Source organism: Schistocerca gregaria, chromosome 10, assembly GCF_023897955.1.
Source record: "Schistocerca gregaria isolate iqSchGreg1 chromosome 10, iqSchGreg1.2, whole genome shotgun sequence".
NCBI lineage: Eukaryota > Metazoa > Arthropoda > Insecta > Orthoptera > Acrididae > Schistocerca > Schistocerca gregaria.
This window is the reverse complement of record NC_064929.1, coordinates 205739298-205861193: the sequence shown is the minus strand read 5'-3', so window position 1 is coordinate 205861193 and position 121896 is coordinate 205739298. Positions and strand designations below refer to the sequence as shown.

General features: G+C 41.3%; 1 protein-coding gene across 1 annotated transcript; it reads right to left on the bottom strand.

Annotated features, from left to right (window-relative positions):
* Positions 1–1160: 1160 nt before the first annotated feature.
* Positions 1161–99793, bottom strand: LOC126293177 (ubiquitin carboxyl-terminal hydrolase 1). Its single transcript, XM_049986275.1, has 9 exons — positions 99619–99793; positions 99209–99457; positions 96550–96761; positions 79384–79688; positions 66063–66427; positions 56213–56500; positions 40785–40968; positions 33137–33411; positions 1161–10962 (listed from the first exon to the last, which is right to left on the bottom strand). The coding sequence occupies exons 2-9, from the start codon at positions 99444–99446 to the stop codon at positions 10607–10609; spliced, it is 2223 nt and encodes a 740-aa protein (XP_049842232.1). The 5' UTR covers positions 99447–99457; positions 99619–99793; the 3' UTR covers positions 1161–10606.
* Between the last annotated feature and the right edge of the window lie 22103 nt (positions 99794–121896).

Here is a 121896-nt window from a genome sequence, read left to right as displayed (position 1 = left end):
TATTCTGTCAGCTTCTCTCAAAGTTTGTTGTAAATAATCCGCTTCAACTCAAAAGAAACAACAATGTATGTAAGTACAATACAGAAAGAAAAATCACATTCATTACTTCACATCAAGGTTGTCTTTAGCGCAAAAAGGGGCGCACAATGCTGCAACAAAAAAAATTTTTTTTGTTATTTACCAAGGATATAAAAAGTCTGACAGAGAGCAAAGTAAAATTTGAAAACAAACTGAGAAAGCTTCTCCTTGAAAACTCCTATTCTGCAGAATAATTTGTATTATTGTAGTGTGTAAAATGTAGTGGGTAGGAATAACTCATCTGAAAATAAAGTCAACAAATTAACCTATAAATGCTGTTCCATGTAATTATCCAAGGATTATGAGACTGACTAGCTAACTAAATTACATGTAATGCTTATAAACAGTCTTTAGTTAAAGAATTATTACCATACACCTTTTTCAACATCTCAAGTTTCTTTGGCACTTTTTTTGCAACTTTAAACAACTTATAGTTTATGTGATCTGAAATCCACAATGTGTGACATACAGTGAAAACAACCTCACTCTAGCAGCGTCTGGATACCGACTGACAATATTCAAATCATGTTCCAACTCAACGTTGCCTGTCTCAATAGATCAAGCTATCAGACAAATTACATCAGGAGTTGCCGCTAAAAATAGTTCATCTACTGTATTTTTTTTATCATACCTATTAGTCCATTTCAACACATCTATACCTTCAAAAAGATTTCAATTGCATGCTTAATTCACATGGATTACTCTTCTAGCCCTTTGTCTGAAAATTGACTAGCTGATTTCCACTATAATTTTGAACCCTCCATTTATAGCAAGCACTCTAAAGAATGAAGGGAATATGGAATTGCTAGTATTTACCATAACCTACAATTTCAATGAGACCATATGCAAGCAAACTTCAGATTGGGCTATCCCATCATTAGTTTGCTACTTTGTTGTAGTGCAAAAGACAAAACTTGTCAATATCCAAAGAAGAGAAAATGGATGGTACTTTGATAACACATTTGTGCACTTGCAATTACATGCAAGATACTCCTCACCTGTCACACAAGTGCAGAAAGGGTGTCATGGATGGTAGGAGGAGGTGAAGATGGTAGGTGGCAGTAAATTCCTGTATCCAGCAAACTCTTTAATACATTTATTATTTCTTAAAATTTTAGAACATCTCTTACATGTAACAATCTGCCATATTCTGAGCCATAACATAAGCAACTAAAAATATTTTAATAGAATAAATTTGAGAATACTGTAGATAGATTAGGAGCATTATGTACCCAACACACACAGGTGTGTGTGTGAAGAAATTTTGTAACATTTCCATTTCATATACTGACATATTAAAAAGCAGAGCTCATATTATACAACAAATACATCTTTTGTCTTTTAGTTTAAATGACCGAGTCAATGAAATAGTAACAAACATTACTGCACTTAAAAAACTTTATCAGGAACAAAATAAACACTAAAAATAGAACTGAATGTACCACTATAATAAAACAAGGTTAGCCTTTAAACCAGTTATTACACAACACAACATACAAATACAGCAAAACTACATTCTCATGAAAGGAGGCAACATTCAAAGCACTGCCATCCTTGAAACACAACCTATTCTCTCTCGAGTTGGATGTTTTATCATCACATCGTCTACACATGATAAGACTAAATATTGCTGCATGTTGCTTGAAAGTAGTGACAAACATTACTAAAAGAGAAGAAAATGACTGGACCAGATACTCAGACAAGAGGTGAGACTTGACCCACAGATTTTAATGTACTGAACCCAGAACTGTAAATCTCATTTGGGTTACTAACTTTGGTGCCCAAACAGACCACTGAAAATGGCATCAGTTATCTTGTGATTTTCAATTACTGCATCGAAAAGATCTGAACATTCACATACAACGCAATGCACATTTATACGGGTTATTTTCATTCTAAATTGGAACTATGGAAATTTGTTTCCGCATGAAAAATGGAACAACCCGATGCTAAGAATTTTTTTTCCATTTTAGATGAATCCATATCCTTAAAAACATTTCAGTGTCATATTGCTGAGGAGTCTGAAGATTCCATTTCCGTAAAATACACTAACAGTTTGGCATCTATCACTTTTATCAATTAAAAATAGTGACTGTCATCACTGTTAGTGGAAATATTTTCTGCTGCTTTGTTCATCAGCCTGTGCAGTAATTCACGAAAACACACAAGATTTAACATAAATTTTCTGGGCTTCCTACACTAAAACCAACAGTATTTCTGCCAGTAATAGCCTGTTAGAAGAAGAGGACTAACTGGTGAATAAGCCTCATAGCCTCTGCACTTAGCCCACTGAAATCCCTGTAATGAACCTCATTTTCAAGTCTGATCATTCAGCCCAGACAAACATTTCCTTCTTAAATGATAATTTCAAGTTATATATGAAAAATTAGATGTAAACTCAATAAATAGCTTCATTGAACTTTCTGGTTTGCCACCTAGCTCTAATAGATGACAGCTAAACATTTCACATGTACTTGACAAGACTGTGTACAAGCTGTCAGAGAAAAAAAAAAAAGAATAAAATAAATCTCTCTCTATCTTAGGTGCAGGTAGCAGTTTTGAGTTTTTATAATTATAACTTAAAAAGGTATTCTTGCTAAAGAAAACAGTAACGGATTGTACAAAACATACAGGAAGGAAAGAGAGACCACACTTATGCTTTGTTTCCTATCACATTTCTTTTTCAGCCATTTGAGTGCTGTCTGTCAATAAAATAGTATAAAAAATCACAGTATTGCAATCAGAAAAGAGTGAAGTATTGCCTTTCACTATACACAGGTGACCAAATCCAACAATAGAAAACCAGCTATGTAACAACATTCAACATGGGACTTTTCAAAAATATATAGCCTTCAGATAATGCAACAGACAAACTAGGTTACTGTAAAAATAAAAAAATTTGTCTTGTACCGCTATAACCACACATTAATAATTTCACAGCTAGTGTGTATTTTGTGGGAGTCGGAGGGGCAGGGTCAAAGGATGGAAGGAAAAATTACTTCTTGCACTGCCAAGGACTGGAATATTACACACTGAAAGACTGCTAAAGTTCCTAAATGCAACTTTATTGGTGTTCAAACACTTACGCTTCTCCATAAAAGAAGGAATCTGACAATGAGCCTATACAATGTATACGTACTTCCTAGTCTAGTATCCGAGTCAAGAAAGGCAAAACCACGGAAATATTGTGCCAACTGCGAAAAATAGTACGAGTTATGTGCACATATATAAAACAGTTCAGCAACTTTACATGTTACCAAGTATTTGATAAATCAGTCTTTACAAGTCCTGGGATACACAATTGAGAATTTTTTTTTATCTACATGAAGAGCTCAATAGCAACATTATTTACTTTCCTAGGCACACACATCAAAAGCTACCTCCCTTCACTGGATTTCTCTGACACTTAGCATACTGAACTTCCATTACTTATTATCCCTAAGCCACAAATCTCTAATGTCCTCTGCATTTGCACAATAATTTATTAAGTGAGTATTTGGCAGTCATGATCATTCATTTGCATATGGTACTTATATCCAAAGTGTGTCACAATAGTATTTCTTGCAATTTGCAACACTGTTTCCCCAACATGGAGTTCAACACTTTTAAAAAGCCTTCAAAAAGATGAAACTGACTAGGTAGCACAAATAGCGAAATTTAGGTTTTCAACAAACACTTCAAAACTTACTGGACACATGTTTTTATTTTCCACTGCAAATACCAATGTCTTCAAGATCTGTGCAGATGTGACATCCTCAGAAAACATGGCAAATAGTACATTACAAAGAGAATTGTTTTATTTGACAAATTAAGAAACAAATAATTAATGTCACCAATGTATTCTTTTGAAAACTGCAAAAATTTGATCCGACTCACATTAAGTGTATTAAACAGAACTCTTTAACAGGTACATTTACATTCTCTAAACAAGACCATTCCTCAATAAACATTTAGTTTAGAGCTTAATCTCTGTATTTTAAAAATGATGTAATTTCTTTATCATGTTTCATCAAGCAATTAGTTGACAACTTCTGCAGTCATAACTTTGACAAACAGATCACTACAGATTGACAAACAACTTTGATGGCAGCATAGGCACAAAACATTTGCCAAAGGAAATGATATAGTTTACATAATTTTCCAGCCACCTGTAACACCACATTTCTGATATTTGCTGAATGAAGCCGGCTATACTCAGTGTGCAAAGCTATCTAATTTGTTTTGCATAGCACAGTAGTTTGCATATTTCAGAATGGAAGAATGGTGAAGAGTTAAAGCAAAACTAAAAAAAATCTGTATGTCATCTCAAAAATGTCTAGTTTGCTGTACAGCAACTAGTAACACACTACCAGTAAATGCGTAAGTTACATTTTGCTAATTAACATTTCTTAAAATGTACCGTACAAAAAAGATAACTGTATCCTGATGGATCCCAAGTGGGGTTATTGTAGATTAGGGAAACTGTATGCCTCTGTAGAGAAGTGAACTAGGTTTGCAGGAAACTAAAAACACCAGTAACAGTTTTTTCTAGTCAAGAACATTTTCTGAACAAGATACCCTTACTTTTTAAAATATGCCACAGATATGTGAAGAGAGATGATAAAGCATGTTTTGAACAAACCCAAGATGGTGCTCCTTGGATGAAGATCTGAAAGTGATCAGCTATCTCCAAAATTGGTCAGCTGTGAAGATTAAAGTGAATGTATCTGGCACAAACTTGTCACAACCCAGAGTCTGTTAGCCTGTGTTTCACAACAGCCTTAGAGAAAAATAATAGGATGGAGACAAAAATGGGACTATCCTAATTACTAGGAAATATTTAACAGAGAACTGTTCCTGTAGTGAAAAACAAGGAAAAAGAATTATAACACTTTACTCAAGTTTGTCACTTTCTGTCAAAAATAAGTAATGTAGCCGAGCTACAATTTTTTAAATGGAGGTTTTTCCATATGCTACACACCATGTTCCGATACAATAAGCAAATAACTTTCTACTGATGTGCTTCTCTTACAGGAGTAAAATTATTTTAGTACAAATAGAATGCATTGGCAGTGTCTCAGGGATACGCACATCAAAGAACAGTGCAAAAATTAGAAACCTTTTGTGTTTACAGGTTACACCAGGAACTGTTGTCACATGGACAGAAATATATTAAACTGTGTACAGACAAGTTTATCCTAGGCACATACTACTGGACATTTAAAGGTTAGACTTAAATACAAAAACTATAATGAATACAGTACTACCTACCACAAAACCAAGAACAGTTAACAGGCATGCACAATAGGACAGTCATCTGTAACAATATTCATTTAAGATTTACATGCTGACACTACTGTATGGAGTTGAAAGCAGGAAATTAATGATTAAAAAGAATAACAACCAGAAAAAAAGTATATGTACAATGATGCTGGCTGCTGCCCAAAAAATACAACAGACTGAAGAAAGCCTACAGATTTAATTCAGTAGCTCCACAGCACTATTTCATTTTTAGTTTGTTATGATGATGTACTTATAACAAGGGTGTTATGATGTACAGAAAATGTCCTTAGAATATTGGCATAAAAGCTTCACCAAATCACAACTGAATGCCACGATTAAATCTGAAGTCTTAAGTTTCAGCTTTTGCCCTTTTTTTTTTCAAAAAAAGTGTTGGTGAACAATTTACTAATAAAATATTTAAATTTCACTGTTTGTGTTTGCCATAAAAGCCAATATGGATTTATTAAAATGGAGACAACTAGAGATAAGAATGTGAATGAGCTGACTAATTCACAAATGGAAAATACAAAACAACGACAAACCATGGAACTGGAGAGTAATTTGTGTGCAAAGCAGAACAGTAGATAGGTCAACAAATCCACAGCAAAAGACACATCTTAACTGTTTATGAATTTGGCACAGAATTAAATTAAGTTACAGATATTGTACGTGTAAGCGATGACTTCAAGTATCAGGAACAATTAACAGATGAGTTTAAGAGGCCTTGTCTGGTGATCACAAGGGTGCATGGCCCACAAAGTTCTGGACACACTTTCGCCATTACGCTTACGAAGGACAGCATTCTCTTTATTAAGAGATGACAGACAAGTAACATATTCAGTATTATGGAGCCTAATCTAAGAGTGAATTGAAGCGTGGAAGCTATAACTGTGTCCAGTCACGAATAAAATCTTACTGAACATTAAATGAGAAAGTTTTGCTGACCATTCAAATTTTGGTGGACCTTCATTAAGCTTACATAATAAGGAGATATTGCGAAACCCGAAATCTGGTATATAAAAACAACTGTCACATTCCCTGCACCGGACATCATAGATTTTCGTTTCATATAAGGACTATTTTAGAGTGTCAAAGTTAGCAGATGACAGTGAGATCATAGTGGTGATTTAAATATAGTTCCAGTCCACAGCAAACCATTCTCCTCCCGCCACCCCTCCACCCCCACTCACCACCTTCTCCCTAGACTGTCATCTCCAAGCTTCGTACCAGCAGACATAGTGTTTTGCTGAGCAGAATGCAAAGAGCGAAAATTAAGGCAAGAGTTCCTTCATGACTGTCTTCGTGAAGATAGATACAATACAATTTACCGACTTACACTAATATGTAACTACCTACCTCATGGTGTTATATGATTAACAGTGTGACTGATAGTTTGAAAACACTGTTCATCTGTTTTGTAATAACAGTGATTAGGAACATTTGGAAGCTATAATTAACCACCATGTATTAAAAATGAGAGAAAAAAATCATGTAGTTACAAAAAAAAAAAAAAAACAAACAAACAAAAAAAAAAAAAACAGGCCACTAAATTACAGAAGTTACACAGTACAAGTGTGCAAATGTCAAAAAATACTATTCCCAACACTGAGTTCAATGAATCTTTGTCTCTACATCCCGTATTTAATGACCCTAAATGCAACGATGATGAAGGTGAAAAGACAAGAGGTGCTGTAGCATTTCATAACAGCAAGTCGTGGCAAAAGCTGTTTGTGCCATGTGATATAGAAGGTTTTTGGTCACTGAGGTAGCGTAAGATATTTTCTACATTTCTTCAGATTGCCATGCATTCTAACGAAAACTCCACCCTTACAGAGAACACAGGTGTGCATCACGAAATAATAATGGTAGTGTGGGTGTGGTGGTGCTACTGATAAATGAGAACATTTTGAGAAATTGTAAATCTGTCAAAAACTTTATAATGCTAGTGTCCCTAATCTTAGGATAAATGAAAGAATGTTAACATCCAGATTCTACGAAGAGTACTGTGATTTTTCCACTCAGAACATACATAAGGCATGGAGAAATCAATATAGTCTCAGTCATTCTACAGCCAAGTACAGTCTGTAACAATCGATTACAAGATTCCTCTACTATCGTTGCGGATTTATTACACATCAGCTGTCAGTACTGGTACCTCTAATCAATAAATATTCTAATTCCATATATTTCTGGACATACAGATAATTGGCTTCATATCTTTTGCAAACTGAAACATGAAAAACTAAACATCAGTCAGATCTCTGAGCATGTGTTTACAAACATCATCCCCAAACAGGAGTCATACAGTAGATGCAACTTGACACAAGTTAGCTTGGTACAAGGCCAAATGTTGCCTTCAAACATTCAATTTGAAAATGATTGCAACATTCTAGAGGTGGTAGACCTGCTGAGAATTATCTGCAGTTGCAGAAGAAAGAGCATCATTTAGTAACACTAAATCCCGAATTACTACCTGTCCTCTGTAAAATAAAAATGAAAGATCTTGGTAGTCCACCAGTAGAACCAAATGTATACTCAATTTAAGTGCTTTTGCTACAGCTGCTGTTACATGAGAATATTCACATCGCATCCTAGTGAACTAGGGCACAAGCCAACAGCTCAAATACTCAGTACACACAATAGCCTGACTGAACTAACGCGGGATTACGTTAACTTCACCATGAAGTTATCACTAATATGTAATGAACCCACCAAAAAATTATGACGGGGTGAAAAATATGCATCATGAAAAATATGCGGCACTATGATACTGAAAATACAAAACTAATGCCAACAGAGGAATGTTTATCCTTGAGATTATCGTTTTTCTTGTGGAATATTTTTGTACTACGCGTAATTCTAAAGATTTTTCTTTAAAAAATGACAAACAAATGAGTAGGCACTCACACACTAACAGAATCGCATGACTGCCCATTAACACAACGACATAAGTGTTAACTTACAGCAATATGACAAAAATGCTGTAACTGGTATCCAGCAGTTACATTACTTAAAACAATATTTCCAAATTACACCAAACTAACTAAAAATACGACCTTAAAAAAGCAAGTACAGAGAAAGCGAACCAAATTGAAAGCTTCAATAAATACAAATTGCAACTATTACCACAGCGAATGTGAAACTATTTGAAAGATGTTACGTAAACTAAGTGGTGTTGACTGTGTTTACAAGTAAATTCATATATATATATACAGATAGATAGGAGCCTTAGTCCCTTGCAATCATTCCACAAGGTTGTCATTCACCAGCTTAACAACACTATTTAAGTGTCAAACATCTTTCATAAAAATCTGTCTCCTTTGAGAGAAGAGTTGTTAACTGAGCATTACTTTCGTAAATTGGTGCATCTCCCAATAAAATTATCCACACTTGCAAGCAAAAGTGTTACCTACAATTTTACACAACACAGTATCGATTTTATAAAATGATTAATAAATGTCAGTTTAAAAAAAATAAATAGGCAGTATTGCAACCTGAAACTATCCGAACACATTGTGGACATCCTCACACACACATTTCAACATGTAAATAATTTTACCAGTTACCACTGCTATTTGTATTTGAATGATCAAAGTAACAATTTGCAAACGTGCAGTTAGCCATGATTTTCCAGCCCGTACAACTAATCAGAACCGTACTATAGTGCTAAGAAGTCTGAATATTTTCCTGAGCACTGGTCACTGTAATAACTAATGGCTGAAGCAGAAACTGATAACTATCCACACAAGACTGCTAAGTAAGAAAACAGGGGGATGATATGCTTAAGAGGCAAAGGACCTGTTCTACTTTCATTTTGTTTTCTTTTCGGATTGCAGGTGGTAGTTACAAAGTGATCACTCGTCATGGAACTGTTAGTTCACTATAATCTACCATTGCTCATACCATCACTCAGTGGTATGTTGAAGGTTGGTTTGTCCTCTTCCGATCCTAGACATGACAGCAAACTGACAGTTCTTTTAAGACTTGTTTCTCTGTAAACTAAGAGATGATCTGCAGATAGTCAACACTGTCCAAAAACCGGACAATTTGCAAAAAGGAGAAAACAGACTGACAGTAAATAAGCCCATTTTGCAGAGAATTTACGATCTTTAACTTTTCAATGAGTTTCAGGATCCATTCCTGTGGCAATTCAGATCTGCTTTCGTAAGTTGCACTAGTTGCTGGGTATGATCTGATCTTTAGTGACAACAATTCTTGCTGGCAAGATCACACAATGAAATACTTCTATTCCTCAACGAAATAAAAGTATTTCTACACATCATGTTGGCTGCAAAAGTCCTTACGTTATCAGTAAAGATCAGATCGCACCCCAGTCACATGTTCAGCTTACAAAAGCACAACTGAGTTGCCACAGCAATGGATCCTGACAACCATGAGAAGCTAAAGATTGTATATTCTTTACAAAATGGTTTTATTACCCATCGATCTGTTGCCTTTCTTCGCAAAATGTTCAGTTTCAGATAATTCTGACCACTTTCAGAGTAATCTCTTAGTCATAGAGTAACTATTCTTAACGGAACTAAGAGTTCGCACTCACATCCAGGATCAGAAGACGACAAACCAACTCTCAAGAAACCAATGACCAATAGTATATGATAGTGAAGTAACAGTTCTGCAAAGACTGGTTACTGCAGGTAGGAGACAATATATGGATAGGCACATCGCCCAAAACCAGTCACTTTGAAATAAAGAGCAATCCACAGACATAAAATAAGCCTACTTTGCAAAAATAATGATTACAGATAATTCCTGCAACAAACATGGCCACTTTGGTAAATCCTTTGTTAGTTATATTTTTACAATTATAATTGCTGGAACAAGTGGGTAAAAATATGGTTTTTGCCCCCCGTTTCAATCTCTTTCAAGTGCACGTTGACCATTCAACACTAACTACACGCGAGTTGTCACCTTTAGTCATCCATTATTTCTATTCCACACTAGGATTCCTCAGTATTATATTACCATCATAATTTCAAAATTTTGAAGTGTATGCAAAGTATTAAGGATGTCACCCACGTCCGACAAGCTAAACTGAGTAAAATAGACAAACTTTACACTGAGTGCCTCTCAGATCTCGAAAGCTACAAAACTTGAAGATACCTCAATAAGTAACAGTGCTCAGTCACAGGGTACTTCACTCAACAGAAGTTCCCTGGAACGTCGTCTTGCTGGTTTGGCTCCACCACTATTAACAACTCTTCCCTCGAGATTACACGAGACCTACTACTGCAAGTGTGTGGTACAGCTACACCCGGACGTAGAAGAGTAGATACGGTGTGAGGGATGAAGTCTTCGACTGCTTGGGGCCGAGAACGTCCTCGAACTCCTTCCGGGTCAGCACCCTCACCGTCTCATCATCGCACTCGAGCCACGGCGCATCCGGCACGGCAGTGGTGTCACCCACGGGCGCCGGCAGCTGCAACCGCACGCCGCAGCACTCTGTGCCGCGGCATGACCCGCCAGCCGAGCCCGTGTCACCGACGGTCGGACCGTGGCCGGAGGCACTCGACGAGGAGATGGCCACGGATGCCGAGGAGCGTGGCCGGAAGAACTTTAAAATGCTGCCCATCTTTTCCCCACTGCTGCTGCTACTTGTCGACCCTGCAAAACAGTGACCACCTACTGAGAGACATTATAATACCTGCCAATTTTCAAAAACCAAAAATTGGAAGATTCTGTTTAAAGATCAGGAGATATGAATGATCAAAAAGCCATGGATCTTTTTTATAACCCAAGACAACTGATACAAGTTTTTTGTATGGTGTCACAAAGCTACCACTACGTAATACCTATAAAAAAAGAAATGGAAACACTCAAAGGACACACAACTATTGAAATACAGGTTGCACATGATTTTCTGATGTCAATGAACTTCAGTACCACGACAGCTCCGTCTCAAAAAAATTCTCTGCGAGTGCCAGGTGTGAGAATGAAGGTAGTGTCGATAAGATCCTGATAAATTTGTGGTTGTGGTTGTGGTGGTGGCGGCGGTGGCAGATGATGTCATACCAGAAAAATGGCGTTTCTTTCTTCTCAGTTGAGCTATACTAACCCGAGCTTTTAAGCAGCAGTAACTTTTATGGAATAATATTCATATAATTAACACACTTTGAAATATTATGTATTTTGAAATTTGTGATTTACAAAAGTCAATAAAAATTGAACTTCAGTGCTACATTAAAAACTGAATTTCCTGAGAATTTATGAAATTTCCTGGAATTCTGTGAGATTTTCCCAACTTTTCCAGGTGAAATTTAGCTCCCTGAGAATTCCAGGTTTTCCTGACAAACTGCCAGCCTGGATACATATATCTATTAATATCAACTAATGAGCAACCAAATTCTGACGAATGTCAAAAAACCAAAATGCCAGGTTTTCAGAATACACATCTAAGGTCTGATGGTGAGATGATTAGCACAAATCAGGAGACATGATGGAATAATCAGGAGTACAAGAAAAAGTGGAAAATTGTCCACTGACAGATTGCTATGCAAAGTGGCCCCAGCCAGGTTGGAGATTGGGTGTTGTGTCATCCTTACTTTCCTATCATCGTAACTGACATTACTATTAAGATGGCTGAATGGGAGGGTGGGTGGGGGTGAGGGGAGGTGAGGTGGTGATTGGGAGGGGAGGGGGGGGGGGGGAGAAGATAGAAAATTGTGTCTCCTGCCTAAATCAGGGGGTTTGGCAGATATAATTTACGCTGACTAGGCATATAGTGACCACATTTCAATGAAATTTTCACACTAGAACACAATAGCAGCTTTCTCAAGTTGTTGCTACAACTGAATGCTGAAGATTATGTGCGGGTATCTGATAACTAGATACCTAAAAATGTAATGTCTATTTTGATGAAATGAGCAACTATTGTTCTTTTAACTTTCTACTTCTACCAGATTCAGTAATTAGCATCGGAACTTATTTCTAAACTGCAGCACATAAGCTCTGATTAGCAAATTACACAACCCATTCATGAACATTCGTAACTGTGAAACTCATATCTGAAAATGCTGCAGACAGAACTGATGAGGTATTTAGAGTAGAAACTATTTGCACTTTGCAGCTTACACCAGCACTCCAGGCATTAGGAAAAGCAGGACTGATATATACGGCATTAAGGCTTCACTGATCCCTTCTGGTGGTCGTGTCACCCTCAAACCCCCTGACTGAGCAGGATCAGTCTTTTTCACTCATTTCAAATCAAGAAATAAATCAACAAGCAACACACAACAAAGTAGACTGCACAAATCATTTGGTGATGGATACAACACAAACATTTGCTGAAGCTGACAGTATCGTAAACATAGTTCTACAGGTATCTTACACAAAATGTAGTTCAAAACACACCTCTTTTAAAACTACTATGTTAAAGAGATAAAACTAACTTTCGCAAGCAGACAGATGTGTTTTTTAAGCTACGCCCCACAGCTTCTCCTGAGTTATCATACACCGCATTTACCTAAGCAACCATCTGACTGCCTACAGTTGAAGCGGCTCCATAGCATAGCCTGCTTGTGCACTGATACATACTTGCATTTGTATACAGGTGCTCTCTATTTTGCCAACGCATTCTTATGCACAATCTCCTTCCAAATTAAGCTCTGGCAGATATTGTGCACTGCCAGCAACTGAAAGTTTGTTACTTTTTGATATTTATTTGCAAAAAATAAAGTTATTTCAAACTCTCTCTGATAAAATAGTTCATGTTGATACAATTCACTACGAAATAGCATTTAGCAGACAATTTCGCCCTTTGATGCAGAATTCAAATTTACATTTATTGCAAACGCAAATTAAGGGCAATTAATACAGAAGGTCATCATAGACTCCATTACCACCCTCATCACAACCGCTGCTTCCATGTCATCCCGATCATCCATTCACACTGTGATCGTACCTTCCAATTTATCCCGAACACCATCCACGTAACAATCGTACCTTCCATTTCATCGCCAAGACCCCATCATCATACCTTCCACGTCATCCTCACAGTCATTCCCATGGTAATCATCTACACCTCCCAGCTGGGTCTGTTTATAACGACAGAAGCCTCTTCATCTTTTGCTGACCCCTCTAAATACTGTTCAAGTCTTCTTTACTATTTCACACATTCTTTCATTCCAATGATCTATTTGTTTGTCTTCCTCTAGTTCCTTGCATCCTACTGCCATTTCATAAGACTGTCTCACCATCCTGCCAACTCTCATTCTTTTAACATGCCCAAACCATCTTAACACCATAAGAGACATTTGAAATATGTACAGCCTTTGTCTTTAATGCTGTTTATTCATTACAAATGGTTCTATTGATACTGATGTTAATATATTCAGTAAACTTTTCCTGATGAGAATGAACATTTTTTATCTTCCTAAGCCTTTTGAGACACTTCTTACGAGTTGGTTTTGTGTTGAAGTAGCATTTGCCATCTGTGGATTTACTCTCTGGACATGAACAACAGTAAGTTCAATTCATGCTAATATTTCTTGCATTATAACGTATAAAATCAACATGAGAGTCTTTTGTAAGCATATTCACCGCTAGCTTTCTTCCATATTGCAAGTAAACATATTCCTGTGAATACAATTCCTAGTTACATCCAATTTTAGTGATTATGTGCTGCAAAATGCCGTTTCTAATTAACCATGAACATTGTAGATAATATTGTTTCACAAATGACCACAAAAATTTTACCCCCTGGGATAATTTATATTATCTCCTGAGTGCACATGTAGGATGACTGCTAAGAATATGCAACACAATGAAAACAGTTCTCTCTCTCTCCCTCTCTCTCTCTCTCTCTCTCTCTCTCTCTCTCTCTCTCTCTCTCTCACGCACGCACGCACGCACACACACACACACACACACACACACACACACACACACTTTAATGTGAGACATATTGATACTCCCTTTTTATTCACTTTTATAGTTAGAGGGCTCATACATATATTGGTGACTATTACTTCTACAACTATAAGAAGAAATAAGACATGTTCATTGGGTGTATAGACCCAGCAGAAGCATTTACAATCTCAAATGATCCAAGACGTTTGAAATACCGAGAAAAATACAGGTGAGCTATAGAGAAAGAAAGGTAATACACAATATGTACAAGAACCAAGAGGTAACAATAAGAGTTGAAGACTAAGAATGAAGTGCTTGAATTAAAAAGGGGGTAAGACACCCTTACTGTTCCATCTGTACATCAAAGAAAGGTTCAAGTGAAATTAAAATTCAAGGTGAAAGGATGTTAATGATAACACTCACTGATGACACAGCTATCCTCCATGAAAGTGAAGAAGAATTACAGGATTTGTTGAATGGAATGAAGTCTAATGAGTACAGAATGTGGACTGAGAGTAAATCGAAGACAGACTAACGTAAGGAGAAGTAGCAGAAATGAGAACAGCAAGAACTTATCAGGATTGATGATCACAGGGTGCATAAAGTTAAGGAATTCTACCTAGGCAGCAAACTAACACTTGACAGATGGAGCATGGGACATCAAAAGCAGACTAGTACTCACAGAAAAGTCACTCCTGAGCAAGAGAAGACAACTAGTATCAAGCATACGCCGTAATTTGAGAAAGAAATTTCTGAGAATGTACAAGAGGCAAAAAGATTTCCCAGCCTGAATAATTTAGAGTCCAAGAACAGAGCATTACGCATGCCCCAAGTTCAGAAGTGCTAGTGTTCACAACTAGAGCGGTCTATGGAGCTTCAGCTTGTCATTCATATCGTCAAATAGAAGCAATACAATAGTTAGGGTACAGTAAATGTCAAGGTTCATTGCAATTTTACTCTCTGTATCATTTCTTTTGAAAAATTATTATTTGAGCATGTAGAAACAGTCAAAATATAAGAACTTAACTCAACATCAGTAGAATTACTACAACAATGAGCATTTCACATCTGTTTTAATGGCTGAGTGGATAGGCTGATGGTTCATAAATGTAAAAGACGAGTGTTCGACCAATTGCCTTTTTTTATTTAGACCTGTGCAGGTAATGTTTTAAACGTTAACTTGCTGCAAATTGAGCAGTTATACACTCTTCTAGGTTTTTCAAAAGATTCCATTTTATAATGGTCCAATATTTAGACAGACAGACATGGGTATAGTAAAAACATTGAAAACATATGTATTTATTTGTAATTACCTTGACCACCCCCTGGTGTGTGTACTGTTTTCAACTAAAAGAAACATATCAGCTGATTGGCATATTTTTGTTAAGTCCTTACATGCAGTTTACATAAGCGAGTGGATGTGCCTTCCAGTATCTGTTGTCGCCAATTTAATATTCGTTCAACTATGTTAGACCTATTCGACCATTATGCTAAAAAGAGGAGATCGTAAGCTCCTCAGTAACTTGTTTCTGCAATGTGTGTCTGATCAGATCTTGCCACATCGTTTTTTATCATCATGTTGCAAATGTTTCTTCCTTTATTTACTTTTTGTTATTAAGTTATGTTTTCTTTTTTTTCATTTTCAATATTCTCCTCAGTAAATCAACAATTATGGTTTGGGGAATTTGATATCTAAACACTATCTTCCTTGGGGAGACAATATTTATCTTACCAACAACAACAACAACAATAATAATAATCCTTGAATTGTCATATTCATCTGACCTCACATAAAAATAAATAATCTGCCTTTGAGGGTGATATTCATCTGATCTCCCATAAAAATACAAATAATTAGTAGCAAGTAGGTATGTATTTTGAAATTAATATTGTTGGCCTTATACAGAAATATGAAATAAAATAAAATGAAGAGTAGGCTACGTATAGCTTCAGTATTGTGTCCACATGCCATTGGCATCAATAATATCTTGGATTGACAAGTCTATGGAGAACGTTCTCATACATGGCAATTCTCTTCCATGAAGAATGAACCAAGTCCCATAGGACATTCATAGTTCTGGAGGAGGGCCTAGCAAATTTTCCTGCAGAGTCTTCTTAAGTTGAGCCCATACATGCTCCATGGGGCTGAGACCAGGTGACTATATAGGCCACAGAAAGCACTGAATAACATTCTCCCTCCTTTGAAACCAGCTCTAAATCCTAAAGCTAGTGTATTATGGACAATTATGCTTGTGAGTGAGAGACCTTTCAGGATACCAAAGTCGAGCTCCAGGGAAGATTACATTTTCACAGAAATGTTCATAGCTTGCTGAACTGAATGTGCCTTGGATATGTCCTTCCCAGGAACTCGCAACTGATAGCTATCCACAGCTTATTTGTCAGACAATGGTTCTCTGATAAGAGCAAAACAGTAACTGATATGGTCCTTCCATCTCGTGAGATCAGTTCTCGACGAGCCCAGGAAATGTGAAGCGCTTTAGTTGTCGGATGAGTGACAAAGGTGCATTCTGGGCCACCCTGACCAATATTTCCATCTTATCTCTATGTAGAGGCTCTTAGTCTTCCAGATATTGGACATTATCTCTAAATCATGTAATCTATCTCCTTGCTATGAAAGAATCAACACCATAACAACATCCTGTCTCAGATGCATAAGCAACGTTTCCAACGAAAGCAATCGTTCGCTTGCAAATATTCACATCAGTCGTTTTGAAGCAGACATATGCCACTCAGCTGATGCCCTTCTCTTAGCTCAAAAATAGAGACACACCAGGTGGCAGTTGAAGTAATTACAGATAAATAAATCCATTCTCAAAATTTTTACAATTACCATTTGTCTGTCTAAAGATTAGACTATTAGAAAATGGAATCTTTTGAAAGAATGTGGAACTACTGCAGCCTACAGCTGCACAATTTGTAGCGATTTAAGGTTGAAAATATTACCTGCATAGGTCTAAAAAATTAAAAGTAATAATTAACTCCAGTCAGATTTTAACACTCTTCCTCTATGTCTGTAAATTGTCTGCCTTTTAACACTCTTCCTTTATGTTTGTAAATTGTCTGCCTTTCCACTCAGCCATTGAAACAGATGTGAAATGCTCGTCGTAATTCTGCCAGTGTGCACTACTTATATTTCAATCATTTCTACAGGCTCGAAAAATTATTTTGAAAATAATCAAACAATGGAAAATCCAGAATGGAATGTAACAATAGTTTCAACTCTCTGAGACTGAATGTGTGTGTGTGTGTGTGTGTGTGTGTGTGTGTGTGTGTGTGTGTGTGTGTGTACTGCTAACAAAGGCCTTAATGACCGAAAGCTACGTTTGTGTGAATCTTTTTATTGTGCCTATCGCGACTCAGCATCTCCGCTATATTATTATTTTGAGAATAAATGACACAATGAGCAAAACTGCACAGAATCTCATCATTCACTGCACCTTAATATTATATTGCTTCTGTCTGATGACAGAAACACCAAGCTCAAGCTTCACTGAACACTAGAGTTATGAACACTGGCACTTCTGAACTTTGGCATGATGCTCTGTTCTTTGACTAAATCATTCAGGCTGGGCAATCTTTTTGCCTGTCACTGAACATTCATCGGAGCACAAAATTGTATAGTACTAAAACACAGACTGTGGGAAAACCAGAACAGAAGAGAGTCTTGAACACTTGGGATGTGGCGCTACAGAAGAATGTTGGAAATTAGGTGGATTGATAAGGCAAGGAGTGCTGAGGTTCTCCACAGAATCGGCGAAGAAGGCAATATATGAAGAACACTGACGAGACGAAGGAACAAGTTGTAGACAGCTGTTAAGCCATCAAGGAATAACTTCTATGACACTAGATAGCTGTAGAGAGTAAAAACTGTAGTGAGAGAGAGACTGGAATACCTCCAGCAAATAATTGAGAATTTGGTTGCAAGTGCTACTCTGAGATGATGAGGTTGGCACTGGAGACGAATTTGTGATGCGCTGCATCAAGACTGATGACCAATAAAATAAAAACCACACCTTCACAGATGTGGCAGAGTTCCAAAGAAGAGGAATTTCTGGCTAATTAGGTAATTAAGTGCTGGGGAGCAGTGACAAGGAGAATGCACTCAAGATTCAGGATTTACAGGAGACATTACAACTGTAGAAATAGTAGCAACATCATCTGCATCAAACACTGCTACACTAATTGATGGTAGTCCAGGCAAGCCAGTGTTGAGTGGACCCACAGGCTACACACGTGCATGGCAGAGGGTTCCCTGTACCACTATTGCTTTTCCTGTTCCACTCACAAACAGAGTGAGGGAAAACTGACTGCCTCCATACGAATCCTAATTTCCCTAATCCTATCTTCATGGTCATTGGCGGCAATAGAATCACTCTGCACTCACCATGTAATACCTGTTCTCTAAATTTTGTCAACAAGGTAACATTCCTCCAGTAACCCCATTTCAGTTCCAGAAGCATCTCTGTAATAATTGCGTAATGTTTGAACCTACATCTTCATCTACATCCATACACCGCAAGCGACCTGACGGGGTGTGGCTGAGGGTTCCTTGAGTACCTCAATCGGTTCTCCCTTCTATTTCAGTCTCGTATTGTTCATGGAAAGAAAGATTGTCTATATGTCTGTGTGGGCTCTAATCTCTCCGATTTTTGCCTCACTGACTCCTCGGTGAAGGTATTTTCTCGAAACTTCAACAAAAGCCCGTACCAAGCTACTGCGAGTCTTCCACTGGAGTTTATCTATCATCTCCTTAATGCTTTTGCGATTACTAAATGGTCCTGTAACAAAGTGCGCTGCTCTCCGTTGGATCTTCTCTACCTCTTCTATCAGCCCTATCTGGTATGGATCCTACACTGGTGAGCAGTATTCAAGCAGTGGGCAAACAAGTGTACTGTAACCTACTTCCTTTGTTTTCGGATTGCATTTCCTTAGGATTCTTCTAATGAATCTCGGTCTGGCATCTGCTTGACCGACGATCAACTTTATATTATCATTCCATTTTGAATCACTCCTAATGCCTACTCCCACATAATTTATGGAATTATCTGCTTCCAGTTGCTGACCTGCTATATTGTAGTTAAATGATAAAGGATCTTTCTTTCTATGCATTCGCAGCACATAACACTTGTCTACATTGAGATTCAATTGCCATTCCCTGCACCATGCGTCAATTCATTGCAGATCCTCCTGCATTTCAGTACAATTTCCCATTGTTACAACCTCTCGATATACCACAGAATCATCCGCAAAAAGCCTCAGTGAACTTCCGATGTTACCCGCAAGGTCATTTAAGCAATTGTGAATAACAACGGTTCTACGACACTTCCCTGCAGCACACCTGAAATCACTCTTACTTCGGAAGACTTCTCTCCATTGACAATGACATGCTGCGTTCTGTTATCTAGGAAGTCTTCAATCCAATCACACGATTGATCTGATAGTCCATATGCTCTTACTTTGTTTATTAAACGAATGTGGGGAACTGTATCAAACACCCTGCGGAAGTCAAGAAACACGGCATCTACTTAGGAACCCGTGTCTACGGCCTTTGAGTCTCGTGGACGAATAGCGCGATCTGGGTTTCATGCAACTGTCTTTTTCGAAACCCATGCTGATTCCTACAGATTAGATTTCTAGTCTCCAGTAAAGTCATTATACTCTAAAGTAAGACATGTTCCAAAGTTCTACAACTGATCGACATTAGAGGTATAGGTCTATAGTTCTGCACATCTGTTCAACGACCCTTCTTGAAAACGGGGATGACCTGTGCCCTTTTCCAATCCTTTGGAATGCTACGCTCTTCTGGAGACCTATGGTACACCACTGCAAGAAAGGGTAACAAAGAAGACTGGTAACAAAGCTACTGACCCACACCTGAACCGATTGTCTTCCTTTAATACACACTAACAATACTGATTAGTGTCTTTTAGACATGAACCACACTTTCCTAAAATTCTTCCAATAAATTGAGGTCTACTATTTGTCTTCCCTAAGATCGTTACATGCTCATTCCATTTCATATTCCTTTGCAATGTTACACCTATATATTTAATCGACATGACCATCAAGCAGCACTCTACTAATACTATACTCAAACTCTATGAATTTGTTTTGTTACTCATCTGCATCAACTCTCATTTTCCTGTATTTTGAGCTAGTTGCTGTTCATCACACCAACTAGAAAATTAGTCTAAGTTATGTTGTAACTTCCTGAAGTCACTCAACGATGATACCTTCACGTACAACAAAGAACATTAGCAAACAGCCGCAGACCAGTGCTTACCATGTCAGCTAGATCATTTACATATACAGACAACAGCAGCAGGCCTATCACAGTTCCCTGGGTAACTCCTGTCAATACCCTTGTCTGATTAAGACTTGCCGTCGAGGACAACATACTGGATTTGTTACTTAAGAAGTCTTTGAGTCACTCGTGTACCTGGGAATGTATTCTGTATGCTTGTATCTTTGTTAACAGTTGGCAGTGTGGCGCCATGTCAAAAGCTTTGCGGAAACCTACGAATCTGGAATCCTGTTGTCTTTCAACAACGGTTCTTATTTTTTTTATATGAGAATATGTACAAGGATTCTGCAGCAAACTGATTTTAAAGATATTTATAATATTCATGTTCTGTTATTTTATCCTTCTTATACACAGGAATCACCTGCACTTTTTCCCAGTCACTTGGGACTTTGCAACGAGTGAGAGATTTGCGATAAATGCAAGGCAAGTATGTGGTGAATGCCGTGGAGTGTTCTTTTTAGAACTGGGCTGGGATTCCACCAGGACACCGTGACTTATCTGCCTTAAACTCTCTCAGGTGGTTCTGTACACCAACAACACTTATTACTTTGTCCTCCAAACACAAGTCTTGTACGTTTGTAAAATTCTACTGTGTGAACCATTTCCTAAATATAAAATTTAAAATCTTTGGCTTTCATTTTGCTATCTTCAACTGCCACATCAGACTGGTCACTGAGTGACTGGATAGAAGCTTTATACCCACTTAATGATTTTATGTAGCATCTGAATTTTCTCGGGTTTTCGGTAAGCTCTACTGCTAAGGTAAAATGGCAATATTTGTATCGATTTTTTCATAGACGTACGAATTTCTATTAGCTTTTGCCCATGATTTGCCTGCTCTCTTTTGAATCGAAGAGAGTGCAACAGCCTTTGCTTCCTCAGCATTTTTCGAATTTCATTAAACAACTATTGCATGTGCTTAAAGAAGCATTTCACGGAAGTGGCCACAAATGTGGATGTTTATGCATGGTCTGAAGTTTGTTATGAACCCTAATCCCTTGGGAAACTTCTTCCTACAGCAGACATTCAAATGACTATTCCAGAACATGGAGGCACAGTAGCCTGACCTGTCTGAAGGGTGCCTATGGAATGGCTTCCATATGAAACAAAAATCTGATTTATTTCGTTTAGCTATTGACCAAGTTTAAAAATTGGTGACACTGTCAATCTGCTGTAACAGGTATAATCTCATGTGAGAAGTTCAACACAATAATAAAAGTACTACAGTCTCTAAAGACAACGTAATTGACGGCATGCAAATGCCTGGATATTATTTATCCAGTATTTTACAATGAGAGCACTTAGGGACTTACAACAAACTCTTCACAATTTCAAACTTTTGACACTCTTTGTCACTGACACTCCCCACAAAATGATGCAAGGAAAAAAGTTTATCACTAAGTAATTACCACTGCTCACACAGTAAACCCGCAGCATCATGCATGACATTTTACTTTATTACTTTTTTACTACTAATTACTGACTACACTGGTAACACATTTCGCAGACAGTGTCTGCCTGCCTTACTGAATGTAGCTGAAAAATTATATCACTGAAGGACATTATTTCCTGGACACGATGTCAAACATTGAGATTCATGATAAACTGGCTTTTGCTTAAAATGCAGTGCAAATTATTCAATTTATATTCAACCAATGTTTCACGAGAGCACTTAGTGATTTAACAGACCTATGCACAATTTCGAGCCTTTCCTGAACTTTTTCTCACTTACATGCTTAAAGCAAATAATTAACACATTACCTTTTTTTTTAATCACATGTTTGAAGGTGTTTTACATTAGGTTAATGCGCAAGTCTGTAGTGTTTTTGTTTTGCATGTTGGTGTTCTGCTTTCTATGGGTTTATTTATTGATTGTTTTTTTTTTATTCGTAGTTCACTGTTGACATTTTAGTTTACATATTGTCATTTGGAGACTGTGAGCAGAGCTGTGTGTGCTAGAGAAGCTCAAGTGCCAAGTGGAGAAAACTGAACATTTCTGACATTCTTCTGTTTGGGTTCAATAGAGGGGGAACAGCAGATGTAACAAGAAACATTTGCACCCTGTGCGGAAATAATATCATTACATGGAGCACGGCAAGAAAATAGTTTTCTTGTTTTAAGGAAGATTGTTTTGACGTTAGTGACTCTCCACGTTCAGGAAGACATTCGAGGTATGATGTAGATTGTTTAAATGTTTTAAACCAAACAATCCACATCAGAGAACTCGAGAACTAGCAAATATGATGAATCCAGAATGAAATTTTCACTCTGCAGTGGAGTGTGCACTGATAATGAAACTTCCTGGCAGATTAAAACTTTGTGCCGGACCGACACTCTAACTTGGGACCTTTGCCTTTTGTGGGCAAGTGCTCTACCGTCTGAGCTACACAAGCAGGACTCATGCCACCACCGCTGCCCGCTGCCCCCCTCCCCCCTCCCCCCCCCCCCCCCATCTGCTCCTATTCGTTGTTGTCACCATCACTTCAGACTTCTTTGCATTGAATTTCAAACCATTCTCTCCCACCACTTCCTCCTATCCATTTACGATTGTATCTAATTAGGCAGAAAAATGTATGATACAACTTACTAAAAGAATGGCTCATTTGACAGCAAACATCCCGAGGCATCGAGAAATAATTTGCTAATTGAGGGAAGTGTAGGTGATTCAAATTTTTAATAGGAGATTCAGTCTTGACAGCAGCACAAAAGTTGAATGGATTTGGGGTGCAGTAATTATGCAGTGATTAAGAAGCTTCAACAGGATGGACTAGTGCATCAAACCTGTTTTTGTAGTGGAGACCACAATTACACCTACCTAAAATAAATGAAGAGGCCTTGCAGGATAGCAGTATCTTCTTATCTACACTGAGGCAACGTAAGTCATGGGATACCTCCTAATATTGTGTCTGTGCCTTTTGTAGTGCAGAAACTCAACACGGTATGGACTCAAGTTGTCAGAAGCCCTTTTAGAAATACTGAGCCACGATGCCTCTATATCTGTATGTAGTCACGAAAGTATTGCCAGTGCAGAATGTTGTGCCCAAACAGACCTCTCGATTATGTCCCATAACTGATTGATGAGATTTACGTCAGGTTATCTGCCTCACCAAAGCATTATATCGAACTGTCCAGAATGTTCTTCAAACCAATGACGAACAACTGTGACCCAGTGACATGGTACATTATCATCCATCAAAAGTCCATCATTGAAACTAAATCAAAGAATGGCTGCAAATGGTCTCCAACTAGCCAAACATGACCATTGCTAGTCAACAACTAGTTCAGTTGGACCAGAAGACGCAGCACACTATTATACAACCACCACCAGCTTGCCTTGTTGACAATGGGGTCCAGGGCTTTTTGGGTCTGTGCCACACTTTAACACTACCACCAGTTATTACCAACTGAAATCTGAAATAGTCTGACCTGGCCATGGTTTTCCAGTCATCTGAGGTGCTAAAGGTATGGTCACAAGGCCAGAAGAGAGACTGCAGGCAATGTCATGCTGTTAGCAAGGGCACTAGCGTCTGTCGTCTGCTGTCATAGCCCAGTAACACCAAATTTTGCCACACTGCCTTGTGTTGTCCAACATTGATTTCTGGGGTTATTTCACACAGTCTTGCCTGTTCGGTAGCCCGATACACAAATGCCGCTGCTATCTGTCATTAAGTGAAGGCCATCAGCCCCTACATAGTCCATGGTAAGAGGTAATTCATGAAATTTGTTGTTTTTGGCACACTCCCAACACTGTGGATCTCTGAATATTGAATTCCTTAATGATTTCTGAAATGGAATGTTCCATGCATCTAGCTGTAACTATCATTCCATGTTCAGAGTTTTAATTCCTGCTATGTGACCATAATCACGTCAAAAACCTTTTCACATGAATCATGCAAGTATAAATGACAGTCCATTAATGCAGTGCCATTTTACAGCTCTGTATACATGCGTATCACCATGCCATTACTTTTGTCACTTCAGTATAACCAATGCATTAATATATTCTCCCCCCCCCCCCCCCCCCTCTCTCTCTCTCTCTCTCTCTCTCTCTCTCTCTCTCTCTCTCTCTCTCTCTCACACACACACACACACACACACACACACACACACACACACACAGAAAGCAAACGATCAAGGGATCATTTAGAGCTAAAAAAATTAGCAACTGTTTCTTCTGCAACAACCACATTATTTGCCATGGATGTGGACAACAGAAGGAAACCATTATCATGGATGAAGAAATAGGCAATCAATCATTGGGGGGGGGGGGGGAGATTAATAAAATTAATACTGGCAGTATTACCAAAAGTGCATACAGGGACAAAAGTAGACATTACTGTTGCTTCAGTACATATGCCAGTAGCCATCATTCGAAACTGAAGATGATATTCAGTTCTCTGATATTATGAGGGAGGTTGTTCCAGAATTGGGTTCCTGTTGCTGAAAAGGACTTTGAGAAAGTGGCTAGAAATGGTGTGGTACAGAAAGGATTGTGCTCAGGTGGTGTTTCTGCCATGTTGTTCAGACAAGAGCGTTAACATCGAGGAGAGGTATGGGAGACAATGTTTGTTAGTACGACAGTAGAGGAGACAGAGGGTATGGAAATCTCTGTGCTTGTCTGCATGCATATGGTGGTGCCATACAAGCTAAGAGCTGAAAATCAGATATAACAAAGACAGGCATTCATAACCAGTTCCAGGCCTAACATTGCTGTAATCAATAACTGGAGGTGTAAGTTTTTGCACATGATTTTATTCAGGTCAGGAGATAAAGGGCTTTTTATATTTTTATAGTGCATGAAGTGGTGCTGATGCCTCCTTGTACATGGCAATTGTGTGCTGAGTCCAATGTAGATTTTCATCTATTATTACTCCTGGACTCTTTGCTGAGGGAGGGTACTGATAGACAGATGGTAGGGATTCCCAGTATTTCCAGCTAACGAGCCTATAAGACAAACCAGTAAGGCTTGTGTTTTTAGGGACTCTTTACCCCTACATTCTGTGCTCATTATGATAGTGCACACAGGTCAGTGTTTAAATACTCGATAGCTGTCTTCGGGTTTATTAGCCCTGTTGTAAATCTGAACACTCATATGTTCCTTGCACCAAGCTGCCACGATCTACCTCCTTTGTTCGCAATACAACTTTGTCAGTGCATTGCATATGTCTTTACAGCACATCAGTACACACCAGAGTGTATGCTTCACTTTCTATTGGCAGCATTTGTGTATCATCGACAGCGTTTTCACACACAGATGCAGTAGACGCTAGAGCAGACGAGATGCAAATTTTTTTTCCTATGAACAACTGAAACCTGGTTTTATTACAAAATCTTGCATTCAGTAACAGTACTTTCACTCCATTTCTGAAATCTACATATCCTAATTAGGTGCAGAAAATAATGTCTGAGATGAATTTCTTCTTGCCGAACCCAAGTTTGGATCCTCTCCTGAAAGTTACGCACAGCTCTCTCCAACATTTCATTCATCACCAGCTTCAATTTCCTGACAAACGGAAATTGTGAGGTCACAGGTCGACAGTGTGGGTGTGGTGCCAAGTAACATCACCACACTGTGAAATAACATGTCCTGGGAAGATTTGTCAAACCACTTTCAATGATACTCTGACCATGTGAGTTACGAAACTTCCTGGAAGATTAAAACTGTGTGCTGGACCGAGACTCGAACTCAGGACCTTTGCCTTTCGTAGGCAAATGCTCTACCAAATGAGCTGCCCAAGAGCAACTCGCGCCCCGTCCTCACAGCTTTACTTCTGCCAGTACCTCGCCTCCTACCTTCCAAACTTTACACAAGCTCTCCTACGAACCTTGCAGAACTAGCACTCCTGAAAGAAAGGATATTGCGGAGACATGGCGTAGCCACAGCCTGGGGGGTTGTTTCCAGAATGAGATTTTCACTCTGCAGCGGAGTGTGTGCTGATATGAAACTTCCTGGCAGATTAAAACTGTGTGCCTGACCAAGCCACATTTTTCACACGTTCACATGACACCTTTCAAGTTTTGGACAAGAAGTTATTTAACATTTCAGGGTAGCATGCTGTCACAGTAACTTTGGTCCCCACCCCCAACCCACCCAAAAAAAGTAAGATCCAACCGCACCACACTCTTACTTTAAGATGCGGTGAGATTTTTAGTGTACATTATGTGGGTTCCCCAACACCCAGCACCAACAGCTCTGTACATTAACATAACCACACAGAGGAAAGTGGGCTTTGCCATTCTTGAATATTGGGACATCTGCATTTTCCATAAAACAGCACCCATTATGCCACAACATTCTCTGTACAGCACAAAATCCGTTTCACTAAGTTGTCGGATGATCATTATTTTGTAAGGGTGAAATTCAAGATTATGTAAGATGTGATGAAACGAACAATGTGACGTACTCAATACACAGCCTGTCACCTAGCTGGTCATTTTGGACTAGCAAGAACTGCCGTTGTCACTGTCTTCTAACGTTCGAACTGAACGGGGAAGACCAGGTGGTTACTTTTTCGTCACAGATCCAGTACTTCTAAATGCTGCAACCCACTAGAGTGTAGTGCTTTGATCTGGGACTGCACCTCTGTGTCTGACAAATTTTTGGTGTGAAAGACGTTTAACTCTGACTACAGAATCATTGCTTCTGTAGAACTACTCAATCACACCACATTTTTTTGAGGAAGTATATTTGAAAAAGAATTACAGGATATTTGTTGACACACTTGCTAACTTTTTTCATATAATCACCATTCCATTCAATGTAGGTAGTGAGCCGTGGCACAAGCTTCTTTGTGCCCTCCTCTAGAAACTCCCCTGCCAGCTCCTTCACCCACTTCACAACCTCTTTCTCCACCTGATCACCAGTTGAAAATTTAATTCCACTCTTATGCACCTTCAGGGAGGCACAAAGATAGTAATCTGAGGGTGCAAAGTCATGGGAGTAAGGGGGGTGGTTCGAAACATCTCAACAAAATGAGTTCAAGAGTACCTCAGAGGCTCCCTTTGTAACGACAGGCCTTGTCATGCAACATAACAGAATCGTCTTTTGATCTGAATGCTACTTCTGAGCTTTTTTATGGTCTCTACATCTTAATGCACTGATGGTCTCCCCAGGAGGCAGGAATTCTAGCACACTGATGCCTTTTCAGTCACGAAATACTGAGGCCATGATTTTTGTTGCCTAACATTGTGGGTTTGCATGTTTTTGGTTGAAGTGGAATTAGTGTAATGGCATTGTGATAACCATCTTTTTGTCTCAGGTGTGTGACCAGCCACCCATGTTTCATTTCTAGTCACAGTGGAACTCAGAAAAACCACACCTTGCAATTCAAGTCGCTCGAAACACCTGCAGCACTACTGACCCAATTTTTGTTGTGGTGCTCTGTCCACTGTTCTGGGTGCCATCTTGCACAATTTCAAATATCCAAGCCATTCTGTGCATGTCTCCTGCAACAGTTCTACAGAGTTGTGGAAATATCACAGAAATTTCATCCACTGGCAGCTGGTGGTCTACACAAGCCGTTTTCCAACTTTTCTTTGCACCAACTCAAGTTTAACTGGCAAGTGTTCCACACCTCTGTTCCTCTGATGAACATTTGTTCTGCTTCCATTAAACTCCCTACACCACTTAAACACTCTTTCTGTCCATAACAATTTCACTATAAACCATTTTCATTCACAATAAAATTATGGTATGTGTCATTTCTTCTGCAAGTAGGAAGCAGATCACACTTTGTGGCTTGCACTTGGCCAGACTCCTTACAGACATTTTTCAGCAACTGAGTATGCCAATAGAACAGCCACATATTTAGCAATCAAAACTGCTCACTCATTTAAAGATCCATCCATATACAGTGGAAAGTTGTCTAAGTAACACCAATACTGAAGAAAGGAAATAGGAGTAATCCACCAAATTACAGACCCATATCACTAACATCAATTTGCAGTAGGATTTTGGAAGCTATACTGCATTCTTTAAAACATTATGGATTATCTTAAAGAGAACAATTTGACAAACATCCAACATGGATTCTGAAAATATCATTTTTGTGAACCTCGACTAACTCTTTATTCTCATTAATTTATGAGTGCTATAAAAAGGGGATGTCAAATAGATTTCCTATTATTTTTATTTCCATGTGGTTTTCGATGCCTTTCCTCACAAGTGACTTCCAATTAAGCTGGGTTCTATGGAGTATTGTCCCAGTTGTGCGACTGGATTCAAGATTTGCGGTCAGAAAGGTCACAGTTCATAGTAACTGAGGAAAAGTCAGAGTACTACAGAAGTGATATCCGATGAACTTAAGGATGTGTTAAGGCTCTCAGCCATTTCTGATCTACATAAATGATTTAGGAGAGAATCTGAACAGCCCCCTTAGACTGTTTGTAAACCACGCTGTTATTTACCACCATATAAAGTCATCAGATGATCAAAACAAATTGTAAAACAATGGAGACATGAGATCTCTAAGGTACAAAAATTGGCAATTGACTAACTAATGAAAAGTGTGAAGGCATCCACATGAGCACTAAAAGGAATCCATTAACTTTTGGTTACACAATCAATCACAAAAACTAAATGCTGTTAACTCAACTAATACTTCGGGATTACAGTTACAAACAACTCAGATTGGAACAATCGCAAAGATAATGTTGTTGGGGAAATAAACAAAAGACTTTTTTACTGGCAGAACACTTAGAAAAGGCAAACATCTAATAAAGAGACTGCTTACACTACACCCCTATGAACCATGGACCTTGGCATTGATGGGGAAGCTTGCGTGCCTCAATGATACAGATAGCTGTATCAGAGGGGTATCTGTTGAGAGGCCAGACAAACGTATGGTTCCTGCAGGGGCAACAGTCTGGATGATAGACTGATCTGGCCTTGTAACACTGACCAAAACGGCCTTGCTGTGCTGGTACTGCGAACAGCTGAAAGCAAGTGGAAACTACAGCCCTAATTTTTCCCGAGGGCATGCAGCTTTATTGTACGGTTAAATGATGATTTGTTCTCTTGGGTAAAATATTCCGGAGGTAAAACAGTCCCCCATTCGGATCTCCGGGCGGGGACTACTCAAGAGGACGTCGTTATCAGCAGAAAGAAAACTGGCGTTCTACGGGTCGGAGCGTAGAATGTCAGATCCCTTAATCAGGCAGGTAGGTTAAAAAATTTAAAAAGGGAAATGGATAGGTTAAAGTTAGATATAGTGGGAATAAGTGAACTTTGGTGGCAGGAGGAAAAATACTCTTGGTCAGGTGAATACAGGGTTATAAATACAAAATCAAATAGGGGTAATGCAGGAGTAGGTTTAATAATGAATAAAAAATAGGAATGCGCGTAAGCTACTACAAACAGCATAGTGAATGTACTATTGTGGCCAAGATAGATACAAAGCCCATGCCTACTACAGTAGTACAAGTTTATATGCTGACGAGCTCTGCAGATGACAAAGAGATTGATGAAAGGTATGATGAGATAAAAGAAATTATTCAGATAGTGAAAGGAGATGAAAATTTAATAGTCATGGGTGACTGGAATTCAGTAGTAGGAAAAGGGAGAGAAGGAAACGTAGTAGGTGAATATGAAATGGGGGTAACGAATGAAAGAGGAAGCTGCCTGGTAGAATTTTGCACAGAGCACAACTTAATCAACACTTGGTTCAAGAATCATAAAAGAAGGTTGTATACATGGAAGAAGCCTGGAGATACTGACAGGTTTCAGATAGATTATATAATGGTAAGACAAATTTTGGAACCAGGTTTTAAATTTTAAGACATTTCCAGGGGCAGATGTGGACTGACCACAATCTATTGGTTATGACCTTTAGATTAAAACTAAAGAAACTGCAAAAAGGTGCAAATTTAAGGAGATGGGATCTGGATAAACTGATAGAACCAGAGGTGGCAGAGAGTTTCACTGCAAGCATTAGGGAATGATTGGCAAGAATGGGAGAAAGAAATACAGTAGAAGGAGAATGGGTAACCTTGAGAGATGAAATAGTGACGGCAGCATAGGATCAAGTAGATACAAAGATGAGGGCTAATAGAAATCCTTGGGTAACAGAAGGGATACCGCATTTAATTGATGAAATGAGAAAATATAAAAATGCAGCAAATGAAGCAGGCAAAAGGGAATACAAACGTCTCAAAAATGATATCGACAGGAAGTGCAAAATGACTAGGCAGGGATGGCTAGAGGACAAATGTAAGGATGTAGAGGCTTATCTCACTAGAGGTAAGATAGATACTGCCTACAGGAAAATTAAAGAGACCTTTGGAGAAAAGAGAACCACTCGTATGAATATCAAGAGCTCTAATGGAAACCCAGAACTGAGTAAAGAAGGGAAAGCAGAAAGGTGGAAGGAGTATATAGAGGGTCTATACAAGGGCGATGTTCTTGAGGACAATATTATGGAAAGGGAAGAGGATGTAGATGAAGATTAAATGGGAGATGTGATACTGCGTGAAGAGTTTGACAGAGCACTGAAAGACCTGAGTCGAAACAAGGCCCATGGAATAGACAACATTCCATTAGAACTACTGATAGCCTTGGGAGAGCCAGCCCAGACAAAACGCTACCATCTGGTGAGCAAGATCTATGAGGCTGGTGAAATACCCTCAGACTTCAAGAAGAACATAATAATTCCAATCCCAAAGAAAGCAGGGGTTGACAGATGTGAAAATTACCGAACTATCAGTTTAATAAGCCACGTCTTTAAAATACTAACACGAATCCTTTACAGACGAATGGAAAAGCTGGTAGAAGGCGACACCGCGAATATCAGTTTGGATTCTGTAGAAATGTTGAAACACATGAGGCAATACTGACCCTACGACATATCTTAGAAAATAGATTAAGGAAAGGCAAACCCGTGTTTCTAGCAGTTGTAGACTTAGATAAAGCTTTTGACAATGTTGATTGGAATATTCTCTTTCAAATTCTGAAAGTAGCAGGGGTAAATTACAGGGAGTGAAAGGCTATTTACAATTTGTATAGAAACCAGATGGCAGTTATAACAGTCGAGGGACATGAAAGGGAAGCAGTTGTTGGGAAGGGAGTGAGACAGGGTTGTAGCCTATCCCTGATGTTATTCCATCTGTACATTGAGCAGGCAGTAAAGGAAACAAAATAAAAATTTGGAATAGGAATTAAAATCCATGGAGAAGAAATAGAAACTTTGGGGTTCGCTGATGACATTGTAATTCTATCAGAGACAGCAAAGGTCTTGGAAGAGCAGTTGAACGGAATGGACAGTGTCTTGAAAGGAGTGTATAAGATGAACATCAACAAAAGTAAAATGAGGATAATGGAATGTACTCTAATTAGATCAGGTGATACTGAGGGAATTAGATTTGGAAATGAGACCCTTAAAGTAGTAAATGAGTTTCGCTATTTGGGGAGCAAAATAACAAGGAAAGCATTTCTGAATAAGAGAAATTTGTTAACATCGAGTATAGATTTAAGTGTCGGGAAGCCTTTTCTCAAGGTATTTGTACGGAGTGTAGCCATATATGGAAATGAAATGTGGGCAATAAATAGTTTAGACAAAAAGAGAATAGAAGCTTCCGAAATGTGGTGCTACAGAAGGACGCTGAAGATTAGATGGGTAGATCACACAACTAATGAGGAGGTACTGAATAGAATTGGGAGAAGAGACATTTGTTGCACAACTTGACTAGAAGAAGGGGTCGGTTGGTAGGACATATTCTGAGGCATCAAGGGATTGCCAATTTAGTATTGGAGGGCAGCGCAGAGGGTAAAAATCTTAGAGGGAGCCCAAGAGATGAATACACTAATCAGGATGTAGGTTGCAGTACGTACTGGGAGATGAAGGAGCTTGCACTGGATAGAGCAGCATGGAGAGCTGCATCAAACCAGTCTCTGGACTGAAGACCACAACAACAACACTACACCCATGTGCCTTCTTCTGGAGTACTGCTGAGCAGTGTGGGACCTGCATCTAATAGCACTGACAGACAGTATCAAAAAAGTTCAAAGAAGGGCAGCTTGTTTCGTATTATTGCAAAATAGAGGCGAGAGTGCCACTGGGATGGCAATCATTAAATCAGAGGAAATTTTCTTTGCGGCAAGATATTTTCATGAAATTTCAATCACTAACTTAGTCCTCAGAGAGTGAAAATATTTTGTTAGTGCCCATGTACACAGGGAAAAGCGATGATCATAATAATATAACACTATTCAGGGCTTGTACGGAAAGATTTAAGTGTTTGTTTTTCCAGTGCACTGTTCGTTGAACCACCTGCCAGGCACACAATTATAAACTGCAGAGTAAACGTGTAGATGTAGCTGTAGAACTGGAAACTTGGGACTGCAATGGGAGTTTATGTACTGCCATGTCCCTGCAATGCTCTCTCTGCTCCGGGGCCCCCCTCTACCACGCACTGTTGCCAACCGTTAAGAAAAAAAAGAAAGAACACCAGCTCATTACGGTCACACTAGATTTGCTTTTTGAACATGCGTTGTACTTAAAGTACTGTGCTGTACGCAGCAGCATGGACGGAGGTAGTGAGTTTAGGCAGGCTGGACAGCTCCACTGTGCCCTGAAAGGAACATGTGAATACGCACTAAGTGCAACTGCGTACCTGTAGAACCAGAGCCGGAACTACTGAGACACCCGTCCAGTGATGCCGCTCTCCGCCTGTCGCAGCGCCTGTAGTCTGGAGAAGGGTCTGCCGCCCGGACATACGCCACGTAGTGACCAGAGGCAATAGTCGCTCCGAGGTGCATTATTACACCGAACAGGCGATAGCTGTGGGGGCGGTTTTCCTCCGCCAACGGACAACACGTCTCGCAGAAGCAGCCGAGTGTGAGGGGAGTCGGCATGTAGTCGTTCACCTTCGACACGCATACCATCGACCTGAAACACCGCACGACAATTTACTCTTGAGAAGTGCGAGTTTTCTATCTCACCGGTACAACACTTAAAGACAGTACACTGTAATCTGATTAAAATTACTTCATAGTCGACATCTGTCACTTGCTACTGTGGTGCTGTCATATTGGCTGCTGGCTACCACTCCGTTGTAGGTGACACAAACATGGCGAGTCACTTCAAACATTGCTCCGTGTTACACGTTACCAGCATTTGTGAAGCGGCTGTTGCAAGGTGCGACGGAAATTCGATATGCTCTATTGACAGCTGAATTTAAGCTAGCAATGACTTAACTGCAGCAGATGACACCTATTGTAACTCGGAAATTAAACTTGTATCCTAACCTAACCACAACCTTGCGATGCGCAAATGTATCTGAGAAAACGACACTCAACAATCTGCGACAGAACTAAAACCACACTTGCTCTGTTCATGGCTATTAATGCAAACCTCTGTTTGCAGCCATCAGAAATTTGGTTTCATGTAATGTCGTGTGAAACTTTTCTAATGTAAGCCAATCTCTGCGATTATGGTGACTATATATGTGGTGTTGAATCATGTCTTGGGAGAAAGGATCTAGGAGGGAGGGGGAGGGGGAATTGAGATCCAGTATTCAGGATCCAAATACAACAATAAAGAAAAGCAAACAAGATGAACTGACCAATTGTTGAGGCAGTTTGCCAACGTCACCTGACAATCACATAATTTTTACTAGATGTAGTACTACCATGGTTCTGGTCATTTGATGATGAACTTTTAATTACAGGGCATTTCAAGAAGAATACACGTAGCTCAAACATACATTTATTAAACCGAATGACATACAATTATGAAAGTTGGGACACATTTACAAACCTCTCAAGTACCAATGACAAATATCCAATATGTCTTCCACCAGTGGGACAAACAGTATCACTTTGATACTCTACTTCCTCCCACACTTAGATGTCCATTACTGATGTTATGCCAGAACGAATCCAGTTCTTCAACTCTTCTAGGTTCTGTGGCAATCAGTATTGGTCATAAATGTTGCCATTAATGAAAAGTCACAGGGCATCAAATCCGGTCACTGTGAAACCAGTAATATGCTTGGCATACAACAAGAAGAGTACGTCGGATTCACAGTGGAGGCTAATCGGCCTCCGTACACAAACTAGCAACAGGATTTGTCCAATAAGGCCCAGCAGAAAGCCTAATACCCTCATGCTGAACTGCAGCCAGAATTTTGAGCTATGAAGCCCTTGCTGATTCATAATCCTGGCATAGCTGCATTCACACAAAGGCCTTATAAAGTTGAAGCAGACATGCCCTGTCTGTTCCCAAGACCTATGACTGATGCATTTAAGGATGTTTAAGGCCTTGAGAGATCTCAGTTTCAGTTCTTTAGAGTGAGGCAATCATGTCTGCTTCATCAAAAGTAAGGTCCAGATGCTCCACTTTTTCATTAAAGGTGAGGACGGTATCCCCTAGTTTTAAATCCAGTAAATTAAAAAGAGAGCAGGAGCAAATAAAATCTACAGTCTTTTCTAAAGAGAGTTAGAAACGCGTGGTGTAAGATCATGCCTCCAACTAATTGCCGCAATTGCCGAGTAGCCGTTGCAAGGTTGGAGGATGCACAGATGATGGTGATGTCTTCCATACGTGCAGAATGTTGCACTGTGGGCATAATACTGTTGACAGCAATAGCGAATGCTGTGACACTTTGAACACTCTTGAGGGACACCATTCTCCTGCTCAAAACATTTAGACAGGATATTCCCAAGCTTGTAGCTAAAATATCTGACCAAGGGAAAGGACGGTATCCCCACTGAGAGCTGTGACGAAATATTGTGCCTCCATGTAGCACCACATGCCTTTACCAAATCGTAGGAAACAACGATAAGGTCTTGCTTTCATAGGAAAGCTTGTCCGATTGCTGCTTTGAGCACAGTCGGGTTATCAAGTGTGGAGTGATACCTGCAGAACACATGCTGGGAGTGACAGTAGGCACCTGGTTTTGAGAACCCACACTAGGGGCTGACTGACCATACACTCCGATGTCCTTCCTACACAGCTTGTCGGCTAATGCTACGATAACTACAGGGATCTACCAGATCCTTCACTGGTTTTAAAATTGATATTAACATGGACCCTTTCCACGAGTTGGGGAAAGTCTCCCAACATCCAAATTTCATCGACGAGCTGGAGGAGGACATCCTTAACCATGGGTCGAACTGTTTCAATGTGTTGTACGTTATCAGGTCATTTCCTAGTGTCACATCACAAGCTACTGACAATGCAGAATCCAATTCCCAGAACGAGAAACTCTGTCGTATTCCTAGATATTGGTGGACTGGAAAATCAAATCATCTTTATCTTGTGTCTCCCAATAGTGACAAAGTAGGATCCTGCTAGTATCAGCCATAAGGGACCTACCTGAGTCAGCTATTGTCTGAGGTATGTCTCTCCGAACTGTTAGGAGAGACTCCTGTATTTGTACAGTCTGTACAGTTTGGCAGTCGTGAGTTGCACCTTGAAATCCTCCTGACGGCTTTCAATACTGTATTTGCAGATGTGGACCTGCTAATGGAGTCCAGCAACTCTTGCCAAGACCTCTGCTTACTCTCCCAAATTATTCTCCTCACCTCTGCATGTGCCATTCGAAAGGCTGTGAGATTCTCATCGGTAGCGCATTGATGAAATTTGCTCATAGCCACATTCCTGACTTCTATTGCAGAACGACACTCATTTTACCGAGGGACAGGTCGCCTCCTAGGTGTTCCCATTAACTTTGGGACGGATGCAACAACAGCATGGGGAATCATGGCTGTAGTGTGATCTATCCAGCCCAGGACACCATCACACTGCTTGAAAACAGCTAACTGCCTGTAAGGTAGCCAGTTAGCCTTTTTTGGACAACCATCTCTGAGGTTCCTTTCAGTATCTGCTCCATCAAGAAAGGGTAGTCGTCACTACCATGGAGGTCACCGTACGTTCCCCATTGAGCAGCGTCTACAAGGGCTGTGTCGGTGATAAAATGTGTAGCTTGACCAATTTTCATCCGTATGACATCTGTGGTGCAGATCAGATACTCAAGTATCTGACCTCTGGGGCAAGTGGTACTAGAACACTGTGTGTGTGCGAAAGTCCCCAAAAAGGATGGAGTTCAATAAGATGAGTGGGGACACCCACTGCCATGACATTCAAGCAACATGGGCCACTATCTGAACAGTAATCTCTTTTAGTGTTGTGGTTAAAGGCACAGCTGATGAATGAGAAGTGTCTTTGACAAACACAGCTAACACACCTTTCGCCTTGTCACCAGTAAGGAAGTCGTTTCTACAGATGTGATATCGAAGTACATGCGCGTCTTTCCATTTAAAATGAGTATCTTGAAGATAGGAAAAAAGGGTCTGTCCTGTACAAGGAGTTTCAATTCCTCCATATGAGTCCTGTGTCCGTTCATATTCCACTTATGAGAGCCATTTCATCAGTGTGGTCTTTATTTACCCCTGCCCTTGCACTCTGATGGTGAGCCACTTGTAGAGCGAGGTAGGGTGGAGAGCTGCCTGGATCTGGTGATAAGACATCAAAATCCACGTCGTCATCAGTCAGACGTGCCAGAATGACGTATGATGGCCCACGGAACAGCTTTGGAAACAAATGCTGAGACCCTTTCCCTGGTCCATTTCCCAGCAAGGATGAGGTAAGGGGACAGGGAGAGGCACTTTTCTTCAAAGAAAGTGGGCACTGACAGGCACTCTGCTTTTGGGATGCCTTCGTGATGCTCACTGCAAAAGCATTGCTGGTCTCTTCTGTCACATATGCCTGGATTGCTACATCCTTATTTACTTTTCTTTGGCACATACTCATTCAAGTACAGGTGCTGATGGTGTATAGTAGTACACTAGATGTCTGCATCAAAGTGTCAACCTTAGGAACAGCTTTCTGCAGCATAGTTAAGTGTAAGGGGTTTAGTCATCTTATATTCCATTTTTTGCTTCTGTATAGGAGATACGCTTGGTCACTTATTTCCTGAATTTTGCATTCCTCAGCAAATATAGGGTAGTCTCGGTTCCCGACTGCGTGGCTCCCAGAACGGTCTACAACAGACTGTTGGAGATGTAGCATCAGTCCCAGCTTCATGGACTGCCTTTCCACACTCCCCAACAGTCACTATGCCTCTTCAACTCAACATTGTAAGGCCAGAATGCTGGCATCTGAAACACCACATAGACTTTGATACATAGGGCCGAACCCTGAGTCAAAGGAAACTTGCCACTGAGTGTTCAGGTAGCATCAGAGAATTGAAGGTCACAAGGAAAGTGGCAGTCTCCTCAATTTCTCCATTATTCCTAGGTGTCCTTTGCTCCACATCCACCATCCCCTGTGATGCCCATCCTTTTTTGAGTTAGGCAATGTCAATGTCTATGTTATGGCAGGTGACCACACTCTCACTGGAGTTAAAGGAGTTATGCAACACAACAACGTATTAATCACAATTTTTGTGAACTACTAAATAGTTCCACTGCTTTGTCCAGTTTAACAGCAACGAACCATTTCACAATTGCTTGATAGATTTGAGGGAACCGGAAAGCACTTCCAAACTTTTATTGGTATAGAAGGGGACACTTTTCCAAACATCACTTCCTTCCTCTCGATCCTACAAAAACATTGCGGTTGGTAACTCCTCGAGCCCTGTTACTAACAACAAGTTTGTTATCAGGAAAACTAGCCTCCCTGTTTTTTTTTTTTGGTTTTTTTTTTTTTTTGTGAATGGGTAGGAGTACTAACAGGCAGTACAACCATCATGCAGGAAGGAGGAGGAGGCCATTTCAAGGGTTCCATCTCAGTCCCACATGCAGCTAAGCAAATAAGGGTCTACTCAGACAGAGCCCTGCATGTCTAAGTAAGCCTTATACAACTGAGGTGCAGCAGGTTCCCCAGAAATTACCAGCTGACTGTTCCACCTGGATGGCCATGCATCTCACCACGGCACTGCACACCTTGAGACTGACGAGCTTCTTATAGAGGTTTTTACCATCCCCACCATCTGGGGAGTCAGTGTGAAATCCTCATTCCCTGTGACACAAATGTTCCACCACCACACTGCATCTCAAAGTGGTCACTGAAGCATGTCCAGAGCTTACCATGACAGAGGACTGGCGGCACTTGCCAGTTCCCACATCAGAAATCCTAGGGTTGCCAAGCCCATACCCAGCAAACAAATGCTGAGCCCTGAGGCGTAAGAAAAAAAATAAAAAAATAATCTATTAGACAACCTGGACGATTGAAACTGTGCTGGACTGTGACTTTAAACCGGAACCCTTGCTTTTTATGGGCAAGTGCTCTACCAACTAAGCTAACCAAGTTTCATATCGGTACACACTCCACTGCAGAGCGAAAATTTCATTCTGGTCTATTTCCACATTGACTGTGCAATGGTGCCAAGAATGTAATTTTTTGTTAGAAGACTTACGTCTTTTTACTCTTACTCTTCAAACATATAAAATACGAACCCTCATTGCACTACAATCAAAGTAATGTGGATGGTGGTTTAAACAGAAGCAGGGATTATAAGAAAGAAAAAAATTGAGCAAAATGAGAGAATGAATGCAATCATGTGGCCAAAAATGTAAGATGATAAAATGGAAGAAATTAAGTCAAAATTAATATGTCACAATACCCAAAATCAGATGAACAAGGATTCCAAGTGGAAAAAGACTTATAGGAAGAGAAATGAGAGCAAATGATGTATTTCATAGGATGATAGTACAATGTAACAAAGAACTAGAAAATTATTACATTTAAGCCAGACAATTTAATAACAATAATGATCAAAGTCATTTTGATAAAGATTTAAAAATAAATTTCAGAGTACCTTACAAAATTCAAACCGACAACTTTCTGCACGAGTTCAGTACCTTAACCATTGCATTATGCAACCAGTCTGCAGTTTGTTACCATTTTTAAAGTTATAGAGCACCAAGTGAAATTCGGACTTTTTTGCAATTACTCGCAAACGAGGGCCTACTGGGGTGAATGGCTGTAGGGTGTGATTCCTTGGACCTTAACCTACAACAGCATACAGTGAGGTAACATGTCGTTCATAGTGTAAGATGCTCCAGGTCCTTGAAATCCATTGGCTAACAGAAGATGTTTATGGGTTAAGGTAGGCAGGAAGTAGGGAAGCACCCACTTTAGGGATGTTTTCTGATGGTTTGTGCAGATCCGAATTGCACCAATCCTGTCCTATCGGCAATGAAGATCACAGACTGGCACTTCTACCTGCCTGATGGAGTCGTTCGCTCTGTGAGATCGCGAAGGAAAAGTGTGGAGCAATGTTACCTCTGACAGCAAAGGAATCATCACTGCACTTAGGTTTGGATTCTAATGTACTGTTTTACATTATACAAAACATATTGAGATCAATTTCTCCGAGTTTGTTATTCTACTGGAACAAGAAGGTCTTTTTCAGCATCTTCGACGCAACAGATCGAAGTTCACAGGGGAGATGCTGTGTCACAATTCAAGGGTACTGAATAGCAGGACCCTTTCACCACTGCTATTGCACAGCAAAAATGAGGAGAAACCTAAGAGACACACAAAACCTACCAAGATACGGAAGTTACAAATCGACTAATTGACTGTTTCGACAGCCTATTCTTTACAACCCATTGGGGAAATAAAGACCAAGGAAACATTCCAACAGATTGAAACTTCCTGGCAGATTAAAACTGTGTAGCCGGACTGAGACTAGAACTCTCGACCTTTACCTTTCGCGGGCAAGTGCTCTACCAACTGAGCTACCCAAGCACAACTCATGCCCCATCCTCACAGCTTTACTTCTGCGAGTACCTCATCTCCTGTCTTCCAAACTTTACAGAAGCTCTCCTGCGAACCTTGCAGAACTAGGGACAGGGAGTTTCACATCAGCGCACACTCCGCTGCAGAGTGAAAATCTCATTCTGGAAACATACCCAGCCTATTGCCAAGCCATGTCTCCGCAATATCCTTTCTTTCAGGAGCGTTAGTTCTGCAAGGTTCGCAGGAGAGCTTCCGTAAAGTTTGGAAGGTAGGAGACGAGGTACTGGCAGAAGTAAAGCTGTCGGGATGGGGTGTGAGTCGGGCTTGGGTAGCTCAGTTGGTAGAGCACTTGAACGCGAAAGGCAAATGTCCCGAGTTCGAGTTCCAGTCCAGTACACAGTTTTAATCTGCCATGAAGTTTCATACCAGCGCACACTCCGCTGCAGAGTGAAAATCTCCTTCTGATTCCAAAAGATTGTTTCAAAGAGTCAATACCAACACTGGGGACCTCTCTTTGTCAGTGAAGGATATTACATCTGGTACATTTGCTACCTCCATACAGGAGCACTCACCCGAAGGTGGAGGAGAACCTCTTGAGTTGGAGCACAAGCAGCCGGGGCAGCCGCTCGTAGCGCACCTGCCGTCTCGCCTCGTTGTAGCGCAGGCACTGCTCGCACCAGTACTTGTTCAGGTCGCGCAGATGCTCGCTCGTGACCACCGCCGACTGGTACACGCCTGCCGTTCCGGGACAGCTCTCTGGAAATGACGGCCGGGTAAATCGAAGTACACACTTCGCAATTTGTTATCAGATCACATTAAGTTAACTACATGTAGAGAGGTGGAAAGTTCGGAGAGTGGCAGTGACTTACACTGAGGTGAACAAAGCCATAATTTATCTACTGATATCATTTCAGACCTCCTTTTGCCTTATGTTGAACAGACAAGTCGTCTGAAGTCCCTACACACACTGTCTCTACGGCCACCCGTAACTGCGAAAATGTTGCCGGTGCAGGATTTTTGTACACAAACTGACCCCTCGATTATGTGACACAAATGTTTGACAGGATTCATGTTAGGCAATCTGGGTGGCCAAATAATTCACTCCTCAGACCAATCACAAACAACTTGACGCATTGTCATACATAAAATTCTATGTCATTTGGGGACATGAAGTCTATGATAGCTGCAAGTGGTCTCCAAGAAGCCGAACATAATCATTTCTTCTTCGTACATCCATATTAAAATTGGATGAAGGTGGCAAACAGCTGGTATAATTTTCATTAAAATGACAACTCCTCCAACTGTTCTTATTCTAGTCTATGATTGGTTCAGTTGGACCAGAGGGAGGACCTACTCAATTCCATATGAACACAGCCAACCCCATTATGGAACACCACCAGCTCGCACAGTGCCTCGTTGACAACTTGGGTCCATTGCTTTGTGGGATCTGTGCCACATTCGAACCCTATCTTCAGCTCTTACAGGGTGTATACGTGGACAAGAAAAAGAAATTCCCGGATTTTTCCCGGATTTCCAGTTGAAAATACACTTTCTCCGAGGTGTAAATACACATTTTCCATGTTAAATGCTAGTATACTTTTCCTCGGAATTGTAAAACTTATCAATCGTTAGAATGTTTACGATTTTCTACAGAGACGTAGAATTTTCCGGCACTTTAGGAAACAAAACCCAGGGGGAAAGAAAACACGTTTTGGAAAGATCTTTGATGTGCAGCAACATGTAGGCTGCATTTCTTCGTTTTACGGAGGTATAAATTCGAATTCCACCAAACACTGCATGTTACTTTCTGAAGCAATGAAATAGAGATTGTGACGCGCTTTTATAAGCCAGTCATAGCTCATGTCATGTGACCTCGGCAGCTGGTGACAGCACAGGACACTTAGGGTAGTCAATCAATAGCAAGATCATTCTTAAGTAGCACTGACACACAAAAAGAAAAGTTAATGGTTTAAATTAATATACATAGTTTTGCCAGAAGAAAAACAAAGCTTTCACAAATAATATTGGTCTCTAAGATTAATAAGCTACAAGAGAAGCTAGGCTTCCACATATAATACTAATCATTTTGCTTGTGTTACACTTTATGATACATCACACAAATGTGCCAGTAAGATTTTTAATAACGATGTAAAGGTCTGATCTTCTGGGCTAGAAATTCTTCTACATGGTCATCCTCAAAGAGTTGATTTTTGGATGAGACTAAAACACTCTGTGATTTAATAAATTCATCGTACATTCTCGCACATAGTTCATCTTGCGTAAAACGAAATTTACTTCAAAAGTAACACTTTTCAAACCACCATTCGTAATATTTTTCTGTGACCTGCTAGAAATTGGTTCGTTTTAGCAGTTGCCAGAGAGCGCCAGATAACAGGCGTCACTGCGCCTGCGCAGATACGGTGACGCAGGAAGCCCGCATGTTCGTACGTGTAAAACATTAAAAGATCTTGCATTATGTCGTAAAAGAAACAAGACATCAAAGGACACTTCAAGAGCATCGGAATTTCATGAACTATACTAAAATGCATAATTTGGCTTAAAGTGCACAATCGTATATCCAGATTCGGATGTAAATTTTCTTGAGTACCAGTACTGTATTATCTCGTGTTTGGTTCTTTTTTATGGCATAATGCCATACGAGTCAGAAGATGGAAAACGAGCACTTGAAATGAAGCGAACAGTTGAAACTGGCCAACAGTGTGAAATTAAACACTTCGTTTCAAATAAATTGACTGCCTGAGAGCAAAATATTAATAAAAGTCATATCTCTTTAGCAAACCGACAAAAATAACTTCATTGTTCTGCAATGTGATTAATGCTTGACTGTCAGAAAGGTGAAACTAGTAACGTATTTTAGCCTTCCGTAACTATGCGAACGTATTTTAATTCATCTAGTAGCTCTCGGCCACAGAAATCCGATTTTTGTTTCCATTTAATGCGAGAGCAATAAACGAAGAGGGAACAGCAAAATTACTAAATGTAAACACAGGTCACGTGGAGACTACCCACCTCCCCACAACAACTCAAGACTGCTCTATGCATCAGCCCTGGATCTACATTGTGTCCGAACCGGAGCAATTAGATAGTGGCGCCCAGCCACACATCTGTAGCCAGAAGCGGGAGAACGTACTACTCGCAGGCGACTCAACTGCGCATGCGCAAGAGCCCGCCTGCAACTGCTCAAATGAATCAAATGTAAACAGCTGTCATGTCACGCTCATAAGAGGCAATTTGTTGTTAGGAAGCACTGCATATTCTTCCTAAAGCCTTTGACACACTTTGGTTGGCAGACGCTTGTATGAGCACTGTGTTTTGTTGTTGTGTATGGCGCATTTCCTTTGCAACTTAAGTTTTATCTTATTTTTTTTCTCTCGTTCATATTTTTTTGCTGCAGCATTACTCTGCAGAAGCGGGATACAGTAATATCCTTCGTTGGAGTATTGGTTCTTACCAGTCAAAATAACAAAAATTTAATTGGTGACTAAAACAAGGAAAAGTTCCAGGAATTCTAAAAAATTCCTGGGTTTTTCGCGGTTTTCCCCCGGACGAAAAAATTCCCGGGTTTTTCCCAGATCTCCTGGATCGTATACACCCTGTCTTATTAACTGAAATCTAGACTCGTCTGACTGGGCCACTGTTTTCCAGTCATCTACGGTTCAATCAGCATGGTTGTTACCAAAGGCACTCGTCAGCCGTCTGTTGCCATAGCCCAGAAAAGCTAAATTTCACCGCACATTCTTAACGGGTCATGTGACCCAAATTGATTCCTGCAGTTATTTCATGTAGTGTTGCTTGTCTGTTATGACAGACAAACTCTACATAACCTTCTCTCAGTTGTTAAGTGGAAGCCACTGTGTTAATCCATGGTGAGAGAGAATGCCTGAAATCTGGTATTCTTGGTGCTCATTTGACACTGTGCATCTCTGAATACCGAATTCTCTAATCATTTCCAAAATGGAACGTCCCATTCGTATGATTTCAACTACCATTCCATGTTCAGAATCTTAATTCCCATTGTGCAGCCACAATCTTGTCTGAAACTTTTTCTCGTGACTCGCCCGAGGACAAATGACAGCTCCAGCAATGCACTGCCCTTTTGTACCTAGTGTATGTGATATTACAGGCATGTGTGGATGGGCATATTTGCATCCCATGACGATTACCTCACTGCATGTATGCTGGAAATTTGTTTGCGAGTCAGTCCCAGTAAGATATCTTCGAGTCTGTGTCTTATGTCAAAAAGACAAACACAGATCACACCGCCACACCATAATTACACTTCACCACTAAAGACTACCTGCTTGTGGTTGTATAACCGAGTTGAACAATAAGCAGGTTCAAAGGGATGTAAAGGGTGATCAAAAAGTCAGTATAAATTTGAAAACTTAATAAACCACAAAATAATGTAGATTGAGAGGTAAAAATTGACAAACATGCTTGTAATGACATGGGGTTTTATTAGGGGGGGGGGGGGGGGGGGAGAATAAAATAAAATAAAATATTCACAAAATGTCTGACAGATGGCGCTGGACAGCAAAACGTCAGTGACTGCGCATGAGAATCATGTATAAAAGGAGCTGTAATGAGAGAGAGAATCAGATTCGCCAGCAGTCGCAGCATGTTGACATTACCTGAAAAGGCACTTTTAGTGAAGCTGTATTATCAGAATGGGGACTGTGCTAGTTCAGCGTTACAATCCTATTGCCCTAGGAAGGATATTCGAACGGGTAAAGGTCTGTTGACGAACGCAGCTGTGGTGAGAATGATTTCGAAGTTCGAAGCCACAGGTTGTTTACACGATAGACCCCATAGTGGCCGACCGAACACAAGGCGTAATGCTGCTGAGACAGTTCAGGAAGAAATGGATACTGTAGCAGGTCCGCCTATGCATAGGGGAGTCAACGCTTGAGCAGTCGCACGTTGCACCGGCATTCCATACACTACTGTTGGGTTGGCACTTGGGCGTACTCTCTGATGCTATCCGTACAAACTCCATCAGCATCATGAACTGTTGCCTGGCAATTTAGTGAAGCGCAAGGCATTTGTGGTGTGGGCGTTTCAAAAGACGGCAGAAAATGACGATTGGTTGAGTAACGTGTTGTGGACCGACGAAGCTCATTTCACGCTCCAAGAGTCTGTCAATGCCCACAACTGCAGAATTTGGGCTACTGAAAATCCTAGAACTGTCATGAAAACACCATTGCACGATGGGAAAGTCACGGTATGGGTTGGATTTACCATATCTACCATTACTGTGCCTTTATTCTTCGAGGAAATGCGTGATTCTGGTTTTGTAACTGCTACCGTCATGGGTGAGAGGTACGCCGACATGTTACAGAATCACACCATCCCCAGCCTGGCTGATAAACACCTGCTGGAACGTACGATGTTTACGCAGGATGGCGCCCCAGCCCATATAGCTATACGTGTGAAAGATCTCTTGCGCACGTCGTTTGTTGATGATCGTGTGCTCAGCCGCCACTTTCGTCATGCTTGGCCTCCCAGGTCCCCAGACCTCAGTCCTTGCAATAATTGGCTTTGAGGTTACCTGAAGTCGCAAGTGTATCGTGATCGACCGACATATCTATGGATGCTGAAAGACCACATCCGACGCCAATGCCTCATCATAACTCCGGACATGCTTCACAGTGCTGTTCACATTATTCCTCGACTACAGCTATTGTTGAGGAATGATGGTGGACATATTGAGCATTTCCTGTAAAGATCATCATCTTTGCTTTGTCTTATTGTCTTACTTTATTATGCTAATTATTGCTATTCTGATCAGATGAAGTGTCATCTGTCGGACATTTTTTGAACTTGTGTACTTTTTTGGTTCTAATAAAACCCCATGTCATTCCAAGCATATGTGTCAATTTGTACCTCTCTATCTACATGATTCCGTGATTTATTCAGTTTTCAAATTTATACTGACTTTTTGATCACCAGGTATGCTGCAGTAGTTTCGCAGAGATGAAGGTTGTGAACTCATTGTAATCTAACAAAATGGTAAGAGGAACCTTCACACATGATCAAACATGCGTAATCTTTTTCAGCTTTGGCTCTTCAAACCTTTGTTTCTAAGTCGTATCTGTCTACCCATGTTTATTCATTTGTTACAACCTTCTTTAGAAGTTCTGGATAACTGTAGACTTTATTCAGCAATTCCAAAATGATGATGTTTGTGGTCTAAATTCAATAATATATGTTTCATGCCCAAAAGTTCTGAAAAACTGCTTGGCATGAGAAAAAGAATATGCAGACATCAACAGCAACCTATCTGATGGTGGTTTGCCAATTTTCCAGAACTATATTCTTCAATTCTCCCAAACTATCATCAGTAATTTATGTGTTATCGTGTCCAGGGTGGTCAATGTCTTCAACATCTTGAATCCTCTTTGAAATGTTTATACCACTCGTAAACTCTTGTCCTGCTCCTGGTATATTTGCCAAAAGCCACTGTCAACATTTGGGAGCAAGCTGTGCTGCACTTCATTCTGTTTTCCAAGCTAAATTTAATGCAGATTCTTTGATCCATTTCTCTCAAAAGCAAAAATTCACTGAGCACTCTAAAACATGAATAACCTTCTGACTGTCAACAATGAAATAAATATTCAAAACAGCTGAAAATGCAACATCAAGAATGTGTTTATCAACAAAACAAAAAATCTTGAAAATCTGATGTATAAACCGTGTGAAATTAAAAAATCCTTTTACTTTTTGATCACACCTCGGTCTCTTTTGAAGCACACACACTTTGGCAGAACTTTATGAAATATCTGGAAAATCACTGGCAAATGCTGCAAAATACTCATTTGCTGTAACTACCACTTCCTCATTTGGTGAGAATTTCTTCCCAGTGAGCCAAAGTCTGGAAGGTGTCACATGTGGTTAAGAGAGGTCAGTAGGATGCAGGAGGAACCAATTCATGGACTTACATCACTGTAATCACTGATGTGTGGGGCGGTACATTAGCCTCACAAAAGAGCTTGTTAGCTTCGGTTTGCTTTCAGTCAATGCAACTTTCAAGCGATCCAACATTGAAGCATAATTGAGTCCCAGTACGGATCTGCCTTTTTCCAAGAAGTCTACAATAATTATTCGGTGGGAATCCCAAAACAGGGGCCATCACCTTGGCTGACAAAATGGTCTTTGGCTTCTTTGGTTCACTTTCGCCAGCCTTCCTCCATTGTTTTAACTACCGTTTTACCATGGTGTGTACAATGGATCCGAGTTTCATCAGCAGTTAAAAATCGAAAAGTCTTGCAGACTGACTAGATATCACCATAAACTTAGTTGGAATGTGCCAGATGCGCTTTTTGTTGACTGACACCCACCTCCCACACAGCTTCTTCATAGCCAATTCTCCATACGTAGCATTACGCACTTACTCTTTTGAGATGCCAACAGTCTCTCAATAAACTCACAGATCTTTATTCAGCACTCTTGCATTACCATGTCATGAATTTTGTCAATTGTTTCTTTTGTGGTGACTCAACTGGATGGATGGAGCGCACTTTGTCTTCAGTGGCTGTCCGACCACATTTAAATTAATTAATCCCAAAGTAAATTGTCTTTTACGGTGGTGCAGAATCCATGTGTACATCAAATTCTGTTTTGGTTTGTAGGGCAGTCCAACTGTTCAAATTAAAATGTTTAATACCAGCACAAAACTGTTGTCTCCATTTTCAATTGCAGTTGACAAACTGACCAATTCAGATGGCCATCAAAAATTAACTGTATGCTGCAAACTGTCTAAATTCTTTATGTGATCCTTCGAATAATGAAGCTTGCCAACCATGAAGGGACAATAAGAATGTTCTGTACTTTCATGGCATGTTGGGTTAGCATGCAGGAGGTCGAGGGTTTGCTCCTTGGTTTAGATATATGTTTTTTATTTAGTTAATTTAGTCCAGGTGGTACGGTATCTGGCATCTTTATCGTTAACAGCGATTGGAGCAGGTCCTCTGGAAAACATTTGCACTTACACATTACAATTTTAGAAATGGAAGGAAGATTGGTCAGCTTTGAAAGAAGCCCTTTCCACACCGTGGGCGTGAATTTATTCACACCACTTCATCTAGTAGATGCGAGACCTGTTTTTATTGTACCCTCCCCCAATGGTACCATAGATTAGTACCAACTATTATTCTTGCCTCGTTCAGGTCCACTGCATTTCGTTAGTGCCCTATGTTACCAATAGGACTTGGAACATGCTTTATGAATCATGTCCAAACTCTTACTATTTGTATGTGTTATCACTATGGTCCCACTAATTATGCCTTTCAACGCTGAGTCTGGTAACCGCATGCTGTTTAGTACGTATCTCAATTTATTATTATTATTATTTCTTTCTTATCTCAGACGTTATGTCTGGTCAGAAGTAGAAAGTGACGCGGACCTTGATGAAGCATGACTTCCTTTTAACTGTACAGTATATGTTATATTGCATTTAGGAACTTTCGGGTAATTGAACATGTATCAATAATTACGGATTTCTGTAGTTGTATATATAAGTTTGGATGTAGCTGTACTGCATTGATGTACTGGTGGATATTGTGTGGTATGACTCCTGTAGTTGATAGTATAATTAGTATAATTGGCATAATGTCAACTTTATCCTGATGCCACATATCCTTGACTTCCTCAGCCAGTTGGATGTATTTTTCAATTTTTTCTCCTGTTTTCTTTTGTATATTTGTTGTACTGGGTATGGATATTTCGATTATTTGTGTTAATTTCTTTTTTTTATTGGTGAGTATGATGTCAGGTTTGTTATGTGGTGGTGTTTTATCTGTTATAATGGTTCTGTTCCAGTATAATTTGTATTCATCATTCTCCAGTACATTTTGTGGTGCATACTTGTACGTGGAAACGTGTTGTTTTATTAGTTTATGTTCTATGGCAAATTGTTGATTTATTATTTTTGCTACATTGTCACGTCTCCTGGGGCATTCTGTATTTGCTAGCATTGTACATCCGCTTGTGATGTGGTCTACTGTTTCTATTTGTTGTTTGCAAAGTCTGCATTTATCTGTTGTGGTATTGGGATCCTTAATAATATGCTTGCTGTAATATCTGGTGTTTATTGTTTGATCCTGTATTGCAATCATGAATCCTTCCGTCGCACTGTATATATTGCCTTTTCTTAGCCATGTGTTGGATGCGTCTTGATCGATGTGTGGCTGTGTTAGATGATACGGGTGCTTGCCATGTAGTGTTTTCTTTTTCCAATTTACTTTCTTCGTATCTGTTGATGTTATGTGATCGAAAGGGTTGTAGAAGTGGTTATGAAATTGCAGTGGTGTAGCTGATGTATTTATATGAGTGATAGCTTCGTGTATTTTGCTAGTTTCTGCTCGTTGTAGAAAGAATTTTCTTTAATTGTCTACCTGTCCATAATGTAGTTTTTTATGTCGATAAATCCCCTTCCGCCTTCCTTTCTGCTTAATGTGAATCTTTCTGTTGCTGAATGTAAGCGATGTATTCTATATTTGTGGCATTGTGATCGTGTAAGTGTATTGAATGCTTCTAGGTCTGTGTTACTCCATTTCACTACTCCAAATGAGTAGGTCAATATTGGTATAGCATAAGTATTTATAGCTTTTGTTTTGTTTCTTGCTGTCAATTCTGTTTTCAGTATTTTTGTTAGTCTTTGTCTATATTTTTCTTTTAGTTCTTCTTTAATATTTGTATTATCTATTCCTATTTTTTGTCTGTATCCTAGATATTTATAGGCATCTTTTTTTTCCATCACTTTTATGCAGTTGCTGTGGTTATCCAATATGTAATCTTGTTTAGTGTGTTTTCCCTTGACTATGCTATTTTTCTTACATTTGTCTGTTCCAAAAGCCATATTTATATCATTGCTGAATACTTCTGTTATCTTTAGTAATTGGTTGAGTTGTTGATTTGTTGCTGCCAGTAGTTTTAGATCATCCATGTATAGCAAATGTGTGATTTTGTGTGGGTATGTTCCAGTAATATTGTATCCATAATTTGTATTATTTAGCATGTTGGATAGTGGGTTCAGAGCAAGGCAGAACCAGAAACTACTTAATGAGTCTCCTTGGTATATTCCACGCTTAATCTGTATTGGCTGTGATGTGATATTATTTGAATTTGTTTGGATATTAAGTGTGGTTTTCCAATTTTTCATTACTATGTTTAGGAACTGTATCAATTTAGGATCTACTTTGTATATTTCCAATATTTGTAGTAACCATGAGTGGGGTACACTATCAAAAGCTTCTCGGTAATCAATGTATGCATAGTGTAGTGACCTTTGTTTAGTTTTATCTTAATATGTTACCTCTGCATGTATTATCAGTTGCTCTTTACATCCTCGTGCTCCTTTGCAACAGCCTTTTTGTTCTTGATTTATAATTTTGTTCTGTGTTGTATGTGTCATTAATTTCTGTGTAATGACTGAAGTTAATATTTTGTATATTGTTGGTAGGCATGTAATGGGGCGGTATTTAGCTGGGTTTGCTGTGTCTGCTTGATCTTTAGGTTTCATATAAGTTATTCCATATGCAAGTGTATCAGGGAATGTGTATGGGTCTGCAATGTAACTGTTAAATAATTTAGTTAGATGTGAATGTGTTGAGGTGAACTTCTTTGGCCAGAAATTTGCTATTTTATCTTTTCCAGGGGTTTCCCAATTGTGAGTAGAATTAATTGCTTTGGTGACTTCATGTTGCAAAATTATCACTTCAGGCATCTGTGGTATCATCTTGTATGTGTGTTTCTGCTTCTATCCACCGTGCATGCCTGTTATGTTGTACCGGGTTTGACCATATGTTGCTCCAGAAGTGTTCCGTGTCTGTTATGTTTGGTGGATTGTCTATGTTAATGTGTGTGTTATCTATTGTCTAGTAAAATTTCTTTTGGTTTGTGTTCAATGTTTGATTTTGTTTCCTTCTATTTTCCCTTTTATTGTATCTTCTAAGTCATTTATCCAATGCTTGTAATTTCTGCTTCTTTTCATCTAATTGCTCTATCGCTTCTTGTTGTGAGATTTTACCTAACCTTTTTCGTTTTTTGTCTGATATTTCTTTTCTTATAAATTGTGTTACCTGTCCAATGTCTTTTCTCAGTTTTTCTATTTTGATCTGTAGCCTGTGTTTCCATGCTGGTTTTGTGGATTTCTTCTGTGTATTGGTTGGTTCTGATCTCTGCCTAGTGTGTATATTTAGTGTAGTGAGTGCTCCTATATAAACCAGTAGTTATAACTCTTCCATAGTTGTGTTTTCATTTATTTTGTTGTGTATGATTGTGTTGATAGTTTTTATTGTTGTTTCGACTTGTGGGTTATTTGGCGGTCTATGCAAGAATGGTCTAATGTCTGTATTTGTGTCTTTGTATTCTTCTTCTTCTTCTTCTTCTTCTATTATTATTATTATTATTATTATTATTATTATTATTATTATTATTATTATTATTATTATTATTATTATTATTATTATTATTATTATTATAATACTGATGGGATTGTGGAAACATCACATCTGTTACCATTAGGGAAAGAGTATAATTCAAAACCAAACATTCCAAAATTAGTAGTGTCAGGATGAATCATGCAGAGCAATATTTGTCAAAGGTGTAATGCGTGTTAGGTGGAACAGTGCGCAGGACTGACAGTGTGTTTATAGTGTATGTGCTGTCCACCAGACAGCTCGTGACAGACTCCAATGTGCATGTATAGACTTATAGAATTTTCTCGTTGTAAACCTCTAAACCAGTGTGACAGATGTATGGCATACACAAACAATGAATATGTGGATATGCTTCTGGCCCTTGGCGCATCTGATAGCTGAGATAAGGTTGCTACTCGTGAATATACTCTTAGATATCCTCATCAAGGCTAACCAGATAAAAATGTGTTTCATCAGCTGGAGCTGCCCCTTCAGGAGTCAGGCTCTCTCCTTCCATCATCGCATGACAGACTCGCCGTACTCCAGATACTGAGGAAGCTATTTTGGAGTCTTACACTAAGAAGCTCAGCGAAGTACACGTAGCGTAGCAAGGCAGCTGCGTTTCTCACAACACACACACACACACCGTCGTTAATGTGGTCCACATGCATGGGCTTCACCCCCTATCATTATGCTTTCACACAATACCTGCATCCTGCAGATGGCCATCAGCAGATACAATTCTGTGAATGGTTCCAACAACAGGAAGCCAACGATGACTTTGTGATCATCATAATATGGTTGGATGAAGCAGCATTCACTTGTGAGTGTGTCATCAATATGCACAATGCCCACCATTGGTGTGAGGTTTACCCGCAAGTCACCTGCGATCATGGATATCAAGTTCGCTTTGGTATCAACGCCTGGGCCGGAATTTTGGGAGACAGGTGTTTGAGCCTTTACATGTTGCCTGACTGGTTACCTGCACGAAGGTATCATGCATTCATATCAAAACTATCTGCCTGATGTGCTGGAAGATGTTCGGCAGAGAATATGGTTCCAACGTGACGGTGCACCTCCACACTCTGGAATGTGCGACAGTGTTTCGGCAGAACATTTCCAGGGAAATGGTTAGGACGTGGAGGTCCAGTTGTATAGCCACCGCGTCCACCTGGCCTAATTCCCCTGGATTCCTTCCTCTGGAGACACCTGCAGGAGCACGTGCACTCTACTCAACCGACGAATGTGGAAGAATTGGTGCCGCATGTTCGTGCTGCTCTAGTTACTGAGGACAAAGGTTTGCTGCAAAGGGCCTAGAGCTCTAAGATCCGGTGGGTTCCGCAATGTTTGGATGTGCAGGGAGGTCACTTTGAGCATCTGTTGTTCTGAGGACAATGTATTCTGTTGTGAAGGTCAAATAATTATTAATATGGACATTATTATTGTCACTGGTTGCTAATGTCCTACACCTGAGTGCTCAAATTACATGTAGTATAAATGACAAGAAGATGTTGTGTTACTGAACTGTGCTATCATCTTTAGCATCTTGACACAGCTACTGTTTTTACAGCTATTCTGTCCTACGACAGGTCATTTGTCTATTTATTATTTGTCTGATCATGTATTTGTTGTGTTAAGCATTGCAAAATGTTGTCAATTTAGGATACAGAATGAAATTAGCAAACAAAAAAATGTAGCCCAACCAAGGATCGAACCCTCAATCTCCTACATGCTAAACCAAAACTTTATCCACTGCACCAACTGTAAAGCACAACTGACAATTGCTGACAAAGATACTTACCGTACATTTGGTTGCAGCGCTGCCAGATTGCCACTCTTTAACATCCTTTTCTGCAAATGTACTCATTGGACGAAATTTTGTGAGAGGCATTTTTTCATCGCTGGTACGTGAGGAGTCATGCTGCGATGCTCCAGTGCGCGAATTTCGCTTCACCCTGTATAATTTTCTTCCAAAAATTGCAAATTTTATAATGAGATAAAAATCTGAAAATCTGAAAAAAAAAATTTCCATTCTAATTCCCCTTAAAGGCACTGTTAACCAACATCAACTCGCCATGTCCAATCTCGAAGGCAGTAAGCTCACAACTGTTATGGCACATACTTAAAACAAACTTGATTTGCACCCTCAAAGTAGCACTACATCTACATCTACGTGATTACTCTGCTATTCACAATAAAGTGTCTGGCAGAGGGTTCAATGAACCTACTTCAAGCTGTTTCTCTACTGTTCCACTCTCGAACGGCACGCGGGAAAAACGAGCACTTAAATTTTTCTGTGCGAGCCCCGATTTCTCTTATTTTGTCATGATGACATTTCTCCCTATGTAGGTGGCTGCCAACAGAATGTTTTCGCAATTGGAGGAGAAAACTTGTGATTGAAATTTCATGAGAAGATCCCGTCGCAACGAAAATCGCTTTTGTTTTAATGATTGGCACTCCAATTCACGTATCATGCCTGTTACACTATCTCCCCTATTTTGTGCTAATACAAAACTAGCTGCTCTTCTTTGTACTTTTTCGATGTCATCCGTCAATCCCACCTGATGCGGATCCCACACCGCACAGCAACACTCCAGAATAGGGAGGACAAGTGCGGCGTAATCAGCTTCTTTAGTGGACCTGTTGCACCTTCTAAGTGTTCTGCCAATGAATCGCAGTCTTTGGTTTGCTCTACCTACAATATTATCTTTGTGATCGTTCCAATTTAGGTTATTTGTAATTATAATCCCTAAGTATTTAGTTGAATTTACAGCCTTCAGATTTGTGTGACTTATCGCGTGATCGAAATTTAGCTGATTTCTTTTAGTACTCATGTGGATAACTTCACACTTTTCCTTATCTACTTGCACCACTCTTATGTGACTAGCTCAAAATTTGAATGGACGTCATATTTCAGATGGAGAAAGATTTCTACCAACTTCCGTTTATTTCACACAACTCCCAGTGCTGCCATTTTTGTTCCGGCTATGTGTAAGTACCTTCATGCTATCCATCACCTCTAACCTATCTACTTTATTAATGGATCTAACATTCCAGACTCCAACCCCTAGGATGCCAGTTTTGTTTTCCCCGATGACATCTTCCTGAGTAGTCCCCACTGCAGACCCGAAGGGGAACATGTTTACCCAGGAGATTACCTTCATCATTAATCCATACAGAAGAGCTGCATGCCACCAGGACAATGATGGCTGTAGTCTCCCCTTGCTTTCAGCCATTCACAGTTACCAGCACAACACGGCCATGTTAGCTAACTTTACAAGGCTGAATCAGTCAAACGTTCAGACTGTTGCTCCAGCGGCTACTGGAGAGGCTGCTGCTCCTCTTCAGGAACCATGTGTTAGTCTGCTCACTCCACATATGGCCCCTGTTGGAGACGGACCTACAGTACAGCTTAGCCGATCAACCTAACCAACCAACCTACCTAAATAAGCAACCAACCAACCTATGTACAAACCTAACGAGATCCGCGACAAGACGCTGAAGACCAAGCAATGCCAACTAGCTAACGCATAAAAAGTATTTTCTGTGGAATGCTTGTATGCTTTGTTCCTAAGTGTTTCCAGATTAACCCTCGAGCAGGGACACAGTTTTCGTAGAACGAGCAGACAAGCAGCGTACTTCGTACACATAGCTGTCTTTATGTTACCAAGGTAAATGTTTACGAACAAAATCAGTTTATTTTATCATTGTTTAATTGAAATAAGATGAAACATAATATACTGAGTTAAATCACTGTTTAATTGCACAATAATAGAAAACTTTCATTGCATCACTGTTGCCACATAAAAGATTTACCCACAATTCTGACCCACTCATAGCATTAAACAGTGCAGATCCATCAGATCCCCTCTAAATGTGCATCAACTGCCTCATTGTGGGATTCTGCTGCTAGCTCAGAATCTGAGGTATTTTCTTGCAGAGAGCAAATTTTTCCTCGCCTAGCTTTTTGTTTACTTTATATTACAGCTGCTCATTGGGACGTATGACAAAAAATTTATCATTCCGTTAGCTGAAGCAATACTGGAGGAATGGGTACAGGCTCATAACTGAAAAATAATGGAACGATGGAAGCCAATGTTATTTGTGTTTCGCGCACTTCAGGCATAGGTGCGCCCATTCTAGTTTTACGGTTGCGGAATGACTTCCAATAATTAAGTCTTTCAGCATTCAAGTCCATGTACACTTTATTTTTATTACCTTTGTGTGAGGACTCAAGGTTTTTTGGGAGGTCGCCCTCCGTTATCTACATCTACATCCATACTCTGCAAGTCACCTGACGGAGTACCTCTATCGGTTCTCCCTTCTATTCCAGCCTCATATCACACACATGCTGGAACTGCATGGCCCCATCACAAACCTTCTATATCACAATTCCCTCTGCCCCCCACTCACACTCTACTAGGAGATTTAGCTGGAAAGTATTTGCAATCAATTAAAGGGCCAGATCTCCAATAAGACCTTAAAGTACACAATGAAAAGTACAAAACTTCAGAACACGGCACACACAGCTACTACTTCGGCCAGTACTGTCAGGTACCCACCATCGTCCGAGTCTTGGTCCGTGGCTATGGGCACGCAGATATCGCAGAACGTCTCCTTGCGTTCAGTAACTGTCTCACATTCTAGGCACGTCGTCCTCAGCACGGTGATCCCCTCGAAGTCGTCTGCGACGAAGTTGTAGCCCGGCGTAGACCTCTGGTGCTGTTGCTGCTGTTTCAGGTCCGAACACTGCGAACTGGCTGCCGTCGATGCTTCGTCACCGGACGCGTCACGTTGCGAGGCAGTGCTCGACGACTCGCAGCCTTCGCCGTCTACGCACTCACTGATGCCTGAAGACACGAGAACATCGTCGCATTAACAACGATGTGACACTCACTAAGTAACTCATAGGTGTTAGTACAGGCCACTATTCTCAATTTTATTTCTCAAGTTCCTAACCTATTTACAAAATTACTTCTCAGTCCATGACATTAACATGTTTCAGAAAGACACCCTCCCTCAGACTGCCAAACTATTAAGTCATTTGAACAGAATATTACTCACTGGCTCTAGAAGTATGAATGATGCCAATATACATACTCTCACTTATGGAGAGATCTATACATATTAAAATTTAATTCTCCACTGTGTTTTTCTATCGGTATATGAACACCAATATCAGAAACCACCCTAGGGATTTTGATTATCATCATTTTGCCATACAAGTAGTCCTGCCATCGATACTCTGAGCTACACAGGCTAAGCTGGAATGGGTTACTATATGAAGACAGTTTTCAAACTAGAGAGCAGGACGATACAAAAAATAGCACACTGTCAATACCTGCACAAAACAATGAGAAACTTTAAGTAAACCTTGCCAACCAGTAGGGGCCTGAAAAAATTGTACTTGAGACATCCAAATTCTATCTCAAAATGAGAATATATATAGCAATAAGCAGTCTGTAAAACTGTTGTATCTGTGTGTCTGTGTCTTTGAACACACTGATCTCAAACTACTGGATCGATTCCTATCAAACTTTGTATACATATCACTCACTGTGTAGAAAGAACTGCTTATCCATCAAAAAAGTGTATGTGGGGTTGGAAAATATGTGTACGCCTCGATGCACAAATATTCACATTTTGTTCCTCCGGTACTTGAGAAAGAGCACTCAATGACTTCCAGCACACGACTTTCAAACCTCCACCAAAATTTTTCTTACTGACAACCCATTCAAAATGCTAAAACGAAAAGTTTATCGCTTACTACATGTTCACTATGCATGCAGTAAAACCGTTGCATCACACATGAGATTTTTATTTATTACTTCTTTACTATTAACTACATGCAACACATTTAGCAGACAGTATATACATAGCTGCTGAATGTAGCCACAAACTTATCATTCTACAACACAGAGAGAGGGAAACAGCAGATGAATGGGGGGAGGGGGATGGACCAACAGAACCTGGATAAATATATAGTAGGGCAACGGAGGGTACTCAGCTAGCACCTAAGAAATGCTACTTCACAGTGAACCGAATTGGGATGAACTATCATATTAGATACTGTTTGAAATAACTTTATTTTGTGCACATAAGTATCAATAAAACAACCAGATACTGCACATCTAGTGAACTCAAGTTTAGAAACAGAATGGAAATAGATGTATATCTGCAAAATAAAGACCACGTCTATGGACAAACAACGATATATTAGTGCTCTCATAAATTATGCACTGGTGCCATATCTAGTGTGGTTAGCAAATTAATCCCCCCCCCCCAATACATACACCACATATGGCTGCAAGGCCTTGCATATTAGAACAAAGAAATACATATGGTTGTCTCACAGCTGAAGTTTGTACTATTCAGACGAATGGTTCAAATGGCTCTGAGCACTACAGGACTAAACATATGAGGTCATCAGTCCCCTGGTACAGTCCCTTAGTACTACTTAAATCTAACTAACCTAAAGACATCACACAAATCCATACCAGAGGCAGGATTCTAACCTGCGACCATAGCAGCAGCGCACTTCCGGACTGAAGCGCCTAGGACCTCTCGGCCACAGTGGCCGGCTACTATTCAGACACTTCGATGTCACAGCTTCGAGTGGGGGCAGAATGGGGAGGGTTATACTGGACTATTATTGCACAGGTAACAGCAGAGGTCGGACCATAACTACCGCATTTACTCAAATCTAAGCCGCACTCAAACCTAAGCCGCACCTGAAAAATGAGACTCGAAATCAAGGAAAAAACATTTGCCATATCTAAGCCGCTCCTAAAATTTCAGACTCGAAATTCAAGGTGAGAGAAAAGTTTTAGACCACCCCTCCAAATGTAAACAAAGTTGGTCCATTGTAACGTGAAAAACAATTGAGGTCGAATGGATGAAGATACAGCTACAGTAGTTTGGTTCGAGTCTTATGCTTGACAGTTAAGCTTTACCAAGTAGCCATTGCTATGTGTCAGGCACTCCGTCCGTATATATACAGGTACCCTTCCTTTTTCGCATGCTTCGTCTGGTTTGAATCGATTGCTGATTTTTCTTTGATAAGTGCTGTTCTCTTCGTTATAGGGGTTTACGTCACTGTAAGCTGAAATGCATTACTGTACTGTGTCATGCATTGTTTGTCGCATTCTGATAATGAGTGTTCCCGACCTGTCGCCACTCGTGGCATGACTTGCTTTTGTGCGTGTTACTGTGGCTTAAAAAAAAAGTGCATTGTCTCATAAGCGAAACAATGGAAAGAGACTGCTATTTGTTGTTACTTACACTGCTGCTTTCTTTGATAATGATCAACAAGAACCAAATAATAGACTGTGTATGATAAAAGATGTTCTGAACGAGAGTTTAATGAAAATTTTTCTCTGTTTGAAAATCTTTGCAGATACCTCTTTAGTACATAACATTCTGCACAGGAATTAGAGTCATCTTATATTTAAAAATCTAGTCAGTTGCCATGCTTCATTTCTGACTGTATCACTAATCAGCATAAGAATAATATGAATATAAACATGACCTGATGTGTATATTCTTCCGCGTTTACTGTTGTCTCACTCTAGTTTTGTAGTTTATTAGACTGACAGGTTTTAAATGAGATAGTAGCAAACACGAAAGAATACATGGCATAATGTTTACATTCTTCTACCTTTTCTTTTATTTACTGACAGAGGTTTTGGCGCCAGTATTTATCTTTGTGCCTGCAAAGCATACCTGTGTTGCGCTACATGTATTTAACGGCAGAAGTTAGTTGTGGTGACACCTATCAACATTTTTCAGAACTTCCGCATACTTTGCTCTCGATTTTAAGCCACAGGTGGTTTTTTGGATTACAAAAACCGGAAAAAAAGTGCGGCTTAGATTCGAGTAAATACAGTACCTCGTTTATGACACTGCCAACTTCAGCAGTTGCCATTACCAAATGCTTTGTGTTCTCCACTTTGCTTTGGTTTGTGTGTAGGGGATTGGCAATGCTTACGACCCCATGTCAGTTCTGCCTTCACAGGTTTGCATAACAAAGGTGTAAGTCATTTGTAACCCCCCCCCCCCCACCCCCACACTTCCAATACCACCAGTCTTATCAGTTTTGGTGGTGATGGTGAGACACACACTGCGAGTCCAACAAAACCAGTCAACGTATTTCAGCCACTCACCCACACCGAGAGTCTTCATGTAAAGTACTAACAAATTACACCTTTAAGTTTGATATCCACATATTTGCAGTCCTCTGCTGCTAGAGAAATCCTAAGTATAGCGTGTAACATGGCAGCATTCAACTTAACTTATGTCAGGTGCATCAGAAACAGCATGCTGTAATCTAGTTTCGAATTTGAAGAGTTCATCAACACACAGAGCACCCTCTCCTCCAGCAAGACAATGACAGACCACATCTGCAACAATATGATGCCCCCATTCACTGTCAACCAATCCTCCTCCATAGTGTCCCAACTTGGCCCCATTCTGCTTTTATTTTCATCTGTTTCCAGAACTTAACGAACACTTTCAAGGACTTCACTATGAGTGATGAAGCAGTCCAACACTAGATCGCGTGTTGGTTCTTTTTAATGTTCTGCAATGATAGTATAAACAAACTAGTGTCTCACTGGGAAAAACTTTTGCATCACCAGGACGACTATATAGACATGAAGAACAAAGATACTGACTGTTAATGTTTGTTTTATTTACGAAGTTCACATACATTTTGAAGCATTACTTTTCTGCATGACCTCTTACTTGAACTATAAGTGCCTTGTCGCTACCATCTGTAGTATTTTCCATAGTGGGCCACACAGCTATGGATGCCCAAAGACAGTTTCAAGTATGCTGTAGGTTTGAAATCAAATGTTCTGCAAAGTTTTTGGTTACTGAATTGTATAAGGGGTAAAAAAGGCTGTCAAGAAATGTCTTAAATCAGATACGCAAGCTGCTCTTCAGAGTAAGGGGTAGATTAAAGCTAAAAGTAGAAAATAAGAAAAAACCACATCACGGGAAAAAATCAAACAATGGAAAATCCAGGATGGAATGTAACAATGTCATGAGACGGAAAGTTGCTACTCACCATATAGCAAAGATGTTGAGTCACAGACAGGCAGAACAAAAAGATTCTCACAATTAAAGCTTTCAGCCTTTAAGGCCTTCGTCAACACCACACACACAGACATGCGCACGCACGCACGCAAACACAAACACAAACTGTTGTCTCGGCCAACTGAAACCACACTGCGAACAGCAGCACCAGTGCATGATACGACTATGTGGGGGCAAGGAGGAGGCTGGGGCAGGGAGGGGGAGGGATAGTACAGTGGGGGTAGCAGACAGTGAAGTGCTGCAGGTTAGACAGAGGGCAGGGGAGAGGTGGGGGGGAAGTACTGGAAAAGGAGAGAAATAAAAAGCCCAGATGTGGTGGTGGAATGATGGCTGTGTTGTGCTGAAATGGAAACAGGGAAAGGGCTGGGTGGGTGAAGATAGTGACTGACTAAGGTTGAGGCCATGGGGGTTACAGAAACGTAAGATGTATCCCAGGGAAAGTTCCCACCTGCACAATTCAGAAAAGCTGGTGTTGGTGGGAAGGACCAACATCACACAGGCTGTGAAGTAGTCATTGAAATGAAGGATATCATGTTTGGCAGAGAGTTCAGCAACAGGGTGGTCCACTTGTTTCTTGGCCGCAGTTTGTTGGTGACCACTCATGTGGACAGATGCCTACATAGAATGTGGCACAGTGGTTGCAGCTTAGCTTGTAGACTACATGCCTGGTTTCACAGGCAGCCCTGCCTTTGATGCGATAGGTGATGTTAGTGACCAGAGTGGTGTAGGTGGTGGTGGGAGGATGTATGGGACAAGTCTTGCATCTAGGACTATTACAGGAGAATGTGCGATGAGGTAAGGGACTGTGTTCAGGGGTTGTGTAAGGATGGAGGAGCATATTGTGTAGGTTCAGTGGACAGTGGAACTACCACTGTGAGAAGGGTGGGAAAGATTGTGTGCAGGACATTTCTGATTTCAGGGCACGACGAGAGGTAATCAAAACCCTGGCAGAGAAAGTTATTCAGTTGCTCCAGTCCTGGGTGGTACTGAGTTATGATGAGAACGTTCCTCTGTGGCCGGACGGAGGGACTTATTGAGGTGGTGGAAGACTGGAAAGATAAGTCATGGGAGATTTGCTTTTGTACAAGGCTAGGAGGATAACTTTGGTCAGTGAAGGCTTCAGTGAGACACTCAGTATATTTCAAGAGGGACTGCTCGTCACTGCAGATGCAGCGACCACGAATGGCTAGGCTGTACGGAAGAGACTTCTTGGTATGGAACGTGTGGCAGCTGTCGAAGTGGAGGTATTGGTGGTGGTTAGTATGTTTGATATGGACGGAGGTAATGATGTAACCATCTTTGAGGTGGGGTCAACACAAAAGAAGGTGGCTTGTTACGTTACGTAGGACCAGTTGAAACAAAAGGGGGAGAAGTAGTTGAGTTTCTGGAGGAATGTGGATAAGGTGTTCTCACCCAAATAGCAAAGATGTCATCAAAAAATCTGATCCCAGTGAGGGGTTTAGGATACTGGGTTTTTAGGGAAGGATTACTCTAGATGGCCCATGAATAGATTGGCATAGGATGGTGCCATGCGGGTGTCTGTAACTGTACGCTGGATTTGTTTTTAGGTAATGCCTTCGAAGGAGAAGTAATTGTGGGTGAGGGTATAGTTGGTCATGGCGATTAGGAAGGAGATAGTCGGTTTGGAATCTATGGGGCATTGGGAAAGGTAGTGCTCAATAGCGGTAAGGCCATGAGCATTAGGAATGTGTGCACAGGGAGGTGTCATCAATAGTGAAGAGTTGGGCACTGTGTGGTAATGGGACAGAAACTGCGGAGAGTTGGTGGAGAAAATGGTTGGTACCTGTAATGAAACTGAAATGATAGTAGGCTGCCAGTAACTTAGAGCCCGCGCGTCAAAAACGGGAGCGCACGCGTGAGACTGCCAAGGAGCGCACCCTGATGCCATCTATTGGCGAAACCAGTAATTAGCAGGAGCATGACATTAGCGGGGACTAGAGGAAAGGCACCACCACACTATCTGTCAGACAATGCACTAAGCTCTCAGACTCAAATGTATTCTTTTTCTTGTTAATTATAAGTTATTACTGTATAATTTAATGTTTTTAAGCGCTAGTAGTAAATCATTATGACTGGTATGACCTCCAGGGTAATAAATATAAAATTTCTTAAACACTAAATGATTTCCATAAGAACGTGGTAGGGAAAGGCCCCCACTCTTGGTGATACGACGTCGCTCGTGGTAGCTGGAGACACAGGGACAGAACAAGAGAATGGCGTGGGGGGTGTTGGCGTGATCGGACATGTGTAACTGTGCTCACACAAAAGTGATTGTGCAACGGCTAAGAGGCTAATATCGTCGCCGTTTGTGGAGTAAAACGCGACAAATGGTTATCAAAGTCGTCTCTATGCCACTGGGGCTGATTGTAAGAGTTCCTGCGCCCAGATTTTTTGGCAAACATGCAGTAGCTTATACGAGTGCTACAGCTCGTAGTTCCAGCTGCCATTAAGGGCATGAGGCATAAAGAGTTGCGTTATCCACATACATCTCACCACCAGCACCGGCACGTCTACCCAAGGCAAGACTGCTTGTAATTGTCAATTCAAACTTTATAGAAATGTAAAAGGAGAATACCAGTTTTTCTTTTTATGCAAGTACAGAGGACAGAATACAGTTATGAGTAAAATCACTACGCATGTTGTTCATTATAAAGTGTAGTAACCTCAAACATAGTATAGTGAAATCAGACTGAGGCCACCATCGCCTCTTTCATTTACAATCCTTTTGTTGTAGAATACTTTAGCATATAAGAATGTTGAAAAGAGCAATGGTCACACCAGAATGAGTTGCCATTTTATAGTTAACTTAAATTTTTCTGAGTAACTTTTAAGTAATATCACGTAAGTAATTCTATATCAATTGTTCAAAGAGTAATACCCAAGAACCATTACATAAAGTTGAAGGATAGAATTTTGTTAACCCAAGTTGCATAAATAGTCTTGGTAGCAATTACCAAGTCAACACACAGAAATTGAAAGGGTTATTGCAGTGTTGAATCACCTAGAATGATCAGAAATAATAATATTCAAAATTAAGTTTAAATTCAACTCAAGCAGTTTCACTTTGAAACGAGCCAAAAATTGATTTATTCTTTTGCTCCTTCAGAGCCGGCGACCGTAGTTATAAGTATTTTCAGGAGGATTTGACGGTAAGTCTGCTGCTCTCGTCGTGCTGGTAGGATTAACCACTGCTGCTAGCAGTGATGATTGGATACATAAGCTCACTACCAGGTTAAGTGGGTCAGGTACGCAGTTTTATCGTGTGAACTGTAGGGCACCATAGGCCGTGGATCGAAACCGTTCAATCGTCATACCTCTTTGGGAAATAGTCCGGTTAGGAATGTGCTTTAATCATTAGGTAAATACTGGCGAGTAACGGTCAAAATGTACATGCAAGTGAGTTTAATAGCTTAGCAAGGTCCAAGTAGGACATAGTTAATGTTGTGCAAAGGCGAGGGTAGGAGCGAAGTAAAAGTGAACTGAGCGTGCGGCAGCTGTGCTGTTTTCAAATATTAACAACTTGAATTCACTACTACCTCTTACCATCGGGACTGAGCTATTTACTGTTAAAATACATAGCAGTAAGTGCAAAGGCGTGACAGCTACAAGTCCGTATTGGTGACATAAATACGGAATTAGGAAGCAGGTCATTCTGTCAGGGGAGGGGGTTAAAACAACCGAGTCAGTTGAGAACGTACATTTACTGACGGGAGGATTAGGCGAATCAGTCGCATATCTTTTATACAGGAGGGTAGGTTCTGGTTAATAGGTTGATGATGTTTATCTATGAGAGCAGACATTCTCTCAGTGGGGGCTCCATAACCGCCCACAATGGGGCATCCTGGGTGGTTAGGTTTATGGACTTTAGGAAGCATTAGAAGATAGGACTGCAAAGAGTGGTGGGGGTTAGTAGAAAGATGGACTCCAGGGAGAGGTTGTGGATTGGGCCTAAGGATTTGAGAAGTGTCTGGAGATCCTGTTGGATTACAGGGCAAGGTTTGGAGGTGGAAGTATCTGACAGCTGGAGGAGTCATTCTGCCAGGTAATCCTTGTGGTTCAAAACAACAGTGGTGGAGACTTTGTCCACAGGTAGGATTCTAAGGTCGGGATCAGTTTTTTAGATGGTGGACTGCGGTTCTTTCTGCGGATGTAAGGTTAGATTTCAAGTCAACATATAGTACGGAAAACTTTTAAAGTCATTTTACAGGTTTGGATCAACTGGAGTGAGTGAAATGAGTACACAATGGGCCGAACTTTGATGTAAGTTAGGTCCGATCCCTAACACTGAACAATGAACTTTGAACAAAGATATACAGTGAAACCTCTTTATAACATTCCTCCATATAATGTTTTCTTCCATGTTACATCTGTTTTTGTTTTTTTTATCCCAACTAAAAAACCATATGAACAATGTTAAATTTTCCTCTTTACTGCTTTTCCTCTATATTACAATTTCCTCCATGTAACGCTCATACTTTTGGAACCCTGATCAATTATTTAAGTGACTGAATGAAGACATGATTTTCGGTTCTGTGGATTCACAGTTTGCACCAGCTCGGAAAGCCCACGCTCAGTGTGTTTCACATGTCAGTGGCAGAACCTGATAACGTGACACGTGACTCACATTCTGCTTGTGATCTTTTTGGCGCCATTTACTTTCACCCATCCACCTACTGGGCCCCATGTTTTAATTACAAAAAAAAAAACTAATCATTTGATACATTGATCATTTGCAATGAATATCATATTACAGTGTTGTGAAAATTTAAAATGTCATCTATGGCACCATTTGTCAAAACTGATTGGTGGTATCCCGATCATCAGTAATGCCCTATAATTATTATTTGGAAGCCTTCCTCTTTATAGTGTTTTTCTCTATACAGTGTTCAGAATTTGTGGTCCCTTGAAAATTGTTAAAGAGGTTTCACTGTAGTTGATCAGACCTTCCATCGTACACTGTCAAATATTTGACAAACGACTTTAATCAAAGACCTTTGTGAAAGAAATCAGACAAAAGCAATGTTGCTATGGTGCCTTAAGAGGTTTTCATTTTACAGCCTCCGGCTTGTTTCTTTTTGAGGATGAGGAGGTTCTCTGTAGAATTGCCGAGGAGACGAATTTGTGGAAAGCGTTGACAAGAAGAAGGGATAGGATAATAGCACACATTTTTAAGACATCAAGTAGTAAACTTCATGTTTCTTTAGGAGAAGAGGGGGATGCGAGGCGAATCACATCATCAGCATAGATTTACCACTGCCAATTGGCACTTAGGACACAGTTCACGCATCGTCTCACCTGCCAGCGAGGCTACTCCGTTGACCGCCTCCGCAGCCGAGTTCTCTGGCACGGGACTGGGCGAGCTGCCACGCAGCGCAGACGCGGACGTGGACCCCGACGTCACCTTCCCCTGCTGCTGCTGGGGCGGCTGCGGCCTCTTCTTCTTCCAGGACTTGCGCACTCCCCAGCTGGACTTGGAGGCGGGGGCAGGCTGCGGGGACGGCACCGCAGCCGGGGGCGGGACTGTGGGGGGCGGCGGAGGCGGAGGGGGCCGCGGCACGAGCGCGAGCAGGCGGCACGTCTCGCGCACCGTGTCCAGCAGGCACACAAGCAGCTCATGCGCGTCATGCTGCTGGTTGCCCTCGAAGATCGGGTTCACTTCCCTGAGGAGGAGCACGCGTTACAGCAAACAGTCTCTGTCACAGAATCTGGGCGAACTAGCAACCAGAATCACCGCCCCAAAGTGAATGCATGGTTACGAAAGACCAAGACTACCTCCTGTGGATCATTTGTGTTTGCGGAGAAAATAACTACCAGAGTCAGTAAATTCCAACATGTTTGAAATCTTTCTGTAAGTACATTTTGTACAAGATTAACACTTCGAAAAATCTCTGGCCACGGAAACTGGCCGCTTATGTAACCATTTAAAGCATTACTGGCACACAGGTATTTGATGTACCTTGAAGATTAATATACATTTAAAAAAAAAGACTAAGTTTCAAGATTCATTTTTCATGTTTACTTCAGATTAAAAATTTTAAAATAATGGCAAGCATATTTATCTTTCCAAGGGAAAAGTGGGAGGTGAGTTGCTGAGAAATTTCTTCCTCTTGAGCTTCCAAAATTTCTTGCTCTCTTAACATACAGGACTTATCTGTAGCAGAATTACAGCAAAGTGCAAAACCTAGTGAGTAAAAGCACGAAATTATGTCAATGCGGACATGCTGCCCCAGCCATTTGCGGCAGCAGCTGTTATGTACACTAATGTTTCTTTCAAATTAATTCTAGAAATTGACAATGGAAGGCACCACCAGCGAAGGGGCAGAAAGTGCAATGTTCGTACATTGTTTTCATATGCAATGAGTCCATTTATCAAGTGACAGGTGCCTCACGCCAAGAAAATTGTGGTCTTACCTATACTCAAGCATTGTATTTTTAAGACAACAGCTTTGGTCCACGTTACGCTCGGGCTCTGTCTACACAGCCTTAGGAACTCTGTTCTCTACATAGATGGGGCACCACCCCACTTTTTCTTACTAAGAGACCACTAGTCAGTCCAATTTTTAGAATTTTTTATATTCACAGTACGTAAAGTTCAGAACTATTATCAGTCTCACCAAATGGTGACACTACTAAAAAATTCTCAAGAAAATCTAGTTTGAAGTCTTCAGTACTCTATAGAAGGGTCAATTTTATGACAGGCAGCTTGACTCCATGGTAGAATGACTGCAGGCCAAGTGTGTGGCCTGTTTGATTCCCAGGCAATGCACATGTTTAAGCAAAGGTGCATGTTCTGTGAAGCATAGAATATATAAAGATGGGACTCTCTCTCTCTCTCTCTCTCTCTCTCTCTCTCTCTCTCTCTCTCTCTCTCTCTCAAATAACTAAATCATTAAAAATTTAAAATTCCTAAAATATATGCTAATTAAAGCATATCTAGTTGTTTTTATGACTGTATGTTGTCTTAATGTTAACTATACATTGTACATAAAATCCAGTTTTCACAGCAAATATAAATTCTTAATTACTGACCTTTTACAGAAGATCAGCAACCAAGATTGTTTAAATTTTAAGAAGCATTACACATTAACTTTTTTCGTATTTATGTATCAAACTCGTCGCAGAACTGATAGTAGAACAGGAACCTTAGTTTAAAAATGTACCACAGACAGTAACCAAACACTACGCACCCATGTGGCAGGCTAGCAGTCTACCACAGAACCACACAGCTTGTCGAAAAACTGACCTTACTTTACTGCATTAAAGGCTATAGGAAAATTTTCAGTGTCATTTTCTCAAGAAAATCTGAGAGTCGCATCAAACTGCTTTGTGCAATCAATATTTGAGTGCTGACTTCACGTATCACAAGTACACTGCTGGAGGAAAGTTTAGAACATCCTGTCAGAAATTTCCAATTCACGTCATTGCACAAGTGCATAAGGAGTACATGAAATTATTATATTTACAGATCAATAGCACATGCAGTTCTGAGATATTTGGTATCGATCCAAACTCAAACACCCATATCAGTACGTGGTATAGCCTCTATGGGCAGCAATGCAGGTCCTGGTTCTGTTATCCAGCAGATTGCACATATGGCAAGATACTGCCCTGGAGTGAGTTATGCCGCGGCTGCTCTAGCTGTTCACACAGTGCTGAACCAGTTGTTGATTGATGAGTCACTTGTCCTCTTCATATTCCACGCGTACTTAATTGGAGCAGAGTCCAGAGATTGTCCTGAGCATGAAACTTGCTGCATCTCTTGCAGAGCACGTGGAGTTTCACAGGCAGTGAGTGGGCAAGTATCTTCCCCACTGGAACATCACCACCTTTCTGTTGCAAGAACATCAAAAGAATGGGCCTAACAACATTCTGACATGTACCGAGCATTTGTTACTGACCCTCCAGAGACCACAGGTGAACGAGATCTGGAGCTTCTCACACCCCCGACTATAAAGCCCGAGGTAAGGGCAGTGTGTGTGACAAATGCACTCTGCCAGACAACGCTCACTAGGTCTACGTTGTACACGCAAACAACCATCAGTTGCGTGCAGACAGAATCTGCTTTCACGGCTGAAGATCATAGTGCACCAGTCCACCTTCCATGTGATCATCTGACAGTACCAGTCAAGCTGGGCACTTTGATGCTGTGGCACAAGTGGAAGATGAGCTAGAAGTGTGCATTCCTGTAGTGCTACTGCTAATAACCTGGTCACAACAGACTGTGTTGACACGTTTGGGCTTACAAGTCCTGTTCCCTGTGCTGTGGTAGCTCTACCACCTGCCACTGTTACACTTATAAGACTACGATCCGGGCAGGTGTCTGAGGTGCGGAAGTCCAGAACCTCGTCTACGGGTGTGAGAATGTTCTCATAACCACTGATACCAGCATTGTTGCACAACTTTTAAGCATGTATCGAGTAGCACTGATATCGATTATAATGACAGTGCTATGGTCGCTTCTTTGTTTTTTCGCACCAGAACGAGTGAGGGAGTCACGTGGAGGTGTTTAACTGCGTGCTTGGTGCGAAGATGTTAAGGAATGAGGCTAAGAGAACAAGTAAATTTCATGTCTATAAAGGTGTTTGATGCTGTGTAATCATTCGTGTACCTCACGAGGTGTAATCTGTGGTTTGTGAAGGCAACATGATTATATGCCCGCAAGCATCTCCTCCATGCCAGTAAATAAAACTTTGATTACCTATATTGCCACGAACGCCGCATCTGGATTGCAGTGTGGGATGATGTGTTGCAGTGTAGTATTACTGTATGTATCAGTGTACCAACATATTTGTTACTTTGTGAAGCGTGTACCAGTGCAGCCCTGTGTTGTGCAAGTGTTAAAAATACATCAATGGATTATACTAGGCTGAAACTTAAATTTCGGTAATTGGCACTCCTTTATTCCCTTTGTTAGTTATCATTTATTACAGCAATACTGAAGCTGCTGCTCCTGGACTGCAAGGAAAGAAGCACCCTCCCCCATTCGCTTACAAACTGACACAGCACTTCCAAATCGTGTGGAAATTCTCCAAGAAGACCATCCTGCCACTTGGAAAGGCCACAATTTGACCTTTTTCAAACTCGCTCAGTTGGCCGTAGAAGAACGAGTGCATCTCCGTGGCATGGTAGCTGCTTGCTTCACATGTTTGCATTACACTGAGCCTTCTGGCTGTGAGCTTTCCCTATTAAAGGGTAGATACAGATGGCACTCTTGTAACTATGCCAATACGCTATCTTCTGGTGGACAATGTTGAAGATTATCAGTACACCTATTACTGCCCTGGTGGCATATGCTGTCGACCTTGTCTTTCCAGCTGTAGTAACTATTTATCTTCCCAGCTATGTGTAAGAGTCCACAAAAACACAATTAGTGAATCACCTCCTTGTGAGCTGTCCAGAATTACATGGCTGCAGCTTTTCCCAAAAGATAGACTGGATGTAATTCTCAACAACTTTGCTCCCACCCCATTCTCCAGACCCGACGCCATTAGATTTCTTTTTGTGGGGGTTTATCAAGCCTGAAGTGTACCATTAAATTTGCTTTTCCACGGAAATGTATCAAAACTTCATATTCACCATTCATTCCATTTGTTAAAATAGTTTTATCCAAAGGCTAACTGTCAAACATTTTAAATTTTGTGTCAAAATGAACCAAAAAGAAATCTTCCAACAACATGGTATGAATCACTGAGGACTGTCAATAGTTACCAATACCTGAACAAGCTACTTCAACCTGGATTGTACAATGAGAAGCAAAACTGTAGAATGTGTGAAATTCTGTCAAACAAAGGCAGTCACAAACACGTTGCGTTAATCTCATGTCACCCACTGGCGCCCAAAATGTAGGCAACAAGTAGCAATACTGGATGGAAATTACACCGAACACACCTCTCTCACTTGTTTTATTATGAGCTGATCGAGGAGGTAGCACAGTGCCAAGCGACTAGAAAAAGGCACAGGTGAATCCTGTATGTAACAAGGGTAAAGGAAAGGAGCAACAAAATTACAGACAAGTATCTTTAACATTGGTTTGCTGCACATTCCACGAACATATTCTCAGTTCAAATTAACGAATTTCCTCAATAGGGAGAAGCTTCTGTCCGCAAATGAGCACGGTTTTAGAAAGCATCGCTCCTGTGAAATTCAAGCTCGGCCTTTTTCACACGAGATCCTGCGAACCACGGATGAAGGGCAACAGACAGATTCTACAGTCCTATATTTTCGGAAAGCATCCAGCACAGCATCACACTGCTGATTGTTAACGAAGGTACAAGCATACGAATTACATTCGCAGGTACACGAGTGGCTCTGAGAGTTTTTAATTAACTGAACCCATCATGTTGTCCTCGACCACAAGTGTTCGTCACAGACACGCATATCATCAGGGGTGCCCCAGGAAGTTTCATAGGACTGCTACTATCCTCTATAAACAAAATGTTCTGACAGACAGGGTAAGCAGCTGTCTGTGGCTGTCTGCTGATAATGCAGTGGTGTACGGGAAGGCATTGGTGTCTAGTGACTGTAGCTGTAGGAGGATACAAGATGACACGAAGTTTCTAGTTAGTATGATGAATGACAGCTGGCTTTAAATGTAGAATAACTTAAGTTAATAAAGATGAGTAGGAGAAACAAACTTTGTTTGAGTACAGCATTAGTAGTGTACAGCTGGACAGTCTTGTCAAACATGTAGGTGTAATGCTACAAAGCAATGTCCGATGGAATAAGCAAATAAGAATTGTAGTAGGGGAGGCGAATGATCAACTTTGGTTCATTGGGAGCATTTCATGGAAGTGTGGTTCATCTGTAAGTACCGCTCGCATGTTTTGGATTCCCACCAGGTCAGTTTAAAGGATGACGACGAACCAATTCGCTGCTATATTTATCAGTAGGTTCTAGCAACAGGTAAGTATTACCGATCGGCTTCATAAACTCAAATTGGAATCACTGGATGGAAGGTGATTTTTTTTTTTTTTTTAGGAGCACTACTGAGAAAATTTAAAACCGGCATTGAGGCTGAATGCAGAACATTTCTACCGCCACCAACATACGTTTTGCGTAATGAACACCACGAAAATAAGTTCAGGGAAATTAGTGCTCATACAGAGGAATTTAGACAGTTGTTTCTCTCTCACTACATCTGCAAGTGGAACCGGAAAGGAAATGACTAATGACTAGTAAAGCTGCAGAGTACCCTCAGCTACACACCATTCAGAGGCTTGAAGATTATGTATGTCAATGCAGATGTTGCGCACACAAATTGAAGGAGCTGACAGAGGAGTCAGAATGAAACAACTGTTGAATAGAACTTACAGTCTTTAAAATAATTCTGGACCAGTGGAAGCTTTGGAATGCCATGAAAACAAAGACAATACATATACACATGTCGCAAATTCAGCAAAGATAACATACTATTTCTGTATATGTACAACTGCCTTTCAAAGTGTGCTCTATTATGTTGTCAAAAAGGTCTCACTTATCAGCTGCTGCATCAGTTTTTCATGCATACTGTACAATGTGCCACTACCGAAGGTAAACAGTCCTCTGCAAAATGCAACTTCACACGTGTGGAGAACAGCAGTATACACAAAGCTCTTGGCAGTAAACACGAAGCTCACACCTGTAATGTGCTCAGTATTCAGACAGGCATAAAACACAACCTCCGAGGGCTTAGGTGCTTTACATTCAGTGTATGATGAGGGTCACTCGTGGTGAACTCGAACAGGCAATATTCCTGTTTCAGCTACTGACTGATTCGCAACCGCAACCCCTCTTGCTCTTCCTTGTCTGACAAATTGATGTCCATGCATCTTTCTTTGGGTCAGCAAATGTGTGAAAAATCACACAGTGAACAATCCAGGCTGTACAGAGGATGTTTCAGAGTTTCCCAAACAAATTTATGAAGCACAGTCTTCACCTGACTGGCAGTGTGGAAATGGGGGCATTATCGTGCAACAGGATGTGTGTGTGTGTGTGTGTGTGTGTGTGTGTGTGTGTGTGTGTGTGTGTGTGAGAGAGAGAGAGAGAGAGAGAGAGAGAGAGAGAGAGAGAGGGAGGGAGAGAGAGGGAGGGAGAGAGAGGGAGGGAGAGAGAGGGAGGGAGAGAGAGGGAGGGAGAGAGAGGGGGAGAGAGAGAGAGAGAGAGAGAGAGAGAGAGAGAGAGAGAGAGAGAGAGAGTGCATTTTTCCAAAAGCTAGCAAGTTCGATTCTTTTTTGTGTGGCTGTCAATAAATCAATACTACTGTTCTGCGAGTGGTCCCCTTTACTCCAACTTGAACTCGACGCCATCAACAGCCAGGCAGCAGTCTTCACCCAAAGGAAGCTGCTGCCTGTAAACCCCATGGGAGTCCCCATCCTAGGGGTGAAGAACACAAAGTGTCTTGGGGTGATCCTCGACCAACGGCTCACCTGTGCCAGACATATATACGTGGCATCACAAGCAAAGCAGTGGGGCATCTCCACACCTCATAGCGTCTGCTTAATACACAGTCATCACTGCAGCCATATCATGACTTACACTACCCAACACTGGTAGACCAGCATTAAGAGTACGCAGCTGTAGTGTGGGAGAAGGCCACCAACTAACATCACAGATCTGCAGAACTGCCCTCAAACTCACTCTGCACCTCCTGAGGCTGGGTTCAACTCATCTGCGGTGCAAAGATGCTAATCCCACTTCGTGGGACAGAATCCGGAAAAGCACACGTGCCTTCTACAAAAAGTTTTGTCAATCTCACAATCATCTCATTGTAGAACTGCGCCATCAGTCACACCAGGGACAACAACGTAGGCCTGACCTGCTGTGAGAATAATTTTCTATGCAGCTGCCTGAGAAACTAACCTCCACATCACCACAGACCACTCCTGCCGAAAGAATAATTTTCTCTGCAGCAGGGTTAGGACAAGCACCTCCACATTACCCGAGGCCAATACGGCAAATCCAGAATATCCAGATGGATGCACAAGGAAGTCATCTCAGCATGTTGATGAGGAGTGATGGCAAATGTCCATCTCCACCAGCTGTGGAGGCCAACTTACACTTTGGCATTGCGGCTTGGCAGCACTTTTAAAATCACAGAGAAAAGGGCATGGCAAGAATGAAATTACTCGAACGAATGAAATTACTCGAACAAATGAAAAACAAATGAGAACTGTCACACGAGTTTCTAGTGTCGAAATCGGTACAGCAGTGCATGTTACTGCATATTGGGAACTACAATATATTAGTACTCCGTATCACCCCAAAGTTGTAATTGTACAGATAAGAGATTGCAATTACAATACAGGAGAGTTGTCACAAAATAGTTTACATCTTTCATAGCTCAAACAGATCGAAGTTCTTTTTCAGTGCACTCAGCCAACTACAAAATGGAGAGTCACATAGCACCGGCTAATAGCGCTGCACAAAAAGTCCACTCTACCAATTAAGAGGGCATTTCATAAATAATGCACACCAACTTTTTACTTACACTTTTTCTCTTTCTTCAATACCTCTTTACAGTCCTTAGATATAGTCTCCCTGCTTCTCTACGACTGAATCCCAATGCCTCAGAAGATCTATTATTCCATCCAGGACACCACATGGTCTGCAAATGGCTCAGGTAACAGTGACAGAAAGCTCTTCCACAGAAAGACAATGATGTCCACATAAAGGTTTTTTTTCAACTTTGGGAACACGCCGAAGTCTGGAGGGCTCGTGTCCACACTGTAAGGAGAATGCAGCAACATTTCCCAGTTTTTTGGCTACAACAACACACGCGAGACAGATATGAATGGCCAGCCTTGAGCAACTGAGGTCAGTTTCTTGTGCATTTTTCTGTGCACGTTTTGCACTGCTATGACACTGTTCCACATGGGACTACCTGCCACGATGATTTCTTGGTGACCATAAGGGAAAAAAGTCATCATTTGATTGAGCATATCTTTTTCTTTTCTTCCCCCCCCCCCCCCCCCCCCCAATGGAGAATCTGAAGCTGTCCACTCATCTGACTGTGATTTTAACTCTGGTTCAAAGTTTCTAACGAAACTGACTTGTCAGTATCATATCTCTGTTTGAGCAAAGTTGCAATGTCCAGGTGTTTCTGCTTCTCTTCAGTCACACAGAGTGGGGACCCATCTTGCGGAAATTTCTCTTTTCTTCAAAGTATTTGTCAGAATACGAAATACTGACACTGGGGGAATTGCCATGGCTTCAGAGAATTCCTCACAAGTTGCACTGCAATTTTCTTCAGGAGTGTGTGCGCAAGGTTCACACTTCATTCTTCTGATGACGTTTTGGCTTTCATCTGATCATCATCTACGCTTATATGACCACCACAAAAACAATTAGTCCTGTCATAAAACTGTGCTACAGTCCATTGTGAATTCATCACGAACTTTCACAAGTAAGAGAGACCGTCAGGGCCTCGGGAGGCCACTGAGTCTGCGAGAGTGTGGCTTCCCAGAGGATAGGAAAGTAATGTCTGTTCAGTTCAAGAGCTGACAAATAAGACAGTTCCAAGCTCCATCGCACTCTTCACCCCACATCCAATCCCTCTGGAGCACTGTGGCTTCATTCTGCATAATGGGACAGAAATGGTGATTTCTCACAAAGGCATTTTTTGTTCTCTGTGGCATACAGAAGGACTGCCATTCATGGTGCTAATCATTCCCTGTAAAAATTAGCAAACACTGCTCTCATCTCAAGACAGCAGCCAGACTGGCCGCCAAAATACAATGTCTAGACCATTTTAGCATGTTACAGACATGACAAGATTATTATTACTCTCACAAAAGTGCATAACTCACACAGTATCTTTGAGGGCACTGAAACTAGAGATCAGAAATGAACACACTACTCGCTTTAAATTTGACAGTGAGGGCGAACATGCTGTCTCTATGTGCCCGTAAACTTGACACTAGTCTCCTCTACAGCAAACTCGACACCCATGTCTGCTGTCTGATTCAGCTTGCTCAAAAACGAGAGCAAGTACAAGAGTTCACAAGTAGACCAGCAGACTCATCAGCATTCCTTCTACGTTTTGAAAGAAATTTCTACCATTCAACTGCAAATTATTCTTCATTTATTTCACACAATCACGATTTTGCCTTTATAACCATTCTCAAGAGCAAGTTGAAATGTCACAAACATCCAACCTGCCTGAATGACAGAAGCAATTTAATACCAGCACATGACCGATCCGTTAGCAGTGCACATTGTAAGGTTATACATACATTTATACAGGAACAACTTTTTTGAAGACTGCTACTAATTTATTCCAATATTTGTAATCTATTGAGAGAATGTCTATCAATTACTTTGCAATACACACACTTTTGAGGCATTATCTAGTGTGTAACGACAGTATGAGAAAATGAGACAAGGATGAAGTGCAATCTCTAAAAAGTGACTATTAAAATAAATAATGCAAATGAATACTAAGCTACAAATTGCCATTGGCTCATATACGCAAGTTGCCACAATGAAATGACTACAGAAATAGCACGCTTTTTTTTGTCACAGGGATTGAGCCGTGGTAAAAATTGCTGTTTTGAAGAGCACACCACAGCGCGTAGTGCGAGGCAGTCGCCCTCCGTTTCTGGCGGTGGCACCGCTGTGGCAATTGCAGCTTCAGTGTCTTCCTCTGATGGGAAAGGGGGAAAGGTTGCTGTTCACGTGCATTTAAAGGGCACTATGAGCTCGCCAAGGTGTCAGTCAGAGTCAGTGAGTGAGTCAGTCTGGGTCAGTCTCTCATCCCCAGCTTGCTAGTCTATGGCTCACCTGCATTTGTTAGGCAGTTAGTGTCTGTCGTTTGGAGTGCTAGTATGTCTGTCGTTCGGATCAACCTTTAAAGCCGGCAAAATGAGAGAGTTTCCACTCCGCCAGTGAAAGAACGCAGCGAGTGGTCGCCAGGTCAGGGCTTAGTTCCTGCATCTGAGTCTGTGCGTTAGGACGCCAGTCTGCTCAAGTTTGCACAGGCGATGGTCATTGGCACTTGGATCGATCGGTTGGTCGGTCGCGCACTGAGACACAAGATGACTTGTTCGCCTTGGGTGTCGGCGCATGTGAGGTCGCCATGTGAGTCCAGTGGGCCGCGCCGTATAGCAAGGGGTAGTGACTTCATGGTCGACAGGAGAGCAACAGGAGTCAACCCACGGCATCAGTATGGCTGGTGCGAGCTGCGACGCTGTGGTGTAGCTGGTTCTCCGAGCGCTTCTGGGTCCCATCAATTAAGACGCCTATGAGAAAGACAGGCCGCAGCGCGTACGTCACGAAGGTAGTCCTACGCTCGCTTGCTCACTCAGATCAGCACGCAAACTACGTTTTTACACCTGTGTTAACTCGCAACTAGGTGTGCCGGTACAAACAAAAACTGAATCTTCTACTGGAATCCACTATCGTGGAATCTTACTGTTATTAATCCTATAATTATGGGAACTCCATGGGCCTACTTATAATTAGTTACGGCTGTACTGGCGTACAATAAAATAAAATAATGCTAAAACGATTATCAGTTGCATAAGGCACCACTTCCAGCATGTAATGAGTACTGTTACACAGAAGAGACTGAATGCTATAAACAAGCCGTTATACCATTTTTATCGCGTACTGTTCTTAAATTAAATTTTGCTGTAGTACTGTTAATCAGTAAGACTTCATAAGAGCATATTCCAGTGGAAGATGCAATTCACGCTAGTACTTGCACGCCCAGCTGAGAGTTAACAGGTGTAGAAACGCATTTTGTCTGCTGAGCTGAGCGAGCGAGCAAGTTCAGGACTACCTTCATGACGTATGCACCGCGGCCTGTCTTTCTCGTGGGCCTCGTCAATTACCATCTTGTGGAGCTTGGCTTGGTCCTTTCCTGGTGCAGGGATGTCGTTTTGACAGCGGGCGTGTTTCCTTTGCATGGCTGGGTCCGAGCCAGTATTTCCGCCGCCGTGTGTCTGGAAGTGAGTGGGAGACGCACCGGCAGAACAGTCACGACGGAGCAGTCAGTGCAGACAGAAAAAGACGGGAGATTGGCGCGCCTTCCTGCGTCCGTTAAAGCAGCTGGCAGCAGACAGTTCGGGAGAGCGATTTGGGGGTGCTGCGCCATATCTTCGAGAAATCGCAGTTTGTTAGAAGTTAAGTGACTAGCGATATGTTGTGTGATTAACTCTTGTTAAGGTTTACTTGTTTTCTTGGTCAGTCTCTCATCCGCCAGCTTGCTCGTCTGTCTCTCGTACACATTTGTTAGGCAGTTGGTGTCTGTCTGTCGTACGGAGCTGCCTCAGTCATGTTTGCCAGTTTTGGTGTGTTAACGAATTTATTGCTTGGAGTGTAATGGCCTAATTCCTGAAATAAGTTTTGATCTTGTCTATCATCTTGAAAGGCGGATTCTGTGTACTGTAGAGCATGTTAACTTGTTTGTCCAACTCTGTACAATTTTATATAAGATTGCATTACATGGGCTTTTATTTAAATGGTCATTTTAGTATATACAGTTGCCACCCCTTCCACTGGAAGACTTTTCTTAGAAAGAAAAATCAAGTTGCACCTTCGGTGGGAAAGTAATTTTTTAATTTTAGTGTTTTGTACCATTTCCATCCCTCCTACGGGGTGCATAGTTTGTGTGCTTGTGCGAATTGTTAAAACTTTTAGTTTAAAGTAATCTGGTGTGTTGCAGATAGCACCAGGGTACTCTTTCAGAGGTTGTTGTGAGCGGTCGTAACTACGGCCGTGTCAATAGGGAGCAGCAAGGTTCTCATCCCGAAAGCTCATACAGTCAAAAATTTGTTTCTTTCTGCCTCTGAATAAATTGTAACTTGATATTTAGAGGGTGCTTTCTGATTATAATTTTAAATATGTTTCTTTTAAAAATGTTTTTAGGCACTAGTAAAGTAAATAAAATTCCCATTTGTTACAGCAATTTCATTATGATTTCATCAATTACTGCCTGGTAACTACTTCCATGCTCACGTAGTGTGATTAAATGTGTTGATGTTCTTGATGAGTTGCTAGTAAGTAGAATAAATTCTGAAGAATATTCCTTAAAAAGAAATCCACACTTCAGGGACATGACATTGACATTGCTCTGTGCCCAGTTTTCTCACACTGGAAGTGGAATAAACATGAATACATCCATTTTGTTTACACTGTTCAAAATTTGTAAGTTTTTCATCTGAAGTATGGACAATCTTGTGAAACATATTCCAGATATTGTTCCTCCTTGATAGGAACACATTTCCAATTGTGAACTTTGCATCAATTAATTTTCATCTTACACCCCCCCCCCCCCTCCCACACACACACACACACACACACACACACACACACACACACACACACACACACACACACACACACAACACTGCTTCGTTATAAGGCCACCTGATCTCGACAACCTGTCATTTCGCTTTGTCAGTGCTATTTTACAGCAACAAGACTGAACTCATCATCCGTGCTGACAAGAAGTCACAACAAGCTATTAAACTCTTGGATGCTTCCGCAAGAGACAATGAACTGAGCAGTACGAACTGACAGCGGCAGGAAAGAAGGAAGGAAGCCTGTTACCATGATTTCAAAATCAGAGCATTAGTATTGTATTCACTCTATCTCTGATCTCTAGCTACAACCACGACACTGAGCGCAAGCTGCTGACCTGAGGGCATGCAGGAAGACATCCGGCTGGAAGGGCTCGGGGCCGTCACGCTGCTCTGACTGCCGCATGCTGCAGTACAGGTCGTGCAGCCGCTCCGTCACCGCCCGCAGGCGGGACCGACCGTCCGCAGGCCCCACGCCGAACGGTGCGCAGCTGGAGGAGCCGGACGACAGTGCCGAGCTGCCCGCTCCGCCACCTGACCCGCCCCCCAGTGACGGCAGATCCTTGCTGCTCCAGCTCTTCCCCGAACCACCCACTCCCAGGCCCCCGAGGCCAACATTGCGGCCCAGGGATGACGATTTCACCTGCCGGCACAAGAGAGCAGATTGTTGCAACTGGAAGTCTGCGCAGAAGACAGAGAGGACACTCTGCATACAGACCACATTCAGTAAGCTTTCTACACCCAAGCTAAAGAATGTGCTGTGACAATATTTTATAAGGGTAATTCTGAAGTTAATCCTCACGCCGGTGCAGCGTTTTTCGTAACATGCATACTTTGTAAACATGCAAAGAAGAGCTTTTTTATGTTACCAAGGTAAAAACATTTATGAGCAAAATGTCAGTTTACTCCATGTGATTAAACAATGATAAAATAAACTTTTAATAAATGACCTAAATCACTGTTTTAAGTAAACAGTAAGAAAATAAACCTTTCATTGTATCACTACTACCAAATAGAAGCGTTAACCCATAGAAATGACCTACTCTAAGCATTAAACAGTGCAGCTGCATCTGAACCTGCCAACAAATTATCTGTTTATTAATTACATAACAGGTAATTGCCTAATTGTGGAATTGTGCTGCTAGCTTAAAATCTGTGTGATTTCCTTGCCTTGATCAAAACTTTTTTTCTCACCTACCTAGCTGCATCAAACCAGTCTCAGGAGTGAGACAGGGTTGTAGCCTATCCCCGATGTTATTCAATCTGTATATTGAGCCAGCAATAAAGGAAACAAAAGAAAAGTTCGGAGTAGGTATTAAAATCCACGGAGAAGAAATAAAAACTTGAGGTTCGCTGATGACATTGTAATTCTGTCAGAGACAGCATAGGACTTGGAAGAGCAATTGAACAGAATGAACAGTGTCTTGAAAGGAGGATGTAAGATGAACATCAACAAAAGCAAAACGAGGATAATGGAATGTAGTCAAATTAAATCGGGTGATGCTGAGGGAATTAGATTAGGAAATGAGACACTTAAAGTAGTAAAGGAGTTTTGCTATTTGGGGAGCAAAATAACATGATGGCCGAAGTAGACAGGATATAAAATGTAGACTGGCAATGGCAAGGAAAGTGTTTCTGATGAAGAGAAATTTGTTAACATCGAGTATAGATTTAAATCTCAGGAAGTCGTTTCTGAAAGTATTTGTATGGAGTGTAGCCATGTATGGAAGTGAAACATGGACAATAAATAGTTTGGACAAGAATAGAATAAGAGCTTTCGAAATGTGGTGCTACAGAAGGATGCTGAAGATTAGATGGGTAGATCACATAACTAATGAGGAGGTATTGAATAGAATTGGTGATAAGAAGAGTTTGTGGCACAACTTGACAAGAAGAAGGGGCCGGTTGGTAGGACATGTTCTGAGGCATCTAGGGCTCACAAATTTAGCATTGGAGGGCAGTGTGGAGGGTAAAAATCATAGAGGGAGACCAAGAGATGAATACACTAAGCAGATTCAGAAGGATGTAGGTTGCAGTAGGTACTGGCAGATGAAGAAGCTTGCACAGCATAAGAGTATCATGGACAGCTGCATCAAATCAGTCTCAGGATTGAAGACCACAACAACATCTATGTTTACTTTATATTAGGGTACAGTTCTCACTTGGATGAATAACGCCAATTATTACTGTGTTGTCTGAAATAATAATGAAGGAGTAGGTATGGGTTTGCAGTTGTAAACAGAATGTTACAAGACAAGGTCACTTGTGGCTGGGACACGGTGCTTCTGCTCAAGGGTTCAAGGACATTCGAAGTAGCGAAACATCAAATATATGCCATTGGCTTGGGCCCAAGATGATATCACAATGCCCATCAGCCAGGTCACCTTACTCCAATATTTTTACTACGCAGGGAGTATATGCGGGCAATTTCACAGATTTTTCTGGGATTTCCTGATTAAAAATACAATTTTTTCTGGGTGAAAATACACTATATCCGTAATGAAAGCACATTTTTCCATGTCAAGTGACAATATACTTTCCACTGGAGCAGTAAAACTTACGAAATCTAGGAATGGTAAAGGTTCCCAGCACTAGGAAATTAAACTCAATAAAGAACATGTTTTGGAAAGAAGTGCGGCAACATGTGCATCGTGTATTTTCAAAAGTATAAATAAGAATTTCATGAAATACAGCATGATAGTTTCCGAAGCAATGAAATAAAGATGCGCTGCATGATGTGCTTTCGTCAGCCAATCACAACTCATGTCATGTGATCTCACCAACCAATGCCAGCAGATACTCTGAGAATATGACACATAATAAAGTCAGCCAATAGCAATATCACTTAAGTACAGCAAACACACAAAGTTATTTAAGTTAATATACATACAGCGTAGCAAATAGAGAACCTAAGATTTCACATATAATATTGGTAATCAAAACTTTGCCATTTTTCTCCAATGTGGTTGGTGGGATCCTTAAGGCGCAGTGTGAATTTTAGCTATAAATTTCCACCACCGTATATCAAAGATTTCATAGGCTTAACAATTAAAATAAAGAAAGGATGGTGAAATAGGGAATGAAAAGTTTTATGAAAATATTTCATGGCAGAACCACATTTTGGTCAATAGCACATTTAGAGAAGACCACAATAAAGCCTTAATTAGCATGGAAAGTTTACGCATTGCAATTTGTGAACTAAATCAAAGAAAGCTGTTTAACAGTCACCACGACAAACTGGCTTGATTACAACTGCCTATAAAAAAACTTCTCAGAGACATCATTTTCAGAAAGCCTAATACATGTTTTATCAAATTACATTTGTTGCAATTACTACACAAACTAATCATTACTGACGACAAAATAGATATCACATTTAATGTTATTCCATGTACACTAATACATGTTTCATATGAGAATTCAGTGCTGGGTGCGAGACCAATATTAATATCAATAGAACCACATGCCTACCTTGCTTCTTTTTTTTTTGACTTGCTATACAAAATTAAAATTAACCCATTGGAACACTAATTATGCACAGACTGGCAGCCATGTAAAGTGTCACTAACGTTTTTTATAGTGTTCCAATTTACACATGAGCATACACATTCAACTGAACAAAAACAAAATCTGTGCAGATCATACAATCTATGTGATTGAAGCAGTGGGCACTAAGGTATTTAACCTAACAATGTAAACTGTACACTACAATAGCTGTGAACAAATCACCTTCTTCCCTTCTCTAGCGTGGTCCCTTTTTACAGGACATTGAAAACTTATTATTAACCTCTGTGACCAAATGCCGTTCCTGACACTACAGTTATCAACATACTGTAAGTGAGGAAAACTGTTTGCTCCACCTGCTTGTGAATTGTGCACACCTTATTCTATGTTTTTAGTAAATTTTAACAGCTTGTTTGTCTCGATACCTTAAGCGGAATTTTGCGACCATGTCAGCATTTGCCAAAACAAACATGTTAACCCACCCAAAAACTACTCAGGCTGCTGGTACGTTGGGACCAAACTGCGAGGTTGTCTATCCCTACATCATATAAGTATCAAACCAGTAGCAATCCTCAGAAGAAGGATATGAAAGGCAAATCATGGTAAGCCCGACTGTAAGCAAGATACAATTAGATAGAGAGAAAATCAAGGAGAAGTAGGAGGTGAGTGATAGGGGGCAAGGTGGACAAACTGCTCTGCCCAGAATGCAGTTTTGAGGTCCCTGGAGTGCAATGTGCTGTGGGAGATGCACCCTCTGCACCGCACCAACGCTACCTCCCCATATGTTACCCTACGAAAACAAGTGGCACAGGTAAGACAAAATTTTAGAAAACATTAAAAACAGCAAATGTAAAAGAGCCAGGACAGTAAAAAGGTGGAAAGGGTAGGAGCCAGGCAAGATCACACGAGCAAGGGCTGCCATGGGGCCCCTGGGCTAGAACGGGCAAAGGTTGCCCCTCCAGCCCCTGATGCAGTCAATGAAGTCAAAGTGCCCCACCTAACAGAGAAGAGTAGAAACAACCTTCATGGGTGAAACACAAAACCAAGTCAGCCAGTTTGGCATGGCCCACTAGCACCAGAGGTAGCATGTCAGGAAGGTTCAGATAGCACTGCAAAGCAGTAAAATTTGGGCAGTCGAGCAGGATGCAGGCCACCATCAGATGAGCACCACATGCCTGAGAATGTGGTCACGGGTCAGCGAAGTTCAACCAATTCATAGCCAACAAAGTACGGTGGATCACCCCCCTGCGTGAAGTGAAGAATGCCACATGATCTTGGTCTCCTTTATTGCCCTCTGTCTGGAGAGTCCATGACTGGCCATTTCCAATTTCCATAACTCCAACAACTGATGGCTTAAAGTCGATCAAAGGTCCAGTTCTGGGACACCCCCCACCCCCCACTTCCAAAAGTGGCATCCTGGTAGCCAACTCTGCCAACCGCTCAGCATGTTCATTCCCTGAGATACTGTAATGTCCAGGGGTCCAAATGAAGATGACTGGCCGTCTACTTGATGGAGATTAGAGAGGAAGAAAGAAAATCATGGATAGGTTGGTTGGTTTAAAGTGGGGGAGGGGGGGAGACCAAACTGCTAGGTCATCAGTCCTTTTTTCAGACTAAAATAATTCCACAAGCATGGGAGTAAAATAATCAAGACATACAAACATAGCAGGAGAAAAGGAGAAAACCAAAAGAATGACAAAATGGGCAACAAACACTAAAATGGACAAAATCGGACGAGAAAAACAACACACACACACACACACACACACACACACACCATGGCAAACACGGAGCCGGCAGAGGACAACTGATCCCCTGCGAGAGGACCACATGGAAGACTTCCACACATTCAGTCTCCTTAATGACACGCAGTTTGTTGTGCATACTGTTATGCCATACCACCTCCCAAAGCCGAAAAACCCTGCAGTGTAGGACAGAACGCAGGTCAGTTTCGGAGATGTTCATATACAGAAGAGGTTTCTGCATAGCCTATTTGGCCAGCCTCTCGACTACTGGGATTCCGACATGTCCTGGGGTCCACACAAACACCACTGAATTATGGGACCATTCCAGGGCATAAATGGACTCCTGAATGGATGCTACCAAAGGATGGCGAGGGTAACACTAGTCGACAGCTTGTAGGATGCTTAAGGAGTCAGTACACAGGAGAAATGAGTCGCCAGGGCACGAGAAGATGTGCTCAAGAGTATGAGATATGGGCGCCAGCTCTGCAGAGAAAATTCTGCAGCCATCTGACAACAAGTGCTGTTCAATATGTCCTCCATAAACATACGCAAAGCCTGCGTAACCGTCGGCCATCCAGCTGTCAGTGTAAACCTCTTCATGGTCCCAGTACACGTTGAGAATCGAGAGGAAGTGATAGCGGAGAGCTGCAGGGTTAGCAGACTCCTTAGTTCCATGCAAAAGGTCCAGAAGAATCTGCAACCTAGGTGCACACCATGGAGGTGTATGTGAATGGACCTTGAGGAGAAGTGGTAACAGGAAGAACTCCAGTTCAGACAGAAGGGATCGGACGCGAACTGCAATCTTAAGCCCTGACCTAGGCTGCCAATGCAGGAATGAACCACCGTCGTTGGGAAAAGTAGACGGTAATTCAGATGCGCAGGAGAACTCCAAACATGTGCAACGTAGCTGGCGAGCAGTTGTACATGCTTAACCATCATTGGAGGGACTTGGGCCTCCACCAGGACACTGGTCACCGGACTCTTTCTAAAAGCCCCCATTGTGAGGCAAACGCCACAGTGGTGCAATGGGTCGAGTAAATGCAATGCTGAGGGAGTCGCCTAACCGTAAACCAGACTCCCATGTCCGAGGCAGGATTGAAAAAGGGCTCTGTACAGCTGCAGCAGCGTAGAGCGATCAGCACCCCAGTTGGTGTTGCGCAGGCAGTGGAGGGCACTGAGGTGCTGCCAGCACTTCCACTTAAGGTGACGGAGGCGAGGTAACCATGTCAACCGGGCATTGAAAACCAGTCCTAAAAATCAATGTCTCCATTACAGTGAGTGGATCATCATTAAGGTAAAGTTCTGGTTCTAGATAAATGTTGCAAGGCCGACAAAAATGCATGACACATGACATCGTGGCTGAAAACTGGAAGCCGTGGGCTAGAGCCCATGACTGCGCCTTGTGAATGGCTCCCTGTAGGCACCGCTAAGCAACACCAGTACTGGAGGAGCAGTACGAAATGTAGAAGTCGTCCGCATACAGAGAAGGTGAGACTGACAGCCCTACAGCTACTGCTAGACTGTTAATAGCCACTAAAAACTGAGACACACTCAATACAGAGAGCTGCGGAATGCCATTCTCCTGAATGTGAGGGGAACTATGGGAGGCATTGACTCTGACACGGAACGACAGGAAGTTTTGGATGAAGATCGGGAGCGGGCCCCGGAGACCCCACTCATACAATGTGGCAAGGATATGATGTCACCAGGTCATGTTGCGTGCTTAACGTATGTAAAAATAGACGGCAAACGGATGTTGGCGTCTGGAAAAGGCTGTTCTGATGGCAGACCCGAGGGACACAAGATGATCAGTGGTAGAGTGACCCTAGCGTAAGCTGCTCTGACATGGAGCCAGTAGCCCACTTGACTCAAGGACCCAACCAAACTGTCGACACGCCATACACATTCCAGCAGCTTGCAAAGAAAGTTGGTAAGGCCAATGGGCCAGTAGCTATCCACATCAAGTGGGTTTAGACCAGGTTGAACAACAAAATGATGGTGCTCTCCCACTATTGCAATGGAAAGACATCACACCAGATCCAGTTGAAGATGAGGAGATGTTGCTTGTAGTCAGTTGAGAGTTGTTTAATCATGTGACTGTGGATCCAGCCCAGGAGCTGTCAGGGCACTGTGCAAGGGTGCTGAGGAGCTGCCACTCTGCAAATGGAGTATTATATGGTTCACTATGGTGTGTAGTGAATCAGAGGACTTTCCATTCTTTGTTTCAGGGTGTGAAAGGCTGTGGGGTATTCCCCAACGCAGAGGCTCAAGCATAGTGTTCAGCAAAGTGCTCGGCGATTGCGTTTGCACCGGTAGATAACACGCCATTGATGTTAATGCCAGGGACACCTGTTGGGGTCTGGCACCCAAAAAGACGTCTGATCTTCATCCAGACTTGGGAGGGTGATGTATGGCACCCAATGGTCGACACGTATCTCTCCCAACACTCGGGTTTCCATCGTTCTATAAGCTGGCGAATGCAGGCACGTAGCTGCTTAAAGGTTATTAGGTGCTGTAGAGAAGAGTGTCACTTATATCGCTGTGGAGCTTGCCGATGCTCTTTAATTTCCTCAGCAACTTTCGGCGACCACCAAGGGACTGTCTTTCGCCAGGGGCACCCTAGGAAAAGAGAGATCGCGTTTTCCGCCACAGCAATTATCGTTGTAGTGACCTGCTCAATCGCAACATCGATGGCACCACGTGGGGGAGATTCAACAGTGACAGAAGACATGAAGGCTACCCAGTCTGCCCTGTTTAAAACCCATCTTGGTGGGCGTCCATGGGCATGACGCCAGGAGAGTGACAGGAAGATGGGGAATACCACACAGGTTGTCATGTGCTCTCCAGTGGATAGATGGGAGAAGTCCTGGGCTGCAAATTGATAAATCAATGGCTGAGTAACTACCATGAACCACAATGAAATGCGCAGCACCCCCGGTATTTGAGAGACAGACGTCAAGTTGAGACAGTAAATTTTTGACATCTCTGCCATGGCCAGTAAGCATAGTGCTACCCCACAAGGGATTATTTGCGTTAAAAACTCCCAAAAGTAGGGTATGTTTAGGGAGTTGTTCAATCAGTGCAGCCAATACATTCAGGGGCACTGCACCATCCGGAGGGAGATATACGTTGCAGACAGTTATTTCATGAGTCGTCTGTATCCTGACAGCCACAGCTTCCAGAGGAGTTTGAAGGGGAACATGTTCACTACATACCGAGTTCAGGACATAAACGCAAACTCCACCTGACACACTATTATATTCGCTACTGTTCTTGTAATATCCGTTGTAGAATGAAATTTTCCCTCTGCAGCAGAGTGTGTACTGATACGAAACTTCCTGGCAGATTAAAACTGTGTGCCAGGCCGAGACTTGAACTCGGGACCTTTGCCTTTTGTGGGCAAGTGCTCTACCAACTAAGCCACCCAAGCACCCCGTCTGGTTGCAGGAGAGCTTCTGCAAAGTTTCGAAGGTAGGAGACGAGGTACTGGCAGAATTAAAGCTGTGAGGACGGGGCGCAAGTCATGCTTGGGTAGATCAGATGGCAGAGCACTTGCCCGCGAAAGGCAAAGGTCCTGAGTTCGAGTCTCGGTCTGGCACACAGTTTTAATCTGCCATGAAGTTTAATATCCACTGTAGCTGCAAAAGGCAGGGATCTTCATTGCCGGGAACTAGGTTTCCTGGACAGTAATGCAGAAAGCAGGTGTAAAGCTTAACAGTTGCCATAGCTCAGCCAGATGGTGGAAAAAACTGCCACAATTCCACTGGAGGATGACATGATCGTGAGACATGGAAGGCATGAAACACTCACTGAGGCAGTCTACACCTCAGGGTCACGTGCTACCACCAACTTATTTCCTGAACAGGCTATATCCATTGTCTCTGAGAGTCTGGTGAGATCTAGGTCCTCAGTGGACACCAGAATCTTCACCTCATTCTCAGACGCAGAGCTTGTAGGCAGCGGTGGTGTGGGTGCCACCGCAATTCCCTTGGGCTTGGAGGGTCTCCTTTCTGGATCTCTCTTGCTGATCCTTGGGTTTCTCTGGGTGGGAGGGCTTCCTGATTCAGTCTCCGAGCCCTACGACCAGCTGCTTTCGAGCACTTCAGCCACTGGCAGGTGTCATCTTTCCCACTAGCAGAGACCTGGGAAGAGAGTGACCCAAGGGACCCCGTCCTAGCGAGACAGTGTCCCCGAGGTAGGTGGTGAGGCAGCAACAGGGAGGGAAGTGCCCCCCACCATCAAGGGGGCAGGTGTACTCTTCCAGTTCTGAGAGCTGACAGGAATTCAGAGAACTGATGGGCCTACAACTGTTCTCGAAGTGGCAGCATAAGAGGAGGTCACAGCCACAGGATGTAGGTGCTCAAATTTCCTCTTTGCCTCAGTGTAGGTCAGTTGGTCAACGGTCTTGTATTCCACGATTTTCCTTTCTCACTGTAAAATCCTGCAGTCTGGCGAGCGAGGGGAATGATGCTCTCCGCAGTTGATACAGATGGGAGGCGAGGCACATGGAGCCAAGATGAAGACACAGGTTGAAATCTGAATATCCCTCAGATCCCGATGAAATGAACTCCCGGATGAAATGAACTCCTTGTCGCTCTAAGTTGGCACACAGCTCGTCACCAGACTGCAAAAGGAAGTCCCTCTGCAATATAATACCCCGGACCATATTTAAGCTCTTATGAGGCATGATGGTAACAGAAACATACAAGAGCTTGTCACAAATGAGTAACACCCGTGGCTGGCCAGGGGATGCCGTTTTCATCAAGACTGACCCTGACCGCATTTTGGACAAGCCCTCCACCTCCCCAAATGTGTCCTCTAAATGCTCTACAAAAAAACTGAGGCTTCATCGAGACAAAGAAGTCCCCATCATCTCTCGTACATACGAGGTACCGGGGCGAATATGGTTCACTGCCATCCTTAGCCTGGCATTCCTCCCATGGTGTGGCCAGGGAGAGGAACGATTTAGGATGATACTTCCTTGCATTGTACCGAGACTTGGAACGCTTAGAGACCGCTGGCATTTGATCACCAGCAAGTGATGACGTGGTACACTTCATTGCGCATCATCCGCCCTAATGCCACCAACTCTAGATGACAGGCAAGCTGGGCATTGCTGAATGAGAGATCGAAATGGAAATCTGTACGTGGAGTCTGAAAGGAATGTGGCTGCTCCAGTGTAAGACAAATGAGGTTGAGCTGATTGAGAAGGTCAGCCAAGGTGGAACCCCTCAACAGGTTTTCCTACAGCCACAAAAAGTATTTGGAGGGGGGGGGGGGGGGGGCATAAAGTTGCCAAGCAGCAAAAAAAAGGGGTGAGGGAGTTAACCAATAAGCTGGAGTAAGTCTGCCGTCTGCCTTCGTGACAGTAAATGAGGGAGGGCTACAGATTTTACAGAAAGAAAAGGTGAAATGATGAAGGAAAATGTGCACTGCAACAGCTTGCAGCTGGGTGTGCAATGAGATGGTTTGGCTGTAGACATCATCCCGAGAACATTACTCCCCCCTGCGAGTGGAATGCAATCCTAAAGAAGCGGGAGGAGATCAAAATGGACTTTAACGAAGTACAAGAGGTCAAAGCAGTTACAAGGATGCTTTTTTTTGTGTTGACCTTCAAAAACTCAATGCCACAGGCCGCTGGGGCTGGAGGATCCTGTTCCACGAAATCTACAGGGGCTTCAGCATTCTCTCTGGGTTGGCCTGCAGACTCTATAGCAGAAAAAAGGTATGGACTGCACATCGGCAAAATGTATGTCAGCCGGGTGAAGATATCACATGGTGCTGAAGAGAATCTCCAAGTTGGGGAAGGAGAAGACTGTTCGCAAATGTCTGATTTCTTAGAGCCTTTAAAGTTGGCAGACAAAGACTCATTTGTTGGCTTAAGGGACACAGGAAGCCTTCACGGGAGCGTGGGCTTTTGTCCTTTCCGGCCTGCTGGTTGTGTAGTAGGTGATTTCGCCAATGGGGGAAGAGATTTAGCGCCTCGTTGCACAGCAGGAGGAGGAGGACGTGGGCACACTATCGTGATACTGATGCCATGATCAAGACAGGACTGGATTAGCACTTTGTAAAGTTGCAGAAGGGTAGTGCAGTCTGCGCCTCAGCTGTTGCTACTGAGGCAGTGAAGTTTAAGGTGTAGAGGCAGCACCTTGGCCGAAGCTGGCAATTATGGGGAAGCCGCGTCAACCAGGCATAAAAGACCAGTCCCAAAAAGCGAGAAGCCTCCACCACACTGCCCAGTGTACCAGACCAGAAGTATTTAATGCGCCGTGCAAACCCAGTCTGGGTCGCTCTCACCTCCCCAATTCACAAGTTTGCATGCCATACGCTACACTACATGATCAGAGTAATACCAATGAAGGAATAAAACTGCTGAAACTTATCGAAAACAGTGACGAGATCTGATAGGTGGAAAGATTACATTGACCACTTTCACGAGGGGAAAAACTTGCCTTATGTGACAGAACAAATGGGAGTCTATTGGGAAAACATTGGAGATAATAGTACTAGAGCGAGTTTAAAAAGAGTTTTGGGGAAGTTAAGCTCAAATAAGGCAGGAAGGACAGATAACATTCCATCAGAATTTCTAAAATCCTAGGGGAAGCGCCGCATGGGGATAATGGCAGTGTAAACTGTTGCACTGAGACGAAACAAAATATTTCTCTCGAAATGCAGTCATTCTTGCTCCATTTCATCACTCAAATTGTGCTATAAGTTGGCATAATACTCACCACTCACTTACTCTTTTTCAATGGTAAGGAATGAAAGTTATCAAAGCACACCCAAAGAAACGGACGCCATGACCTTGCCTGCACATGGAACTGTCTTGACCTCCTTTGAAGCCGATCCTGCCCTTCCAATGTATGTTTTGACAGTTCCTTCATCCCAGATATGAAATAATCAACCCATGTTTCATCCACAATTATGACAATGCAAAAACACTCTTTTTACTGCAGCAAAAACACTCGACAAACATCCTCACAAAGGTACTTCTGTTCCATTATGAGTAATGCATCCATCGTGAGTACAGCCTTTGCATGTGCAATTTTTCAGTTTGTATGTGATGTACAGCACTATGAAATTCCTATGACATCTGCTAGTTCATGCACTTTAAGCCTTCAAAATTTCTTGTGTGGTCACCCGATTTGATTGATATGCTTAAGTTTATCTTGGCAGCTCTTATATCCTTGCTTAAATCCTGTCAGCCAATATTTTTCTCGTAGGAGCAAATTTCCCAAGAGAGAAGTCTAGCTCAGCTTTAATTGGGCTAAGACCTTTCAAATGCAAGTATTTCAACCTATAATGGCAGTTTCTGAAAGCATGGTTCCACAGTTGACTATCTTGTTGCTCTCACCACTTATATCACGAACAATTTTCTCAGGAAACGCCAAACAGTAGTCACTTTTTAGACCTATAGAGTGTATACGATACATGTTTGAGGACAGGCATCCTCTGCACACTGTTCTCTAGGGGCTTTCGAGGTCAGCTAACCCTTTTCATCCGTAAATTTACGACAGCATGCACATTTAAGGTGTGGGTGAACACTACCCAGTACTTTCTCCCTTGAAAACGGAGTGCCCCAAGGCTCCATGTTAAGTGTTGTACTGTTTGCCATCACCATAACTCCAATTATGGATTGTCTCCTCCCCAATGTCTTGGGCTCCCTCTTTCTTGACGATTTTACAATCTGCTACTGCTTGCAACAGACCAACCGTCTTGAACGACATCTTCAAGGAAGTCCCGATCGTCTCCACTCATAGAGCCTTGAGACTGGCTTCTGATTTTCTCCCAGTAAGACCATCTGTGTAAATTTTTGGTATCATACAGAGTTTTATTCACCTTCCCTACATCTAGGCCCTGTTGACCTTCCGTTCGTGGACATCGCAAAATTCTTGGGACTTATGTTTGACAGAAAACTGGGCTAGTCTTTCCACATTTCATATCTCTCAGCTCGCTGTCTGCGATCCTTCATGTTCTGAGAGGTACCTCCTGAGGAGCGGACCAAGTGGCCTTCCTCTGCCCATATCACAGCTTAGTTTGCTCGAAATTGGATTATGAAAGCACAGTTTACTCCTCTGCATGGCCGTTTATTCTTCGGTATCTAGATTCTGTCCACCACCGTGCACTGCGTTTAGCATATGATGCTTTTTTACACTAGCCCTGTGGAGATACTTTGTGCTCAGTCTCCTGAACCTCCACTGTCCAAACGGCGAGCTGCCCTTCTGAGTCGTTACGTGCCTGCTCATCCATGCCTTTTTTCGACGCCTACTTGGATTTAGGGTATGCAGGCAACCCTTTCTCTCTACTACCACAGAGAGTCCACTTCCATCAACTGCTACATCACCTTTCCTTCCAATTTCTTAAAACTCTCTTCACAATTGGGGGTACGACAACACGTTGGCTTTGGCCTCAAAACCTGCCTTCTCCGTGACCTTTGTCAGCTTCCCAACGATAGTAACCCCCCCCCCCCCTCTAGTTTATCGTCGGGCATTTGCTGCTCTATGCGCAAAAACTGAGGATGCCACATTTATTTACACTGACTGCTCCAAGACCACCTTTGGTGTCGGGAGTACCTACATTATTAACGACACCCCTATTAGGTTTCAGCTTCCCAACCAGTGTTCGGTTTTTACTGCGGAGCTTCACGCTGTTCTCCAAGCTATCCAATACATCCGTTGCCATCAGTGGATTCAGTATGTTATAAGCTCTGATTCGTTCGGCTCTCTTCTCAACCTCCAAGCTCTTTATCCCGTCCACCCTCTGGTCCACCGGATTCAGGACTGCCTCCACTTAGGGAAGCACCTCTGTGGCATTCCTCTGGATCCCAGGGCATGTTGGTATATGAGGAAACGAGGCAGCCAATATAGCGGCAAAGGCCGCTGTCTCTCTTCCTCAGCCCCTGTTCGCATGGTTCCCTTCGCCGATCTACAGAGCATTTTATGTCATCGTGTTGCTCTTTAAATGGCACACATATTGGTCTGCACTTCAGGACAATAAATTACGGGATGTAAAACCACTTCCCTGTGCTTGGATCTCCTCCTCCCACCCTCATCGTCCGGAGGTAAGCTTAACCAGACTCCAGACTGGGCACGGTCTTTTTAGTCATCGACATCTTTCAAGTGGCGACCCTCCCCCCTTTTGTCCCTGTTCTCAATTGTGGCAGTGGGACACCTATTCCTTCAGTGCCCCTATTTTAATCCATAACGCGTCCACTTACATCTGTCACCTGATATCTTCCATTTTAGTAGATGACGCACACTCCGCCGATCGCATCCCAAGTGTTGGTGAGATGACATCGGTCATTTGAAGCTCCTTTTTGGGGAAAACAAACCCCCTTCAATAGCACTTTTCTCAGATTTCCTTCCATTTTTCATTTCCCTCCTCCTCGAGTTTCGGTCCCATATATGCTGATTTAATTTCCTGTTTTTACCCTTCACTAAGCCACAGGATGGGCACTTATGATCATAGCAGTTTTGCGCCATAAAACCATAATTTTTAAAAAAAGAAAATCTGTAATGGTGGCCAGTTTTTTCCTTGTTTACAAATTTGCTGAGAACGTTCACTATTGATGGCTGCTAAGCAAATGTTTAATTTTGTAACTCCAAAATAAGCTTAATAGCAAGGGTACTTTCTACCATAGCAATTTATTTGAAATGAACGCCATCTACACATTCAGTTGGATATGCTGGGACAACCCTTGTACCATCAGACTTTTAGGAAAGTATCATCCAAACAAACCCAAAGAAAGGAGGGGCAGGTAAGTGCAAGAACTATTGCAGAATCAAATCAATGGTTCATGTATCCCAGCTACTGACAAGGGTAATACACAGAAGAAAGGAAAAGAAAACTGAAGCTCTGGTAGATGTCAATAAGTCGGCTTTAGGCAAGGTAAAGGCATCAAAGAGGCTGTACTGAGATTGCACTTAAAACTGGAAGGAAGACTAAAAAACCATGACACTTTCATAGGACTCGAGTGAGAAAAAGTGCTCAATAAGATGTTCAGAATTATTAGGAGAATGTGTGTAACTTATACAATAATATACACTGATGTGACAGAAGTAATGGGATAGCAGTAAGCACATTCACAGGTGGTGCAGTATCATGTATATAAGGTATAACATGATAGTACTTTAGCAGAGCTGTCACATGTACTCAGGTGAATCACATGAAAAAGTTTCTGACGTGATTATGGTCACACAGCGGGAATTTGTACACAGAATGGTAGCTGGAGCTAGACGCACAGGACCTTCCATTTACGAAATCATTAGGGAATTCAATATCCCAAGATCCACAGTGCCAAGAGCACGAAGAATATCTCACGTCAGACATTACCTCTCACCACGGACAACACAGTGGCCCATGACATTCACATAATGACAGAGCATAATCATTTCCATAGAGCTGTCAGTGCTAACAGAAAAGCAAGACTGTGTGAAATAACTGCGGGAATCAGTGTGGGACATACAACGAACGTGTCCGTTACAAGAGTACGCCGACATTTGGCGTTAATGGGCAATGGCAGCAGACGAATGACACGAGTGCCTTTGCTAACTGCACAACATTGCCTGCAGCACCTCTCTGGGCTTGTGACCATATCAGTTGGATCGTACATAACTGGAAAACCGTGGCCTGGTCAGATAAGTCCTGAAATCAGTTAGTAGGAGCTAATGGTAGGAGTCGAGTGTGGTGCAGACTCCATGCAGCCATGGACCCAAGTTGCGAACAAGGCACTGTGCAACCTGGTGGTGGCTCCATAATGGCGTGCTCTGTGTTCAGACAGAGTGGACTGGGTCCTGTGGTCCAACTGAACGATCACTGACTGGATGTTCACGCACATGTCACCACATCCCAAATGTTCACAGTACATCTACATCTACATGACTACTCTGCAATTCACATTTAAGTGCTTGGCAGAGGGTTCATCGAACCACAATCATACTATCTCTCTACTATTCCACTCCCGAACAGCGAGCGGGAAAAACGAACACCTAAACCTTTCTGTTCGAGCTCTGATTTCTCTTATTTTATTTTGATGATCATTCCTACCTACGTAGGTTGGGCTCAACAAAATATTTTCGCATTCGGAAGAGAAAGTTGGTGACTGAAATTTCGTAAAAAGGTCTCGCCGCGACGAAAAACGTCTATGCTGTAATGACTTCCATCCCAACTTGTGTATCATATCTGCCACACTCTCTCCCCTATAACGTGATAATACAAAACGAGCTGCCATTTTTTTGCACCCTTTCGATGCCCTCCGTCAATCCCACCTGGTAAGGATCCCACACCGCGCAGCATGACAATTTTGACAATTCTAGTGAATGATTTGGACATCCAGGTCCCCTAACAAATACCAGAGAACATTTATCAGACATAATGGAGGTCGGTTTGTGCTCAAAATCTTGCACTGAAAACAGCTTCACAATTACGGGCAGCTATAGAGGCAGCATGGCTTAATATTTCTGCAAGGGACTTCAGACGACTTTTTGAATCCGTTTCACATGAAGTTGCTGCACTATGCAACGCAAAAGAGTGTACACCTTCATATTTGCGTACAAAACATTTTTATCTACAATATTTTTTGAAATCTTTTAGCGTGGACCACTTCTACTGCCGTGTCACTAACTGTTTTTACTAATGAATCACTGTCTTAATCAAAATCATTGCCATCACTCTAATTTTCACTTACACATTCTTCTAAAAGTTTTACAACCTCCTCAGAAAGGACTGGGCGCAAAGGACAAGCGATTTTGTACCGACTAACTTGAACCTCGTAACCTAGTACCACACCTCTCTCAACAACTCCTGTAGCTTGACAGCAAGTCTTCACTGGCTTTCATAAATGGCAGTACTACGCAGCATTGATGTCTAGTAGAATCTCCCAGTAGAGTCAGCTTTGAAAACAAAGCATGTAGTAACTATGAAAAACAATGTCTAATGAGGCACAACATCACCACAGAAAACTAAATTCACGAAGTTTAGCATCACTCACCATGGAGTGGTAAAGAGTATTGTGCTTTATGAAAACCACAATGAGCTCTGTAAATACAACCCACTCTGAACCGTTCACTACAGATGCAGCGGAATGCCACGATCAGCTGGAGTGGCACCGAGTATGCTGTTCCTCACAACGTCTTATGAGCACACAATTACGGCAGGGATGCAATTGTAACCTACTATTTTAAGTCCCTTCATACAAACAGTTTGATAATGAAAGATGAATGCAGCATTTATACTCGCATGCTCCCCACCACTCACCTTCAGGCTGGACGAATGCTGCTGCAGGTCCAGCGCCAGATGGTGTAGGTTGTGGAGGAACGAGGGAGCAAAGCGGAGAGTGTAGAGCACGCTGTTGAGAAAGCACGTGTTGCCCAGGTTAGCCAGTGTCGCCACCGGAGAACTGCACGAGCCGTCACTGCCCTCAGGGGAGCTCTTCGAATCACCTGGCAGATAGCCGTTCAGCATCGTGCCTGGGAAATATATAAACATAGTATATTACTCTGTCAACTTTTCCCACTTCGCTGACTCGTGTTGCAACCCTCTTGGGGTCAAGAAAAACTTTATTTAAATTCCTAAGAATAACATATTCAAAATAGTATCCATTATTACAAAAACATTACGAGTGCATCATTTCTTGTCCTGCCAGTACTGCATCCACTGACAGGATCTTCCCACCGACAGACTTGTTTCGTCAAAATTTAGGAGAGAGAAGATCTGCGCAATTAGTGAAGAGGTGTAAATTTCTGCATGCTTCCAGGAAGAAGTAAATTGTAGATAACAGTCATGATGATTATACATCACATAAATATCTTTCTAGAAGTGTAGCTTATTTAGCTGTGTTTTCTCACATTTCAAGAAAACATTAAGATACAATAGTAATAAAACGAAGTTCTTGTGACAGTATAAGGCCTCCATCAATAAACATAATGACCCTTTTTTATTTGTGTAAGGCCAATTGTAACATTTTGTATGTTCATTAAGACTTTCAAGATTAAATATAGCTGATTTTAATGAGGTTTTAGCAGGCTTTCTAGTTTTTCCAACAACGCAGTATTCTTTTGAGCCGGGTTAAATTATAAACATTCTGAGCCCTTTGCCATTAAAGAGCTCAGAGTTCTTATGTGTAACATAGCAGCATTTTATGTGACCATGGCGAAGTTAACAAATGTGGAAAAAAAAATCTGTAATAAAAAATTCATCAGTGGCGAAACCTACCATTTACGCCCACACCATAGTGATAAATGGAAAGGCATGGGGGAGGGGGGGTTTCCAATACATAACTTTTACCCAGAAGCATCCAGCAACAATGTATTGGTAACTAAATATCTTATGCATACATCTTCACATATGTTTCCAACATTTGCCTGTCAGTACATTTACTAGCTAATGGTATTTGTGGATAATAGTGACAGATCAGAATGAGCTGAGATTCACAGCAAACACAAATTAGGTACCTCTGCCTTGGGCTATGAGAGGCACTTTACATTCTCATCCATAATAGGCTGGTGGCACACATCAACCAGGAATTTAGATGTTCCCAAATATTCAAAAATAAACTAAAAGCACAGCTTACAAGCCACTCCTGTAATTTATCACACTATTTGGACATTGGAACATAAATTCTTGTTAACACTAACGTCCACACCAAATTCATTTTATGAGTATATAGACAGCTAATATATTGCACAAAGTTATGTAAATACTTTGCTAAATATTACCAGTACAAAGAAACAGCAACTAAGGAGCCTATGAGGAGGGGCTGTGGCTCATACACCTACCTTTCATTTTAGTGTGTTTGAACCCACAGAACTTTTTAGTTGCCTTAGTGGTAATTTGTTACCCAGCATATTATAGTTACAGTAATGTTTAATTCCTCCAATGTTCACTACAATTACAATGTGTTTATTTTTCCTTGCAGCTCAGCAGGTAGAACTTTTCTTCATGAAGAAGTAAAGGCAACTCAAACTTGTGCATTAATCAAGAAAATTGAGCAATTCAAGATTTGACAACAAGAAGTAGAAACAGTGTTGGCAGATAATTTCATAAAATTTAACAACAGCATAAACACCCCTCTGTCATAGACGAGGGTTCCTGAAGTAAACAAATCTGAGAAATTTTAAGAAATCACAGGTCAGTTATTTAATGTAAATATTATGCAGAAAGAAAACTTCACACAACAGCTGAACAGCACATAGACTCACCACATTACACAAATCGCTGTACTTAATTGAGAAATGTAATAATACATAAAGGGCATACTATTTATAAACAGTCAGCAAGAGGAATGACATGTAAATGAGTGTAGTAAACGGCGACCTGTAGTAATTATGTTTGACCAAAGAGATCAGTTGAACCTACTGAAACCACATTTCGGTTATCATCCCACCAGGTATGGAGATATGATCCTCTAAGCCAGATACGTACAAATGGAAATGACAGAACACAGAATTTTTTTCATCTATTTCAGTATTTGGAATGTCCCTTGTGGTGAGACTAATTTGTAGTGTGGCACAAAGTGTAGGATAGGCTAAAAGGTTGTGAGCTGGTAAAGCAGTATCTAATACTTCAGTTAATCCAGACAAAAATCAAACGTAACATATAGCTACATTTACAATTTATTCTCGTGCTCTGTTTTGCGACTTTTATGGGTAGGTCCGTATAGGAACAAAAATTATATCAACCTTTATGGTTCACATAATAAACAGTATACAATCATTGGGGCCTATAAAATTGGCAATAATCTTGATGCAGAGACACTGCAACTATACTGTCACCAAAATATTTGATCAATTAACCATGACCTACATAAAGTTTATTTTAATATTTTATGTGCTCTCCTTAATAGTACTGACAGGTGACCTTCAATTACGAAAAATAAAGTACAAAAAAATAACATATTTGTACATTCGCTACTTACCAGAATCTAATCTCTCTCTCGAAGAGCTGGACTGACCAAATTTTGAATCACTATTGGTGTTTCTTGGAGTTAACACACTACTCTGCTGGCTTTGGTGTGCTCCAAACGGATTTCTTCTCGCAACATGAGTCTGTCTATTCTCCTGATAGCCAGGAGATTTCATAGAAAGACGAAATTTCTTTCGAGGTGGAGTGCTGTTACCCTCTCCCAATACATTCTCTCCAGAAAGAACCGTCATCTTTTCGGCACCTGCAACATGTGTTACTAAGGGTTATTCTCCACATCCGGTGTTACACATCTGGCGTTCGTGTTTTAACAGCAGTGATTAATGAGACACTGAGTTCGTCGCTCCTGTTCACGCTTGCGAATGTAAAACACGAGGTAAAACACGTGTAATAAGCAGCACTTACGTTACAAGCGTGTACGAAGTCATGGAAATCACAAGTTCTTTTTAATACATTAACTTCTTAAACACTACAACTATTTCCATTATCACACATATCACCGGTATCAAACTGTCAATATTCAGCAGGTGTCCGCCATTTTACATCTGTGTTCAAAGAGGTTAATTTTTGGCGCTAGTGTAGCGTAAGTATTAAGTAATATCCGAATTATCCATATCGATCTACATTGCTCCTTGGTGGGACAGCAACATCAAGATGTTATCTATTTTTCTACAAATCATTTTGATAAAATTATATCAGCTTCATACAGAGAGAATTGTGTGTTGAAGAAGTTTTAACTGCTTCTCATAAATAAATAATATTGATTGTGCTGGTTTAAGTATGTTTAACTGAAGAATTTTCACGTTGTTTCAGGTTGTAAACATACGACAAGGATCAGTCTAACTGTGTCACATGAAACTGTAGCTGATGAATGCTTCAGTTCCCACATTTCTACTCCCTTTTGTTTTTTTCTTCACAGAAGTTATGCAGTGCTAATGAACAACTTTATTCCTGTTGAATATCAATAACTGGTCTGCCTAGTAAAAATTGAAAAGAGCCACATATTTTCAAAAATATGTAATAATTGTCTTTCAGTCATCTGATACTTCTAAGACTTGTCCTTCTTCTTATTTGCAATTAATGAGGTATCTTGTTTGTTTGGCAAAGAAAGTTATAGACAATACTGTATATGTAAGTGTGTACGTACACGAAAGGAGATATCAATAGCGTTTTAGTTCTTAAAGATAGACAATAAATAAATAAATAAACCTCTCATAGGAAAGTGACACTATGTTGGTTGAAAATTTCAAGCTGTGGATCAACATAGATGGGAACCACTTAATAAAAAATTTTGATCCGATCACAGCTTACATATACAATTAAAATTAGTAGTTGTGGTATAAGTAGTAGTAGCAGTAATAGTTTTTGTTGTTGTTGTTGTATCAGTTGCAGTAATAATAGTATCCAGCATGTGAACATCTCTCCAAAAAAAATTATTTTTCAAGATGTTGAACAATATGAGAGGCACTACATTGTGTTGTGGGTTCCATTAAAAATAACTGTTCACTTAGTAGTATACAAAGAAAGCTACTGTGAATGCACATAAATATGTTTTTCTAATATCAATTGCAATGGAAAAGATAACTAGACGACTAAATACTCCAATATGTAGCTATATTCTGACAGAGTTTACACTTCAGTGTCCATTACAGTCACATATCTCTCGCTTCCTAGTGAAAACGTGCACTGTAGGTCCAGAACTCGTAACTCCTTGGGTTTGCTGATGATACACTGGAGTTTTGGTGACTGTAGCTGGTTGTTTACAGGGAGCTGCAATAGGTGATCTGAAATCCATTGTCTTCAGTAGGAACGCTACCTTGAGTCTGTCGACAGACATGGTCTTCTGACCACGAGCTTTCTCATTAATAAAGTCTTTTTAGAATGTGAATTTACCAGTTATGATCCATTACAGATAGACTGTAGAGATTTCTTTTGTGTGTCATGCGTTATGTATATATGTGAAGAGATCATGACTTCAGGATGGATGAAGACAGACAGTGTAACATGATATCGAACATTAGTTGGTTTAAGTAACGCCATGATCTCTTTCAAGTAGAAATTGAAACTTCAGTGAAGCTGGTGTACGATCATAGAAATCAGCTGGAAGTCTAGTTGTCATTCTTCAACTCGTTTCTGTGGTAGAATCACACAAACATAGAGAATTCGAAAATTTTGGATAAGTTGTCAACCCAGTTATCTGAAAGTTGGGCTCTTAATGCTGTCCTGATACAGTGATTGGTGTGGTGTATACCTAGCTCTTTGTGAGGTCAGTGAGCAATTGACACTTAAACTTACGTCGTATGTTGGTGGTGACGATTTCTGGGAGAGCTACCAACGTTTGCTGCAGAGATGTTCTCCAGTGGAACTGTCTGTGGCAAATATGTACATCTGTAGATCATTGTTAAGAGTTAGGTGAAGCCTTGAGAGCGAGGTAATGGTGCACCTAGATCACCATCACAAAAACCGACTATCAGTTTCCCTGAAAGCTCCACAAACACTGGTTGTATGTTTTTAAATGTTTGCTCAGTGGCAGCAAACATATTTTGTTGCCCACAAATTTACATCTTGTTTCAATGAAAACCAAACGAAGTGTTGTCCAATCAAGGCATCTGTGCCCTTGAGGCATCTGTGACCATGATGCCAGTGGGAACCAAGTCATGTAGTGCATAGAGGATTTGTTGGCCATAGGATGGAGAAACATATGGCCTGGGCTTACATGTACAATTTTTACAAAGCAGCTGTGCTCCATCAGGTAATAATATTGTTAGAAATCCTAAGGAAGAGGTGCCCGAATTCTTTGCTTTAGCCATTTTTGGATCACGGTTTTGTGACTTTGCAATATATTCAAATGAGATGGTGGTTGGCAACATAATGTTTGGAGCTATGAGACTTGTATCAGCAGAAATATCCTCTCCTCCAGGAAAGTGTTGCATATCTCTGATGAACTCACAGAAATTCCAAATGGCGTAGTTGCCTGAGTGTTGCTTTTCTTGGGCGCTGTTTAAAGGCGGACGTTAATTGCTTGTGATCTGTAACTATTGCGAATTCTCTGCCTTCAAAAGACAATGAGAACGTTTGACTGTCAAATATGGACCAACAACCCATAGTCGTAGGTACAGTAGTAACAATGTGTGGTGGTGACTGACTGTACAGAGAGGGACCTATAGCGTAGTCCAAAATATCAACTATCAAAATCAAGGGAAGATCTGTCGAGGGATGAGCAAAATCATCTGCAAAAGCTAACTCTTCTTTTAGTTACCTGAATGATTTGTCTACTTCATTGCTGTGTGTAATAGGCTGGTTATCCTTCCTCTTGGTGTTCTTGCACAAGTTCAACAAAGGCTTAATTTTGAATTAACAAAAGCCTCAGATGCAATGTTTACCTAGATTTACCTAGGTTTCAGTTGGGATAACCCAACCTTCTTCAGAATAAAAGGAACTAAGATTTGTCCATAATGGACAACATAAAAAATTAAAAATTACAATATAGTAATAAATCGTCAAACTGCAATGTCGTATCTGGGAAACAGCCAGAGCCCCACTTCACGACCACAGTACGGCAATTGTTTCCACACGCTGAATACCCACTATGTCCTAGCACTTGCACCACTCATCGTGCTTCAGCTATATTGTTATGGAGTACTGTTGTTCAACACCGTTTATCAACCGACCACCAATGGCTCGAAGCGTGTTAGTGTTGATTTAGCACCTGACATAGAGTTCAAAGTAATGGTGAAAATAGAGAATGTGCATTGTGGTACAATCGTGCCATTCAGTGATATGGAGTGGGATTAACAGTGCAGCAAGCTAAAATACACTGAAGACCTCATGACAATGGGAACAATTCATTCCCTCGAGACATCAGCATCTTCGACAGAAAGTATATTCATGTTTGGAGGTAGTACTACGAAATTAACAGCTCAAGACAAAGCACAATGCGTATATTTAAAACAGCCAAGTGTCACAAACCTGCAGGATCTGTACAATGGAATATGGATCCCAACAGTGAGACTCAGTCTATAGTGAAGGTATGTTGAGTCACTCTTTGATGATATTGTCGAGTATTTATCGGAACATAAAGGTCACTATGAGGATGAGGAGTTAACTATGTGTAAAATTGTGTGTATTTTTTCTGTACCTAAGTATACTGGTATTACTCCTATAAACAAAAATTCCTTAAAAGTGGAATTTACGGAAGGTATTCTTAGGCTTATTAATGTTACAGGTGGACTGTGTAAAATATGTGTTGAATTTCAAGCATATAAAAAACAGTTATTTGGAAAGTACTGCAGAGTGATGAATAAGTTGATTGGTTGGTTGATTTGGGGGAGGGTACCAGTCTGTGAGGTCATCTATCCCAATGAATAGGAATGATGTATAAAAAAGAAAATAGCAGCGTTTTCTAACGATGGTGATTTATTTCCTACAGTTCACAAAGTTCCAAGTGTATATTAACAATATTATGGGTGATCCATTGATCGTGAGCAGGCCAAATATCTTACGAAATAAGCGTCAAACGAAAAAACTACAAAGAACGAAACTTGTCTAACTTGAAGGGAGAAACCAGATGGCGCTATGGTTGGCCCACTAGATGGCGCTGCCATAGGTCAAACGGATATAAACTGCGTTTTTTGTTTGTTTTTTTTTTAAATAGGAACCCCCACTTTTTATTACATATTCGTGTGGTACGTAAAGAAAAATTAATATTTTAGTTGGACCACTTTTTTCACTTTCTCATAGATGGCGCTGTAATATTCACAAACATATGGCTCACAATTTTAGACAAACAGAATGTAGATACCAGTACCTTTGAACATTTTATTTCGGTTGTTCCAATGTGATGCATGTACCTTTGTGAACTTATCAATTCTGAGAACGCATGCTGTTACAGCGTGATTAGCTGTAAATACCATGTTAATGCAATGTTGTTGTTGTTGTTGTGGTCTTCAGTCCTGAGACTGGTTTGATGTAGCTCTCCATGCTACCCTATAATGTGCAAATTTCTTCATCTCCCAGTACCTACTGCAACCTACATCCTTCTGAATCTGCTTAGTGTATTCATCTCTTGGTCTCCCTCTATGGTTTTCACCCTCCACGCTATCCTACAATGCTAAATTTGTGATCCCTTGATGCCTCAGCATGTCCTACCAACCGGTCGCTTCTTCTCGTCAAGTTGTGCAACAAACTCCTCTTCTCCTCAATTCTATTCAACACCACCTCGCCGGCCGCGGTGGTCTCGCGGTTCTAGGCGCGCAGTCCGGAACCGTGTGACTGCTACGGTCGCAGGTTCGAATCCTGCCTCGGGCATGGATGTGTGTGATGTCCTTAGGTTAGTTAGGTTTAAGTAGTTCTAAGTTCTAGGGGACTGATGACCACAGCAGTTGAGTCCCATAGTGCTCAGAACCATTTTTGAACACCACCTCATTAGTTATGTAACCTACCCATCTAATCTTCAGCATTCTTCTGTAGCACCACATTTCGAAAGCTTCTGTTCTCCTCCTGTCCAAACTATTTATCGTCCATGTTTCACTTCCATACATGGCTACACTCCACACAAATACTTTCAGAAACGACTTCCTGACATTTAAATCTATACTCGATGTTAACAAATTTCTCTTCTTCAGAACCGCTTTGCTTGCCATTGCCAGACTACATTTTATATCTTCTCTGCTTCGACCATCATCATTTATTTTGCTCCCCAAATAGCAAAACTCCTTTACTACTTTAAGTGTCTCATTTCCTAATCTAATTCCCTCAGCATCACCCAACTTAATTCTACTACATTCCATTATCCTCGTTTTGCTTTTGTTGATGTTCATCATATATCCTCCTTTCAAGACACTGTCCATTCCATTCAACTGCTCTTCCAAGTCCTTTGCTGTCTCTGACAGAATTACAATGTCATCGTCGAACCTCAAAGTTTTTATTTCTTTTCCATGGATTTTAATACCTACTCCGAATTTTTCTTTTGTTTCCTTTACTGCTTGCTCAATATACAGATTGAATAACATTGGGAAGAGGCTAAACCCTGTCTCACTCCCTTCCCAACCACTGCTTCCCTTTCATGCCACTCGACTCTTATAACTGCCATCTGGTTTCTGTAAAAATTGTAAATAGCCTTTCGCTCCCTGTATTTTACCCCTGCCATCTTTAGAATTTGGAAGAGAGTATTCCAGTCAACATTGCCAAAAGCTTTCTCTAAGTCTACAAATGCTAGAAACGTAGGTTTGCCTTTCCTTAATCTTTCTTCTAAGATAAGTCGTAAGGTCAGTATTGCCTTACATGTTCCAATATTTCTACAGAATCCAAACTGATCTTCCCCGTGGTTGGCTTCTACCAGTTTTTCCATTCGTCTGTAAAGAATTCGCATTAGTATTTTGCAGCTGTGACTCATTAAATGGATAATTCGGTAATTTTCACATGTGTCAATACCTGCTTTCTTAGGGATTGGAATTATTATATTCTTCTTTAAGTCTGAGGGTACTTCATATGTCTCATACATCTTCCTTACCAAATCGTAGGACTGGCTCTCCCAAGGCCGTCAGTAGTTCTAATGGAATGTGGTCTACTCCTGGGGCCTTGTTTCGGCTCAGGTCTTTCAGTGCTCTGTCAAACTCTTCATGCAGTATCGTATCTCCCATTTCATCTTCATCTACAGTCTCTTCTCTTTCTATAATATTGTCCACAAGTACATCGCCTTTGTATAGACCCTCTATATACTCCTTCCATTTTTCTGCTTTCCCTACTTTGGTTAGAACTGGGTTTCCATCTGAGCTATTGATATTCATACAAGTGGTTCTCTTTTCTCCAAAGGTCTCTATAATTTTCCTGTGGGCAGTATCTATCTTGACCCTAGTGAGATAAGCTTCTACATCTTTACATTTGTCCTCTTGTCATCCCTGATTAGCCATTTTACACTTCCAGTCAATCTCATTTTTGAGACGTTTGTATTCCTTTTTGCCTGCTTCATTTACTGCATTTTTATATTTTCTCCTTTCATCAATTAAATTCAATATTTCTTCTGTTACCCAAGGATTTCTACTAGCCCTCGTCCTTTTACCTACTTGATCCACCTCTGCCTTCACTATTTCATTCCTTAAAGCTACCCATTCTTGTGACTACGAAGGCTTTCCCGGCGTAATAATTGATAATATTCTTCTCGGGTATGCAGCCGGATCATAACGTCTTCATGACACAATATTTCCGCGGTCCAACTGGCTATGGGGAGCCCTTTGTCCCCAATAGTCGCCAATCTTTTTATGGAAGATTTTGAGGACATGGCGCTGAAGACGGCGTCCTTAAAATCAACCTGTTTTTGGAGGTACGTTGACGATACGTTTATGGTGTGGCCTCATGGGAGAGACGCTCTGGACCGCCTCCTAGATCATTTCAATTCCCTGCATCCTAGCATAGCACCATGGAGTTGGAAAATGATGGAAAGCTTCCGTTTCTGGATGATCTGGTGTACAGAAAGGATGATGGGACACTGGGACACAGAGTTTATCGAAAGCCTACGCACACGGACCGTTACTTACATGCTTCTAGCTGTCATCCATCGTTCCAGCGTACGGGGGTCCTGCGGACATTGGCGAGAAGAGCTTATGCCATTTCAGATGGAGAAAGCTTGACACAAGAATTGGACCATCTTAAGATTGTGTTCAAGCAGAATGGCTATACAGACAAACAGATCCGTAGTGCTTTCCAGTTTGGACCTTCGTCTGAACCACCAGAAGATACCTGCAAATCGGTAGCTTTTCTGCCTTTTGCTGGGAGCATTTCCTCGAAGATAGGAAGGATTCTAAAAAGATATCACATCAAAAGTATTTTTCGTCCGCCAGCCAAGATTAGAGCGCTCCTTGGCTCTGTTAAGGATGACTTGGGTTTGAGGAAGCCCGGTGTGTACAAGATCCCTTGCCACTGTGGAAAGACTTATATTGGTCAGACAATCCGGACCATTCAGGAGCGATGTGTTGAGCATCAGCGGCACACAGGGCTGCTTCAACCTGAGAAGTCTGCAGTGGCGGAACACTGTCTCACCGAGGGACACAGAATACTATATGACGAGACACAAATGGTTGCCCCTGCATCTCGCTATTGGGACTGTATTGTAAAAGAATCCATAGAGATTCGGTTATCTGACAATCTTATTAATAGAGACAAGGGTTTTCTTTTAAGTAAGACTTGGGACCCAGTGTTATCTGACATTAAAAAACAACGGTCTGTGGTTCTATCGTCGGAATAAAAATTTTTTTATTTATTTTTATTTTTTAATTTTTGACAGCGATATCTCGATTTCGCCTGTTTCCATCACTGGCGGCGGGGTATGTCTACTGCGCTAGAGGGCAGTTGCGGCACCTTCTCGCGCACGCGTTGTGGGTCTTCTGCGGCCTACATAGGGGCCGCCGCTTGCGTTGGGAAGTCAGTTCCGGCGAGATCGTGCACCAGCACTCTCACCTGAAGATGGCGGCCAGTTGGACCGCGGAAATATTGTGTCATGAAGACGTTATGATCCGGCTGCATACCCGAGAAGAATATTATCTACCCATTCTTCTTCTACTGTATTTCTTTCCCCCATTCCTGTGAATTGTTCCCTTATGCTCTCCCTGAAACTCTGTACAACCTCTGGTTCTTTCAGTTTATCCAAGTCCCATCTCCTTAAATTCCCACCTTTTTAATGCAATAAGTGCTCAAAATGAAGTCCGTCAACCTGAATGCATTTGGCAATACGTGTAACGACATTCCTCTCAACAGCGAGTAGTTCTCCTTCCGTAACGTTCGTACATGCATTGACAATGCGTTGACGCATGTTGTCAGGCGTCGTCCATGGGTCACTATACCAAATATCCTTCAAACGTTCCCTACAGAAATAAATCCGGATACGTTAGATCTGGTGAACCTGTGGGTCATGGTATGGTGCTTCGATGACCAATCCACCTTCCATTAAATATGCTACTCCATACCGCTTCACCCGTACGCAAGCTATGCGCCGGACCTCCATCATGTTGGAAGTACATCGCCACTCTGTCATGCAGTGAAACATCTTGTAGTAACATCAGTAGACCATTACGTAGGAAATCAGCATACATTGCACCATTTAGACTGCCATCGATAAAATGGGGACCAATTATCCTTCCTCCCATAATGCCCCACCATACATTAACCCGCCAATAGCGCATATTATGCAGGTTTACGTTACCACTGTTGGTGAATGACGCTTCGTCGCTAAATAGAACGCGTGCAAAAGATCTCTCATCATCCCGTAATTTCTCTTGTGCCCAGTGGCAGAACTGTACACGAAGTTCAAAGTCGTCGCCTTGCAATTCCTGGTGCATAGAAATATGGTACGGGTGCAGTCGATGTTGATGTAGCATTCTCAACAGCGACGTTTTTGAGATTCCCGATTCTCGCGCAATTTGTCTGCTACTGATGTGCGGATTAGCCTCGATAGCAGCTAAAACACCTACTTGGGCATCATAATTCGTTGCAGGTCGTGGTTGGCGTTTCACATGTGGCTGAACACTTCCTGTTTCCTTAAATAACGTAACTATCCGGCGAACGGTCCGGACACTTGGATGATGTCCAGGATACCGAGCAGCGTACATATCACACGCCCGTTGGGCATTTTGATCACAATAGCCATACATCAACACGATATCGACCTTTTTCGCAATTGGTAAACAGTCCATTTTAACACGGGTAATGTATCACGAAGCTGGCGGAATGTTACGTGATACCACGTACTTATACGTTTGTGACTATTACAGTGCCATCCACCACAAAGCGAAAAAAGTGGTCCAACTAAAGCATTATATTTCTTTACATACTACACGAATACGTAATAAAAATGGGGGTTCCTATTTTTTTTAAAAAAACGCAGTTGATATCCGTTTGACCTATGGCAGCGCCAACTAGTGGGCCAACCATGGCTCCATCTCGTTTCTCTCTTCAAGCTAGACAAGTTTCGTTCTTTTCGTTTGACGCTTATTTCATGAGATATTTGGCCAAGTCGCTATCAATGGACCACCCTGTTGTGGCGTCGCAACTAGTGCGAGCGCACAGTTTTCTATCAAATATTTACTGTGAAATGTAGACAGACTGTAAAGTAGCCATCAGATTAGCATATGTGCTGTAGCGGGCAGATTACCGGTGTCCGTTCGTATGACGTCACGACCATATGGCATGTCTGTACCGTGAGAATGTAAGACCTGTGCGCTAACTAGCCGCGTGTATAACGTGGAACTTTCATCTTTAATAACTTCTAACTGAGGAACCTGAGGAAATTAAAAGTTAATATACTAGTTTCTGTTATGAATAAAAATAAGTCATCCAAATTTGAGCTTTGAAACCTGCATATTTTGGAAATTAGAAAAATCTTACAGAAAACGCAAATTTCTACAATTTTCGAGTCTAAATAAATACCATTATGTATAGATCACCTTCAGTGACCATCCAACTATGAAACAAAATCACCTTCCGTGCTTTTGTATTTATTTTGAGAATTTTACTTTTAGAAATTCACCTATAACTTTGTTAAAACCATAAATGTTTTGAATTTTTGTGAACAGTTATTTTATATGAGTAGGTGAGAGTGAATGAGTGTGCCTGAGTGAATGAAAGAGGGACATTCGCCATTCTTTGCAAGTGTATAAAATCTAGGTTGGAACTCGCAAGTGTTCAGACGATGTAACCGTGGGAACAGAGTCGCCAGTGGTTCCCCATCTTAGTGAATGTCGGATGTCCAAGAGTGTATGGTATTGTACAAGCAGCCAGAACGTTCGCGAGTATTTAAATAATTTCTGGAAATAAAGTAAAGTCTAGTTTTCCTTTCGGTTTGTTAAATTATACAGTAAATTTTGTGTAACAAGAAATCATGACGTAAATGATTCAGAAGTCATGACTGGTGCGTGCTAGATTTTGGCGCGAGGCGCACCCAAAGAGTTAATTCTGATTGGCTGTGTGATGTGTGAGCCAATGAGATGCGAGGACGGTTAGCAGACTAGGAGAGTGAGTCGCGAGTGGATGAGGGGTCGCGAAGGAACTGTGATCGAGAAGAGACATGCTTGATGTGTCCTCGCGAATAATGTGTAAAATGAAGTCATAAAACGGCTTCATCGGTTCGGTACTGTGCGATTTGAGACTGGAAGAGTCCAGTAACGCGTAGTGTGAGTTTGAGCGAGTTGTGACTTTTCGTTCCGCGAAAGACGCGAGTAACTTTAATAATTAAAAGCGTGGCGGTACTTCGTAAACTTTTACTAAGTGCTTATGGCGAGCATTAACGTTAAAAAACGAACTATTATTGAACATCGACTGCAAACGTGTATGTTAGAAAATCGTCTGTGTTGCAGTTAAGTAAATTCCGTAACTTTGAAAGCTAATTCTGGCGGGGTTTGAGTGTGGATAGAATTGTGAACTGAACTTTCTTCAAACGTAGATTAGCGGGCTGATGATCAGGCTTAAAGACAATAAAGAGCTTAAATAGAATTACCAACTTCGCGTTCTCGTTTGAGTAAACAATTACTACCATTCCAATAACTCAATTTATTTAGGAAGATTGCTCATAGATTGTATTTCAGCAAACATGTATCGCGGCCTCCGGTGAGCGGCTATTAAATTGCAGTTTCTTCAACACTGCTTTTCTGCAATTTTTCCAGTAGCTGCTATCAGGAGAGGCGAGTGCAGCAACTACCTAAGAAACGAGGTAGGTGGATTTTCTTTCAGGGAAAGGAAACTGCGCGATAAGAGCCTGACCCGTCGCAAGTGGTGCATCGGCCCGGGAAATAAAAATAGTAAATTCCAGTGAATTTCAAAAAAAAAGCAGTAGTGACAATTACCGGACAATACAGAAGTGCTCGCTATGTGTAGGAACTGTGTAGCGTACAAATTGATATCGCCACGTGAATAGGAAGGACAGTGAAAGTGTCCGTGAACTGTAATGTGTTGTACGGAACGGAAGAATTTTTCGGTGACTACGCGCCGATGGGAATAGCAGTCTACGACGGCGTCTGGCAGACGACGAGCTACGGAGACTACGCAGAGGCGACGACAGCAGTGGCAGTTGGCAGCGCTGATTCGAGCGGGGGCCCGGAAACTGGTACAGCATTGCAGTGTATGGTGAACGGACCCGCAGTTTCATCTAGCAGCAACGCAGCACGCCGAAGCACAAAGTTAAGTACAGTGCTTTTGAAAACTTTGTGTGTTTGTGGAGTCAAACTGAGAAAAATGGCTGAGTTTCAACCAAGTGACAAAAAGGCGGAACTAAGTTGTGATAGTGGGATGGAGACAGGGGAAAATGACCCCATGAATTTTAGTTTAGACGTGTCTCAACCCAATTTCAGTAGTAGTTTGACTGATTCATCCTATGTTAATTATAGTTTGGAGTCAGATCCAAATATGTCAGTGCCCAGTGAGTTACAGTTACCCATGCCGGTAGTTAATGTTAATAGGGACATTGTATCAGCAAATGAGGGGGCGAAGGATAATGTCGCCAGTATGCTGATGAATCTATTAACTAAGATGAACGTGTTGGATTCCAATATGTCAAGTAAAATGGATTCCAGTATATCAAAATTGGAAACTAATATGTCAAGTAAAATGGATTCAAAAATGTCTAAATTAGGCTCTGATTTAAGTAATGAGATGACTAAAATGGGCGCTGATTTAGAGTCCAAAATATCCGATCTCAGAGACTGTTGGAAGCAAGATTTAGCAGTGCTCAGTAGTAAAGTAAATGTTGAAATACAGCAGGTTAAACTAGAATGTACAGAAAATATTGTTCAAGTGCAAAGTGAATTGACGACACGAATCGAACAGGTTACTGAGGATCAACAGCAATTTAAATCCCATGTTGATGCAGAATTAGATAAAGTATGTGAGCACATAAAAGTGGTAGAGAATTCCAATGAAATTAATCATGCCGCCTTAGAATGTAAAGTAAATGATACCAAAATTCGGTGTGAGAAACTTGGAGAGCAAGTTGTAAATAAGGTCAATAATTTAGAGACTCACATAAGCCATTTCAGTGAAAGTGTGAATGAGCAACTTTGTGGGCATGAATGCAGACTAACCAAAGTAGAACAGTGTGTTTCTAACCATAGTGGTAGTATAATTTCCAGTGGAATAATTGTATCTACCGAGGTTGCGTATGTTACCCACAGACAGTTTTTAAAATTTGACCCAAGTAAGAACATGCACCCCAGAGAATTTTGGAACGATTTTGAAGACGTTTTGCCGAAAGTATGGAGCGATAAACAAAAGATAGGCTTTATCACTTCAAATTTGATGGGAGAGGCCAGAGTATGGGGGAATTTAGCCTCTGAAAAATACGCGAAATTGTCAGAATTTAAATTAGCGTTCTTTGAGGAATACTGGGGAAAGAGAAAGCAGATGGAAGTTCTTAATCGGTTCTGGTCGGGAGAGAAGTATGACCCCAAGAGAGAGGGCATCAAACGATTTGTTCAAAGGTGGGTAACAACTCTGTCCTACCTTAGTAATAAGTTAGAAACAGAACAGATCATATTAGGGGTAGAAAATAAGCTACCGTGGAACTGGAAAACTAAGATCATATCTGCGCCCCGAGATAACATTGACAAGTTCGTACAGTATTTAGAAAGGGTTGAATCCGTCCAAAAAGAAGAAGAAAACATGAGGAGGGAGCATCGCCCGCCTGCTAGGCAGAATGACAATCGCGCGGATGTAAACATTAATAGGATGGGTGTTCAGAGAGGCGGCGGATACCGTGGCAGTTCACGTGGTAGAGGAAGAACATATGTTAACAGGTTCAATGAACGCGAGCAGTATGACAGCGGCCGACAGATGTCAGGAGGTGAGGCGGTCAGCTGGAGGCATAGTGATGACGCACCGCGCTCGGAAAACCATTAATTGTCTACGAGTGTGCTGGCGATCGTAGGCAACAGCGTTTAAAGTTAAATCCGCTGGCAAAACCATTCATAAGAAAGCAGCCTGAACGACCACCTAACATAAATGTTGTTGCTACAAAATTTAGGGAGGATAACGTAAAACAGACAGAGATAGTAGCTTTAAGTCAAGTGGAGGTTAATGAACCAATTAACTGTAAGAATAATCATAAGAAGCCACTTATTGAAGAACTAAGTACTAGTTATAAGGGTAATAATCAGAAAGACATTATGCACAGTAAAACTAATGAAGAGCTGTCGGATAGGGGTGAGAACAGTAATAATGGCAGGGTTGTGACTGTGCTTGATAAGATAATTGATGTTGTAGATAGTTACAAAGAAGAGGATAGATTAGAGGAGGAGGTAGAGGTTAATGACGACGCCTTGGATAGGGTCGTAGAAAAGGAGGTTAATGAGAAAGAGGGGGAAACATTGGAAAAATGTTTTGACTTAGCAATAGTGGATAGGCTAATAGGAGCTGCCACTAGAATTGAGGGTGATAATAAGCATGAAATAAACCCTGTAAGTGTGAATGTGATTGCCACCCAAAAGACAGGCTTCGAAAGGAGAGAAATTGTGCAAGATTTATTGGAGGAAGCAGAACCCAAAATAAATAAAGAGTACTTAGGGCAACCGATAGTAGAGCTAAGAGTATTAAATGAACCAGTTAAATGTTTGATAGATACTGGATCGGAAGTCTGTGCAGTATCCCAGAACTTGGTAAATGAACTCCCTAACAGTAAACAGATTGTTAAGATGCCAGTAAGTGGCTTGAACATTGTAGTAGCAACCGGTAAGACTAAGAAGACAGTAAAACAGGAAGTGTTTCTACCCATAGCATTTAAGGAAGTAGAAATAAGACAGAACTTCTTAGTTATAAATGGACTGAGTGTAGACATATTGGTGGGGGCTGACTTTTTGAATAAATATGAAGGATGGGTGAATTTTTCTACCAATGATGTTATGGTAAAAATTAAGGGTAAACTAATTACTATACCTTTCATCGGTAAGCAGCTATGTGAGGATCCTGAGCAGAATGATTTTCCTATATGTATTTGTAAAACAGAGAAATTCTTGGAGGGCTATAATGAGTACGGTGGAAAAAAAGTAGAGGATCCGTCTGAGCTTGTGAGTGTCAGAAATAGGATCGAGGAGAAATTACTAGAATTAATTGATATTGATGAAGCAAGGAAAAACATACCTCAGAGAGCTTTGCACTCTTTGCAGAGCTAAGTGCGTGACGAGCACTAGGTCTCGAGTCGTTTGACAATATTTCTTCCACTTTCTTTTCCGTATTGTCAACCTACCTCTTCTTTCATTCAGAACTAAAATTCTATCGTCTTTCCTTCTTCTCTATCGTAGTTTTTAAGTGATAAAGTGTTTAAGTAATGAGTAGGAAAGAACCTCAGTGCAGTATAGGTTAAGCGTAAGGAATGAGTGTAAGAGAAAATCAAAAAGGATTAAGATACCTCAGATAAGTAATAAGTCTCAGTAAAGTAAATGTTTGGCCTAAGGTGTGAGTAATGCCCTTAGAAAGGTAAAATAACTAAGAAATGTAAGAGCCTCAGAAAATATGGTGACGAACATTGAAGCTGTTTGTTAAGTAACAGAACGATATGTTAAGACGTAGCATTAAGCTAATGTTTAGGAAAGGAAATGGAGCAGTACAGCAAAACTGTCTGTTCAATGAAGTCAGAGCCTCAGGAGGTGATTTAGTGGTAAAATGAGTAAAGGTACAGTGCAACAAGGTTGACTGTCAAAGGGGTAAAGGAAGTTAAGTTAAAGGGACAGTGCAGCAGGACTGACTGTCAAATGAAGAGAAATATGTGAGAAAAGGAGAAAGAATGAGCATAGTGTTTGGCTAGCTCGATATTAGGAAAAAGTGAGGCTACGAAGGTGAGTAAATAAAAAGCTTAATGTTGGTAACCAGAGGTGGCGTTTGTTGGTAAACAGAGGAGATGTTTGTAAACAAAAGGAAGTGAGGCTACGAATGTAAACAGAGCTGAGGCGACGTTGGTAACTCAGGAGGTGGATGTATGTTAGAAAGTATGGGTAACGAGGTTTCGCAGATTAGTAGGAAACGCTTTAACAAATACTAACCTGAGTGTGTGAAGTATGAGTATGAGAGTTGTAAATTAAACCCGAATGTGACTAGAGAAAACCTGATGTTGACAAGAAATTGAAGTAACTCCAGATATGTGAGATGAGGAAAGTACCCATGACATCGATTCCATTTTTGACCAGAGACACACAAAGCTCCCCAAGTTTGTCGTAGAGATTAGTATAAGGATTGTAGTGTTGATAAATGAATAAGTAAATATGTATTTTTCAGTGTTTAATTTATGATACAGGACTACAGGAGATTGCCTGGAGACAGAATTGTAATATTGATAATTTTGTGTATATTTTATATTGTTGTGTATTGTACAGGAACTGGAGAGTCACCAGTGCTGGCGGAGATTTATTATGTATTTGTGAACTATTTGTAGGAATTGTTTTTCTTAGTATTTCTTATGTAACCATAACTTGTTTGATTATGAGATGAAGAAGTAATTAAAGAGTAAATGTGCCACTTCGGTACTGCATTAGGAAAGTCAATTCACTTTTCACTTAAAAAAAAAAAAAAAAAAAAAAAAAATTTTGAAAATTGTACATACTGTAAAGTAAATTTTATCAAAAATATGAGACTTTAGAGTCAAGCAGATAGCGCCATTTATCGCTGCTGTAGGTTAAGACGTAGCAGTTAGAAAGGGAACTGAGGCCAGCTGATGTTTCAGGTGCGCCGAAGTAAACAGAGGTGGTAGCACGAGACTTGAAATGGACCTCCCAAGCAGGACCCGGTCGAACTACGAGTGCTATCAAAATCTTAAGTGTAAGTGGTAAAAAAGTGACGCTCACCATAGCGATAGTAGTGTTAGTGTGCGTGTGACGTACATCAAGATAGTATTTAGGTTTGTTTTCTTTTTCAGGAATTTGTAAATAGAATTTTGTAATCTGAAAAATTTTTTTTTGAATGATGATAAAAGTGCATGTTTAGATATAAGATGTTTTGTAGGTCGTCAGCCCTAGGTATAAGTAGATGATTGATGTACAGGAACTATAAATGTTAAATAGCTGTTTGAGTAAATCTTTAATAGAAATTTTTTTAGAAAACTAAAAGTTTGTCATGAATGAAAAAATTTAGTTTCCTCAGGAGGTGTGTGGCGTCGCAACTAGTGCGAGCGCACAGTTTTCTATCAAATATTTACTGTGAAATGTAGACAGACTGTAAAGTAGCCATCAGATTAGCATATGTGCTGTAGCGGGCAGATTACCGGTGTCCGTTCGTCTGACGTCACGACCATATGGCATGTCTGTACCGTGAGAATGTAAGACCTGTGCGCTAACTAGCCGCGTGTATAACGTGGAACTTTCATCTTTAATAACTTCTAACTGAGGAACCTGAGGAAATTAAAAGTTAATATACTAGTTTCTGTTATGAATAAAAATAAGTCATCCAAATTTGAGCTTTGAAACCTGCATATTTTGGAAATTAGAAAAATCTTACAGAAAACGCAAATTTCTACAATTTTCGAGTCTAAATAAATACCATTATGTATAGATCACCTTCAGTGACCATCCAACTATGAAACAAAATCACCTTCCGTGCTTTTGTATTTATTTTGAGAATTTTACTTTTAGAAATTCACCTATAACTTTGTTAAAACCATAAATGTTTTGAATTTTTGTGAACAGTTATTTTATATGAGTAGGTGAGAGTGAATGAGTGTGCCTGAGTGAATGAAAGAGGGACATTCGCCATTCTTTGCAAGTGTATAAAATCTAGGTTGGAACTCGCAAGTGTTCAGACGATGTAACCGTGGGAACAGAGTCGCCAGTGGTTCCCCATCTTAGTGAATGTCGGATGTCCAAGAGTGTATGGTATTGTACAAGCAGCCAGAACGTTCGCGAGTATTTAAATAATTTCTGGAAATAAAGTAAAGTCTAGTTTTCCTTTCGGTTTGTTAAATTATACAGTAAATTTTGTGTAACAAGAAATCATGACGTAAATGATTCAGAAGTCATGACTGGTGCGTGCTAGATTTTGGCGCGAGGCGCACCCAAAGAGTTAATTCTGATTGGCTGTGTGATGTGTGAGCCAATGAGATGCGAGGACGGTTAGCAGACTAGGAGAGTGAGTCGCGAGTGGATGAGGGGTCGCGAAGGAACTGTGATCGAGAAGAGACATGCTTGATGTGTCCTCGCGAATAATGTGTAAAATGAAGTCATAAAACGGCTTCATCGGTTCGGTACTGTGCGATTTGAGACTGGAAGAGTCCAGTAACGCGTAGTGTGAGTTTGAGCGAGTTGTGACTTTTCGTTCCGCGAAAGACGCGAGTAACTTTAATAATTAAAAGCGTGGCGGTACTTCGTAAACTTTTACTAAGTGCTTATGGCGAGCATTAACGTTAAAAAACGAACTATTATTGAACATCGACTGCAAACGTGTATGTTAGAAAATCGTCTGTGTTGCAGTTAAGTAAATTCCGTAACTTTGAAAGCTAATTCTGGCGGGGTTTGAGTGTGGATAGAATTGTGAACTGAACTTTCTTCAAACGTAGATTAGCGGGCTGATGATCAGGCTTAAAGACAATAAAGAGCTTAAATAGAATTACCAACTTCGCGTTCTCGTTTGAGTAAACAATTACTACCATTCCAATAACTCAATTTATTTAGGAAGATTGCTCATAGATTGTATTTCAGCAAACATGTATCGCGGCCTCCGGTGAGCGGCTATTAAATTGCAGTTTCTTCAACACTGCTTTTCTGCAATTTTTCCAGTAGCTGCTATCAGGAGAGGCGAGTGCAGCAACTACCTAAGAAACGAGGTAGGTGGATTTTCTTTCAGGGAAAGGAAACTGCGCGATAAGAGCCTGACCCGTCGCACTGTGTAGAAGTTGTATTATATATATATAGTTTTCATTTACAAGTTGCAATATGTTTTAATCTGTCATACACATATAGCATGAGACTTAACAGTTCAGTTACTATTAGAGAGACTTAGAAGATTCATACCCTTCACAGTCACATACTGTTCCGATGACAATACACATGATGCTTTAGGAATAGCAACCACTACAGATTCCTGAAGTCTGATAGTAGCTGCAACCCTTGCTGTAAGTAATATGTCTTTCTTCTAATGTACAGTATTTATGAAAAATCTCCTCTGTGAAATCTACTCCATGACTTTCATGACATTCATCCAGTAGAAGCGACGAAATTTTGGACAGGTCTTCTGTATGTCTGTAGAAGCGGCTATGATCACAGACTGCCTGTTCCTGTAGTCCAATATATGAAGCACTATAGCAAAATCCCAAGGGAACAAATATGTGTCTCTGACAACTAACTTTAAGCATTCAAGTGTTGTGAACCTGTGAAATTTGTACTCTGCAATTGGATTGCTGCAGAGAGACCATCTATTGTGCAAATATTCTAGCTGCTCTTCAATCATGTTGTCAAGCATTTTTTTTGGAACACAAAGTTAAAATTCCTGACTTTTGTTTAGTGTTAAGTACAGGGAGTGTTGTGGTCTAGCATCTAGCACTGGCCCTTTTTTTGTGTTGAAATGTTATGGATAAGAAGGCAACAGACTGTTACTCCAGTAAGACATCGCTGTTTCGTCACATATGTTTACCATTACTGATGGTCATTTAATGGGGGATGATGCGAATATACCAAAATTTACAGACTAAGGGATGTGACTTTCGTAAAAAGCTGCTGTTGCATGCCTTTGAGAACCTGTAAGTGTTTTCTGCCAGACAGAATCAGTTTTGTATTTGGTGTCCACAGTATTAATTTCAGCCTCTTAAAGTTTGGGACAACTGTGTGTGGAACTTGCTACCTAGATGTATGTTTACGGACTGCTGGATGGTGTTAAATCACCATCAGCATTTTCAAAAGTCTGTGCTGTGCACTCCCATCTTTTGTGCATACATCTGATTCTCAAGAGTACTAAAAAATCGTCTATCAGTTCAAAACTGGACTGCTCATTAGAAATGTATATGGAACATTCAGCTTCTAACTTGTGTTTTCGTGTCTATGGTAGAAATGCATATACTTTAATGTGATAATTCTATGGACAGTACTACCATGTGTCAGAACTACACCTGTTCTGTGTGTTTTAAGTTATAGCAGAAATGTAAAATATGCTTTGTGAAATATCGCCAAGTTGATACCCACGACCAAAAGGTCTTTATTGGTAGTTGGCTGCACAATTTTTTAAACGTTCTAGCGCTTTCTTGAGACAGAATAGCAACAACATGTATTCCATCCCTTTCAACCTATCAAGCACTTGTCCAGTCCTTGTAACACAGAATCATGATTCTGGAAAGAGGTGGACCATGCTGTGTATATTGTAAAGGGAATAACAGAGAAGATGTCAGAATGATTAATGTTGTGTGTATATCTCACATTACTAACAAAAATCCCACTCCATGTCAGTCATTTACAATCATAATTTCATAACAGCTGCTGAAATAGCCAGCATCCGTTGCACACTAATTTGGGGTGAGTTTTACAAGGACAGTACCTCAATATATCTCTTGGTCTTTGAACCACAGAGCAAGTATCCACCACACAAGAGAACAAATGTGCATGTCCTGATTTTTTAGTTTCCAAGCAGAACATATGCATGGGTTATAGGTTGCAAGTTTCCTGTCATTTTAATTTAAATCATTTTGGGTTGTGGATATAGCACCATCACAAACGATATACAAAACATATAGGAAATATGTGCTCTAAAGGAAAATTATAAATGGTTTGAATCATATTCAATCGATGTTGTATTTGATGTACAAAATAGTAGTTTAATCCTCTTAAAGTTTGCGAGCATTGTATTTGGAGCTCTGTAATCGCATCATCAGCCTCATCATGAGACATTGAGATGTGGATCGTGCTGTTGTCTGTCTGTCATGGTGGCTCATGTGACAGTAAGGGTGGGGAAGAAGAGGCTGAGTGTGGCATGCTCAGCAGGATTGTTGAGGAGAGGTTGGTGCTAAACAGAAAGGTGCTTGGGTGATCAATAGTAACCCTGCCACACCCCATGGGGTAAGGGTTATCGGTGCAGTGGAAGGTGTAAGGAGCTGTGGAGATGGCATTCACATGGTGTTGATGGAGGGTGTGGAGGAAGTGGAGTTTGTGGGTGGGAAGGGAGCAGATACTATGATAAAGGATGCTGTAATGTTGTCACACCATGCTAGGGGAGATTTAGATGAGGGTGGTGAGGGGGAGGAAGGTGACATGGGCCTGGTTGTGGGAGTAGGTGGCATAAGTGATGAGGTGAAAGATGGAGCAGGCAGCAAGGCGATTTGGGAAAGGGTGTGGGGGCGTTGGAAGGAGTGGGTGTTCTGGAGGACTATGGTGACAAAGGGAATTATGTCCTCTGCAGTAGGGGGGCAGAGCGAGTTTTTGGGATGGATGGGGTCATCAGTGGGGTGGATAGAGACGGTGAGCTCAGGGGTAATGGGAGTAGGTTTCGCTTTAAATTTTGAGGAGTATGTAGGATGAGCTTCATTACAGGTATTACAGGAAGGGGGAGAGGTTAGGTTGGGGCAGTTCTTCAAGAAATGGGAAGCTTTACAATGGGGACAGGTAGGGAGGCTCTTTCAGGCGCACTGACATGGTCGTTGTGCTTTAGGCACCATTGGCAGTGGTAGGATTGGCGGGGGGAATGGGAGGGGTCCACTTTATGACATCTATTGTAGATTATGGCTCCCTCTGTAAGGAGGTGGTTGATGGAGGAGAAGGATTCAGTGAAGAGATGCATTAGGTAAGTCGGCCCAGTATCATTAAAGATGCAATGGACCAAGCGGATTTCAATGTTGGTATGGGAATTTAGTTCTATCAACACCTCTGCTTCCGTGACACGGCGTGATCATGGTTGTGAAGGTCAGCAGACATCAGGGAGGTTTAGGCTGTTAGAGAGAGAACAGGGTGTGGTAGGGGGTAAGGGTGGCTCGTGGGCCAAATTGGACAGTGGGATTTTGTAGAGGAGATCGGTGTGGAAGGTAGCATTGGGGAGTTTAATGAGGACCAAGTCCTTCTGAGGAATGAGAAGGGAGATGGGGGTATTGGGGACGTATTTACGGATGGCCAAGGTGGGGGTGTGGGCATTGAGGAATTAAGGGTCAGGATTTGAGAGGACGAAGGTGTGGGTAGAAGGGGTTGTAGGGGCTGTCGCATCCATGGGGGTGAGCGGCTCGCGGAGATCAGCGGTTTTCTTTGTGGCGACGGTGGGGGTGAGGTCAGCATTAGGGCATTTGGCAGGTTTCCTGGACAGGGCAGGCAGGGGAGGGTGTTGGGGGAGGGGTTTGCAGGGTCAGGTGTCGGGGCAGGTCCTCCCGGAATGGCGGGTGATGCAGGGGGCGAGGGCACAGGTGTCGCAGAGACTGTGGCGTGGCAGGCCGAAAGCCGTGCTGGCTGGGAGCCTGTTTTAGGAGGTGCAGTAAGTGGTGGGAAGTCTGAAGACACAGTCGTGCCTCTCTTCCTGGGTCGACAGGATGCATTGATTATGGGAGGCGATTTCAACTGCACCAAGTCAATGCCATCTCTGTGCGTGATGCTAGAGACAATTCTCCAGCACCTCAGCCTAGTGGATTCTTGGGAGCATGTTCATGGCGATCGCCCAGGGTTTACTCATTTCACTAGCCATTCTTCCTGCTCATTTCACTAGCCATTCTTCCTGCCGACTTGAGTATGTTTACATCTCCCGTGATATTGTCAGTGGGATGCA

Bases quoted from the DNA above. Each gene is read 5' to 3' on its own strand.
- LOC126293177 (XM_049986275.1), bottom strand. From the start codon at position 99,446: ATGACGGTTCTTTCTGGAGAGAATGTATTGGGAGAGGGTAACAGCACT. The intron at 96,762-99,208 runs GTAAGTAGCGAA...TATATTTCCCAG, and splicing joins GAGAGAGAGATTAGATTCTG to GCACGATGCTGAACGGCTAT. The intron at 79,689-96,549 runs GTGAGTGGTGGG...TTGTGCCGGCAG, and splicing joins AGCATTCGTCCAGCCTGAAG to GTGAAATCGTCATCCCTGGG.